This window comes from Pseudophryne corroboree, chromosome 4 (genome assembly GCF_028390025.1).
Source record: "Pseudophryne corroboree isolate aPseCor3 chromosome 4, aPseCor3.hap2, whole genome shotgun sequence".
In the NCBI taxonomy this organism is placed as follows: Eukaryota; Metazoa; Chordata; class Amphibia; order Anura; family Myobatrachidae; genus Pseudophryne; species Pseudophryne corroboree.
The window spans coordinates 262,113,046-262,257,224 of NC_086447.1; the positions used below are offsets into that span (position 1 = coordinate 262,113,046).

Here is a 144,179-nt window from a genome sequence, read left to right on the forward strand (position 1 = left end):
GACCTGTTTGGAGTGGTGATGTTAAACATTGTTATATCATTCCTGTTGACAAGATTAATGCAGATACTGCTTTGAGCTATATCGCTGGTGTTTCCAGCTCTAATTGAATGTGTCCTACTCATCTCTCACATCCAAACAAAAACAGGATAAATGTGGTGTGATTTTTGCATGTACCCCTGGTAATCTCTAATTGTGTATTGCATGCCCTCGCTAAGCTCTCTCACCATTGAGAGGAGTATATAGGGGTATCTTCTCCCCTTCTACCTCAGGCATAGCCCTGAGCTAGCATTTAAGATCTGTCCCTATATGGGACACATTGCTAATATTACTTTTGCAATCTGAGGTTCTGGTGCACGATATAAGTCTATCTGCTAAACTGTTTATTTCTACATAGATCCTAAGTGCATCAACAACCAGAGACCTATATACTTTTCCCTCACACTATACTCTATCTTTGAATTAGGATTTTACACAAATCAGATATCTGAGGTAACCCCCAGGGTACCTACAGTTAATGTGTAAATAACTTCTATTGTGCCTTTTTCCTTTTTCCTTCCCCCTTATCAGAATATCTTTTCCAACTGGTCTTTCTTCTGTGAACTCTCATCCACGATTCAGAGGAGCGTGTCCCCGCAGGAGATACGCTTCCTCGGTCTAACGTGGACAGCAGATTCACACCTATTTATCTTTCTGGTATCCTTCACCTATTATTGCTTTCTCCTATAAATACGTATTTCTGGTATTCTTGTTAGAAGATGATTCTATCCTTCCATTTCGGTGCACTCTCATTGGTGCTATAGGTTTGAATTTTCCTACGACCATACCCCTACGTTCACGCCCAATCTCGTCCGATCTTGGAAGCTAAACGCAGGCGGGCTGGGTCAGTACCTAGATGGGCGACCACTAGGGAATACCCAGTGAAGTAGGAAGTTCCCCTTCCTGTAGATGAAATACCAACAGCAGTATCACAACTCATACCTTATTTCCTTATCTCTTTCAACTCATTGTGTAGGTCATTGCTTAGAAGTGTTATCGAGTGTATGGGATCTCCCACTTCACGAGTGTAACCGAATCAGGGCTGCATCAATACAAACACAGTTTGTACAGATCTTGGGCAGAGGGAAATAACCTAACACGTAGCTAACTTCCGACATGCAATTATCTAGGTATAATTAAGATCTGAACATTTATTTGGTAGACCTTTGTCTCCAGCTAATCTATCAACACCTACCCCATCTCCAACCTGTCATGTTTAACCCCTATGCACTTTAAAGAGCAGAATTGGACATTGTACTGGAATTTTTTCTTTTCTTTAATATTTGACTTATCAACTTATAGATAGTTAACATAAGAGTGCGCCCAAACAAGAGTCATACTTTTGCCTTTACACATATATACTTCCCCCTCTTTTTGACTCTGGGCGCACCACCACACGGACAGATACTATTGCGACATTTCAGCATTATTGTCCATTTTTGTGGCATTCAAATTCATACGTACTTGGAATCTAGGTCGGTGCAGGATCAAAAAACCTCTTTCTTTGTGCTAGCACTGTGGGACTGGGCCAGGGACAGACTGGGGCCATGAAGCAGCCCTGGCACATCACTCTGCCACAACAAGGAAGGTGTGGCCATGGCTGAGAGAGGCATGGCCACAGCTGAAGGGGGCATATCCACAGCTCACAGGCCCCCATCTCTCTATGCTGGGTGGCTGAGTAGAGCACTGGGAGGCTGCACTGCTTAGCCAGCCCCACTCTCTGTGTGGATGGACATGCCCATCTGGCAATTGGCTATTCTGGCAGAAGTGCCAGATGCCCAGTTTGGCCTCATGCTTGAATTGTGCACAGTCGCATCCATAAGGGCTATGATTATCATGTGCCATTGTCACTCTGAGGAGGTAATCGAAATAAGATGCAGAAAGAGAGTAAATGGATTTTTACTCTAAACACCATGTCCCCTAGAGGCTTAAACAAATCTCTGGGACTTCAATGTTTCCTCTGATTCATATAAAGAATACACATTGGAGAATTCACATAGATTGATATTAATCCCTTACAATATCTCTGCTTTTGATGTATGATCTATTTTGTATGACCCAGTAGATGGGTGAATGTTTTTGTTTCAGTTTCTTTTGATGTTTTTATATGTAATTATATGTGATCATGTTATCATATCACCATGGTATTTATCGTGTTTATTGAGCCCCATAGGCAGCATCACAGAATCGGATTATACATTGTTAATCATACAGCAATAGAGCTAATCCCTATATACAGTATAACTAATGCTATTCTTACTTATTGCTGTAACATAACTATATGTATACACTTGTTTCAGAAAAGGGACCCCTGACGCCGCTCTAGGGGATGATAGGCATCAATACACACACTGCTTCTTGGCGGATGCTGGCTGACCGGGAATGGCGGGCGGCTGTGGAGGTCAGAGTTTGGTGTCCTCCAGGTGAGTTACACACATGGTGATTAAGGTGGGAGGAGGGGTATATATGTGACACGTATGTACTTTTGATTCATTGCTGTCCCTGACGTCAGGGGAAACCCCCATAACATAGAAGTAAAGGACAATTTTAAACCCCTGAAAAAGTCTGCTGAGTGCCCCCTCTTCTTTGCAATATATTGGAGTCACCATGCTCTAGGAGGGCACCGGATCCAGTAACACACACACACATATATATATGTATATATTTTAAAGGCAGTGGAATGTGCTGCGCTAAACGGGGGTCCCTGAGGAAAACCATTTTTGGTTGAAACAGCTGTTGGGCCACAGCTACCAGATTGTGCTTCACATGGATTTTTCTTGAAGAATAAAACTCTTTTCACGTTCCTCTAAACCGTCAGTGCTGGTAATTTCTGTTTCTAAATTGCTGAAAAAGTGAGTGTAATTTTATATATACACACACACACACACACACACACACACACACACATTATACACATACAGTGCATCCAGAAAGTATTCACAGCGCTTCACTTTTTCCACATTTTGTTGTTATAGCCTTATTCCAAAATTGAATAAATTCATTTGTTCCCTCAAAGTTCTACACACAATACCCCATAATGATAATGTGAAAAAAGATTTTTTGTGATTTTTGCAATTTATTAAAAATAAAAAACTAAGAAATCACATGTACATAAGTATTCACAGCCTTTGCCATGAAGCTCAAAATTGAGCTCAGGTGCATCCTGTTTCTACTGATCATCCTTGAGATGTTCCTGAAGCTTAATTGGAGTCCACCTGTGGTAAATGCAGTTGATTGAACATGATTTGGAAAGGCACACACCTGTCTGTATAAGGTCCCACAATTGACAGTGCATGTCTGAGCACAAACCAAGCATGAAGTCAAAGGAATTGTCTGCAGACCTCCGAGACAGGATTGTCTTGAGGCACAAATCTGGGGAAGAGTACAGAAAAATATCTGCTGCTTTGAAGGTCCCAATGAGCACAGTGGCCTCCATCATCTGTAGGATGCTCTAAAAAAGGGGAGGTAGAGGACTGCTGCGCCTCAGAGAGCTGCAGTAGGGATACCAACAGATGATCACTCAATCACCCTGGAACACAATGCACAAGAAAATAAGGGATCCCTTCTGCGCTCATCCAACAACAATAAACAGTAATGCAATAAATGATAGGTTCCCAATGGATAAGTCTATGACTAAATTATAGTCTCTTTTAGTTCTTATACAAAGCGGAAGTGCTGGATGTAGGGAGACTCAATGCATACCGTACTCACAAGGAGTCGTGGTATGTCCCGCATGTAGAGGTGTCTTAAGTCGCTTGGTTCTTCTTTACCTTCTCCGAGGTGGAAAGTTCTTATCCTCGTAGTTGGATGACCTTAAATGCAGAGATCTGACCCATCTGGCTCCGCTACCGGTTCGCCCTCCCTGCCGTCCCCGGCTGCTGCGGGCGGTGGCACTGACTGGACGGGTCGCTGTATCTCGGAGATACAGCGACCCGTCCAGTCAGTGCCACCGCCCGCAGCAGCAGCAGCCGGGGACGGCAGGGAGGGCGAACCGGTAGCGGAGCCAGATGGGTCAGATCTCTGCATTTAAGGTCATCCAACTACGAGGATAAGAACTTTCCACCTCGGAGAAGGTAAAGAAGAACCAAGCGACTTAAGACACCTCTACATGCGGGACATACCACGACTCCTTGTGAGTACGGTATGCATTGAGTCTCCCTACATCCAGAACTTCCGCTTTGTATAAGAACTAAAAGAGACTATAATTTAGTCATAGACTTATCCATTGGGAACCTATCATTTATTGCATTACTGTTTATTGTTGTTGGATGAGCGCAGAAGGGATCCCTTATTTTCTTGTGCATCTGTAGGATGCTGACCGCCAGGATCCCGGGCCGCCGGTAATGTGTTACACACCCGTAAAACGCAACTGAATTTGCTGTGCTATATAAGTAACTGTTAATAAATTAATAATAATAATTAAACCTCAAGATAGCATACTTGAGAAGGAAACAGTCAGTATCGGTTTTGGCTCACTCACTAAACTTTATTTAAAACATGTTCCCATGACAGATTACCTAAATCAGGTCTGTAGCACTAAAAAAATTAGTATATTTTACCAGCTGCCTAGTCCTTTCTGCCTTATTTTCCCGATTTACCCATGGTGCATTAACCATTCCTGTTGCCATATGCTCCATCTCTCTCCTACTCGCTCTCACAAAGATTCAGTTTAAACATTCATGTTTGGATTGAGATGTATTCCTTTGTGCAATGTTTCTAATTCTCTGGATCCTCCCTGATTTGCCTAAAACACTCTTTGTGCCAGCTGGATATATTTACATCAAATGTACTAGGTGTTTTCTCTGAAAAGACCCAGCAAATACAGAAAGATTGTGTTCTTTCCTGTGAACTACAATTTATTCAGACCAATTTGTTATGTTCCTATGGCTGCATATCTTTTCCATATCACCTCCTGCACTTGTTTTGCCATAAGCTGTATAAGAGATAAACTAAACCTAAAAAATGGCGTGATGTGTTGGATGTTACAGTAGATCTCTGTTGCCAGGATCTAAGCTATTTCAAAACTTTTCCACTCCATTGATTTCAGCGTTAATGTTTTATTCACATAGTTTAATTCCTGCTGTTCAGGCATTTACAGTTAGAAGATCCAATAAGAAATAGAGACATCAGACTGTTGTTTCCTATTTCCCTTCCACTAGCATCAAATTATACTTAACCAGTCAAGAGCTACATGTTCTGAAATGTGAATTATAACTGGTTAATTAATAACTGATAGGGAAATACAGGAATTTAATATTGTCTGTAAATTTGTATAATATGTTGACCATATACAAATGAAATAAAAGATAAAAAAAAGAAAAATAGTACTGCATATCAGAACGTTTTAAATGGGTTTGGTGCGATTTATTGATAATTAGAATACTGACCGTGTAATGTCGGCCAGAGAATGCCGACACAGTAGTGATGTTATTTAAAGCAGGTAACTGTTTAGCATTGTATCTTTAAACACAATGCTTTACATCATTTTTAAAGTTATAATACTGATAGGGTTAAAATGCTTTAAATATTGTTACCATGTCATGATGTCAACAATCTCTGATCAACAGTACTGTCAATATTCTGACTGTCAATGAATTAGGTACCTCCCTTTGAAGACAGACAAAATATAAAGGACATAATAAAACAATTTCATGATTATATGATATGAAAAAATACATATTACCTTCTAACCTCCACCAGATACTGGTAAAATATAACATCAATCCCCCACGCTGCTGAGAGATAACCATATTTGTCAGTATTTGCTGGATGTGATGTGTGTGCAGGTGTTGATATTGCAGAGTTATATAGGTACATACCAGCTCAAACTATGAACAGCGCAGTAACCGTTCTTAATCAGTAGTGTTGGTATATTGATAGATAGCATGTACTCACTGTTACATGTACACTGGTGATAGAGGGCAGGTTAAGCAGTTCAGGGTTTCATACAGCTCACCAGCCGGTAAGTGTATATGGTGAACAGGTAGAAGTGCAGGGATGCTGGAACAGATTTTTAGCAGGTATTAATCAGGACTGTCATAGGAGCTGAGTAGGAGATTTCTATCTTCCACTATGTCACTACACACAGTCTCTCACACAGTTCCAATATGGCTCCTCACAAGCTCAGTAGAGATCTCCAAGGCCATCTTGGGATAGGGTTTGAAGCCTCTCTGGAGGACACGAAGACTGAAATCTTCGCAGTAGCACACTTTACTTTCAACATTTTTTTCCCTAGTTCCCCAGAGGAATGCCAGAGGTGTGAGCCAGGGGTTTTTTATTCACATTATTGCAGCCCCACTCCCCACTGTAGAATTAATCTGCCGCATTATGCAGTGGGGATGGGCCCCACACCTAGACCACCCACTTCATTTTTTTGGGTGGTATTCCATCAGCAGTGGTACTTTACCACTGCTAAAAGGATCGTCAAGGGATATCCTATTAGATTAAAATCCGCAATCCCCAATCCCATGTGTTTTTGTGCATTCATGGGTCCAATTTCAGCCAATCAAAATGGCCTCTAATTAGACCATCAGTCATTAATCGCGATATCTGGCCATTTTATCGTTCAACATCTTATCTCCTCTAATAGGTTGGAAGTCTAGTCTCTTGGGAATCCAAAATGTAGATGCTGATAAAAATTTAAAATATTGTGCTGGAATTAAGAGCAGCAGATCTGCTTATTTTTTGTAAGATTTCTAGTACAGTTCACTTTCATTTGCTATGGGTTGTAGCACCATTTTCTAAGCACCAGCTTACCCCCATTGAGCCTTGGAAGCGAGTAAAAGCTGTGTAGATTATAATGCTATTTCAGTAACACATAGAACTGGGGTCCTTTGTTTCCAGCAGTTATTTGACCTTTGGCAAGCGCAGCAAAACTATGTAAGTGCAATGAGTTAATCATATTTTTCTCACTGGATTCTGAACTCAGCGACCCTGCAGACAGAGCAGCTCAATCCTAACAGGCCTAATAAGTACATCTTCAATTGTCTCTTTTCATCACCTTCTAACAAGCTGACAATTTCAGATATTTTTTGCGAACATTTATGTGGAGGAGAAAGACCAAATGCTGTGAGTGTAGCAATTTGTATATAGCAAATAGTTTTAACACTCTCAGTACCTCAGGTATTCAACAATCATATAATTAGGTGCAGATAGCTGTCAGTCCATATTATTTACTAATTAAATGTAGACAGATGCTTTTTGACGAAGAATGGATAGCACACTGGAGAGCATTGTATAACAGCTTTCAGATAAAGTACCATGCACAGTTTATGTAATTGACTCTTACTGTAGGTAGACCTGAGCGCAGACACCTGCCAGGAGCGGTTCCCCTTACACAGTGCCATATTAAAAAGATAGCGGTTGCCCAGTGGCCTTCACACATGGGGCCACCCCCACATAGAGCCTGATTCAGAGCTGCTCACAGTCGCATAAGCAACTGCAATTCATTCACAGTTGAAAGGATACTATTAACTCAACCACCACCTTGTGAACAGAGATGATCCCTGCAAAAGCGGGAACATCGGGCACACATCGGTTGGTCCATCGGACCTCTGCCTCTATGCTGTCTCAGAATGAGTGTTTCACCTAAGGCGTCTGGGATCTCTCCTACTGCATACTAATTTGCAGTGACTGATTAGGGCACACCTACCAAACGGTCTCAATATGCCTGCATTTTTGTAACCACCCCGTTACTTCCCACACATACTTACTCCTGTCACTGACTTTGTGAATACATCCTCTGTGCATCTGCAATCACTAATCAAACACTGCATGTGTGCAGTGCAACTTTGGCGCATGTACAATGGCAAAATATTGCCCAGGAGGGGCAAGGTGCAAGCTACAACAGATGCTGCAGCAACAGCCATATTGTCACTGCATGAGGAAACATGGCTCAAATATGCAAGGGAAAGAAACAACAACATATCATGGTGCAATATATCTTCACAAATGAATGCAGACACCCATGGTAATTTTACAAACGTTTACAGGAGTGATGGAGACTGGAGAGGAACAGTCCCATGATCACCTTTATATCTATGCAACTTAAATCTTATCAAAACTCACAGGAGATAAATGTAGACAGTGCATGTAAAGGTTTCTTTAAACCATGTGAAAATAAAGATAAAGCATTCACTTCTAGTCTTCACTGGTTATAGGTTAGTTGTGCATACCATACTTACTAAAGTCAAAACTGTGTTCCTCGCATCTGAGTTTCTTTTAGGGAACACCCTTGTGTTCCTGTGGATAGTCTGTTTCAGGGCCATAACTAGGAGTGAGCGGAGGGGGCACCGCATATAGCACTGGAGACATAGGGAGCGCTGTTGGCGGCACTTGTCAATTATATGTTTTAATTACTTTTACTTGCATCTTCCCCCATTTTGAAGACCAGCATCTCCTGAATGCTGCTGTCTTCTGCCCTGACCCCTTCTGTCACTAATACCTATACTACATTTATGAACTCAAATTGAGAATTTTTTTGTTTTTCAGTCACACTGTCCTTTGTTACTTTTCAAGATGCTGACATACCTGGTATTCAAATCCATTGCCTGTGGCATTGCAGTCAGACAATCTATGAGCTATCTGCCCTTGCACAGAAAGCTAGAGAATTCTAAGCTAGAGAATTCTAACTACAGGTTGAGTATCCCATATCCAAATATCCGAAATACGGAATATTCCGAAATACGGACTTTTTTGAGCGAGAGTGAGATAGTGAAACTTGTGTTTTTTGATGGCTCAATGTACACAAACTTTGTTTAATACACACAGTTATTAAAAATATTGTATTAAATGACCTTCAGACTGTGTATATAAGGTGTATATGAAACATAAATGAATTGTGTGAATGTAGACACACTTTGTTTAATGCACAAAGTTATAAAAAATATTGTCTAAAATTACCTTCAGGCTGTGTGTATAAGGAGCATATAAAACATAAATGCATTCTGTGCTTAGATTTAGGTCCCATCACCATGATATTTCATTATGGTATGCAATTATTCCAAAATACGGAAAAATACGATATCCAAAATACCTCTGGTCCCAAGCATTTTGGATAAAGGATACTCAACCTGTATTTGAAGCTTACCTTGTACTTCGTGAAAAAATTATCAGCATTGCAGCTAAGTAGATCTATGTAGTGTGTGGCTGCAAGAGATTGGATGTGTGGCTGTACACTACATAGATCTGCTCAATTACAATGCTGATTATTTTTTTTTACAAAGTACCAGTAGCTTCATAGAGTGTTCATAGGTTTTATGCAGGTTCAATTAGCTCAATGTTTGATTAGAATTCAACAGATTATAGGTTTGAATCCTGGGTATGGCAGTATATTTAAATGTGTTATTTTATAAACGGTATTGTAACTGAATAGCAATGAGCTCTAAAGTTAAGTGCATAAATGTGGTATAAAGAGGATTTGTGTCCAAATCCATTTTCATGCAGTGGTATAGAAAGTGGGGAAGGGGCAAGACAAAGCACATGCTGCATGATGCCCCTTCCCACTATATATATATATATATATATATATATATATACAGGGGCGTCAGAACGTTTTTAGGTTGGGGGGGCAAGATATAATCTCATTTTGGCACCCCTAAATTGCTGATTCGCTAAAGGCCAGATACACCTGAAATACAATGAGAAGGCCAGATCCACACTAAGGGGATCATTCAGATCTGATCGCTGCTGTATGTTTTCGCACAGTGGGCAATCAGGTATTAACTGCGCACGCGCATTGGACAGCAACAAAGGGCATCGCTGGTCAGCGAGGGGATGATGCGAAAAATCCGTTGGCACGGGCGTTCGCAAGGTGATTGACAGGAAGAGGCCGTTTGTGGGTGGTAACTGACCGTTTACAGGGAGTGTCCGGAAAATCGCAGGTGTCCCCAAGCGTTTTTAGGGAGGGTATCTGATGTCAGCTCCGGCCCCGATCAGCCTGATGTGACCGCACTGTAGGAGTAAGTCCTGGGCTGCACAGAGACTGCACACAGTTGATGTTAGCAGCTCGGTGTACACATGCGATTGCACACTTGCACGGCAAATATACACTCCCACTGGAGGTGGCGACTATTTGAACACAGAACAGTAAAATTAGCAGCTCAGCTCTCCCATGCCACTCTAGTTTCCCACCACGTGCCCCATGTAGCAGGGAGAGAGTAGGTCAAGCACTAGCAGTGACCAGTGCAGTGCTGGCGTCGAGGTGACTGATAGTAGTGGCCGTGGGAGTTACAGAGAGGGTGAGGGCAGGGATGCTGAGGGGGGACTTACAGGGAGGGTAAGAGTAGGGATGCTGAGGGGGGAGCTAGAAGGAGGGCGAGTGCACACTGAGGGGGGAGCTACATGGAGGGTGAGGGCAGGGACTCTGACGGGGAGTTACATGGCGGGTGACTGCAGGGATACTGACAGGGAGTTACATGGCGGGTGAGGGCAGGGACACTGACAGGGAGTTACAGGGAGGGTGAGGGCAGGGACACTGACGGGGACTTACAGAAAGGGTGAGGGCATGGGCACTGATGGGGTGTTAAAGGGAGGGTGAAGGTAGGGGCACTGAGGGTGGACTTACAAGGAAAGTGAGGGAGGGGGCCTATAAAAATAGCTGTATTAAAATAAATAAAATACTCTAAATCAAAGTGTGGATTAAACATTCATATACAGATGATAACATACGGAGAGCCATCCCCCCCGACTGTCGATTACCATATATTTGGAGTGTAAGTAATGCCTCCTCTCTTCTTTAGGAAAAGGCAGCAGCCTGTCACACGTGGGATTCTGTCTGTGTGCTGCGGCTATCCCTTTGAATCAGAGCAGCCCACTGGGGAGGCGGAGCTCGGGACTCGGAGAGTACTCAGAGCTGCCTGAGATAGTGTGGTCTTCCTGGGCGGGACATCTCTTCATGTCGCCGGCGCCACTGCTGCGCTGCCTGTGGTAAGTGAGACAGGCTCTGGCAGCAGCGGCAGCAACAGGCAGGACAGTGTGGCTCCCACAGTAAGGAGGCAGAGAGGGGGGAGCCACTTTTCATGCTGCAGGCGCAGCTGCTGCCTGTCTCAGTGACAAGCGCTGGCAGCCGGCAGCAACAGCAGCACTTCTCAGCAAGGAGGTGTGACAGGGAGACAGAAAGTGTTAGAGAAATAGTGGGTGACAGAAAGACATTGGGTGACATAAAAATAGTGGGTGACATGGTAAGGGAGACAGGGAGAGAGAGTGACAGGGAGATACTGGGTGACATGGTGAGGGTGTCAGGGGGATAGTGGGCGAAATGGTGAGGGTGACAGGGGGATAGTGGGTGACATGGTGAGGGTGACAGGGGGATAGTGGGTGACATGGTGAGGGTGACAGGGGGGATAGCAAGTGACATGGTGAGGGTGACAGAGGAGATAGCAGGTGGCATGGTGAGGGTGACAGGGTGATAGTGGGTGACATGGTGAGGGTGACAGGGGGATAGCGGGTGACATGGTGAGGGTGACGGGGATAGGGGGTGACATGGTGAGGGTGACAGGTGGATAGCGGGTGACATGGTGAGGGTGACAGGGAGATAGCGGGCAACATGGTGACGGTGACAGTGGGATAGTGGGTGACATGGTGAGGGTGACAGGGGGGATAGCAGGTGACATGGTGAGGGTGACAGGGGAGATAGCGGGTGACATGGTGAGGGTGACAGGGGGATAGTGGGTGACATGGTGAGGGTGACAGGGGGATAGTGGGTGACATGGTGAGGGTGACAGGGGGGATAGCAAGTGACATGGTTAGGGTGACAGAGGAGATAGCAGGTGGCATGGTGAGGGTGACAGGGTGATAGTGGGTGACATGGTGAGGGTGACAGGGGGATAGCGGGTGACATGGTGAGGGTGACGGGGATAGGGGGTGACATGGTGAGGGTGACAGGTGGATAGCGGGTGACATGGTGAGGGTGACAGGGGGATAGCGGGCAACATGGTGAGGGTGACAGTGGGATAGTGGGTGACATGGTGAGGGTGACAGGGGGGATAGCGGGTGACATGGTGAGGGTGACAGGGGGGATAGCGGGTGACATGGTGAGGGTGACAGGGGGATAGTGGGTGACATGGTGAGGGTGACAGGGGAATAGTGGGCGACATGGTGAGGGTGACAGGGGGGATAGCGGGTGACATGCTGACAGTGACAGAGGGGATAGCGGGTGAGATGGTGATGGTGACGGGGGGATAGCGGGTGACATGGTGATGGTGACGGGGGGATAGTGGGTGACATGGTGAGGGTGACGGGTGGATAGTGGGTGACATGGTGAGGGTGACGGGTGGATAGTGGGTGACATGGTGAGGGTGAGAGGGGGGATAGAGGGTGACATGGTGAGGGTGACAGGTGGATAGCGGGTGACATTGTGAGGGTGATGGGTGGATAGTGGGTGACATGGTGAGCGTGATGGGGGGGATAGAGGGTGACATGTTGAGGGTGACAGGTGTAGTGGATGATAGGGCACAGCCAGCCTCCTAACTCCCCCCCCTCCTGCACGATGACAGGGGCAGGGGATGCCTCCCAGCAGCATAGACAGCCTCCTCTCCCCTTTATCTCCCCCCCCCCCCCTCACAGGGGGTGTCCCAGCAGCACAGACAGCCTCCCCCCCTTTACCAGAGCAAAGGGGGTGCTTCCAGCGTCACAGGCAGAATCCTCCCCCTCCCCCGCTGTCATGATGCCTCCAGCCGCCTCATCCCTTTCTCTCCCCCACGCTGTCCCCAGGGATGCCTCCAGTACAGCCGCACGGTCCACAGCCAGCCACACAGTCCCGCTCACCTGTCCGCCTCCGGGCTCAGTAGGTCCGCCCGCCATCTGCATCCATCTGGGGGGAGAGATTCTTCTCCCTCATGCTGATGGCCGGGAACCTCGTAGAGCAGGGCACAAGAAGGCGAAGCTCCTCAGACTGCAGGCAAGCTGCTGTTGCTGCTGCTGTGTGACTAGCAGCGCAGCGGCAGCAATAACAATTAAAAAAAGCCTGAAAATGACGGGGGAGGGGCCGCACCGCGCCTGGGATGTTCACTGCATGGAGCGGAGGATGTAATGCACGGTCTTTCACCTGACCGCACATTGCTCCTCCTGTACCTTGATCGGCGCCTCTCTATGTTTGGGGGGGGCCCCCTTGCCCCCCAGTTCCGACGCCTCTGTATATATATATGTATATATATATATATATATATATATATTAGTGATGAGCGGGTTCGGTTCCTCGGAAACCGAACCCCCCCGAACTTCACCCATTTTACACGGGTCCGAGGCATACTCGGATTCTCCCGTATGGCTCGGTTAATCCGAGCGCGCCCGAATGTCATCATCCCGCTGTCGGATTCTCGCGAGATTCGGATTCTATATAAGGAGCCGCGCGTCGCCGCCATTTTCACTCGTGCATTGGAAATGTTAGGGAGAGGACGTGGCTGGCGTCCTCTCCGTTTATTAATGTTGCTGCAAATATTTGTGCTTATTGCTTAATTGTGGGGACTGGGGAGCAGCTGTATTATATAGGAGGAGTACAGTGCAGAGTTTTGCTGATCAGTGACCACCAGTTATCCGTTCTCTGCCTGAAAAAAACGCTCCATATCTGTGCTCAGTGTGCTGCATATATCTGTGCTCACACTGCTTTATTGTGGGGACTGGGGACTAGCAGTATTATATAGGAGGAGTACAGTGCAGAGTTTTGCTGACCAGTGACCACCAGTATACGTTGTCTGCCTGAAAAATGCTCCATATCTGTGCTCAGTGTGCTGCATATATCTGTGCTCACACTGTTTTATTGTGGTGACTGGGGACCAGCAGTATTATATAGGAGTACAGTGCAGAGTTTTGCTGACCAGTGACCACCAGTATTATACGTTGTCTGCCTGAAAAACGCTCCATATCTGTGCTCAGTGTGCTGCATATATCTGTGCTCACACTGCTTTATTGTGGGGACTGGGGACCAGCAGTATTATATAGGAGGAGTACAGTGCAGAGTTTTGCTGACCAGTGACCACCAGTATTATACGTTGTCTGCCTGAAAAATGCTCCATATCTGTGCTCAGTGTGCTGCATATATCTGTGCTCACACTGCTTTATTGTGGGGACTGGAGACCAGCAGTATTATATAGGAGGAGTATAGTGCAGAGTTTTGCTGACAGTGACCACCAATATATATAGCAGTACGGTACGGAAGGCCACTGCTCTACCTACCTCTGTGTCGTCAAGTATACTATCCATCTAGATTCTATACCTGTGGTGCATTTTAGTTTTGCAGTTTGCTGACAGTGACCACCAGTATATATAGCAGTACGGTACGGAAGGCCACTGCTCTACCTACCTCTGTGTCGTCAAGTATACTATCCATCTAGATTCTATACCTGTGGTGCATTTTAGTTTTGCAATTTGCTGACAGTGACCACCAGTATATATAGCAGTACGGTACGGAAGGCCACTGCTCTACCTACCTCTGTGTCATCAAGTATACTATCCATCTAGATTCTGTACCTGTGGTGCATTTTAGTTTTGCAGTTTGCTGACAGTGACCACCAGTATATATAGCAGTACGGTACGGTAGGCCACTGCTCTACCTACCTCTGTGTCGTCAAGTATACTATCCATCTAGATTCTATACCTGTGGTGCATTTTAGTTTTGCAGTTTGCTGACAGTGACCACCAGTATATATAGCAGTACGGTACGGAAGGCCACTGCTCTACCTACCTCTGTGTCGTCAAGTATACTATCCATCTAGATTCTATACCTGTGGTGCATTTTAGTTTTGCAGTTTGCTGATGTCAGGAATCGACTTACCAGACTGGCATCCGTCCGCCGCTGCGGACTCCGTCCTGGTTCCCTGCGGTCACCTGTCGCCTATGCCCCTGCCATGGGACATCATCAAGGTCCTGGGAACACTCCTGAGCCAGCGGGCGTGTGCGCGCCGCGTCCCCGCTGGGCCGCGGCGTGGGCGCCGCCATGACAGTTTCCAAACAGCTAGTATACTGCGGCCAATCCGGTGCGTGGCCGCACCCACTGTCCTTTCCTCCATCCAATCCCTGCACACCATGGGGTATATAGGAGGCTACAGTTTCACCTCACAGGCATCCTGGACTTCGTGTCATTCTGACAACCTGCATGAAAGGATCGGCTCCTGTTTCTCCTGAGTTCCTGGTTCTCTGCTAAGAACTTATACTCCTGGTGATTCTGCTTGCTCCCGTGGAACTTCAAGGCTCAGCAATACCAGCAACCTGCATTGGGCTTCACACTCATCACCACCTTGTGTGCTTCAGCCTGCAGTTGAAGACTAAACTCCAGGTGTGTTCATTCCTCCACCTGTGACACAGCTTGCTGCTGCCAGTGCCTCATCACCTGCACTGTGAGTTGGTCTCCTGCTTATGCTCAGGTTTGCAATATCCATTTACTGCCTTAGTTCTCTGTTTTAAAACCCTGCTCTGGTTCCCAAACCAGAATCATTTCATTGACATTCATTCTGTTGTTTTATTTCCGGATATGATTTCTCAAGTCACCTATCATCCATTGCCATAGACTATTTGTTATCATTCCAAGTATTTGACTTTCTCATCTGATATTATTATTTCTGCTGCATTTCTGTTTAAAACTTATCTGCTAATAAAATACCATTGCGCTCATGCGCAAGAACGTGATACAACCTCCTCGTTTCTTTCCTCCTACCTCCACTGACCCACTAGCGCCCCCTCCGGGGACACAGACCAAACACAATCTGACAGTAAGTCCAGGATCGATGGACTCGGATGGTGGACGGAGTGTGGGGTCAGAGGCCTTGCAAAATCTGGTCTCCCGTCTGGATGGTCAAGAGGTTGCGCAGCAGCAGATGCTTCACTTTCTACAAGGGATGTCCTCCCGATTGGATACACTGCAGCAGTCCCTGCCAAGTGTACTCTCACCTACTGTTACCCCAGCACCTGCCAGTGCTGCAAGTTCTTCTATGTCGGCTGCATCAGCTCCAGTGTCACGTCTGCACCTGCCCGTGCCGAGCAAATATGATGGCAGTCCTAAATTATGTCGCGGGTTTCTTAATCAGTGCGAAATACAGTTTGAGTTATTGCCACATAACTTTCCTACACCAAGGTCCAAGGTTGCCTACATCATTTCCTTACTCTCTGGATCTGCTCTGAATTGGGTGTCTCCTCTGTGGGAACGTGCTGACCCTCTGATCAATAACTACTCAGACTTCGTGTCAACCTTTAGACGGATCTTTGACGAGCCTGGTCGTGCAACATCAGCTTCGGCAGACCTGATCCAACTTCGTCAAGGTAACCGAAGCATGGGACAATATGTCATCCAGTTCCAGACGTTGGCTGCAGAAGTCCAATGGAACAACCAAGCTCTGGTAGCAACCTTCTGGCACGGACTTTCGGATCGGATCAAGGACGAACTGGCAACCCGTGACATTCCTGTTCAACTGTCTGACTTGATCTCCCTGTGTATAAAGCTGGACTCTCGCATCCGCGAACGCAATAATGAACGCGCTCGGAGTGAGCCTCGCAGAGTAAGGTTCATACCTTCTGTACAGTTTCAGCCTCCTTCTTCTGACGAGCCTATGCAGGTAAATAGGTCCCGCCTAACCCCTGAGGAGCGGGCAAGAAGAATACGAGAGAGGCTTTGCCTATACTGTGCTGCTGCGGGTCATCAAATTAACTCCTGCACGATGCGTTCGGGAAACGCCAGATCCTGACTTGTAAGGGAGGAGTCAAGTTAGGATCATTCAGTCAAGCTCCTTCTCAACAAGATCTCATTCTTCCAGTAATGCTAGAAACTTCCGTTGGGCTCCAGTCTGCGTCAGCATTAGTGGACTGCGGTGCTGCAGGAAATTTTATCACCCAAGCTGCGGTAAACAAATTTTGTTTGTCTACCTGTGAACTCTCTTATCCTGTATACATTACTGCTGTGGATGGTAGTAGAATCTCTAAAGGGAACATTTCACATCAAACTACCCCAGTGGTTCTGGGAGTTGGATTTCTCCATTCAGAAGTGATCAAGTTCCTGGTCATCCCTCAAGCCACCCAGGAGATTGTCTTGGGCATGCCTTGGCTTCAACTACATAACCCACAGTTCGACTGGACAACGTTGCAGCTTACCTCATGGAGTTCACACTGTCATCATTCCTGCTTAGCCCAAGTGTGTCCCATCAAGTCTACCGAAGTAAAGTCACAGCTAACACTCCCAGCAGTTTATCAAGACTTCGCAGACGTCTTCTGTGAAAAGGCTGCTGATATCCTGCCGCCCCATAGGGAATGGGATTGTCCCATCGATCTCCTTCCTGGCAAGAAGCCACCCAGGGGGCGCACCTACCCTTTGTCTGTTCCTGAAACAGAGGCGATGAGTAATTACATCAGAGAGAATCTTCAGAAAGGATTCATCCGTCCGTCATCATCACCCGCTGGTGCAGGTTTCTTCTTCGTCAAAAAGAAGGATGGTGGATTACGTCCATGCATTGACTATCGGGGTCTCAATGACATTACCATCAAGAATAGTTACCCTCTACCACTTATTACCGAACTTTTTGATAGAGTTAAGGGGGCTCGCATCTTCACCAAGTTAGATCTCCGCGGTGCCTATAATCTCATCAGAATCCGGAGTGGTGACGAGTGGAAGACAGCCTTCAACACTCGAGATGGCCATTATGAATACCTGGTAATGCCATTTGGGTTAAGTAATGCTCCAGCAGTATTCCAACACTTCGTGAACGAGATCTTTCGTGATGTCCTGTATAAGTATCTTGTTGTTTACTTAGATGATATTCTTATCTTTTCTCAAGACCTTCCATCTCATCGCCTACAAGTCTGTGAAGTTCTCCGACGTCTTCGTGAGAACCGTCTCTACGGGAAATTATCTAAATGTACCTTCGAAGTTCCCTCTATACCCTTCCTGGGGTATATAATTTCCGGATCGGATCTTCAGATGGACCCGGCAAAATTGGAAGCCATTGCCAATTGGTCCATTCCAAACTCCCTCAAATCTATCCAGCGGTTCCTGGGTTTTGCCAACTATTATAGAAAATTTATTCGAGGATTCTCCACTCTCATCGCTCCTATTACCAACCTGACTCGGAAAGGGGCAGATCATTCCAACTGGTCAGAAGAAGCCTTGGCAGCCTTCCGGAAGATCAAGCTAGCCTTTATGTCTGCTCCAGTGCTGTCACAGCCAGATGTCAACAGGCCATTCGAGTTGGAGGTAGATGCCTCTACAGTTGGGGTTGGAGCTGTTCTCTCCCAGAAGGGATCTGATGGGAAAGTTCACCCTTGTGGATTCTTTTCTCGCAAGTTTCTTCCCGCAGAAGCTAACTACTCCGTGGGAGATCAAGAGTTACTGGCAATCAAACTGGCTCTCGAGGAATGGAGATATCTCCTAGAAGGGGCTAAACATCCGTTTAACATCTTCACGGATCATAAAAACCTGCTATACCTAAAAGCAGCTCAGTGCCTTAACCCTCGCCAGTCCAGGTGGGCTATGTTTTTCTCACGTTTTAATTTTAGGCTTCATTTCCGCCCAGGTTCACAGAATGTGAAAGCCGACGCATTATCCCGGTCCATGGAATCAGAAGAGGGAACATCTGACTCTGTGCCACATTCCATCCTGAGTCCCGTGGTTTTCGCTGCCTCTCAAGTCTCTCCAGCTCCACCTCCGGGTAAGACTTTTGTTTCCCCAGAACTCCGTCCCAAGTTGCTAGCTTGGGCCCACCAATCCAAGTTCACTGGTCATCCTGGTGTCCTGAAGACATTCAAGTTCCTTTCTGCGTCATATTGGTGGCCGAAGATGAAAGTGGACATCCAGGATTTCGTGGCATCCTGTCCGAAATGTGTGCAGCACAAGACTCCTCGTCAGTCTCCAGCAGGTCAGTTACAACCTTTATCTGTCCCTAATCGTCCTTGGTCTCACCTATCAATGGATTTTATCACTGATCTTCCACCTTCTCAGGGACATAACACTATTTGGGTTGTAGTGGACAGATTTTCCAAGATGGCTCATTTCGTTCCTCTCCAGGGTCTCCCTTCTGCCCCGAAACTTGCCCAGATCTTCCTACAGGAGATCTTCCGTTTACACGGTTTACCCTCCGAAATAATATCTGATCGGGGGGTACAGTTTGTAGCGAGGTTTTGGAGGGCCCTCTGTTCTGCCATGCAGATAAAATTGAAATTCTCGTCATCATACCATCCTCAGACGAATGGGCAGACAGAGAGAGTCAATCAAGAACTTGAGACTTTTCTAAGGTTATATGTGACATCCTCCCAGGATGATTGGTTCAATCTGCTCCCATGGGCCGAGTTTGCCCATAACTTTCGTTACCACACTGCTACAGACACGACACCATTCTTTGCAGTCTACGGGCAACATCCCCGAGTACCTGAATTCCAAGAACTCCCTCACTTGGATGTTCCTGCTGCCACTACTGCTCTGACTCAGTTTTCCTCCATTTGGAAAAGAATTCATGTTTCCCTCAAAAAAGCCTCCAGTCGATATAAGATCTACGCCGACCGCAAGAGACGTGCGGTTCCCCATTTGAAACCGGGGGACAGGGTTTGGTTATCAACCCGCAACCTTCGTCTCAGGGTCCCATCCATGAAGTTTGCACCACGCTTCATTGGTCCTTACCCTATTGAGAGTGTCATCAACCCAGTGGCTTACAAGTTGAAATTACCACCTTCACTTCGTATTTCTAATGCCTTTCACATTTCTCTCCTCAGACCTCTAATCCTAAACCGCTTTCAGAATACTCTTCCAGTAGGTCCCAAGGTTCGAACTCAGCGGGGCGTGGAATTTGAGATCAACAAGATTCTGGACTCTCGTTGCCGGTATGGACGTCTCCAGTACCTGGTCGATTGGTTCGGTTATGGCCCAGAGGAGAGAAGCTGGGTGAATTCATCTGATGTCCATGCTCCTAGGTTGGTCCGTGTCTTCCACAGCACTCATCCCTCCAAACCACGTGGGTGTTCGGTGTCCACCCCTAAAGGAGGGGGTACTGTCAGGAATCGACTTACCAGACTGGCATCCGTCCGCCGCTGCGGACTCCGTCCTGGTTCCCTGCGGTCACCTGTCGCCTATGCCCCTGCCATGGGACATCATCAAGGTCCTGGGAACACTCCTGAGCCAGCGGGCGTGTGCGCGCCGCGTCCCCGCTGGGCCGCGGCGTGGGCGCCGCCATGACAGTTTCCAAACAGCTAGTATACTGCGGCCAATCCGGTGCGTGGCCGCACCCACTGTCCTTTCCTCCATCCAATCCCTGCACACCATGGGGTATATAGGAGGCTACAGTTTCACCTCACAGGCATCCTGGACTTCGTGTCATTCTGACAACCTGCATGAAAGGATCGGCTCCTGTTTCTCCTGAGTTCCTGGTTCTCTGCTAAGAACTTATACTCCTGGTGATTCTGCTTGCTCCCGTGGAACTTCAAGGCTCAGCAATACCAGCAACCTGCATTGGGCTTCACACTCATCACCACCTTGTGTGCTTCAGCCTGCAGTTGAAGACTAAACTCCAGGTGTGTTCATTCCTCCACCTGTGACACAGCTTGCTGCTGCCAGTGCCTCATCACCTGCACTGTGAGTTGGTCTCCTGCTTATGCTCAGGTTTGCAATATCCATTTACTGCCTTAGTTCTCTGTTTTAAAACCCTGCTCTGGTTCCCAAACCAGAATCATTTCATTGACATTCATTCTGTTGTTTTATTTCCGGATATGATTTCTCAAGTCACCTATCATCCATTGCCATAGACTATTTGTTATCATTCCAAGTATTTGACTTTCTCATCTGATATTATTATTTCTGCTGCATTTCTGTTTAAAACTTATCTGCTAATAAAATACCATTGCGCTCATGCGCAAGAACGTGATACAACCTCCTCGTTTCTTTCCTCCTACCTCCACTGACCCACTAGCGCCCCCTCCGGGGACACAGACCAAACACAATCTGACAGCTGACAGTGACCACCAGTATATATAGCAGTACGGTACGGAAGGCCACTGCTCTACCTACCTCTGTGTCGTCAAGTATACTATCCATCTAGATTCTATACCTGTGGTGCATTTTAGTTTTGCAGTTTGCTGACAGTGACCACCAGTATATATAGCAGTACGGTACGGAAGGCCACTGCTCTACCTACCTCTGTGTCGTCCTTTATACTATCCATCTAGATTCTATACCTGTGGTGCATTTTAGTTTTGCAGTTTGCTGACAGTGACCACCAGTATATATAGCAGTACGGTACGGAAGGCCACTGCTCTACCTACCTCTGTGTCGTCAAGTATACTATCCATCTAGATTCTATACTTGTGGTGCATTTTAGTTTTGCAGTTTGCTGACAGTGACCACCAGTATATATAGCAGTACGGTATGGAAGGCCACTGCTCTACCTACCTCTGTGTTGTCAAGTATACTATCCCTCTAAATTCTATACCTGTGGTGCATTTTAGTTTTGCAGTTTGCTGACAGTGACCACCAGTATATATAGCAGTACGGTACGGAAGGCCACTGCTCTACCTACCTCTGTGTCGTCAAGTATACTATCCATCTAGATTCTATACCTGTGGTGCATTTTTGTTTTGCAGTTTGCTGACAGTGACCACCAGTATATATAGCAGTACGGTATGGAAGGCCACTGCTCTAACTACCTCTGTGTCATCAAGTATACTATCCATCTAGATTCTATACCTGTGGTGCATTTTAGTTTTGCAGTTTGCTGACAGTGACCACCAGTATATATAGCAGTACGGTACGGAAGGCCACTGCTCTACCTACCTCTGTGTCGTCAAGTATACTATCCATCTAGATTCTATACCTGTGGTGCATTTTAGTTTTGCAGTTTGCTGACAGTGACCACCAGAATATATAGCAGTACGGTACGGAAGGCCACTGCTCTACCTACCTCTGTGTCGTCAAGTATACTATCCATCTAGATTCTATACCTGTGGTGCATTTTAGTTTTGCAGTTTGCTGACAGTGACCACCAGTATATATAGCAGTACGGTACGGAAGGCCACTGCTCTACCTACCTCTGTGTCGTCAAGTATACTATCTATCTAGATTCTATACTTGTGGTACATTTTAGTTTTGCAGTTTGCTGACACTGACCACCAGTATATATAGCAGTACGGTACGGAAGGCCACTGCTCTACCTACCTCTGTGTTGTCAAGTATACTATCCATCTAAATTCTATACCTGTGGTGCATTTTAGTTTTGCAGTTTGCTGACAGTGACCACCAGTATATATAGCAGTACGGTACGGAAGGCCACTGCTCTACCTACCTCTGTGTCGTCAAGTATACTATCCATCTAGATTCTATACCTGTGGTGCATTTTAGTTTTGCAGTTTGCTGACAGTGACCACCAGTATATATAGCAGTACGGTACGGAAGACCACTGCTCTACCTACCTCTGTGTGGTCAAGTATACTATCCATCCATACCTGTGGTGCATTTCAGTTGTGCGCAGTATATATAGTAGTAGGCCACTGCTATTGATACTGACATATAATTCCACACATTAAAAAATGCAGAACAAAAATGTGGAGGGTAAAATAGGGAAAGATCAAGATCCACTTCCACCTCGTGCTGAAGCTGCTGCCACTAGTCATGGCCGAGACAATGAAATGCCATCAACGTCGTCTGCCAAGGCCGATGCCCAATGTCATAGTAGAGAGCATGTAAAATCCAAAAAACAAAAGTTCAGTAAAATGACCCAAAAATCAAAATTAAAAGCGTCTGAGGAGAAGCGTAAACTTGCCAATATGCCATTTACGACACGGAGTGGCAAGGAACGGCTGAGGCCCTGGCCTATGTTCATGGCTAGTGGTTCAGCTTCACATGAGGATGGAAGCACTCATCCTCTCACTAGAAAACTGCAGTGCCACTCCTAGATGGGCCAGGTGTTTGTGTCGGCCAATTGTGTCGCTTAGCTTAGTCACACAGCGACCTTGGTGCGCCTCTTTTTTTCTTTGCATCATGTGCTGTTTGGGGACTATTTTTTTGAAGTGCCATCCTGTCTGACACTGCAGTGCCACTCCTAGATGGGCCAGGTGTTTGTCTCGGCCACTTGTGTCGCTTAGCTTAGTCACACAGCGACCTTGGTGCGCCTCTTTTTTTCTTTGCATCATGTGCTGTTTTGGGACTATTTTTTGGAAGTGCCATCCTGTCTGACACTACAGTGCCACTACTAGATGGGCCAGGTGTTTGTGTCGGCCACTTGTGTCGCTTAGCTTAGTCACACAGCGACCTTGGTGCACCTCTTTTTTCTTTGCATCATGTGCTGTTTGGGGACAATTTTTTTGAAGTGCCATCCTTTCTGACACTGCAGTGCCACTCCTAGATGGGCCAGGTGTTTGTGTCGGCCACTTGTGTCGCTTAGCTTAGTCACACAGCGACCTTGGTGCGCCTCTTTTTTTCTTTGCATCATCTGCTGTTTTGGGACTATTTTTTTGAAGTGCCATCCTGCCTGACACTGCAGTGCCACTCCTAGATGGGCCAGGTGTTTGTGTCGGCCACTTGTGTCGCTTAGCTTAGTCACACAGCGACCTTGGTGCGCCTCTTTTTTTCTTTGCATCATGTGCTGTTTGGGGACAATTTTTTTGAAGTGCCATCCTGTCTGACACTGCAGTGCCACTCCTAGATGGGCCAGGTGTTTGTGTCGGTCACTTGTGTCGCTTAGCTTAGTCACACAGCGACCTTGGTGCGCCTCTTTTTTTCTTTGCATCATGTGCTGTTTGGGGACTATTTTTTTGAAGTGCCATCCTGCCTGACACTGCAGTGCCACTCCTAGATGGGCCAGTTGTTTGTGTCGGCCACTTGGGTCACTTAGCTTAGTCACACAGCGACCTTGATGCGCCTCTTTTTTTCTTTGCATCATGTGCTGTTTGGGGACTATTTTTTTGAAGTGCCATCCTGCCTGACACTGCAGTGCCACTCCTAGATGGGCCAGGTGTTTGTGTCGGCCACTTGTGTCGCTTAGCTTAGTCACACAGCGACCTTGGTGCACCTCTTTTTTTCTTTGCATCATGTGCTTTTTGGGGACTATTTTTTTGAAGTGCCATCCTGCCTGACACTGCAGTGCCACTCCTAGATGGGCCAGGTGTTTGTGTCGGCCACTTGTGTCGCTTAGCTTAGCCATCCAGCGACCTCGGTGCAAATTTTAGGACTAAAAATAATATTGTGAGGTGTGAGGTGTTCAGAATAGATTGAAAATGAGTGTAAATTATGGTTATTGAGGTTAATAATACTATGGGATCAAAATGACCCCCAAATTCTATGATTTAAGCTGTTTTTGAGGGTTTTTTGTAAAAAAACAGCCGAATCCAAAACACACCCGAATCCGACAAAACATTTTCAGGGAGGTTTTGGCAAAACGCGTCCGAATCCAAAACACGGCCACGGAACCGAATCCAAAATCAAAACACAAAATCCGAAAAATTTCCGGTGCACATCTCTAATATATATATATAATAACAACATGAAGATGCGGCATTCAAAGCTGAAATAACTCACAGAAACCAAGAGCTGCTTAGCTATGTCTCAGTAGTCACACCTACTGTCGTCAGGCGTTAATGGAGTGCCGAACTCTGCCGTATGTGTGTATATATATACAGGTTGAGTATCCCATATCCAAATATTCCGAAATACGGAATATTCCGAAATACGGACTTTTTTGAGTGAGAGTGAGATAGTGAAACCTTTGTTTTCTGATGGCTCAATGTACACAAACTTTGTTTAATACACAAAGTTATTAAAAATATTGTATTAAATGACCTTCAGGCTGTGTGTATAAGGTGTATAAGAAACATAAATGAATTGTGTGAATGTACACACACTTTGTTTAATGTACAAAGTTATTAAAAATATTGGCTTCAATTACCTTCAGGCTGTATGTATAAGGTGTATATGAAACATAAATGCATTCTGTGCTTAGATTTAGGTCCCATCACCATGATATCTCATTATGGTATGCAATTATTCCAAAATACGGAAAAATCCCATATCCAAAATACCTGTGGTCCCAAGCATTTTGGATAAGGGATACTCAACCTGTATATATATATATATATATATATATATATATACTTTTATATATATATATATATGTAAATCCACGAGTATCCTGCACTGACATCAATATACGCCCAACAGTGGGGTGCTCACAGTGGATATCCACAAATTAATGTGGATCCACAATTATATACGTAGTACGAATAATATGGGGTTGCAGTCTCCAGAAATTGTTCACAGCCATGTAGACAGCCATGGCGTGGCTCATACAGGACGAACTGGGTGGTGTGCTGCACCTTTTGGTGCATATGGATTTATTGATCTACTGGGATGTGATGTAACATTTGTGGATATGTGACATGGCACGTCTAATACTTTTGTGTGATGCCCACCCTTTGATCTTGAGAGCCGCCATCTGGCTGTCTTTTTAACCTTTGGATATAGTTATAACTAGTACTTTTAAGGTTTGTCTTGAGAAAGATCCACTGTGATGGATCGAAATGTTGACAGTCAAAAACTTGACATCTGCCTGAATAAATACTTGTTTTGAAGTGTTTGAACAATTTCTGGGGATTGCACCCCCATATTATTTGAACTATGCATGTATATATAAATATAGTGGGAAGGGGCATCATGCAGCATGTGCTTTGTCTTGCCCCTTCCCCACAAGGCATGCACCTTATGTCCCTATTGAAAAAAAAGTAATTACTGCTCTGTTTCCTTAAGGATTAAATAAACAATTAGATCAGGGGAGTTTCTTCCCTATTATGGAGAGAGAGGAAACTATTTAAACAAATAAATAAATGTATTTATGTTAATACATTTACCGTATTTTTCTGACCATAAGACGCACTTTTTCTCCCCAAAAATGTGTGGGAAAAAGTATGTGCATCTTATGGAGCGAATAAGACATGTGGAGCACACAGCAGGAGCGAATGACACATTGTAGAGCATACATACGGGGCATACAGCGCTCCCACTGCGCTGGGTGGGAGAGCCAGCGCAGATGGAGTGTGCGGGTAGTGCCGGGTCCTGGATGCTGCTGCTGCTGCGCCTTCATCTCAGAGCCCGGCAGCAGAGCCTGACATCTCAGAGCGTGGCAGCAGAGCGCCCGCATCTCAGAGCCCGGCAGCAGAGCCTGACATCTGAGAGCGCGCCAGCAGAGCGCCCACATCTCAGAGCCCAGCAGCAGAGCCGGCATCATGTGACTCTGCCCCCCCCCCCAATCCCGGACCAGTGCAAGGATGATAAAGCAGAAAAGGCTAGCATATAAAATTCCTTTTACACTAGAGGTAGTAAAATATGCTTAGGAGCATGGAAACAGAGTAGCGGAGAGACATTTTGGGCCTCCTCCAACTGAAAAAATGATGCTATTCTGTTATAGTTTATTAAATATTTTATTACACTATTTGGTTCAGAATATTTTTTTTCCTGTTTTCCTACTCTAAAAATTAGGTGCGTCTTATGGTCAGGTGCGTCTTATGGTCCGAAAAATACGGTATTTATGTATTTATTTAAATAAATAAATAGATGTGTGTGTGTGTGTATATATATATATATATATATATATATATATATATATATGTGTGTGTGTGTATTTACCGTATTTTTCAGACCATAAGACGCACTTTTTCTCCCCAAAAATGTGGGGGGGAAAGTACATGCGTATTATGGTCCGAATAATACATATGCAGAGCAATAAACACCTTATGGAGCGCTCTCAATGCGCTGGGTGGGAGCGCACTGGGTGGGAGAGGCAAACAGTTATCGAGTGCGGGTAGCAGCGGGTCCTGTCTGCTGCTGCTGCTTTGCCGTCATCTGAGAGCGCGGCAGCAGAGCGCCGGCATCACGTGACTCCCCCGCTCCCTCCCCTCACCTCCTCCGAGTCCTGCTGCTGCTGCTTTGCCGTCATCTCAGAGCCCGGCATCTGAGAGCGTGGCAGCAGAGCGCCGGCATCACGTGACTCCCCCGCTCCCTCCCCTCACCTCCTCCGAGTCCTCGGGCAGCGTAAACTGACAGGCTGGATGCGGGGAACCTTGTATACACAGTACATGTATAATATTTGCCACAATAAAGTGACTCCCCCCCCCTCACCTTCTTTTTCCTCAGACTGCTTTGGGCAGCGTAATATTTGCCATAATAAGGTACCCATATACTACCATACAGTACTGGTATATTAGTGGTAGTAAGTGAAGAGCCATGATGAGCAATATTTCTGCTGCTTCAATTTATAATGAATTGGGATTTTTTTTTAAGTTCCTTATACTGTATGTTGTGAGGTAAAAAGGTTCTCATTTGCCTTAAAAAGCTGCTCTGTACTGTGACTATGGCTGTGCTTGTGTGGCTGCCTCTGTCACACACTGTCCCAGAAAAATCTTATATTACACTATTTGGTTCAGAATATTTATTTTTCCTGTTTTCCTCCTCTAAAAACTAGGTGCGTCTTATGGTCAGGTGCGTCTTATGGTCCGAAAAATACGGTATATAAGCAACTTTCCTATTGTGTGTTTCTACATAGACTTAAGTGTCTCTATCAATACAGGATTGAAAAAAAACATGTGGTCAATCTTCTAAAAAATATGTTTGTTCTACTTGCAGGGAACAGCACATACACTCTGCAATGGTATGGTTCCTCACTTCTGTTTTACATACAACCACAAAGGAAAATATACAGCCAAAATGGAAAATCTATTTTATTCAGTACGTTACCAGATATCTCATGAATTAATATTTGATTGTTTTGAATAATGTAAATAACTATTAGTGGCAACAGATTTACTATAGTTTTTGTAGTGATTTTGTTTTGGGGTTTTATATTTTTTTAATATTTAATCTAGAAATTCAATCTTATCTTGATTGATTTTAATGTAAATTTATAATTACTCCAGAAGTCACTTACTAATCCACCTGGCAAATCAACACCAGCCAGAATCAATCGATTCTTTAAAATCCTCAAATTACGTATATTTGTATATATTTCTAAAGAAATATGTTATCACATTACTTTCAGATCTACAGTAAGTATTTTCATTGGGTCTTCATAGATGTTCAATCTTTCAATACTTCAATTGAATACCACAAATCAAGAGTAGCATTAGAGAAGATCTGGAGTTCACTCATAATAAAAAAAGATTTCATACGCACATCAGTTTAGTAAATTTTATCACAATTATTTTAAATCTAATTTAAGATATATATTTTTACATCACATACAATTCTATGAGAAGTATATAAATGACATTTTAATGATATGGCTGGCAATTTTAAAATATGGGATATTTTAATTTTAAATTTATGTCAAAGATTTAAATTCAATAGAACAATACAATACAAGTGACTATAAATAAATAAATAAATAAATAAATAAATAAAATATAAATATGTTGACAAGGATTGTTTTATTGGATTGACTGTGGCATTTAACTTTGTTTTTCTTAATTGCTAAGCATTATACAAAAATACAGCAATGTATATGTGATATCAGTATAAAAATAATACATGCATAATGAACAAATAATTAATAATTCAGTATACAAAAAGATTCCATATAACATTTAAGCAGCTACATTCCATTAACAAACCAGATTAGGTGATTGTCTTTGAAAGGGGTAAAAGGTAAGCAACTAATAGGTGAAAATATAAGGTTACTAATTATTTATAATAAAAAAGTGCCAAATATTTATGCACAAAAATGTATAAAAAAATTAACATCTGTTCCAAAATAAAATCTATTTTGTAGCTTATCTGAAGAGATACCTAAAAGGAGGCCATATTGAAGTATTTATTGTTCCTATATTTTTGAGTACTGTTGCCATGAAAAACAAACTAAGAATATATAAACAACGTTAATCTAATAATCACCAAGCACAAAAACAAGTTGTTTTAAGCCACAGTCAACCCAGGAAGATTTAATAATCCTTCTATAAATCAATAACGATAATGAGATAGGTTTCTGTTTTATTGATCCTGCTTGTTATGGATGTTTATACATGGCACATAAAAAAAAATAGAGGAGATACATACTGTAGAGCAGTATTTTATTAAATAATTAAAACACCATATGTGTAAAGAGCAACGGAATTTGCTGCGCTATATAAGAAACTTAATAAATAAATAATGTGTAACAATGCATCCACTGGAGGATACTAAAATCCCCTTTTCCAATTAAAGAAAACCAGACCAATCACCACGATCCCTTGTGAATTTAATAATTACCTAATGCCAAGTTAAAAAACACATATCCTCCTCATTTGGGAGATACTCTCAAGATGTGTATATAAGGGAGAAGAAATTGCATATACTAATGACCATAAAATGTATTCACTTCTTATAATAAAACAATGGCAAATTAATTCAATAGGCTAGTAACAAAAATATTACAATTCATAAAAGACCAAATCCCAGAGGTTTGGGCTGCCTACCAGATGTTAATAGAGATATGTTATATATCTCAATAGGTTTTTGGAAAGCACAAAAGTCCAGAGCGATACAGCCATTCTCCAGTGGGTAGGAAAAAGTCTACAGATAAAAACAGCGCTAAGAACTGGATATGGTAAAAACTAAAATAATAATTTATTTGAACATAATATTCACTAAATGTTGCAACATATCATTAAAAATTGAAAATTAGGGCAAGCACAGCACAATAAAAAGGATAATACCAAATAGGAGACTTGGAATAATTACGTGCACATATTGTCCATGGAGAGTAATCACAGTCCTGGGGGCGCATGCAAGCACAATTAGTCCACTGAAACAGACAAGACCTGTTTGGGCAGCTTGTTATGGACTTGATGTTGGTCCTGTTAAAGCTCCGGTCCTTAGCAGACTGTAAAACTCAGTTTCAGAAATTGAGACAGTCTTCAAAGTCATTCACTTTTATTTAAAGCAGCATTTCAGTGCAAAGTAAAGCAGCAGCGACGTTTCGGTCCTCACTAGGACCTTTGTCTGCCTCACAGCAACGCGTTTTAATTCAATCTTTCTCAGGCTGAATTTTGAGAGTGCAGCTGAGATAGTGACACCTTTTCTTTCTGATGGTTCAATGTACACAAACGTTGTTTAATGCATAATATTATAAAAAAATATTGTATGAAAATACCTTAAAGTCTATGTGTGTAAGGTGTATATGAAACTAATTAATTTTGTGTATGTACTGAGCACACCTTTGTTTAACGCACAAAATTATTATTATTTTAAATTACATTCAGGCTTTGTATATAAGATGTATATGAAACACAAATGCATTCTATGTTTAGATTTAGGTCCCGTCCCCACAATATTTCATTATGGTATGAAATTATTCCAAAATACAGAGAAATCCGATAGTCAAAATACTTCTGGTCCCAAGCATTTTGAATATGGGATACTTTACCTGTACCATCTGCAGCCTATGTTTCAGTATATTAGGTTACAAAGATGCAAAATATGATAGAAGTAAGATAGCATGTAGAAATTAATTGATGTATAATTAATCAATATTACAGAACTGTTGTACAGTTCACAAAGTATTAATGCTGTTTTGTATATGTGATATTAAAATTAAATACGTATTGTTTTGATAAAATTGTGATAGTTTAAAGCAGTGATCTCCAACCCGTAGCTCGCGAGCTACCGGTAGCTCGCTGTAGTATTTTCGTTAGCTCACAGAGCGCATGGGCTTGGGAAGTCGCTGGCACTCCTCCCTTCATTTTTAATATTGTGCCGGACGTCAGCCAATCAGAGCTCGTAGACCGGCAGTGGCGGCACCTGATTGGCTGCCGGACCGTGAGTTTTGATTGGCTCACTTACCGGCACCATATTTTAAATGGCCGCCGCCGCCGGAGACTCTGTCACCCTCACCGCAGCCGCTCTCCGGACTTCACAGGAGAGGCGCGTGCTACACTCTCCTCCCCTTCCGTCCCTCATACAGGAGGAGCAGCACCGGCGGCAGTAGAAGAAGCCAGCAAGGGTTAGCTCTGTGTGGGGCACTGTATCGGACACTGCAGAGGGGGAGGGCATTTTATCTGGCGCTGCAGGGGGCATTTTAAATGGCACTGCGGGGGAATTGCATCTGGCACTGGTGGGGGCATTATTTGTGTATCTGGCACTGCTGGGAGGCATTATTTGTATATCTGGCACTGCTAAGAGGCATTATTTGTGTATCTGGCACTGCTGAGGGGCATTATTTGTGTATCTGGCACTACGCAGCATTACTGGCACTATTGCTGGGGGGCATTACTTGTAGTTGTGAGGACACACCCACTTTTGTGAGGCCACACCCACTTTCACAGGAATGCATGCACATTGGGGAGAGAGGGTAACTCCTTCAGAGGTTTTATTTTCCGAAAGTAGCTCACACCCAAATTAAGGTTGGAGACCACTGGTTTAAAGCATTGGCTGTGTTTTACATGATTTATAATCAGAATTTATAACATTCGTGTATAACTCCATACTGTACTTCTCCTTTTCATTAGTAGTTAAAGACTTCCATAAGTCTTGTTTAAGTTTTTTAATTTTAAAAATGTATTATGTATAATGTTAAGAGATTTCCATATTGTCTTCATTTAGTAAAAGTATATTTATCTTAGTGAACTATTTTGCTATATTTTTGTAATTATATACAATTACATAATATATTAATTATACAATGCAAAATTTAATTTGTGTATAAGCCACAGAAACTATAATTATTGGATGATATACATGTCTTATTAATTGTAACCATTCTGTCATAATAATTATTTAGATATTTGATATAATGTACTCAATCCTTCATTGTTCTTCACCCTATTTTTTAACATACTGTATGTCTTTATATAAAACACATTTTTATTCTCCTAAACTGATTATTTTCTGTATGCCCTTCACTCTTCCTCTTGACAACCTTCAACTGGATCCTTTTACAAAAAAATCCCTATTTCACATACAGTAGCTTGACATGCTTTGCACTCATGGGTGGTAATTCAGAGTTGATCGCAGCAGCAAATTTGTTAGCAGTTGGGCAAAACCATGTGCACTGCAGGTGTGGCAGATATAACATTTTTACAGAGAGAGTTAGATTTGGGTGGGTTTTATTATTTCTGTGCAGGGTAAATACTGACTGCTTTATTTTTACACTACTATTTAGATTTCAGTTTGAACACACCACATCCAAATCTAACTTTATCTGCACATGTTATATCTGCCCCCCCCCCCCCCCCGAGGTGTACATGGTTTTGCCCAACTGCTAACAAATTTGCTGCTGCAATCAACTCTGAATTACCCCCTTAGTGCTGTGTTACCCGGCTCAGTAGAGTGGGATACAGGGAGATTCACCCTGCTTCCAGGACCGATCAATACGTTTGCAAATGCTAAGTGGATCCAGATGCTAATAGTGTACACAATCGCTCCGCGAACCTATAGTGAACACAGACGCCCAAGCAAACACTGACACACCAGTCACACAGCCGCCTAAGCTGTGACTGGGTCCCCTTAGTACACAGCGTCTCAGACGGAAGCGGGAAAACAGTTCATGGCGGGAGACTCGGAGGAAACTGGTCATGAATCGGGGGGAGGGAAGGGAAGCACCTGACTCCCCACTGATGACATCAACCCTAGGGATCGTGGCCTCATACTACCCCTGGAGCCTATGATCCCTAAGGCCTAGCTCTGATGCACTCTCGGTGGCAGCCGCATCAGCGACTGTTTGGTAGTCTCCTCCTAAAACAGTGCGGCTGTGTCTGTGTTCCCCCTCTAAGCTGAACCGATGCCTTACCTTCTCCCCGTGCTTTGGCCACAGCCTGGTAATGTCTGCTGGACCTGCTAGTTTTATCCGACACAGGCGCCCACCGAAACAGCACTGTACTCGTGGGTAAGCATTGTCGCGACCCGGCGGGGAGTTGTTTTAGTGACTCTTTCTAAGGTACGTATAAAACGCTGTTTAGAAAAATCACTCAGAAAAAATAGTAAAACTATAAAAATAAAATAAAAAAGCTTATGGCTGCTAAAAACCAGCAGACCTTAGACCATGGTCCGGCTCCTGCCGCACCAAAAAAACCTGATTAATCTGAGCCAGATGCAGGCATATATGGACGGGCCCGTTGCATTCTGGGAGGCTGAAAAGCTTTGACTGTTTGGTGCAAATCCGCTATATCTCAATGTATCCTGTGGATACCTTTGGACCCTGCAGGAGAAAGACCTGGCTTTTGAGTGTTTTTTACCAAAAAAACATACATTTTTATTTATAAAGATTGTCTGTCAAGGGCCAAAGGTGGAGTATTGCTGCAGTGTCTGCCATGACAACTCTTAAAAGATCTGATTTTTTTTGGTCATTTAATTTGATGCTTTCTAATCATCTTGCTTACAGAAGATTTTTTTTTCTTGATTTATAGAAGTGTAGTTGACAAATAAAACTGAAGATCTTTGAGGCGTAAGTGCCCTGTCAAAAAAAAAATCTGGTTCTCATGGTTTGCGTCAAGGAGTTCATTGAAAATATTTAGCGTCAATTTGCTATGAAGTGGAACATTTTCAGGAATACCACATATCCATCAATTTATACAGGTTTTCCAGACATCTCTGAACTTCTCTTACTGTAACTTGCTGGACTGACTATCAAACCATCCTTGAAAACTAGTGAGAAGGACATTGGTATTCTGACTACTCTCTTCAAGAGCTGTCATATATTTGTACGGATCCTCTGTCTGAGATCTTGGAAAAATTGCTTTATCGATAGAGGGGTAAATTTACTAAGATGGGAGTTAAGATTGGATGTTGCCCATAGCAACAAATCAGATTCCAGGCATTATCTTCTAGAAGGTGCTAGATAAATGAGAAGTAAAATCTGAATGGTTGATATGGGCAACATCCCATCTTAAATAGAACTCCCACCTTAGTAAATTTACCCTATAGTGTTTAAGCATTTCAAGATTTTCACCAAATTCACTATTCAAGTTCGGCAGTTGAAAAGAGAGAAGGTATAAGATGGTGTTTTTGTACATTCAGTTGACGCTTGAGAAATGTCTTCTTCTGGAAATTTAGGGATGGAATAAAATTGCAACAGGTCATATTGGGAAGTAAAGAAACACTTAGTACGAAGTAAAGCCGCCAATAAGGCAGATGTCTCCTTTGAGGTCTCCTTTATCCCTCACCACACGTGCACAGTAGAAAGAAAATGGAGCAACTACTTAGCCGGCGCTTTGTAAAAGTCCCTCGGTTACAAATGTTCCATGAATATTCACCAATCATAGGAATGTTGCCATGTAAAACAATCGATAAAAAGGTATATACAGTATAGTGAAATACCATTTAATACATATATATAACAAAACATAAAATCAGGATCAGATTGTGACAGAATCTTATAGCAGCATGCACAGCGGGTAATAACCGAATATATAGGAACTGTGCCCAAACAGCGTGTAAATCCAATATGGGAAATCCGGACAGTCCCACACAAACTTAGTTCAAGTTTGCTGGATAACGGTCCCCAACTCCGCTTGTTTACGCTGCCACAGGAACACCAACGCGTTTCCACCCCATGCTGGGGTCTTTTTCAAGGTCCAAAGTCAGAATACTGATCCTTAACACACTCGTCCTATTTAAATCTCCAGTGACCAATCCTAATCCTGCATGCACAGCTGGACCCTATACATAGTGATCCTACATGTCCCATGGTCCTCTGCTGTGCATGTGTTATCTCTGTGTCCCCGTTTCCGTATACACGGGTTGTCATAGCAACCCGACGTTCAATTGCGGCAGGGCGCTACAAGAAGCAAAGTCACTCCCGGCTGTCTGTGCAGGTTGTCATAGCAACCCAGCATCCAATCGCGGTCTAATACTTGGGATGCGGCGTCACTTCCGCCTTCCGTATCTCATCATGATTTAGTCCTTCTTGACTTCTCCTTTTTGCATTATAATTTTAGTACTTCCATAGAGTGTTCACCTTTGCGTCCTTTGTAATTTGTTATTATTAGTTGAAAATGGTTTGTTATAAGTTTCCTTTAGATAGGGGCGTAATGTCACTTCCAGTGACGCCATATGTAAACAAATACTCATATTGCACAATGGATGTTTCTTATAAAAATATGCAAAAAGATAATTATATCAAAGCATAAATAAAAATGTTCTCAATACCACATAAAAATTACCATTATGATCATAAAAACCATTTAACTACTTCAATGGTGTAAAACCATCTGTAAAGGAACCATCAATGGTTTTTCCCATCGATGGTCACTTGGTATATCTTTTCGTCTCCAATGTCCCTTTATATGTTTGAGACCACAGAATCTTTTAATGGCAGTCGTGTTACTTTGATGGTATATTCTAAAGGGCTCCGAAAGTGCATGTGTCATTAATCCCTTCATAATATTTCTCAGATGTTCGCTGATGCGTACCTTCAGAGGTCTGGAGGTGCGTCCTATGTACCACAGACCACACGTGCATTCTATTGCATAAACTACATTTGAACTATTGCATGTTATGAAATCCTTTATTTTCCAATCATGGTTATTGATAGATACATCAGTAGTTTTACTAGTCCCTGTCTATACACCTCTACATCCCAGGCATAACCCGCATTGAAAAAAACCTTTGGATTTAATTGTACACATGGGCCTTTTTGGTTGTTGGGTACTTTTTACTAGAGTGGATTTCAGACTCTGTGCTCTTTTAAAAATACATTTGGGTTTTGTGATATTAGTGTATTAGAATGCTTAATATTTGTAAACACTCCCTTACTAATATGTGTAAGCCTGAGTCTTCAGTAATGGTCCCTGGGACCAGGGGGATGCTGGGAAGTGGGTGGTTCAGTGTGCAGTGTGCCTGGAGTTGGTAATGGAATAAAACAGCACAGCAGTGAACTCACATGTCTCTGTGTCCTTATGACTGGATTTACAAACATATGAACAAAACATGGTGTCAGAAGAAGTTTAACTTGAACTGCTAGTGCTCTCCGAGTGTGAAAGAATCCTGAAGCAGTCTGTAATGCTGTGATACTCAGTGTCTGCAAAGCCTGCCGTGTGCTCCTCTCTTCAAACAGTGAGTAACCATAGATAAACTAGCTCCTCCAACCGGCATGCTGATGTCTGGTGACTTGTCTGAAAACTGGAAAAGATTTAAGCAAAGGTTTAATATATATTTTGCTGCATGGGGAGCTGATACAGAGGCTGACAAAACTAAGGCATCCATTTTCCTCTGTGTGATAGGAGAGGATGTGCTGGACATTTATAATAGTTTTCAGTTTGCTGAGGGGCAGAATATGGTGCTATCTTCTATAATGCAAAAGTTTGAAGATTACTTTGTGCCAAGGAAAAATGTGACATATGAAAGATATGTTTTTCACATGTGATCAGAAGTCTGTAGATGGATTTGATCAGTATGTTACAGAGCTGCAATCACTCAGTAAAACCTGTGAGTTTAGTGATTTAAAGGATTCACTGATTAGAGATCGTATTGTCTGTGGAATACCTGATAATGGACTCAGAGAAAGTCTGCTGAGAGAGCAAGACCTAACACTAGACAAGGCAGTGACTATGTGTAGATCTGCAGAAATAACTAGATTTCAAGCCAAAAAGTTACACAAGGACGCTTATGGTGCTGTCCATGTAGTGCAGAAAACAGAGCCAAGCAAACCTCCATTCTCAAGAATGAAGCAGTCTAAGCCACAGTCTAATAAGGAAATGTGTAGTAGATGTGGAAATGCTCACAATCCTAAAATGTGCCAGGCTTATGGTAAAACCTGCATGAAATGTGGTAGACTTAATCACTTTGCCAAATGCTGTAAAATGAAAAGTGAAACAACCAATGTGCATGCTGTTAAAAAAACAGAGGAATTATTTGAGGTTTTCATTGAACTTTGCAGTGCAGATAAGAAAGAATGGATTGTCCCTTTAACTGTGAACAAGATTACAATTCCCTTTAAGCTTGATACTGGCGCGCAGGTGAATTTAATATCGTTTCAAGACTATAAGACTTTTAGAGTAAAACCTAAAATTCATCCAGCCAAAGTGAAAGTTACAGGGTACACTGGAGAGGAAATTCCTGTGAAAGGTACATGCTTAGTGACACTGAAATATAAGGGACAACAGTTTAAAACATCTCTACTGATTGTGGATAAAATTGTGCAACCGATTCTAGGATTAAGTTCCTGTGAGAAACTAAGCTTGCTAAAGAAAGTTTTTATGGTGACATCACAAGTAGAAGATGACTGCAAATCGATGTTTACAGAATACAGAGACTTGTTTGAAGGTCTAGGTTGTTTGCCTGGAGAGCATAAAATAAATATAGACACGCAAGTTTCTTCAGTGATACACCCATGTAGAAAAGTGCCGTTTGCACTGAGAGAAAAACTGAAACAAGAGTTAAATTGCATGGAAGCCTTGGGTGTGATACAGAAAGTTGATGGGCCTACTGAATGGGTAAGCATCTTAGTAATTGTTGAAAAGAAAAATGGACAACTCAGAATATGTCTAGACCACAGAGATTTAAACAAAGCTATTAAACGAGAACATTTCAAACTACCAACCAGAGATGAAATCATGTCGCAATTTGTGGGAGCAAAATGGTTCAGTAAATTGGACGCATCTTCAGGATTCTGGCAAATGAAGCTAGATGAGGCCAGCTCAAAGCTTTCTACATTTAATACACCAGAAGGTCGATACAGATTTTTTCGACTACCATATGGAATATTGTCTGCTCCAGAAGTATATCACAAAAAGATACACATGATTTTTGAACATATTCCAGGTGTTGAAACAATGATGGATGACATTATTGTCTGGGGATCTACAAAGGAAGAACATGATTCTAAATTGAGACAAGTAATGGAACTTGTCAAGAAAGTGAACCTAAAGCTAAACAAGGACAAATGTGAATTTGGCATGAATACACTTACCTTTATGGGTGACGTGGTCTCGGATCAAGGTGTAAAACCAGACCCAAGGAAAATATCAGCCATAGTGAACATGGAACGTCCTAACAACAAAGACAACGTCAGAAGATTCCTAGGAATGATTACTTACTTAGGAAAGTTTATTTCTTAACTCTCTGAACGAACAGCCTCTCTTAGATGGTTGTTGGACAAAGATAACGAGTGGATGTGGTCACATGAACAAGAAGAAAGTTGGCAAAACTTGAAACAGATCATTACAGAGCAACCAGTGCTAAAATTCTTTGATCCTGCAAAAAGAATAAGAATTTCAGCAGATGCTTCGCAATTTGGCCTAGGCTCAGTGCTGTTACAAGAACATGAGGATACATGGAAACCAGTAATCTATGCATCAAGAGCACTGACAAGTGCTGAAACAAGGTATGCTCAGATAGAAAAAGAACTTCTAGCGATCACATATGCATGTGAGCGATTTCATCAGTTTGCGTATGGTCAAACATTTACAGTGGAAACTGACCACAAGCCATTGGTAGCTATCATGACTAAATCATTACATGACTGTCCCATGAGAATTCAACGCATGCTTATCAGACTACAGAAATATGATGTACACTTGCTGTACTGTCCCGGCAAATACATGTACATTGCTGATACACTTTCTCGTGCTGTGGACAAAAGTGAAGGTTCCAAAAGTCTGATGGATGAAGAGATAGAAGTCTATGTTAATTTGATCGTAGCTTCTCTACCAGTGTCTCTTGCAAGACAAGAACAGATTAGGAAAGAAACTGAGACAGATGACACAATGAAAGTGTTGAAAGATATCATTCTGAAAGGTTGGCCAGCAGAAAAACATGCGTGCCCGCTGTCTATCCATGATTATTGGATGTACCGCAGTGACCTTACAGTTGTCAATGGTATTATTTACAAAGGCAATAGGTTTGTCATACCTGCACGACTAAGAAAAACTATGCTGTGCAAGATACATGAAGGCCACTTAGGAGAAGAAAAATGTAAGCAGAGAGCATGTGAAGTTATGTATTGGCCAAGAATGAACCAAGACATAGCACAGACTACAGCTACATGTGAATCATGTCTTACGTATAGACCCAAACAACAAGTCGAGCCACTGAGTCCTCACACAGTGCCAGAGAGACCGTACCAGAAAGTTGGCGCAGATTTGTTTGATTGTAATGGGAAAACGTACATTGTCATGACTGATTATTACTCTAACTACCCTGAGGTGAAGACACTACATACAATTACTAGTAAAGCTGTAATCAATTGCATGAAGTCAATCTTTGCAAGGCATGGTGTTCCTATGGAAGTGTTCACTGACAATGGTCCTCAGTTTTCCAGTGCTGAATTTAGACAATTTGCTGATGAGTGGGAATTTGTCCATACTACGTCAAGTTCCCACTATCCACGCTCAAATGGGTTGGTGGAAATTTCAGGAAAAACTGTAAAGAGTCTCATGAAAAAAGCTCAAGAAGGTAAAGAAGATTTCTACAAAAGTCTTTTAATCTACCGCAGTACACCTTTACAGAATGGACTTTCTCCTGCACAAATGCTGATGGGAAGGAGGATTAGAGCAAATCTCCTGATACATGATGAACTGGTTAATACACATAACTCAGCGTTGGTCAGACTGAGTAAGGAACGTCAACAGGCGAAATAGAAACTGTTCCATGACAGGCGAGCAAAAAGCTTATCTGATCTAAAATCGGGTGACCAAGTCCGTCTCAGAGATCACGAGAAAGGTATTTGGGTGCAGAAAAGTATTGTGCAAGCACAAGTAGCACCAAGATCTTATACTATACGTACAGAGCGTGGAACGGAAGTAAGAAGAAATCGGGTGGATTTAAGATCTCAACCTAACCATAATGTAGACAACATGACTGAAGAATACCCTTCATCAGACATGTATGATGATCCTGATAATGGTGAACAAACCACGATTCTAGAAAGGTCCAACATGGTCGATGAAACACAGACTGTGTATGAAAGACCCAAAAGGGAAATACGCAGACCTGAAAGACTCATTGAAATGTGTTAGATGATGTTCTTACTTCTTAATATGACGTTGTTAATTGTTGCGTTGAAGCGTACAGGGCTTATCTTTAAAGAAAAGAGGATGAGATGTTAGTGTATTAGAATGCTTAATATTTGTAGACACTCCCTTACTAATATGTGTAAGCCTGAATCTTCAGTGATGGTCCCTGGGACCAGGGGGATGCTGGGAAGTGGGTGGTCCAGTGTGCAGTGTGCCTGGAGTTGGTGATGGAATAAAACAGCACAGCAGTGAACTCGCATGTCTCTGTGTCCTTATGACTGGATTTACAAACATATGAACAAAACAGGTTTTGTATGTAGTAAACCTCCTATTACCGGATTCTTCCTCAAAATTCCCCAATGTTTATTCAAAAAAAATTCTATATTTCTATATTGACAGTTATATGATGTTACGAATGCCCAATCAAAATTGGTCTCTATCCTGTTGTCAGTCCTTGTTTGCAAAAGTTCTTCTCTCTCTAAATGGGCCACTTTGTCTTTTGCATTCTGTTCCTTTTCTAGTTGGTACCCCGATGCTATGAACTTATCTCTCATTTCTTCTGTACAGGCATATAACTGTCAATATGGAAATCTAGAAAAAAAATTGAATAAATATTGGGGAATTTTGAGGAAGGATCCGATAATAGGAGGTTTACTACATACAAAACCCAAATGTATTTTTAAAAGAGCACAGAGTCTGAAATCCACTCTAGTAAAAAGTACCCAACAACCAAAAAGGCCCATGTGTACAATTAAATCCAAAGGTTTTTTTCAATGTGGGTTATACCTGGGATGTAGAGGTGTATAGACAGGGACTAGTAAAACTACTGATGTATCTATCAATAACCATGATTGGAAAATAAAGGATTTCATAACATGCAATAGTTCAAATGTAGTTTATGCAATAGAATGCACGTGTGGTCTGTGGTACATAGGACGCACCTCCAGACCCCGCCAGTCAGTCTCTGCGCACGCCTGTGCCTCTGAAGGTACGCATCAGCGAACATCTGAGAAATATTAGGAAGTGATTAATGACACATGCACTTTCGGAGCACTTTAGAATATACCATCAAAGCAACACGACTGCCATTAAAAGATTCTGTGGTCTCAAACATATAAAGGGACATTGGAGATGAAAAGATATACCAAGTCAGTTAGAGAAGGCAGAAATGAAGGCAATCTTTGATTTAGGCACGTTAAAACCAGGAGGATTAAATTCTGATTTTGAAGTGAAATGGTTTTTATGATCTATTTGGTAATTTTTATGTGGTATTGAGAATGTTTTTATTCATGTTTTGATATAATTATCTTTTTGTATATTTTTATAAGGAACATCCATTGTGCAATATGAGTATTTGTTTACATATGGTGTCACTGGAAGTGACGTTATGCCCCTATCTAAAGGAAACTTATAACAAACCATTTTCAACTAATAATTACAAAATACGAAGGGCGCAAAGGTGAACACTCTACGGAAGTACTATAATTATAATGCACAAAGGAGAAGTCAAGAAGGACTAAATCATGATGAGATACGGAAGGCGGAAGTGATGTCGCGATCCCAAGTATTAGACCGCGATTGAATGCTGGGTTGCTATGACAACCCGCACAGACAGCCGGGAGTGACGTCGCTTCTTGTAGCGCCCGGCCGCAATTGGACGTCGGGTTGCTATGACAACCCGTGTATACGGAAAACGGGGACACGGAGATAAACACATGCACAGCAGAGGACCATGGGACATGTAGGATCACTATGTATAGGGTCCAGCTGTGCATGCAGGATTAGGATTGGTCACTGGAGATTTAAATAGGACGAGTGTGTTAAGGATCAGTATTCTGACTTTGGACCTTGATAAAGACCCCAGCACGGGGTGGAAACGCGTTGGTGTTCCTGTGGCAGCGTAAACAAGCGGAGTTGGGGACCGTTATCCTGCAAACTGCGAACTAAGTCTGTGTGGGACTGTCCGGATTTCCCATATTGGATTTACACGCTGTTAGGAACTGTTTGGTCACAGTTCCTATATATTTGGTAATTACCCGCTGTGCATGCTGCTATAGGATTCTGTCACAATCTGATCCTGATTTTATGTTTTGTTATATATATGTATTAAACGGTATTTCACTATACTGTATATACCTTTTTATCGATTGTTTTACATGGCAACATTCCTATGATTGGTGAATATTCATGGACAAAGCGCCGGCTAAGTAGTTGCTACATTTTCTTCATATTGGGAAGTAGTTTCCCTAATCTTTTATTATTACACTAATCATCTCTTAATTTTTCCATTGATAAACTGATACTGTATGGAGTTTATTAAGTCATTAAAGTATGGTAGCACATTACTTTTTAAAAAGGGGTGGTCTTCAGTATGCTGACTGTTGGGATCCCGGCGCACAGAATACCGGCGCCGGAATCCCGACAGTCGGCATACCGACACGTTTTCTCCCTCGTGGGGGTCCACGACCCCCCTGGAGGGAGAATAAAATAAGATTTTACTTACCGGTAAATCTATTTCTCGTAGTCCGTAGTGGATGCTGGGGACTCCGTAAGGACCATGGGGAATAGACGGGCTCCGCAGGAGACATGGGCACTTTAAGAAAGAATTTAGATTCTGGTGTGCTCTGGCTCCTCCCTCTATGTCCCTTCTCCAGACCTCAGTTAGAGAAACTGTGCCCGGAAGAGCTGACAGTACAAGGAAAGGATTTTGGAAATCCAGGGCAAGATTCATACCAGCCACACCAATCACACCGTATAACTTGTGATAAACTTACCCAGTTAACAGTATGAACAACAACAGAGCATCAGTGCAACCCGGATGCAACAATAACATAGCCCTTATTGCAGGAATAACTATATACATGTATTACAGAAGAAGTCCGCACTTGGGACGGGCGCCCAGCATCCACTACGGACTACGAGAAATAGATTTACCGGTAAGTAAAATCTTATTTTCTCTAACGTCCTAGTGGATGCTGGGGACTCCGTAAGGACCATGGGGATTATACCAAAGCTCCCAAACGGGCGGGAGAGTGCGGATGACTCTGCAGCACCGAATGTGCAAACACAAGGTCCTCCTCAGCCAGGGTATCAAACTTGTAGAACTTTGCAAAAGTGTTTGAACCTGACCAAGTAGCCGCTCGGCACAGCTGTAATGCCGAGACCCCTCGGGCAGCCGCCCAAGAAGAGCCCACCTTCCTAGTGGAATGGGCCTTAACTGATTTTGGCAGCGGCAATCCAGCCGCAGAATGAGCCTGCTGAATCGTGTTACAGATCCAGCGAGCAATAGTCTGCTTTGAAGCAGGAGCACCAAGCTTGTTGGAAGCATACAGGATAAACAAAGATTATGTTTTCCTGACCCTAGCCGTTCTGGCTACATAAACCTTCAAAGTCCTGACCACATCAAGCAACTCGGAATCCTCCAAGTCAGTAGTAGCCACAGGCACTACAATAGGTTGGTTTATATGAAAAGATGAAACCACTTTTGGCAGGAATTGTGGACGGGTCCGCAACTCTGCTCTATCCGCATGGAAAACCAGATAGGGGCTTTTATGTGACAAAGCCGCCAATTCTGACACACGCCTAGCCGAAGCCAAGGCCAGTAGCATGACCACCTTCCACGTGAGACATTTCAATTCCACCGTTTTGAGTGGTTCAAACCAGTGGGATTTCAGGAAACTCAACACCACGTTAAGATCCCAAGGTGCCACTGGGGGCACAAAAGGGGGCTGAATATGCAGCACTCCCTTCACAAACGTCTGAACTTCAGGTAGAGAAGCCAGCTCTTTTTGAAAGAAAATGGATAGGGCCGAAATCTGGACCTTAATGGAACCCAATTTTAGGCCCAAAGTCACTCCTGACTGTAGGAAGTGAAGGAAACGGCCCAGCTGGAATTCCTCCATAGGGGCATTCCTGGCCTCACACCAAGCAACATATTTTCGCCAAATACGGTGATAATGTTGAGCCGTCACGTCTTTCCTAGCCTTTATCAGCGTAGGAATGACCTCATCCGGAATGCCTTTTTCCGCTAGGATCCGGCGTTCAACCGCCATGCCGTCAAACGCAGCCGCGGTAAGTCTTGGAACAGACAAGGCCCTTGTTGCAACAAGTCCTGTCTTAGAGGAAGAGGCCACGGGTCCTCCGTGAGCATTTCTTGCAGCTCTGGATACCAAGTCCTTCTTGGCCAATCCGGAACAATGAGTATTGTTCTCACTCCTCTTTTTCTTATGATTCTCAACACCTTTGGTATGAGAGGAAGACGAGGGAATACATAGACCGACTGGAACACCCACGGTGTTACCAGGGCGTCTACAGCTATCGCCTGAGGGTCCCTTGACCTGGCGCAATACCTCTGTAGTTTTTTGTTGAGGCGGGATGCCATCATGTCCACCTGTGGCAGTTCCCACCGACTTGCAATCTGTGCGAAGACTTCTTGATGAAGTCCCCACTCCCCCGGGTGGAGGTCGTGCCTGCTGAGGAAGTCTGCTTCCCAGTTGTCCACTCCCGGGATGAACACTGCTGACAGTGCACTGATGTGATTCTCCGCCCAGCGAAGAATTCTGGTGGCTTCCACCATCGCCACCCTGCTCCTTGTGCCGCCTTGTCGGTTTACATGAGCCACAGCGGTGATGTTGTCTGACTGAATCAGAACCGGTTGACCGCGAAGCAGGGTCTCTGCTTGACGTAGGGCGTTGTATATGGCCCTTAGTTCCAGGATGTTGATGTGAAGGCAAGTCTCCTGAATTGACCACAGACCTTGGAAATTTCTTCCCTGTGTGACTGCTCCCCACCCTCTGAGGCTTGCATCCGTGGTCACCAGGACCCAGTCCTGAATGCCGAATCTGCGGCCCTCGAGAAGGTGAGCACTCCGCAGCCACCACAGAAGAGACACCCTGGCCCTGGGGGATAGGGTGATTAACCGATGCATCTGAAGATGTGATCTGGACCATTTGTCCAGTAAGTCCCATTGAAAGGTCCTCGTATGGAACCTGCCGAAGGGAATGGCCTCGTATGATGCCACCATATTTCCCAGGACTCGAGTGCAGTGATGCACTGACACCTGTTTTGGTTTTAATAGGCCCCTGACCAGTGTCATGAGTTCCTGAGCTTTCTCTATCGGGGGATAAACCCTTTTCTGGTCTGTGTCCAGAATCATGCCCAGGAAAGGCAGACGAGTCGTAGGAACCAACTGCGACTTTGGAATATTTAGAATCCAGCCGTGTTGCCGTAACACTTCCAGAGAACGTGCTACGCTGATCAGCAACTGCTCTCTTGACCTCGCTTTTATGAGGAGATCGTCCAAGTATGGGATAATTGTGACCCCCTGCTTCCGCAGGAGCACCATCATTTCCGCCATTACCTTGGTAAATATTCTCGGAGCCGTGGAGAGACCAAACGGCAACGTCTGAAATTGGTAATGACAATCCTGTACCACAAATCTGAGGTACGCCTGATGAGGTGGATAAATGGGGACATGAAGGTATGCATCCTTTATGTCCAGAGACACCATAAAATCCCCCCCTTCCAGGCTTGCAATGACCGCTCTCAGCGATTCCATCTTGAACCGGAACCTTTTCAGGTACATGTTCAGGGATTTTAAATTCAATATGGGTCTGACCGAACCGTCTGGTTTCAGTACTACAAACATGGTCGAATAATAATAACCCTTTCCTTGTTGAAGGAGGGGAACCTTGACCACCACCTGTTGAAGATACAATTTGTGAATTGCAGTTAACACTATTTCCCTCTCTAAGGGGGAAGCTGGAAGGGCTGATTTGAGGTATCGGTGAGGGGGCATCTCTTCGAATTCCAGCTTGTATCCCTGAGACACAATATCTATTGCCCAGGGATCCAACTGGGAGTGAACCCACTTGTGGCTGAAATTTCGGAGACGCGCCCCAACCGGGCCTAGCTCCGGCTGTGGAGCCCCAGCGTCATGCGGTGGATTTAGTGGAAGCCGGGGTGGACTTCTGTTCCTGGGAACTAGCTGTGTTGTGCAGCTTCTTTCCTCTGCCCCTGCCCCTGGCAAGAAAGGACGCACCTCGGACTTTCTTGTTTTTCTGTGATCGAAAGGACTGCATTTGGTAATACGGTGCTTTCTTAGGCTGTGAGGAAACATATGGCAAAAAATTTGACTTTCCTGCCGTAGCTTTGGAGACCAGGTCCGAGAGACCCTCCCCAAACAATTCCTCACCCTTGTAAGGTAAAACCTCCATGTGCCTTTTTGAGTCGGCATCACCAGTCCATTGCCGAGTCCACAGGACCCTTCTGGCAGAAATCGACATAGCATTTATTCTAGAACCTAGTAGGCTAATGTCCCTCTGAGCATCTCTCATATAAAGGACAGCATCTTTAATATGCCCCAGGGTCATTAATATAGTATCCTTGTCTAAGGTATCAAGTTCCTCAGATAAGGTATCCGTCCATGCTGCTACAGCACTACACACCCAAGCCGACGTGATTGCCGGCCTCAGTAAGGTACCTGAATGTGTATAAATGGACTTCAGGGTACCCTCCTGTTTTCTATCCGCAGCATCTTTGAGGGTAGCTGTATCCTGTGACGGCAGGGCTACCTTCTTGGATAAGCGTGTCAAAGCTTTATCCACCCTAGGGGAGGATTCCCAGCGTAACCTGTCCATTGGCGGGAAAGGATACGCCATAAGAATCCTTTTGGAAATCTGCAGTTTTTTATCTGGAGATTCCCAAGCCTTTTCACAATTCATTTAGCTCGTGTGAGGGGGGAAAGTTTACCTCCGGCTTCTTTTCCCCATACATATGAACCCTCTTGTCAGGGACTGGGGTTTCCTCTGTGATGTGCAACACATCCTTAATTGCTATAATCATATAACGGATGGATTTAGCCAATTTTGGCTGTAACCTTGCATCATCGTAATCGACACTGGAGTCAGAATCCATGTCAGTATCCGTGTCAATAATTTGGGATAGTGGGCGCTTCTGAGACCCGGTCGGCCTCTGCGACATAGGATCAGGCATGGGTTGGGACCCTGACTGTCCTGAGGCTTCAGCTTTTTCCAACCTTTTATGTAAGGAATTAACATTATCATTTAAAACCTTCCACATATCCATCCAATCAGGTGTCGGTGCCGTCGGCACAGACACCACATTTATTTGCTCCCACTCTGCTTCCACATAGCCTTCCTCATCAGACATGTCGACACAAGCGTACCGACACACCACACACACAGGGAATGCCCTTTTTGAAGACAGTTCCCCCACAAGGCACTTTGGTGAGACAGAGAGAGAGTATGCCAGCACACACCCCAGCGCTATATATTTCTTGATCCTATACCCTCACAGGTCAGTAAAACTTTGTCTCCTGTGCTTATCCCAACCTTAACTAAAATCTGTAATCTCTCTCTCTCTACTGGCATCTTTCCCTCTCTGTTTAAACATGCAGTCATTACTCCCATTCTAAAAAAACACAACTCTGACCCAAACACACTTTCTAACTACCGTCCCATTTCTCAGCTACCCAGTCCCTCCAAACTACTTGAGAGGCTTGCCTACACTCGCCTCACACACTTTCTTAACTCGCACAACTTATTGGATCCACTTCAATCAGGCTTTCGTGCCCAACACTCCACAGAGACAGCACTGACCAAAGTAGTGAATGATCTGGTCACTGCTAGATCAAAAGGCCATTACACACTACTCATTCTTCTAGATCTCTCTGCTGCTTTTGACACTGTTGACCACTCTCTTCTCATACAAACACTACAATCCCTAGGTCTTCAGGACACAGCCCTTTCTTGGTTCTCATCCTACCTATCTAATCGCTCTTTCAGTGTTCACTTCTCTGATTCTACCTCCTCTTCTCTACCTCTATCAGTTGGAGTACCGCAAGGCTCAGTCTTAGGTCCTCTGCTTTTCTCAATCTATACCTCCTCTCTTGGTAAACTAATCAGCTCCTTTGGATTTCAGTATCATTTGTATGCTGATGATACTCAAATCTACCTATCCTCCCCAGATTTGTCACCACCAGTATTGGCTCGTGTCACTGGATGCCTGTCTGCCATTTCATCTTGGATGTCATCTCGCCATCTCAAACTCAACATTTCCAAAACTGAATTAATTATTTTCCCACCAGCAAAGAGTAGTTACCAACCTGATATCTCTATAACTGTTGACAATGCAACTATCCACCCCACCCCACAAGCTCGTTGCCTAGGTGTCACCCTCGACTCTGAACTGTCCTTTGTTCCACACATTCAATCTGTCTCTAAATCATGTTACATGCACCTTAAAAACATATCCAAAATACGCCCTTATCTTACACAAGACACTGCAAAAACTCTAATCCATGCACTCATCATCTCCCGCATTGATTATTGTAATAGTCTCCTTACTGGTCTTCCCAAACATAGGCTATCACCACTTCAATCCATTTTAAATGCAGCTGCGAGGCTAATCTTCCTCGCCAGACGTTCTTCGTCTGCTGATCCGCTCTGTCAGTCCCTCCATTGGTTACCGGTATTCTACCGTGTCAAATATAAAATACTTTTACTTACATACAAGGCTATTAACCAAACTGCACCAACATACATCTCTTCACTCATCTCAAAATATCTCCCTACCCGACCTCTCCGCTCTGCACAAGATCTGCGTCTCTCATCCACATGTATTACCTGTTCCCACTCAAAATTACAGGACTTTACCCGGGCTTCACCCACTCTGTGGAATGCACTCCCACGCACAATAAGACTCTCCTCTAGTCTCCAAACCTTTAAACGTTCTCTGAAAACTCATCTCTTCAGGCAAGCCTACCAAATTTCAGATCCACACACATAACCTTCACAGCTTCCCTATCAAGTTTCATCCCCTCTGTACAGTCCACATAAACTCACATTTTGTCTTCCAACATTGCTGGGTGATCATATCCTATACAAACCATTAAGAACCTAGCAAACATGGGGAACCATTATGTGACAGGTAGCATCTATCCTTGTGTATCAATGCCTATTTCCCTATAGATTGTAAGCTTGCGAGCAGGGCCTTCCTACCTCTGTGTGTCTGTCTTTGCCCAGTTTTGTTCTATAATTGTTCTAATTGTAAAGCGCAACGGAATATGCTGCGCTATATAAGAAACTGCTAATAAATAAATAAAATAATATATAACCCAGGAATAACACAGTAACTTAATGTTAACCCAGTAGCTGCTGTATTTGTGTTTTTAGCGCCTAATTATGTGCCCCCCCCCCCTCTCTTTTTACCCTTTTTCAACCGTGATCTGCAGGGGAGAGCCTGGGGAGCTTCTTCTCAGCGGAGCTGTGGAGAAAAAATGGCGCTGGTGAGTGCTGAGGGAGAAGCCCCGCCCCCTCGACGGCGGGCTTCTGTCCCGCTAAAATACATATCTATTTGGCGGGGGCTCATACATATATACAGTGCCCAACTGTATATATGTTTACTTTTGCCAACAGAGGTCCATCTGCTGCCCAGGGCGCCCCCCCCCTGCGCCCTGCACCCTTACAGTGACCGGGGTATGTGAGGTGTGTATGGAGCAATGGCGCACAGCTGCAGTGCTGTGCATTACCTCATGTGAAGAACGGAGTCTTCTGCCGCCGATTTCGAAGTCTTCTTTGCTTCTCATACTCACCCGGCTTCTGTCTTCCGGCTCTGCGAGGGGGACGGCGGCGCGGCTCTGGGATCGGACGACGAGGGTGAGATCCTGTGTACGATCCCTCTGGAGCTAATGGTGTCCAGTAGCCTAAGAAGCAGGACCTATCTTCAGAGAGTAGGGCTGCTTCTCTCCCCTCTGTCCCATGATGCAGGGAGTCTGTTGCCAGCAGAGCTCCCTGAAAATAAAAAACCTAACAAAATACTTTCTTACAGCAAGCTCAGGAGAGCTCACTGAACAGCACCCAGCTCGTCCAGGCACAGATTCAAACTGAGGTCTGGAGGAGGGACATAGAGGGAGGAGCCAGAGCACACCAGAATCTAAATTCTTTCTTAATGTGCCCATGTCTCCAGCGGAGCCCGTCTATTCCCCATGGTCCTTACAAAGTCCCCAGCATCCACTAGGACGTTAGAGAAAATAGCATGGCGCGCGTGCCGCGTAGCTCATTTGCACTCTCCCGGCCGCCGGCATACCATACTACACCCTTAAAAAGATCTGTAAAGATGTAGGTGGCAGGGCCAGCTTATAGACAAGGCAGTACAGGCAGCTGCCTAGGGCTCTGTAGGGCCCAGGGTCCCCTCCTGCTGCCAACCACTATGTGCTTCCTGATGCTGGAACTCCATTGATTTGGGCCATGGGCAGTGGATATCAAAGACTGGGTCCTCCAGCAGCTGATCTGCACAGCAGGATTGAGGAGTCAGAAGCCCTGGACATAAAGGGGGGCAGCTCTGCCTGTGCAGTAGGGATGGCCATCGACCATCGATGATTCAAAATCATTGATGGTATATGACCGATGTTGAATACTTTTACCATCGATGGGGTGAACCACATGATCCCACCATCTATGGTTTAGTGCTGCCAAATTTTATATTTATTTTTTCCTCATAGTGTCAGGGCACTGAGCTTAGTCCCGCCTCCTGACACCCTTAAAGCCAAGCCCCTGGGCTCTGATTGGCCCGCGTTACAGTTAACAGCTAACAGTAATGCAGGTGGTGACCATTGATGGGAAAAACCATTGATGGTTCCTTTACAGATGGTTTTACACCATTGAAGTTATCCATCAATGGTACCATCGATGGTGACCATCGATGGATAACCTACCAATGGCCATCCCTACTGTGCAACACTGCTGGTGACTGCCTCCTCCCCTAAAAGCAGCCACCAATGTGTTGCCATCGGTAAGTCTCCACTTCCTTATCGAGTCCTTTTCCCTCTATCTCCCCTGTTCCAGACTCCTTCTCAGCTGGTACTGTATGTGGGGAAAGCACAAGAGCTATCTGCAGACAGAGGTATATACCTAAGTAGTGCTGGGTGCTTATACATTTGGGGTGCATGCTAATAGTATCTGGTGGGTTAGGGGTATAGTAATATTATCTGGGGGTATATACTAATATTATCTGAGTGGTGAGGTGGATTGGGGTTATCATTTTATATCTGAGTGGGTGTATACAAATATTATTGTGGGGTATAGTAAAGTATCGGGAGGGGGTGTATACAAATATTAACTGGTAAGGGAGGTTGTTTGGTGGGCATAGTAATGTGTCTGGGGAGATGTATACTAATATTTTCTGTGAGATAAGTATCTGAGCGAGAAGTGTAGTAATATTTTGTGGGGTGGGTGAGTGTATTAATGTTATGGGGTTGTATAATATGTTCTATTGGATATGTTGAATTTATTTGGGATTCTAGTAATGTAATGTGAGACCACTAAAGGGCATATTTATCACAATCCATATGTTTAATGGAGATGTGCTTTTTTTGCGCATAAATTCACAGGGTAATTTTTTTTTCATGCAAATTTACTAAAAAAAAAAGGTCTTGCCAGGTTCCTATAAGAACCTGTCCTGTCACAGAGCTAGGAGCAGAGTGATAGCTTACATTATCACTCTGCTTCTTGGTTCCGCTACAGAGCACTTACAGCATATGCACTGCCGATGGCCGACACATGCGTGAGTTAGGGGCCTCACATTCCGGAGCTTGGTAATTCCAACAGCATAACCAATGGGGACTGTTAGAAATGAAAGGGACTGTGGCAAAAAATAAGAATTTACTTACTGATAATTCTATTTCTCATAGTCCGTAGTGGATGCTGGGGACTCCGAAAGGACCATGGGGAATAGCGGCTCCGCAGGAGACTGGGCACAAAGTAAAAGCTTTAGGACTAGCTGGTGTGCACTGGCTCCTCCCCCTATGACCCTCCTCCAAGCCTCAGTTAGGATACTGTGCCCGGACGAGCGTACACAATAAGGAAGGATTTTGAATCCCGGGTAAGACTCATACCAGCCACACCAATCACACCGTACAACTTGTGATCTGAACCCAGTTAACAGCATGATAACAGAAGGAGCCTCTGAAAAGATGGCGCACAACAACAATAACCCGATTTTTGTAACAATAACTATGTACAAGTAATGCAGACAATCCGCACTTGGGATGGGCGCCCAGCATCCACTACGGACTATGAGAAATAGAATTATCGGTAAGTAAATTCTTATTTTCTCTAACGTCCTAGTGGATGCTGGGGACTCCGAAAGGACCATGGGGATTATACCAAAGCTCCCAAACGGGCGGGAGAGTGCGGATGACTCTGCAGCACCGAATGAGAGAACTCCAGGTCCTCCTCAGCCAGGGTATCAAATTTGTAGAATTTAGCAAACGTGTTTAACCCTGACCAAGTAGCTGCTCGGCAAAGTTGTAAAGCCGAGACCCCTCGGGCAGCCGCCCAAGATGAGCCCACTTTCCGTGTGGAATGGGCTTTTACAGATTTTGGCTGTGGCAGGCCTGCCACAGAATGTGCAAGCTGAATTGTACTACAAATCCAACGAGCAATCGTCTGCTTAGAAGCAGGAGCACCCAGCTTGTTGGGTGCATACAGGATAAACAGCGAGTCAGATTTTCTGACTCCAGCCGTCCTGGAAACATATATTTTCAGGGCCCTGACTACGTCCAGCAACTTGGAATCCTCCAAGTCCCTAGTAGCCGCAGGCACCACAATAGGTTGGTTTAAGTGAAATGCTGAAACCACCTTAGGGAGAAATTGAGGACGAGTCCTCAATTCTGCCCTGTCCGTATGAAAAATTAGGTAAGGGCTTTTATAGGATAAAGCCGCCAATTCTGATACACGCCTGGCTGAAGCCAGGGCTAACAGCATTACCACTTTCCATGTGAGATATTTCAAGTCCACAGTGGTGAGTGGTTCAAACCAATGTGATTTTAGGAATCCCAACACTACATTGAGATCCCAAGGTGCCACTGGAGGCACAAAAGGAGGCTGTATATGCAGTACTCCCTTGACAAACGTCTGAACTTCAGGAACAGAAGCTAGTTCTTTTTGGAAGAATATCGACAGGGCCGAAATTTGAACCTTAATGGACCCTAATTCGAGGCCCATAGACAGTCCTGTTTGCAGGAAATGCAGGAATCGACCCAGTTGAAACTCCTCCGTAGGGGCCTTCCTGGCCTCGCACCACGCAACATATTTACGCCAAATACGGTGATAATGTTGTACGGTTACATCCTTCCTGGCTTTGATCAGGGTAGGGATGACTTCATCCGGAATGCCTTTTTCCTTCAGGATCCGGCGTTCAACCGCCATGCCGTCAAACGCAGCCGCGGTAAGTCTTGGAACAGACATGGTCCCTGCTGGAGCAGGTCCTGTCTTAGAGGTAGAGGCCACGGGTCTTCCGTGAGCATCTCTTGAATTTCCGGGTACCAAGTCCTTCTTGGCCAATCCGGAGCCACGAGTATAGTCTTTACTCCTCTCCTTCTTATGATTCTCAGTACTTTTGGTATGAGAGGAAGAGGAGGGAACAAATACACTGACCGGTACACCCACGGTGTTACCAGAGCGTCCACAGCTATTGCCTGAGGGTCCCTTGACCTGGAGCAATATCTGTCCAGTTTTTTGTTGAGGCGAGACGCCATCATGTCCACCTTTGGTTTTTCCCAACGGTTTACAATCATGTGGAAGACTTCTGGGTGAAGTCCCCACTCCCCCGGGTGAAGATCGTGTCTGCTGAGGAAGTCTGCTTCCCAGTTGTCCACTCCCGGAATGAACACTGCTGACAGTGCTATCACATGATTTTCCGCCCAGCGAAGAATCCTTGCCACTTCCGTCATTGCCCTCCTGCTTCTTGTGCCGCCCTGTCTGTTTACGTGGGCGACCGCCGTGATGTTGTCCGACTGGATCAATACTGGTTGACCCTGAAGCAGAGGCCTTGCCTGACTTAGGGCATTGTAAATGGCCCTTAGTTCCAGGATATTTATGTGAAGTGACGTTTCCATGCTTGACCACAAGCCCTGGAAATTTTTTCCCTGTGTGACTGCTCCCCAGCCTCTCAGGCTGGCATCCGTGGTCACCAGGACCCAATCCTGAATGCCGAATCTGCGGCCCTCTAGGAGATGAGCACTCTGTAACCACCACAGGAGAGACACCCCTGTCCTTGGAGACAGGGTTATCCGCTGATGCATTTGAAGATGCGATCCGGACCATTTGTCTAGCAGATCCAACTGAAAAGTTCTTGCGTGGAATCTGCCGAATGGAATTGCTTCGTAAGAAGCCACCATCTTTCCCAGGACCCTTGTGCACTGATGCACTGACACCTGGCCTGGTCTTAGGAGTTTCCTGACTAGGTCGGATAACTCCCTGGCTTTCTCTTCCGGGAGAAACACCTTTTTCTGTACTGTGTCCAGAATCATCCCTAGGAACAGCAGACGTGTCGTCGGAATCAGCTGCGATTTTGGAATATTTAGAATCCATCCGTGCTGTCGTAGTACTATTTGAGATAGTGCTACTCCGACCTCTAACTGTTCTCTGGACCGTGCCCTTATCAGGAGATCGTCCAAGTAAGGGATAATTAAGACGCCTTTTCTTCGAAGAAGAATCATCATTTCGGCCATTACCTTGGTAAAGACCCGGGGTGCCGTGGACAATCCAAACGGCAGCGTCTGAAACTGATAGTGACAGTTCTGTACCACAAACCTGAGGTACCCTTGGTGAGAAGGGCAAATTGGGACATGGAGGTAAGCATCCTTGATGTCCAGAGACACCATGTAGTCCCCTTCTTCCAGGTTCGCTATCACTGCTCTGAGTGACTCCATCTTGAACTTGAACCTTTTTATGTAAGTGTTCAAGGCTTTCAGATTTAAAATGGGTCTCACCGAGCAGTCCGGCTTTGGTACCACAAACAGCGTGGAGTAATACCCCTTTCCCTGTTGTGGGAGGGGTACCTTGATTATCACTTGCTGGGAATACAGCTTGTGAATGGCTTCCAATACTGCCTCCCTGTCGGGGGTAGACGTTGGTAAAACAGACTTCAGGAACCGGCGAGGGGGAGACGTCTCGAATTCCAATTTGTACCCCTGAGATACTACCTGCAGGATCCAGGGGTCCACTTGCGAGTGAGCCCACTGCGCGCTGAAATTCTTGAGACGGGCCCCCACCGTGCCTGAGTCCGCTTGTAAGGCCCCAGCGTCATGCTGAGGACTTGGCAGAAGCGGGGGAGGGCTTCTGTTCGTGGGAAGAAGCTGTCTGTTGCAGTCTTTTTCCCCTTCCTCTGCCCCGGGGCAGATATGAGTGGCCTTTTGCCCGCTTGCCCTTATGGGGACGAAAGGACTGAGCCTGAAAAGACGGTATCTTTTTCTGCTGCGAGGTGACTTGGGGTAAAAAGGTGGATTTCCCAGCCGTTGCCGTGGCCACCAGGTCCGATAGACCGCCCCCAAATAACTCCTCCCCTTTATACGGCAATACTTCCATATGCCGTTTGGAATCCGCATCCCCTGACCACTGTCGCGTCCATAATCCTCTTCTGGCAGAAATGGACATCGCACTTACTCTTGATGCCAGAGTGCAAATGTCTCTCTGTGCATCTTGCATATATAGGAATGCATCCTTTAAATGCTCTATAGTCAATAATATATTGTCCCTGTCCAGGGTATCAATATTTTCAGTCAGGGAATCCGACCAAGCCACCCCAGCACTGCACATCCAGGCTGAGGCGATTGCTGGTCGCAGTATAACACCAGTATGAGTGTATATACTTTTAAGGATATTTTCCAGCCTCCTATCTGCTGGCTCCTTAAGGGCGGCCGTTTCTGGAGACGGTAACGCCACTTGTTTTGATAAGCGTGTGAGCGCCTTATCCACCCTAGGGGGTGTTTCCCAACGAGCCCTAACCTCTGGTGGGAAGGGATATAGTGCCAATAATTTTTTTAGAAATTAGCAGTTTTTTGTCGGGGGTAACCCACGCTTCATCACACACTTCATTCAATTCATCTGATTCAGGAAAAACTACGGGTAGTTTTTTCACACCCCACATAATACCCCTTTTTGTGGTACTTGCAGTATCAGAGATGTGCAAAACCTCCTTCATTGCCGTGATCATGTAACGTGTGGCCCTACTGGAAAATACGTTTGTTTCTTCACCGTCGACACTGGAGTCAGTGTCTGTGTCTGGGTCCGTGTCGACCCACTGAGGTAACGGGCGTTTAATAGCCCCTGACGGTGTTTGAGACGCCTGGACAGGTACTAACTGAGCTGCCGGCTGTCTCATGTCGTCAACAGTTTTCTGTAACGTGCCGACACTGTCACGTAATTCCTTAATTACGGCCATCCATTCAGGTGTCGACTCCCTAGGGGGTGACATCACCATTATAGGCAATTGCTCCGCCTCCACATCATTTTCCTCCTCATACATGTCGACACACACGTACCGACACCCAGCACACACACAGGGAATGCTCTGATAGAGGACAGGACCCACTTAGCCCCTTGGGGAGACAGAGGGAGAGTTTGCCAGCACACACCAGAGCGCTATATATGTATAGGGACAACCTTACAATAAGTGTCTATCCCTTATAGCTGCTTATATCTGTTATTTTGCCAAATAAGTGCCCCCCTCTCTTTTTTACCCTGTTTCTGTAGTTGCAGGATGCAGGGGAGATTCTGGGAGCCTTCCTACCAGCGGAGCTGTGTGGGAAAAATGGCGCTGTGTGCTGAGGAGATAGGCCCCGCCCCCTTCACGGCGGGCTCTTCTCCCGCTTTTTTCTGGAAAACTGGCAGGGGTTAAATACATCCATATAGCCCAGGAGCTATATGTGATGTATTTTTTGCCAAATAAGGTAAATTCATTGCTTCCCAGGGCGCCCCCCCCCAGCGCCCTGCACCCTCAGTGACCGAAGTGTGAAGTGTGCTGAGAGCAATGGCGCACAGCTGCAGTGCTGTGCGCTACCTTATGAAGACAGGAAAGTCTTCTGCCGCCGATTTATGGACCTCTTCTTGCTTCAGCATCTGTAAAGGGGCCGGCGGCGCGGCTCCGGGACCCATCCATGGCTGGGCCTGTGATCGTCCCTCTGGAGCTAATGTCCAGTAGCCTAAGAAGCCCAATCCACTCTGCACGCAGGTGAGTTCGCTTCTTCTCCCCTTAGTCCCTCGATGCAGTGAGCCTGTTGCCAGCAGGTCTCACTGAAAATAAAAAACCTATTTAAACTTTTACTCTAAGCAGCTCAGGAGAGCCACCTAGATTGCACCCTTCTCGTTCGGGCACAAAATCTTAACTGAGGCTTGGAGGAGGGTCATAGGGGGAGGAGCCAGTGCACACCAGCTAGTCCTAAAGCTTTTACTTTGTGCCCAGTCTCCTGCGGAGCCGCTATTCCCCATGGTCCTTTCGGAGTCCCCAGCATCCACTAGGACGTTAGAGAAATCAAGGATATCTGCTGCTTTCCCTCCATGGTAAAACCAGGGGATCCTTAGTTATTCCCAAAAACAGATATATTGCAAATATTTTTTAATAAGTATGCCATTAAATACAGTCTAGGTATAAACACCTGCAGAACTACAAACTTGGCAATTGGGGAACTGCACAGCTTGAATGCAAAGGTTATCATAAACAATAGTAGAATATTTACTTTACGCTAGCTGTGTCCTGTCACTAAGACAATCTAAGCAAAATGTCAAAACTTTTAAATCTTAAAGTAGATTTTTCACAATACCAATAATGATTAGTAAAAGCATTGCTGCTAATCAAACAAAAGAACTAAAAAGAAAATTCTCTGGTTACAACTGTTCCTTTTTCCTTTGTGATATTATGTTAGTTTTTTTTGCAAACCAACCAAAATGTGCAAGAAAAATCTGTTGTTTGTCCAGTGGGCTAAAATGTAGTCAGCAGGAACATTAACAGTAGGATGGGAAATTACTAATGAGCAATTGCCATAATTCCCATAAATATGGTTTGCAATAATGTAAAAGAACATGTGGGGAACCTGTGGCCCTCCAGCTGTTGTTGAGCTTCACATACCAGCATGCCTTGCAACAGTTTTAGCATGGCCAAATAGCAAAACTGTAGCAGGGCATGGTATGTGTAGTTCAACAACAGCTGGAGGGCCAAAGGTTCCCCACCCCTGCTGTACGGTAACATTTTAGAACCTAACAATGAAATCTACTGTAACAATTTCAAGTAAGGAAATAATGTATCCTTGAAGACAATTTTACACAAATAAAACAAATTTTTAAATCAATAGGTCATGACAGGTCGGACAGCCCAACAACTGGTCCTAACAGACAGCAGAATATAGCAGCAATACTACATATATTCTACATTTCATCCTGTCTACAGTTAAATCATGCTCAGGTTATCGCATATCTAATTTACTATTTTTCCAACTACACTTACATTTTGTTTATTGATTTTCCTTATTCCCTTAGATCCTTTATCTCTTTGCTTGAGGAACTTGTTAGATAAGCTGCGCAAAAATGGACTGACCCCATGTTGTCTGCTGCTTCTTATACTGTAACAGATGCAAAAAATCAGGTTGATTTGGCTGAAGCACAGAGTGGGGCCAGTTGTCTACAGGCTAAGGACTAAATACTGTAACTCTGATCTCTGAATACAAATAGTTCTACAGTAGCTAGCATTGATTATATTGATATGCTCAGTAATATGGCAGATTCACGACTGGCATGAGATCTGACAAGCCCGGTACTATCGAAGGAGTGTGGCATATATAAGGGCACAGCCACGTCTTGTTGAAAATAATGGGTTCTTCTATACATGTAGTATGCCAGCATTCAGCTGAAAGGGATGTGGTCATGTTGGAAATATGTGTGTACAGGCTAGAGGATGTAGCAGAGTACCTGTACACACCAGTGGATGCCTTTACAACTACAAAGAAACAAGTTACTTGGAGTGGTTTTAATGAAGATAAAGTTGGAAAAACCGTACTCACTGTTTTACACACTGCTAGATGGAACGGAGTGTGGGTGTCATACAGCTCACCAGCCAGTGAGTGTATGCAGGATGCTGGAAAAGAGGTTAAAACAAAAGGTAATCACAGGTCTCACTGCAGCCAATTGGAAGACTACTGTCCTCCACAGTGAAAAACTCAATCCCAAGATGGCTCTGCACATGCCCAGTAGTAGCTTTGTGTCATGGCTGTGGTTTTTGTGAACCCGGTGTTAGTGAAGTCTGTGCGGGTGACTGGAGGACTATCTGAATATTAGGCTGGTCTGTAGGAATCAGTGAGAAGAAGGAGCAATCCCTGACCAGGGATCGAACCCGGGCCTCGGCAGAGGGAGCCGTATCCTGACCACTGGATCACCAGGGACTTGGCGTTGATAGCAGGATGGTGAATGTATTGGTGAGATTGAACTGGATAAACTATCACAGGAGTAGGTGCTTGTGTACGCAAGGTTACTATGAAATAGGTTCTCTGGAGTTGCGCAGAACTGGGCTGGTTACTGGCGAGACTGGAACTAGGCTGCTTACCTGTGAGACTGGGAACCGCACTGTGAACCGAGCTGTGTTCCGGTACACTGGAACGCAACTGTATTCCGGGCTGGTACCGGATATAAATGGAGATGCAACTGTAAGTAGAATGATGACTGTGGCTGTGACTTTAAGACAATGCTGAAGAACACTGCAGCTGGGTCTTTAAGACGAGACTGAAGAATACCACAGCTGTGGCTTTAAGACGAGACTGAAGAACAATGCAGCTGTGGCTTTAAGACGAGACTGAAGAATACTGCAGCTGGGGATTTAAGACGAGACTGAAGAATACTGCTGCTGTGGCTTTAAGACGAGACTGAAGAATACTGTGGCTCTGGGTTTAAGACGAGACTGAAGAATACTGCGGCTGTGGCTTTAAGACGAGTCTGAAGAATACTGCGGCTGTGGCTTTAAGATGAGACTGAAGAATACTGCTGCTGTGGCTTTAAGATGAGACTGTAGAATACTGCAGCTGTGTCTTTAAGATGAGACTGTGGAATACTGCAACTGTGTCTTCAAGATAAGACTGTGGAATACTGCAAATGTGGCTTTAAGACGAGACTGGAGAAATACTGGATATCAATGGTAATACAACTGTAATCCAAACTGGGTAGCAAAATAGCAGAGTTTTACAGGAACCAAAGTACAAGTGTTACCTTTAGGGAGCTCAGCTTCTAAGATCACACGTAGCTGTGTGTGTGACACAAGGAACTGGCAGAGTCTGCAACTCAAGTCTCCTGACTTCCTGGTCCTTGGTGATTGGTGAGCAGAGTCAGGTGATTCAGTGAGTCTCAGGCTGGCACAGGATAGGATAGCTCCAGGTCAGGTGATCAGACACTGTCATGTCAGTACTACAGATTAGGTTCTGATGTGGAGTGAGGCCCAGCAGGCCGAAAGAACACTGAAGCCTTAACTTCTACAAATGAACAGAGGATGCTGGCTTTTAGGCTAAGCTCCAGATTGCTGAATTCAGATTCACACAGAAGGTTAATCACCAAAGGTGGAGCTCGTTAACTCTTACCTTCCAGGCAGAGAACTCAGGACTCAGGAAACTCATGGTATTGGCAAGCTGTTTATCCCAGTGAGCAGAAAGACGCAGGATCCAGTGACAGATGGTAGAGGTAAGTCACCCAATATGAGAACTACAGTTAGGATCGTGACACCTCGTGGCCATCTTGGTAGAGGGAATGAAGCTTACTTGGAGGAGTAGCGACATAAAGTCTGAGCAGTAGCTCTTTCCGCTATGAACAGGTCATTCCGTTATGGGGGTCTTCGCAGCCTGGCAGTGCCTCCCTGAAAGCTTCTCCTACTTTCAGTGCCCCTTGACTGAAGTAGAGAAATGTGGAGGCAAACTGTGATTCATAACTGCCCATCTCTTACTCCAGCAACATTACTCCTGTGTGCCCCAATTGACAGCTAACTAAATCTGATAACAAATTGTTCCTACATATAGCTTGCATGGCTAAATTTCAAAATGATAAAGCTTGGAAGCAACCCTCCCCCTTCCCGACCAAACCTTTTGAATTGAATTTGGTACATATCCAAAATGGAATACATCTCCAGCTTTATGGGCAACACAATGGACAAGTACCAAGCCATTTGGAGCTCTTGGTATAGTCTTCATAATACGGCCCTACCAGGTCTCACCTAACTCACTCTCACTCATTATTCTCCTCTACTCGACTCTCCATATTGTTTTTGCCACCCGGCATTCTGACTCGCTCCTGATCCTAGTTTTTAATTCTTTTTTTCTCCCCTTTTTCCTTCCCTACGCCACTTATCCCTCCATATGCTCCTTTTTACTTACCTGCCTGTTCCTCCATAATATTAATTCCTATCCCTATGTCTCCCCTCTCCCCATCATCACCGAAGACTCCAATAGCACTTCCATCATGGACCCCTGGTTGGTCTTCATTGGGATGCTACCAACTTTGATTTCTTATGAATGGAATGTCTTCCCTGTTGTAATGTCTCCCATTTGTTCCTGTTATTTTATGTACTCCACTGCTTATTGTATACTGTTTTTTCATGGTTACTGTATTGGTTTGCACTCGTATTATCCTAATAAAATAAACTTATATGACTGAAAAAAAAAATATTGAGACAAAAGAAATTAATAACGAAATTGGGTAAGTGGCATATACCGACGCAAGGAGAACTTCCAGGAATACGGACTTTCACTTCGGGTGACGTCACATGCCAGTGGCTGATCACGGCCCAAATGCATCGGATTCCTGGGCAGCAACAACTTCATCTACACTGCACCTGGGACCTGAAGAACTTGGAGACCATGCTGTGCTAAGCAATTCTACAGGTAGCGAAAGTCAGGGATAGTTTCAAATGATTGCCACTTTAAAACATAGGCCAGAATTGCGGGGAACTCATCGATGTGTATGAATTCAACAATCCACCCATTTCTGTTACATAGGAGAATGTGTATCTGTCATTCAAATTGGGTCTTATACATTGCCCTACAGTGAGGTACAGTATGATAAAGAAATCATGCCCTTCTCTGAATATGAGTAACACATTACTGAATTCTTGGCAGGCTCTGGTAATTATAAAAACTTCAATTATTTTACTGATTTCCTGTTTGAACTAACGTTGTGGACAGGGGCATAGCTACACCTATGGGGGCCCCATAGCACAATTTCCACGGGGCCCCCAGCGCCCCGTGCAGCACAGTCCGCTGTTTTACATGGGTCATCTGCTGGCCGCCTCCCGCCTCAAACGGGCATTCTCCTCCGCGCCGACCCTGGCACTCTGGAACGTCACCGCCTCGGGTGCATCATCATCCTCACTCTCCAGCTCCTGCTCGGGAGTCATGCTGCTGCTGCGGTGCTCAGGCTCGGGGACGGGAAGCAGCGGTCCACAGGAAGTTGAAGCGCTCTGTCTGCAATGCATGCACATGACCTGTAGGGCTGTCAGGTAGCTGGCCAACTCACAGCGACCCCTATCACATGCCTCCTAACACAACCCTTTCAACAGGGGCATAGCTACACCTTTGGGGCCCCCAGCACAAATAGGTGCAGGGAGAGTGCAGGGCCCCGGGGGCAGCCAGGACCCCATAGCAGCTGCACTCCCTGCACCCTGGTACTACGCCCTTGGTTGTGGACATCTAGTCAGCTGTTGCATTGCCTACATCCATGCTTCAAATTTGCAAACTTACCCACATCTATCTTGTGTACCCTAGCTGCCATAAAAAAAGTAATGGTGGAAGCTTTTAAAGTAGTAGGGGTGGTAGCATTAACTCAGGAAGGAGGGTATGTCAAAATTAATATTCTCTATAATTACATCCAGGTGAAAAAAATTGTAATATCTATTTTTAAATACCACTGTGGTTATTGGAGCTTCTATAGTTCTCTACTTCTTGACAAAGTACAATAAAGCTTAGTAGAATGCTTGCATGGAAATAGTAATAAATAAGTTGAATAACCTTGTCATTCACTCAATGTCAGAACAGCTGTGGTTAATCAGAAAATGAATCAAAAGTTGCTCACTGCGTAATACCACGTGATAACATATTTCTATGAAAGTCCAACTACCATCTTAATCACTAAGTTAAATCAATGAGTGGGCAGCCCAGTGTGTAACAACGTATGCTGCTATGAATTTTTTTGTTAAATTAATGTGACTGTTTAAAACGACACTTGAACTTGACGAGCCATCAGAACAAAGCATTTCCATCATTCTACAATTTTCTTTCACAGCATTAATCATTACAGCTCTCAGTCAAGTGAGGCTGATAATGCAAAATGGATATGTCAGTAAAAGAAATTTGAGAAATATATAACATGCCATCCCAGAACAAGAACAGACTTCCGTCAGTTCTCATTTAATGTAACCTGCTCAGCTCACTAGATAGTAACTGTATCAAGAACAGCAAAAACAGACACATTATAGGACAACTCAGATGTAAACCTCTTTTAAACCATTAACACTCTTCAATGCTTAGTTAGTAAGCTATTGTATTTATGAATATCTTCATTTAGTCTAACAAATTAGGGTAGATGATGAGTTGAACTTACCCCAGTTTGTTGTAAAATATGCTGGTTCTGCTAATGACCCCATAACAGGTTGCATGGATATACAGAATTCCTGGAGTCTCCTACTTGGGCTCACTTGCAAAGGTGGGGAGGGGGAGTCCATTGTGTTCAAGTGCAGCACTGGCGTATTTATAATGGGTTCTGCACCCATTTTTTTACATTTACCCCTCGTGTCCTGCGGCGATGGCAGAAGCGCTGCAGAAGTCCCTGGGAAAATGGCCACCGCGCAAATTTCCCTGAGATCTGTGCATGCGCATGAGGGTCTAAGCGCTCTAGTGTTCAGACTCTCTACAGCACTGTGCCGCTGCAAGTGCCCAGCAGAGAGGAGGGGGCCTGGACCAAGGAGGCTGTACACAGACCTCCTCCTCACTTAAAACGCACCTGGAGTGCAGTAAGGTCTTATTCTTGAAATAAGGAACAGGTTCATATAAGAATAGCCCACATGATTCAGAGATGTACATAAGCCCAATGGTTCCGTACAAGTCCAATGATAGGGTGCTTGCACATGATTAGAATGGATCCCGATTGGTCACATGCAGTGTCCTCTTAGCTTCAGACTAATTGATAGGCTACAGCTGTTTGGGGTTGGTAGGTGCACAAAGCTGGGCAGCATTCACAGAAATTGGGACATATTGTCCACATTTTCTAGGAATGCTGAGTTCAGGGTCTGTGTCTTCCAGTGCAGATTTAATGGCCACAGCACTGTGAACAGCCATGCCAGCATTCATAACCTGTGAGTCAGTGGCACCATAAGGAGGTGCAGCCAGCAGTGACAGGAGCGTGCAGGAGACTGTCACACTGCAGCACCTGTCTCCTGTCATAGATGAGGAGCCGAGAGTACAGTAAGACTGTCTTCGGGGGCAGCCCAGCACCTCCGGAGATGCAGGGCATGCCCCTGGAGTGAGGATCTCGGGATCCCCACAAGGCCATGCACCCTCTTTATATGACCACGCCCCTTTATGTGCTACCATGCACCCTTTTGGCACAACCACGCCGCTGGCGCGTGGGAGATCTAGCGTAGCAGATCCGGGTGTCACCACACCCAGGGCCGGATTAACCATGGGGCTAATGGAGCTGCAGCTCCAGGCCCACCTCCCAAAACAGGCCCACAGCATCGTAGCTGCAATAGACAGGAAATAAAATGTCCTTCTACTGTAGCCTACAACGTCCTAGCATCCTTCCTCCCTCAACACCCGAGATCCGCCTCTCCGGGCCACGGCACCATTGGATTAAATGGCGCCACTGACAGAGAGACAAAGGAAGGCTTTCTCAGCCTTCCCTACAGTGTGTCTCGGTGGCGGCACCTCCGCGCTAGTTGATGTCACAGCGAGTAACGTCAAAGAGGTGCCGCCCAGCCACTACTGTGCTTTTCCTGACCTGGAGTCCGCAACACAGCCCAGGGCAGTGCAGGGCCTCTCAAAGCAGCATCTCCATGAAGGTGGCCAGCTTGGTGGCAGCAGCAGGGTGTCTGATATCCTCCAGACGGAGGTGAGGTACCAGACCCTTTATCTGTGGCTGCTGCTGATTGAAACAGTAATGGGGCATACTGATGCACACACATGTATGTATGTATGTATGTATGTATGAATATATGTGTGTGTGTGTGTGTGTGTGTGTGTGTATATTTGTGTGTGTGTGTGTATATATATATATATATATATATGTGTGTGTGTACATATATATATATATATATATATATATATATATTTATTTCTCCTTCGTCCTAGAGGATGCTGGGGACTCCAAAAGGACCATGGGGTATAGACGGGATCCGCAGGAGACATGGGCACTTTAAGACTTTAATGGGCGTGAACTGGCTCCTCCCTCTATGCCCCTCCTCCAGACCTCAGTTAGATTCTGTGCCCAGAGGAGACTGGTCACACACTAGGGGAGCTCTACTGAGTTTCTCTAAAAAGACTTTTGTTAGGTTGTTTATTTCCAGGGAGCACTGCTGGCACCAGGCTCCCTGCTTTGTGGGACTGAGGGGAGAGAAGCAGACCTACTTCTGTGAGTTGAAAGGCTCTGCTTCTTAGGCTACTGGACACCATTAGCTCCAGAGGGTCTGATCACTTGGGTCACCTAGCTGCTCGTTCCCGGAGCCGCGCCGCCGTCCCCCTCACAGAGCCTGAAGAAAGAAGACAGGTGAGTAACCAAAGCAAAGAAGACTTCAGTGAAGGCGGCAGAAGACGTCAGTCTTCCTGAGGTACCGTGCAGCGGTCGCGCTGCGCGCCATTGCTCCCGCACACACAGGCGCTACATGGGTGCAGGGCGCAGGGGGGGCGCCCTGGGCAGCAATAAAGACATCAAAAATAAGGACTGGCATGTATATACAGTGCGGAGGCACTGTTAGGAGACCCCCGCCAGTGTAAAAAAATGCGGGACATAAGCGTGCCATGTAGGGGGCGGGGCTTCGTCCTCCAGCTCTGACCAGCGCCATTTTCTCTCCACAGCTTGCTGCAGAGACGCTGGCCCTTCACTGCTGTCACAAGTAACAGGGTGTTAAAAACAAGGGGGGGGGGGGCACGAAAATTTGGTGCGCTTATAGGTCTGGGGCATTGTTTAATTCTTCAGACCGGTGGGGCGCTGGGTGTGAGCTGGCAAACTCCCTCTCTGTCTCTCTGAAAGGCCTTACTGTGGGTCTGTCCCCTTTAGCCCAGTGTGTTTGGGGGTGTCGGTACGCGTGTGTCGGCATGTCAGAAGCTGAATGCTCTTCCCAGGAGGAGGCTCACGTGGGGGCTGAACAGAATGAGGGGGTGACTCCGTCGGCACCGCCGACTGCTGATTGGGTTGAGATGTGGAGTGTTTTAAATAAAAGTGTGGCATTGTTGCATAAGAGGTTGGACAAATCGGAGTCTCAGAACCAAGCATGGAGACAATCCATGGGAGAGGTGGTGCCATACACTCAGACCCCCTCAGGGTCCCAAAAACGTTCATTTACCCAGATAGCAGACACTGATACCGACACAGATTCCGACTCCAGTGTCGACTATAATGATGCAAAGTTGCACCCTAAGGTGGCTAAGAGTATTCAATACATGATTGTGGCGATAAAAGACGTGTTACATATTACGGAAGACCCCGCTGTCCCTGAGACAAGGGTCTGTATGTTTAAGGGGAAGAAACCGGAGGTAACGTTTCCTCCCTCTCATGAACTGAACGCTCTTTTTGAAAGGGCCTGGGAAACTCCAGACAAAAGGTGGCAGATTCCCAGGAGAATTGCTATGGCATATCCGTTTCCTTCTCAGGATAGGGTTAGGTGGGAGTCAACACCCATGGTAGACAAAGCTCTAGCGCGATTGTCCAAGAAGGTGGCGCTACCGTCCCCAGAAATGGCAGCCATTAAGGATCCTGCTGATCGTAGGCAGGAAGCTACCTTGAAATCTATTTATGTCACGACGGGTATGCTGCTCAGGCCGGCCGTGGCATCGGCTTGGGTGAGTAATGCAATTGAAAAGTGGGCAGATACCTTGTCATCTGAAATAGACACCCTGGATAGGGATAGCGTGTTTTTGACACTAGGTCATATCAGGGATGCTGCAGTCTATCTAAAGGAGACTGCAAGAGATATTGGCCTCTTGGGATCAAGGGCCAATGCCATGGCAATCTCGGCTGCGAGGGCGTTGTGGACTCATCAATGGAATGGTGATGCTGATTCTAAGAAGGCTACGGAGGCTCTGCCCTATAAGGGTGGAGTTTTGTTTGGTGAAGGCCTCGCGGACCTGGCTTCTACAGCTACCGCGGGTAAGTCCTCTTTTCTGCCTTTTGTTCCTCCACAGCAAAAGAAAATGCCTCAATACCAGATGCAGTCCTTTCGGTCGCGGAAATTCCGGAAAGGACGTGGGTCATCCTTCCTTACGGCAAGAGGTAAGGGAAAAGGAAAAAGATCGCCGACTGTGGCAGGCTCCCAGGAGCAGAAGTCCTCCCCGGCTTCTGCCAAGTCCACTGCATGACGCTGGGGCTCCCCTGCGGGAGTCCGCACCGGTGGGGGCGCATCTTCAGCTCTTCAGTCAGGTCTGGGTTCTCTCGGGCCTGGATCCTTGGGTGCTGGAAATTGTGACCAAAGGATACAAACTGGAGTTTCAAGACGTGCCTCCACACCGATTTTTCAAATCGGCCTTGCCAGCTTTTCTTCCGGAAAGAGAGGTAGTGTGTGCGGCAATACAAAAGCTGTGTCAGCAGCGAGTCATTGTCAAGGTACCCTTGTCACAATGGGGAGAAGGGTTTTATTCAAGCCTGTTTGTGGTCCCGAAGCCGGATGGCTCGGTCAGACCGATTCTGAACTTAAAATCCCTCAATCTGTATTTGAAAAATTTCAAATTCAAGATGGAATCTCTCCGAGCAGTGATCTCCATTCTGGAGGGGGGAGATTTTATGGTGTCAGTCGACATAAAGGATGCTTACCTACATGTCCCCATTTATCCTCCTCATCAGGTGTACCTGAGGTTCGCTGTTCAGGATTGTCACTACCAATTTCAGACGTTGCCGTTTGGTCTTTCCACGGCCCCGAGGATTTTCACCAAGGTAATGGCGGAAATGATGGTGCTCCTGCGCAGGCAAGGGGTCACAATTATCCCGTACTTGGACGATCTCCTGATAAAGGCGAGATCACAGGAGCAGTTAAGAAAAAACGTTGCGCTCTCCCTGACGGTTTTGCAGCAACATGGCTGGCTCCTAAATTTGCCAAAGTCACAGTTGATTCCGACAACATGGCTGTCGTTCTTGGGCATGATTCTGGACACGGATCTACAGAGAGTTTTTCTCCCGTTGGAAAAAGTTCTGGAAATCCAGAACATGGTCAAGGAACTTCAGAAACCGGCAAGAGTGTCGATTCATCAATGCATTCGAGTGCTGGGGGAAATGGTGGCGGCCTACGAGGCCATTCCGTTTGGCAGGTTTCATGCCAGAACTTTTCAGTGGGACCTGTTGGACAAGTGGTCCGGGTCCCATCTACACGTGCACCGGAGGATAAGCCTGTCCACCAGGGCCAGGATTTATCTCCTGTGGTGGCTCCAAAGTTCTCACCTTCTAGAGGGTCGCAGGTTCGGGATCCAGGATTGGGTCCTGGTAACCACGGATGCGAGTCTCCGAGGTTGGGAAGCAGTCACACAGGGGGAAAATTTCCAGGGAAACAGGTCAAGCCAAAAAGCTTGTCTGGACATAAACATTCTGGAATTAAGGGCCATTTACAACGGCCTCCTACAAGCAGAACATCTCCTTCGCGGCCTACCCATCCTGATTCAGTCGGACAACATAACAACGGTGGCGCACATAAACCGCAGAGCGGCGATGGCGGAGGCCACAAGGATTCTTCGCTGGGCGGAAAAACATGCAAGCGCTCTGTCAGTGGTCTTCATTCCAGGCGTGGACAACTGGGAAGCAGACTTCCTCAGCAGACACGATCTCCATCCAGGAGAGTGGGGTCTTCATCAAGAGGTCTTTGCAGAAGTGACAAGTCGTTGGGGACTGCCTCAAATAGACATGATGGCGTCTCGCCTCAACAAGAAGCTTCAGACATATTGTTCCTGGTCAAGGGACCCTCAAGCAATAGCAGTGGACACACTGGTGACATCGTGGGTGTTTCAGTCGGTCTATGTCTTCCCTCCACTTCCGCTCATCCCAAAGGTGTTAAGGATCATAAGAAGAACAAGGGTTCAGGCGATACTCGTTGTTCCAGATTGGCCACGGAGGGCCTGGTATCCGAATCTTCAGGAATTACTCATAGGAGATCCCTGGCCTCTTCCTCTGAGAGAGGATCTATTACAGCAAGGGCCGTGTGTGTTCCAAGACTTACCGCAGTTGCATTTGACGGCATGGTGGTTGAACGCCAAATCCTAGCTCGAAAGGGTATTCCCAGAGAGGTCATCCCGACTCTACTGAAATCTAGAAAGGAGGTAACGGCGAAGCATTACCACCGTATTTGGAGAAAATATGTGTCTTGGTGCGAATCCAAGAAGGTGCCTACGGAAGAATTTCAGCTGGGTCGTTTTCTCCATTTTTTGCAAGCAGGTGTGGATGCGGGCCTAAAGTCGGGCTCCATTAAAGTGCAGATTTCGGCCTTATCTATTTTCTTTCAAAAGGAATTGGCTTTGCTTCCAGAAGTACAGACTTTCGTGAAAGGGGTACTGCCAGTGACAGATTAAGGTCCTGATGGGCCTGGAGCTGAAATTTATGAAAGGCCTATTGTGCGCTGTCGCAGTGGCTGTGACCAGCATGGTGGGGTTTTACTTCTGATATGGGGGTGTGGTCTGACCCATGGGGTGTGGCTAAAACCATGGAGGACATAACCACCCTCCAACCTTAAACCACCTGCATCTCCCTCCCCTCTTTGCTTATATGAAGCATACCCACCAGTTGTGAGTGCCACCCCCACGGATTTACTATATTATATTATTTATATATATATATATATATATATATATATATATATATATATATATATATTGGAAAACTAGTATATTACCTAATCAATGTTTCAGAGAATCCACACCATTCAATGTATTGTATGTGGTCCTGACGCCCTGAAATGCAGTTAGTGGGATATACTTGTTTGCCCCCAGAACGCCGGTCCGAATCCCTGGAGCAATCTCAGCTACTTCGGAGATAGTGGTGTGTGTCCTCATCCAGGGGTGTTTTGTCTCAGCTACTTTGGAGATAGAAGTGTGCGTCCCTGTCCAGGGGTGTCTTGACAGAAGTCACAGGGAAACAGGGAGGGAGATTACAGCCTTTCTGTATGATCCAGGAATGTGGTAAAAACTGAAAGGTCCAGACCATACAAGGAGGCTGTAATCTCCCCCCATCTCCCCAGTGACTGCTGACACATACACACACCCCCTTCCGCCCAGACAGGATACCAGACTGGGATGGAGGGGGACACGCAATCCTACCACCACAATAGCTGAAATAGCTGCACAAATCCAGTCTGGCATTCCGGGGGCCAGAACGTTCTGGTTTTTACTAAATCCCCCAGTGCCAGATACACATAATACCCCCAGCAGTGCCAGATACACATAATACACCCTGTGGTGCCAGTTACACATAAAACCCCCAGCAGTTCCAGACATACATAAAACTACCTGCAGTACAGATATACATAATACTCCCAGCAGTGCCAGATTTACGTAATATCCCCAGCAGTGCCAGATACAAGTAATTCCCCAGCAATGGCAGATACACATAATGCCCCAGCAGTGACAGATGCACATTGGGGGTCATTCCGAGTTGATCGCATGTAGCAACTTTTTGTAGCTCGTGAGAATCAACTAGTCGCCTCCTATGGGGGAGTGTATTTTAGCATAGCAAGACTGTGATCGCTTGTGAGGCTGCTATGCTAAAAAAGTTTTGTGCAGAACAAAACTAGCCCTGCAGTTACTTACCCTGTGCGATGGATCCAGCGATGAAGGTCCCGGAATTGACGTCAGACAACCGCCCTCCAAACGCCTGGACACGCCTGCGTTTGGATCTCCACACCCAGAAAATGGTGAACATCCGCCCCGGAACGCCTCCCCGCTGTCAATCTTCTAGCGATCACTTTCTTCTGGTCATGCGCAGTTCTGACCCGTTAGTACCGCAGCAATGAACCGCAGCCTGCGAACGGATCGGAATGACCCCCATAATGCCCCCAGTTTTGTGCTCACCACTGCTGGGTGCTGCTGCTTGTGTCTAAGGGGAGCAGGGAAGGCACAGCACAGTGCGCATGTCTTCTACCCCTTACAGAGTCCAGTCTCCGGCAGCCATTTGAAATATGTTGCCGACTTGCGAACCAATGAAAGCTTGTGGTCTGGAAGCCAATCAGGAGCCATCGCTGGCAGGTCTGCAAACTCTGATTAGCTGATTGCCAGCACTGTATTTGAAATGGCCACGTGCCCTTTATAGCATGGCTGCTCATATTGAACGTGCCTGGAGCCGGCACTACACGCACATTATATATACATATATACACACACAGACATACATACATAAAATAGGATTTTAATACCTACCGGTAAATCCTTTTCTCTTAGTCCATAGAGGATGCTGGGGACTCCAAAAGGACCATGGGGTATAGACGGGATCCGCAGGAGACATGGATACTTTAAGACTTTAATGGGCGTGAACTGGCTCCTCCCTCTATGCCCCTCCTCCAGACCTCAGTTATAGGAACTGTGGGGGTAATTCCAAGTTGATTGCAGCAGGAATTTTGTTAGCAGTTGGGCAAAACCATGTGCACTGCAGGGGAGGCAGATATAACATGTGCAGAGAGAGTTAGATTTGGGTGGGTTATATTGTTTCTGTGCAGGGTAAATACTGGCTGCTTTATTTTTACACTGCAAATTAGATTGCATATTGAACACACCACACCCAAATCTAACTCTCTCTGCACATGTTAAATCTGCCTCCCCTGCAGTGCACATGGTTTTGCCCAACTGCTAACAAAATTCCTGCTGCAATCAACTTGGAATTACCCCCTGTGCCCAGAGGAGACGGACATTTCGAGGAAAAGGAATTTGTTAAACTAAGGGTGAGATACATACCAGCTCACACCACAACACACCGTACAACATGGTATACAACTAAAACCAGTTACCAGCGTGAACCAAAGAGATCAGCAACAGGCTGACCTTTACCAAAACACAACCCTTGTGCAACATAAGCAATAACTATTTACAATTATTGCAGATAGAGTCCACACTGGGATGGGCGCCCAGCATCCTCTACGGACTAAGAAAAAAGGATTTACCGGTAGGTGTTAAAATCCTATTTTCTCCTTCGTCCTAGAGGATGCTGGGGACTCCAAAAGGACCATGGGGTTTATACCAAAGCTCCAGACCGGGCGGGAGAGTGCGGATGACTCTGCAGCACCGATTGAGCAAACATGAGGTCCTCATCAGCCAGGGTATCAAACTTGTACAATTTTGCTAAAGTGTTTGAACGCGACCAAGTAGCTGCTCGACAAAGCTGCAATGCCGAGACGCCTCGGGCAGCCACCCAAGAAGAGCCCACCTTCCTAGTGGAATGGGCCTTTTACCGAATTTGGTAACGGCAATCCAGCCATAGAATGGGCATGCTGAATCGTATTACAGATCCAGCGTGCAATAGTCTGCTTAGAAGCAGGAGCCCCAACCTTGTTGGAAGAATACAGGACAAACAGCGCCTCTGTTTTCCTAATACGAGCCGTTCTAGCTACATAAATTTTCAAAGCACTGACCACATCGAGCGACTTAGAATCAGCCAAGGCTTCAGTAGCCACAGGTACCACAATAGGTTGGTTCATGTGAAACGAAGAAACCACCTTTGGGAGAAATTGTTGACGAGTCCTCAATTCCGCTCTATCAACATGGAAAACCAAGTAGGGGCTTTTGTGAGACAAAGCCGCCAACTCTGGCACCCGCCTTGCGGACGCCAAGGCCAATAGCATGACCACTTTCCAAGTGAGAAATTTTAACCCAACCTTTTGTAAAGGTTCAAACCAATGTGACGTCAGGAACTGTAACACCACGTTAAGGTCGCATGGAGCCACCGGGGGCACAAATGGAGGTTGGATGTGCAGTACCCCTTTCACGAAAGTCTGTACTTCTGGAAGCAAAGCCAATTCCTTTTGAAAGAAAATAGATAAGGCCGAAATCTGCACTTTAATGGAGCCCGACTTTAGGCCCGCATCCACACCTGCTTGCAAAAAATGGAGAAAACGACCCAGCTGAAATTCTTCCGTAGGCACCTTCTTGGATTCGCACCAAGACACATATTTTCTCCAAATATGGTGGTAATGCTTCGCCGTTACCTCCTTTCTAGATTTCAGTAGAGTCGGTATGACCTCTCTGGGAATACCCTTTCGAGCTAGGATTTGGCGTTCAACCGCCATGCCGTCAAATGCAACTGCGGTAAGTCTTGGAACACACACGGCCCTTGCTGTAATAGATCCTCTCTCAGAGGAAGAGGCCAGGGATCTCCTATGAGTAATTCCTGAAGATTCGGATACCAGGCCCTCCGTGGCCAATCTGGAACAACGAGTATCGCCTGAACCCTTGTTCTTCTTATGATCCTTAACACCTTTGGGATGAGCGGAAGTGGAGGGAAGACATAGACCGACTGAAACACCCACGATGTCACCAGTGTGTCCACTGCTATTGCTTGAGGGTCCCTTGACCAGGAACAATATGTCTGAAGCTTCTTGTTGAGGCGAGACGCCATCATGTCTATTTGAGGCAGTCCCCAACGACTTGTCACTTCTGCAAAGACCTCTTGATGAAGACCCCACTCTCCTGGATGGAGATCGTGTCTGCTGAGGAAGTCTGCTTCCCAGTTGTCCACGCCTGGAATGAAGACCACTGACAGAGCGCTTGCATGTTTTTCCGCCCAGCGAAGAATCCTTGTGGCCTCCGCCATCGCCGCTCTGCGGTTTATGTGCGCCACCGTTGTTATGTTGTCCGACTGAATCAGGATGGGTAGGCCGCGAAGGAGATGTTCTGCTTGTAGGAGGCCGTTGTAAATGGCCCTTAATTCCAGAATGTTTATGTTCAGACAAGCTTTTTGGCTTGACCTGTTTCCCTGGAAATTTTCCCCCTGTGTGACTGCTTCCCAACCTCGGAGACTCGCATCCGTGGTTACCAGGACCCAATCCTGGATCCCGAACCTGCGACCCTCTAGAAGGTGAGAACTTTGGAGCCACCACAGGAGATAAATCCTGGCCCTGGTGGACAGGCTTATCCTCCGGTGCACGTGTAGATGGGACCCGGACCACTTGTCCAACAGGTCCCACTGAAAAGTTCTGGCATGAAACCTGCCAAACGGAATGGCCTCGTAGGCCGCCACCATTTCCCCCAGCACTCGAATGCATTGATGAATCGACACTCTTGCCGGTTTCAGAAGTTCCTTGACCATGTTCTGGATTTCCAGAACTTTTTCCAACGGGAGAAAAACTCTCTGTAGATCCGTGTCCAGAATCATGCCCAAGAACGACAGCCATGTTGTCGGAATCAACTGTGACTTTGGCAAATTTAGGAGCCAGCCATGTTGCTGCAAAACCGTCAGGGAGAGCGCAACGTTTTTTCTTAACTGCTCCTGTGATCTCGCCTTTATCAGGAGATCGTCCAAGTACGGGATAATTGTGACCCCTTGCCTGCGCAGGAGCACCATCATTTCCGCCATTACCTTGGTGAAAATCCTCGGGCCGTGGAAAGACCAAACGGCAACGTCTGAAATTGGTAGTGACAATCCTGAACAGCGAACCTCAGGTACACCTGATGAGGAGGATAAATGGGGACATGTAGGTAAGCATCCTTTATGTCGACTGACACCATAAAATCTCCCCCCTCCAGAATGGAGATCACTGCTCGGAGAGATTCCATCTTGAATTTGAAATTTTTCAAATACAGATTGAGGGATTTTAAGTTCAGAATCGGTCTGACCGAGCCATCCGGCTTCGGGACCACAAACAGGCTTGAATAAAACCCTTCTCCCCATTGTGACAAGGGTACCTTGACAATGACTCGCTGCTGACACAGCTTTTGTATTGCCGCACACACTACCTCTCTTTCCGGAAGAAAAGCTGGCAAGGCCGATTTGAAAAATCGGTGTGGAGGCACGTCTTGAAACTCCAGTTTGTATCCTTGGGTCACAATTTCCAGCACCCAAGGATCCAGGCCCGAGAGAACCCAGACCTGACTGAAGAGCTGAAGATGCGCCCCCACCGGTGCGGACTCCCGCAGGGGAGCCCCAGCGTCATGCAGTGGACTTGGCAGAAGCCGGGGAGGACTTCTGCTCCTGGGAGCCTGCCACAGTCGGCAATCTTTTTCCTTTTCCCTTACCTCTTGCCGCAAGGAAGGATGACCTACGTCCTTTCTGGAATTTCCGCGACCGAAAGGACTGCATCTGGTATTGAGGCATTTTCTTTTGCACTGGAGGAACAAAAGGCAGAAAAGAGGACTTACCCGCGGTAGCTGTAGAAGCCAGGTCCGCGAGGCCTTCACCAAACAAAACTCCACCCTTATAGGGCAGAGCCTCCGTAGCCTTCTTAGAATCAGCATCACCATTCCATTGATGAGTCCACAACGCCCTCGCAGCCGAGATTGCCATGGCATTGGCCCTTGATCCCAAGAGGCCAATATCTCTTGCAGTCTCCTTTAGATAGACTGCAGCATCCCTGATATGACCTAGTGTCAAAAACACCCTATCCCTATCCAGGGTGTCTATTTCAGATGACAAGGTATCTGCCCACTTTTCAATTGCATTACTCACCCAAGCCAATGCCACGGCCGGCCTGAGCAGCATACCCGTCGTGACATAAATAGATTTCAAGGTAGCTTCCTGCCTACGATCAGCAGGATCCTTAATGGCTGCCATTTCTGGGGACGGTAGCGCCACCTTCTTGGACAATCGCGCTAGAGCTTTGTCTACCATGGGTGTTGACTCCCACCTAACCCTATCCTGAGAAGGAAACGGATATGCCATAGCAATTCTCCTGGGAATCTGCCACCTTTTGTCTGGAGTTTCCCAGGCCCTTTCAAAAAGAGCGTTCAGTTCATGAGAGGGAGGAAACGTTACCTCCGGTTTCTTCCCCTTAAACATACAGACCCTTGTCTCAGGGACAGCGGGGTCTTCCGTAATATGTAACACGTCTTTTATCGCCACAATCATGTATTGAATACTCTTAGCCACCTTAGGGTGCAACTTTGCATCATTATAGTCGACACTGGAGTCGGAATCTGTGTCGGTATCAGTGTCTGCTATCTGGGTAAATGAACGTTTTTGGGACCCTGAGGGGGTCTGAGTGTATGGCACCACCTCTCCCATGGATTGTCTCCATGCTTGGTTCTGAGACTCCGATTTGTCCAACCTCTTATGCAACAATGCCACACTTTTATTTAAAACACTCCACATCTCAACCCAATCAGCAGTCGGCGGTGCCGACGGAGTCACCCCCTCATTCTGTTCAGCCCCCACGTGAGCCTCCTCCTGGGAAGAGCATTCAGCTTCTGACATGCCGACACACGCGTACCGACACCCCCAAACACACTGGGCTAAAGGGGACAGACCCACAGTAAGGCCTTTCAGAGAGACAGAGAGGGAGTTTGCCAGCTCACACCCAGCTCACATTTTTTTACACTGGCGGGGGTCTCCTAACAGTGCCTCCGCACTGTATATACATGCCAGTCCTTATTTTTGATGTTTTTATTGCTGCCCAGGGCGCCCCCCCTGCGCCCTGCACCCATGTAGCGCCTGTGTGTGCAGGAGCAATGGCGCGCAGCGCGACCGCTGCACGGTACCTCAGGAAGACTGACGTCTTCTGCCGCCTTCACTGAAGTCTTCTTTGCTTTGGTTACTCACCTGTCTTCTTTCTTCAGGCTCTGTGAGGGGGACGGCGGCGCGGCTCCGGGAACGAGCAGCTAGGTGACCCAAGTGATCAGACCCTCTGGAGCTAATGGTGTCCAGTAGCCTAAGAAGCAGAGCCTTTCAACTCACAGAAGTAGGTCTGCTTCTCTCCCCTGTTGCCAGCAGTGCTCCCTGGAAATAAAAAACCTAACAAAAGTCTTTTTAGAGAAACTCAGTAGAGCTCCCCTAGTGTGTGACCAGTCTCCTCTGGGCACAGAATCTAACTGAGGTCTGGAGGAGGGGCATAGAGGGAGGAGCCAGTTCACGCCCATTAAAGTCTTAAAGTGCCCATGTCTCCTGCGGATCCCGTCTATACCCCATGGTCCTTTTGGAGTCCCCAGCATCCTCTAGGACGAAGGAGAAATAAATATATATATATATGTACACACACATATATATATATATATATATATACACACACACACACACACAAATATACACACACACACACACACACACACACACACACACACACATATATTCATACATACATACATACATACATACATACATACATGTGTGTGCATCAGTATGCCCCATTACTGTTTCAATCAGCAGCAGCCACAGATAAAGGGTCTGGTACCTCACCTCCGTCTGGAGGATATCAGACACCCTGCTGCTGCCACCAAGCTGGCCACCTTCATGGAGATGCTGCTTTGAGAGGCCCTGCACTGCCCTGGGCTGTGTTGCGGACTCCAGGTCAGGAAAAGCACAGTAGTGGCTGGGTGGCACCTCTTTGACGTTACTCGCTGTGACATCAACTAGCGCGGAGGTGCCGCCACCGAGACACACTGTAGGGAAGGCTGAGAAAGCCTTCCTTTGTCTCTCTGTCAGTGGCGCCATTTAATCCAATGGTGCCGTGGCCCGGAGAGGCGGATCTCAGGTGTTGAGGGAGGAAGGATGCTAGGACGTTGTAGGCTACAGTAGAAGGACATTTTATTTCCTGTCTATTGCAGCTACGATGCTGTGGGCCTGTTTTGGGAGGTGGGCCTGGAGCTGCAGCTCCATTAGCCCCATGGTTAATCCGGCCCTGGGTCTTGCACATCCACCCTCCATTTGTGCCCCCGGTGGCTCCATGCGACCTTAACGTGGTGTTACAGTTCCTGACGTCACATTGGTTTGATAATTTACAAAAGGTTGGGTTAAAATTTCTCACTTGGAAAGTGGTCATGCTATTAACCTTGGCGTCCGCAAGGCGGGTGCCAGAGTTGGCGGCTTTGTCTCACAAAAGCCCCTACTTGGTTTTCCATGTTGATAGAGCGGAATTGAGGACTCGTCAACAATTTCTCCCAAAGGTGGTTTCTTCGTTTCACATGAACCAACCTATTGTGGTACCTGTGGCTACTGAAGCCTTGGCTGATTCTAAGTCACTCGATGTGGTCAGTGCTTTGAAAATTTATGTAGCTAGAACGGCTCGTATTAGGAAAACAGAGGCGCTGTTTGTCCTGTATTCTTCCAACAAGGTTGGGGCTCCTGCTTCTAAGCAGACTATTGCACGCTGGATCTGTAATACGATTCAGCATGCCCATTCTATGGCTGGATTGCCGGTACCGAAATCGGTGAAAGTCCATTCCACTAGGAAGGTGGGCTCATCTTGGGCGGCTGCCCGAGGCGTCTCGGCATTGCAGCTTTGTCGAGCAGCTACTTGGTCGCGTTCAAACACTCTAGCAAAATTGTACAAGTTTGATACCCTGGCTGATGAGGACCTCATGTTGGCTCAATCGGTGCTGCAGAGTCATCCGCACTCTCCCGCCCGGTCTGGAGCTTTGGTATAAACCCCATGGTCCTTTTGGAGTCCCCAGCATCCTCTAGGACGAAGGAGAAAATAGGATTTTAACACCTACCGGTAAATCCTTTTTTCTTAGTCCGTAGAGGATGCTGGGCGCCCGTCCCAGTGCGGACTCTATCTGCAATAATTGTAAATAGTTATTGCTTATGTTGCACAAGGGTTGTGTTTTGGTAAAGGTCAGCCTGTTGCTGATCTCTTTGGTTCACGCTGGTAACTGGTTTTAGTTGTATACCATGTTGTACGGTGTGTTGTGGTGTGAGCTGGTATGTATCTCACCCTTAGTTTAACAAATTCCTTTTCCTCGAAATGTCCGTCTCCTCTGGGCACAGGGGGTAATTCCAAGTTGATTGCAGCAGGAATTTTGTTAGCAGTTGGGCAAAACCATGTGCACTGCAGGGGAGGCAGATTTAACATGTGCAGAGAGAGTTAGATTTGGGTGTGGTGTGTTCAATCTGCAATCTAATTTGCAGTGTAAAAATAAAGCAGCCAGTATTTACCCTGCACAGAAACAATATAACCCACCCAAATCTAACTCTCTCTGCACATGTTATATCTGCCTCCCCTGCAGTGCACATGGTTTTGCCCAACTGCTAACAAAATTCCTGCTGCAATCAACTTGGAATTACCCCCACAGTTCCTATAACTGAGGTCTGGAGGAGGGGCATAGAGGGAGGAGCCAGTTCACGCCCATTAAAGTCTTAAAGTGTCCATGTCTCCTGCGGATCCCGTCTATACCCCATGGTCCTTTTGGAGTCCCCAGCATCCTCTATGGACTAAGAGAAAAGGATTTACCGGTAGGTATTAAAATCCTATTTTATGTATGTATGTCTGTGTGTGTATATATATATATATATATATAATGTGCGCGTAGTGCCGGCTCCAGGCACGTTCAATATGAGCAGCCATGCTATAAAGGGCACGTGGCCATTTCAAATACAGTGCTGGCAATCAGCTAATCAGAGTTTGCAGACCTGCCAGCGATGGCTCCTGATTGGCTTCCAGACCACAAGCTTTCATTGGTTCGCAAGTCGGCAACATATTTCAAATGGCTGCCGGAGACTGGACTCTGTAAGGGGTAGAAGACATGCGCACTGTGCTGTGCCTTCCCTGCTCCCCTTAGACACAAGCAGCAGCAGCCCAGCAGTGGTGAGCACAAAACTGGGGGCATTATGGGGGTCATTCCGACCCGTTCGCAGGCTGCGGTTCATTGCTGCGGTACTAACGGGTCAGAACTGCGCATGACCAGAAGAAAGTGATCGCTAGAAGATTGACAGCGGGGAGGCGTTCCGGGGCGGATGTTCACCATTTTCTGGGTGTGGAGATCCAAACGCAGGCGTGTCCAGGCGTTTGGAGGGCGGTTGTCTGACGTCAATTCCGGGACCTTCATCGCTGGATCCATCGCACAGGGTAAGTAACTGCAGGGCTAGTTTTGTTCTGCACAAAACTTTTTTAGCATAGCAGCCTCACAAGCGATCACAGTCTTGCTATGCTAAAATACACTCCCCCATAGGAGGCGACTAGTTGATTCTCACGAGCTACAAAAAGTTGCTACATGCGATCAACTCGGAATGACCCCCAATGTGCATCTGTCACTTCTGGGGCATTATGTGTATCTGCCATTGCTGGGGAATTACTTGTATCTGGCACTGCTGGGGATATTACGTAAATCTGGCACTGCTGGGAGTATTATGTATATCTGTACTGCTGGTAGTTTTATGTATGTCTGGAACTGCTGGGGGTTTTATGTGTAACTGGCACCACAGGGTGTATTATGTGTATCTGGCACTGCTGGGGGTATTGGGGTATTAGGTGTATCTGGCACTTCTGGGGGTATTGCCTGTATCTGGCACTACTTGGGGTAGTACATCTATCTGGTGCTACTGGGGCATTATGTGTATCTGGCACTTTTGGGGGCATTACGTGTATCTGGCACTGCTGGGGGTATTATGTGTATCTGGCACTGCTGGGGGTATTATGTGTATCTGGCACTGCTGGGGGTATTATGTGTATCTGGCACTGGGGGATTTAGTAAAAACCAGAACGTTCTGGCCCCCGGAATGCCAGACTGGATTTGTGCAGCTATTTCAGCTATTGTGGTGGTAGGATTGCGTGTCCCCCTCCATCCCAGTCTGGTATCCTGTCTGGGCGGAAGGGGGTGTGTGTATGTGTCAGCAGTCACTGGGGAGATGGGGGGAGATTACAGCCTCCTTGTATGGTCTGGACCTTTCAGTTTTTACCACATTCCTGGATCATACAGAAAGGCTGTAATCTCCCTCCCTGTTTCCCTGTGACTTCTGTCAAGACACCCCTGGACAGGGACGCACACTTCTATCTCCAAAGTAGCTGAGACAAAACACCCCTGGATGAGGACACACACCACTATCTCCAAAGTAGCTGAGATTGCTCCAGGGATTCGGACCGGCGTTCTGGGGGCAAACAAGTATATCCCACTAACTGCATTTCAGGGCGTCAGGACCACATACAATACATTGAATGGTGTGGATTCTCTGAAACATTGATTAGGTAATATACTAATTTTCCAATATATATATATATATATATATATATATATATAAAATATAATATAGTAAATCCGTGGGGGTGGCACTCACAACTGGTGGGTATGCTTCATATAAGCAAAGAGGGGAGGGAGATGCAGGTGGTTTAAGGTTGGAGGGTGGTTATGTCCTCCATGGTTTTAGCCACACCCCGTGGGTCAGACCACACCCCCATATCAGAAGTAAAACCCCACCATGCTGGACACAGCCACTGCGACAGCGCACAATAGGCCTTTCATAAATTTCGGCTCCAGGCCCATCAGGACCTTAATCTGTCACTGACCACACCTGGTGATGCCTCTGCTGTGGGATACTCAGACGGTCTATGTTCATGCAAGTGATCCAATGCTGCGTCTCCTGGCACAGCAGCAGATCATACAAGTATATAGGAGGCATCTATTTGCTCAAGATGCCTCCTTCTGCTGTTGCATCTTTTCGTACAGCATCCAAAGATACAGCTGCTGCACATACTGTGTCCATCTCTCTCTGAATCGGGTGTCAGAGATGCATATAGACTGGTGTAAAAACTCAATGATGATGATGGTCACCAGTTCCACCTACTGTAGCTGTTTTTAATTGGCTGATTGTGACTTCACCGCTGAATAGCTATGATTTTGTGGATGTTTTTCATTAGGAGTTATCCCTGGTGTGCTCAAGTTTTGTAAAAATTTAAATCAAGTCTAGCAGCAAATGTGAATTTCACTATCAAAATAAATGTTTTAAAAACTGGATGTACATGTAGAGTATCTGGTGTGTACCTAATGAAAACATGGCTCTTGGTGCGGAAATGCACGCATTTTGCAATTAGCCCATCTTTGTAATTGAACGTTTTTTCTAGAGATGTGCACTTGAAATTTTTCGGGTTTTGTGTTTTGGTTTTGGGTTCGGTTCCGCGGCCGTGTTTTGGGTTCGACCGCGTTTTGGCAAAACCTCACCGAATTTTTTTTGTCGGATTCGGGTGTGTTTTGAATTCGGGTGTTTTTTTCAAAAAACACTAAAAAACAGCTTAAATCATAGAATTTGGGGGTCATTTTGATCCCAAAGTATTATTAACCTCAAAAACCATAATTTCCACTCATTTTCAGTCTATTCTGAACACCTCACACCTCACAATATTATTTTTAGTCCTAAAATTTGCACCGAGGTCGCTGGATGACTAAGCTAAGCGACCCTAGTGGCCGACACAAACACCTGGCCCATCTAGGAGTGGCACTGCAGTGTCACGCAGGATGGCCCTTCCAAAAAACACTCCCCAAACAGCACATGACGCAAAGAAAAAAAGAGGCGCAATGAGGTAGCTGTGTGAGTAAGCTAAGCGACCCTAGTGGCCGACACAAACACCTGGCCCATCTAGGAGTGGCACTGCAGTGTCACGCAGGATGGCCCTTCAAAAAAATACTCCCCAAACAGCACATGACGCAAAGAAAAAAAGAGGCGCAATGAGGTAGCTGTGTGAGTAAGCTAAGCGACCCTAGTGGCCGACACAAACACCTGGCCCATCTAGGAGTGGCACTGCAGTGTCACGCAGGATGGCCCTTCAAAAAAATACTCCCCAAACAGCACATGACGCAAAGAAAAATTAAAGAAAAAAGAGGTGCAAGATGGAATTGTCCTTGGGCCCTCCCACCCACCCTTATGTTGTATAAACAGGACATGCACACTTTAACCAACCCATCATTTCAGTGACAGGGTCTGCCACACGACTGTGACTGAAATGACGGGTTGGTTTGGACCCCCACCAAAAAAGAAGCAATTAATCTCTCCTTGCACAAACTGGCTCTACGGAGGCAAGATGTCCACCTCATCATCATCCTCCGATATATCACCGTGTACATCCCCCTCCTCACAGATTATCAATTCGTCCCCACTGGAATCCACCATCTCAGCTCCCTGTGTACTTTGTGGAGGCAATTGCTGCTGGTCAATGTCTCCACGGAGGAATTGATTATAATTCATTTTAATGAACATCATCTTCTCCACATTTTCTGGAAGTAACCTTGTACGCCGATTGCTGACAAGGTGAGCGGCGGCTCTAAACACTCTTTCGGAGTACACACTTGTGGGAGGGCAACTTAGGTAGAATAAAGCCAGTTTGTGCAAGGGCCTCCAAATTGCCTCTTTTTCCTGCCAGTATAAGTACGGACTGTCTGACGTGCCTACTTGGATGCGGTCACTCATATAATCCTCCACCATTCTTTCAATGGGGAGAGAATCATATGCAGTGACAGTAGACGACATGTCCGTAATCGTTGTCAGGTCCTTCAGTCCGGACCAGATGTCAGCATCAGCAGTCGCTCCAGACTGCCCTGCATCACCGCCAGCGGGTGGGCTCGGAATTCTGAGCCTTTTCCTCGCACCCCCAGTTGCGGGAGAATGTGAAGGAGGAGATGTTGACAGGTCGCGTTCCGCTTGACTTGACAATTTTCTCACCAGCAGGTCTTTGAACCCCAGCAGACTTGTGTCTGCCGGAAAGAGAGATCCAAGGTAGGTTTTAAATCTAGGATCGAGCACGGTGGCCAAAATGTAGTGCTCTGATTTCAACAGATTGACCACCCGTGAATCCTTGTTAAGCGAATTAAGGGCTCCATCCACAAGTCCCACATGCCTAGCGGAATCGCTCCGTGTTAGCTCCTCCTTCAATGTCTCCAGCTTCTTCTGCAAAAGCCTGATGAGGGGAATGACCTGACTCAGGCTGGCAGTGTCTGAACTGACTTCACGTGTGGCAAGTTCAAAGGGCAGCAGAACCTTGCACAACGTTGAAATCATTCTCCACTGCGCTTGAGACAGGTGCATTCCACCTCCTATATCGTGCTCAATTGTATAGGCTTGAATGGTCTTTTGCTGCTCCTCCAACCTCTGAAGCATATATAGGGTTGAATTCCACCTCGTTACCACTTCTTGCTTCAGATGATGGCAGGGCAGGTTCAGGCGTTTTTGGTGTTGCTCCAGTCTTCTGTACGTGGTGCCTGTACGCCGAAAGTGTCCCGCAATTCTTCTGGCCACCGACAGCATCTCTTGCACGCCCCTGTCATTTTTAAAAAAATTCTGCACCACCAAATTCAAGGTATGTGCAAAACATGGGACGTGCTGGAATTTGCCCATATTTAATGCACACACAATATTGCTGGCGTTGTCCGATGCCACAAATCCACAGGAGAGTCCAATTGGGGTAAGCCATTCCGCGATGATCTTCCTCAGTTGCCGTAAGAGGTTTTCAGCTGTGTGCGTATTCTGGAAACCGGTGATACAAAGCGTAGCCTGCCTAGGAAAGAGTTGGCGTTTGCGAGATGCTGCTACTGGTGCCGCCGCTGCTGTTCTTGCGGCGGGAGTCCATACATCTACCCAGTGGGCTGTCACAGTCATATAGTCCTGCCCCTGCCCTGCTCCACTTGTCCACATGTCCGTGGTTAAGTGGACATTGGGTACAACTGCATTTTTTAGGACACTGGTGAGTCTTTTTCTGACGTCCGTGTACATTCTCGGTATCGTCTGCCTAGAGTAGTGGAACCTAGATGGTATTTGGTAACGGGGGCACACTACCTCAAGAAATTGTCTAGTTCCCTGTGAACTAACGGCGGATACCGGACGCACGTCTAACACCAACATAGTTGTCAAGGCCTCAGTTATCCGCTTTGCAACAGGAGGACTGCTGTGATATTTCATCTTCCTCGCAAAGGACTGTTGGACAGTCAATTGCTTGGTGGAAGTAGTAAAAGTGGGCTTACGACTTCCCCTCTGGGATGACCATCGACTCCCAGCAGCAACAACAGCAGCGCCAGCAGCAGTAGGCGTTACACGCAAGGATGCATCGGAGGAATCCCAGGCAGGAGAGGACTCGTCAGAATTGCCAGTGACATGGCCTGCAGGACTATTGGCATTCCTGGGGAAGGAGGAAATTGACACTGAGGGAATTGGTGGGGTGGTTTGCGTGAGCTTGGTTACAAGAGGAAGGGATTTACTGGTCAGTGGACTGCTTCCGCTGTCGCCCAAAGTTTTTGAGCTTGTCACTGACTTATTATGAATGCGCTGCAGGTGACGTATAAGGGAGGATGTTCCGAGGTGGTTAACGTCCTTACCCCTACTTATTACAGCTTGACAAAGGCAACACACGGCTTGACAAATGTTGTCCGCATTTCTGTTGAAATACTTCCACACCGAAGAGCTGATTTTTTTGGTATTTTGACCAGGCATGTCAATGGCCATAGTCCTCCCACGGACAACAGGTGTCTCCCCGGGTGCCTGACTTAAACAAACCACCTCACCATCAGAATCCTCCTTGTCAATTTCCTCCCCAGCGCCAGCAACACCCATATCCTCCTCATCCTGGTGTACTTCAACACTGACATCTTCAATCTGACTATCAGGAACTGGACTGCGGGTGCTCCTTCCAGCACTTGCAGGGGGCGTGCAAATGGTGGAAGGCGCATGCTCTTCACGTCCAGTGTTGGGAAGGTCAGGCATCGCAACCGACACAATTGGACTCTCCTTGTGGATTTGGGATTTCGAAGAACGCACAGTTCTTTGCGGTGCTTTTGCCAGCTTGAGTCTTTTCATTTTTCTAGCGAGAGGCTGAGTGCTTCCATCCTCATGTGAAGCTGAACCACTAGCCATGAACATAGGCCAGGGCCTCAGCCGTTCCTTGCCACTCCGTGTGGTAAATGGCATATTGGCAAGTTTACGCTTCTCCTCCGACAATTTTATTTTAGATTTTTGAGTCCTTTTTTTACTGATATTTGGTGTTTTGGATTTTACATGCTCTGTACTATGACATTGGGCATCGGCCTTGGCAGACGACGTTGCTGGCATTTCATCGTCTCGGCCATGACTAGTGGTAGCAGCTTCAGCACGAGGTGGAAGTCGATCTTGATCTTTCCCTAATTTTGGAACCTCAACATTTTTGTTCTCCATATTTTAATAGGCACAACTAAAAGGCACCTCAGGTAAACAATGGAGATGGATGGATACTAGTATACTTATGGATGGATGAGCGACTGCCGACACAGAGGTAGCTACAGCCGTGGACTACCGTACTGTGTCTGCTGCTAATATAGACTGGATGATAATGAGATAAAATTAAAAAATATATATATATATCACACTAGTACTGCAGCCGGACAGGTATATATTATGTAATGACGGACCTGCTGGACACTGTCTGTCAGCACTGCAGACTCCTAAAGTAAGCTACTAGTATCAAGAAGATAGAAAGAAAAAAAAAAACACGGGTAGGTGGTATACAATTATGGATGGACGAGCGACTGCCGACACAGAGGTAGCTACAGCCGTGGACTACCGTACTGTGTCTGCTGCTAATATAGACTGGATGATAATGAGATAAAATTAAAATATATATATATATCACACTAGTACTGCAGCCGGACAGGTATATATTATGTAATGACGGACCTGCTGGACACTGTCTGTCAGCACTGCAGACTCCTAAAGTAAGCTACTAGTATCAAGAAGATAGAAAAAAAAAAAACCACGGGTAGGTGGTATACAATTATGGATGGACGAGCGACTGCCGACACAGAGGTAGCTACAGCCGTGGACTACCGTACTGTGTCTGCTGCTAATATAGACTGGATGATAATTAGATAAAATTAAAATATATATATATATATCACACTAGTACTGCAGCCGGACAGGTATATATTATGTAATGACGGACCTGCTGGACACTGTCTGTCAGCACTGCAGACTCCTAAAGTAAGCTACTAGTATCAAGAAGATAGAAAAAAAAAAAACCACGGGTAGGTGGTATACAATTATGGATGGACGAGCGACTGCCGACACAGAGGTAGCTACAGCCGTGGACTACCATACTGTGTCTGCTGCTAATATAGACTGGATGATAATGAGATAAAATTAAAATATATATATATATATCACACTAGTACTGCAGCCGGACAGGTATATATTATGTAATGACGGACCTGCTGGACACTGTCTGTCAGCACTGCAGACTCCTAAAGTAAGCTACTAGTATCAAGAAGATAGAAAAAAAAAAAAAACCACGGGTAGGTGGTATACAATTATGGATGGACGAGCGACTGCCGACACAGAGGTAGCTACAGCCGTGGACTACCGTACTGTGTCTGCTGCTAATATAGACTGGATGATAATGAGATAAAATTAAAATATATATATATATATCACACTAGTACTGCAGCCGGACAGGTATATATTATGTAATGACGGACCTGCTGGACACTGTCTGTCAGCACTGCAGACTCCTAAAGTAAGCTACTAGTATCAAGAAGATAGAAAAAAAAAACCACGGGTAGGTGGTATACAATTATGGATGGACGAGCGACTGCCGACACAGAGGTAGCTACAGCCGTGGACTACCGTACTGTGTCTGCTGCTAATATAGACTGGATGATAATGAGATAAAATTAAAATATATATATCACACTAGTACTGCAGCCGGACAGGTATATATTATGTAATGACGGACCTGCTGGACACTGTCTGTCAGCACTGCAGACTCCTAAAGTAAGCTACTAGTATCAAGAAGATAGAAAAAAAAAACACGGGTAGGTGGTATACAATTATGGATGGACGAGCGACTGCCGACACAGAGGTAGCTACAGCCGTGGACTACCATACTGTGTCTGCTGCTAATATAGACTGGATGATAATGAGATAAAATTAAAATATATATATATATCACACTAGTACTGCAGCCGGACAGGTATATATTATGTAATGACGGACCTGCTGGACACTGTCTGTCAGCACTGCAGACTCCTAAAGTAAGCTACTAGTATCAAGAAGATAGAAAAAAAAAAACCACGGGTAGGTGGTATACAATTATGGATGGACGAGCGACTGCCGACACAGAGGTAGCTACAGCCGTGGACTACCATACTGTGTCTGCTGCTAATATAGACTGGATGATAATGAGATAAAATTAAAATATATATATATATATCACACTAGTACTGCAGCCGGACAAGTATATATTATGTAATGACGGACCTGCTGGACACTGTCTGTCAGCACTGCAGACTCCTAAAATAAGCTACTAGTATCAAGAAGATAGAAAAAAAAAAAAACACGGGTAGGTGGTATACAATTATGGATGGACGAGCGACTGCCGACACAGAGGTAGCTACAGCCGTGGACTACCGTACTGTGTCTGCTGCTAATATAGACTGGATGATAATGAGATAAAATTAATATATATATATATATCACACTAGTACTGCAGCCGGACAGGTATATATTATGTAATGACGGACCTGCTGGACACTGTCTGCAGAATGCGTTTATAAAAACACCACACAACGAGTGTTTAACTTTTTCAGGCAGACAATCACAATATACTGGTGGTCAGCAGACAATCACAATACTGGTGGTCAGTGGTCACTGGTCAGTCACACTGGCAGTGGCACTCTGGCAGCAAAAGTGTGCACTGTACTTAAATGTACTCCTGCTATAACTGCTCCCCAGTCTCCCCCACAATTAAGCTGTGTGAGCAGTGAGCACTCAGCAGTCAGATAATGATATACAGTATATGATGCAGCACACTGGGCTGAGCACAGATATGGTATGTGTGACTGTGTCACACTGTGTATCGTTTTTTTTCAGGCAGAGAACGGATTAATTAAACTGGTGGCACTGGTCACACTATCAGCAGCAAGTAGTACTCCTCCTATATGCTCCCCAAAATTTGTGTCTCTCTCTAGTACTAGTCACTCTAAACGGAGAGGACGCCAGCCACGTCCTCTCCCTATCAATCTCAATGCACGTGTGAAAATGGCGGCGACGCGCGGCTCCTTATATAGAATCCGAGTCTCACGATAGAATCCGAGCCTCGCGAGAATCCGACAGCGGGATGATGACGTTCGGGCGCGCTCGGGTTAACCGAGCAAGGCGGGAAGATCCGAGTCGCTCGGACCCGTGTAAAAAAACCTGAAGTTCGGGCGGGTTCGGATTCCGAGGAACCGAACCCGCTCATCTCTAGTTTTTTCAATGAATGTAATAAAGTCAGCAAATTTGGATGCAAACGTTCCAACTCAGCATAAATGCCTTTGTGTTTAAGACTTCGGGGGAGATGTACTAAGCCTTAGAGAGAGATAAAATAGAGGGAGATAAGCACTAGCCATTCAGATCCTAACTGCCATGTCACAGGCTGTGTCTGAAAAAAGACAGGAGCCTGTTGGTTGGTACTTTATCTCTCTCCACATTCTGAATCTCCAAGGCTTTGTACATCTGTCCCTAAGTGAGAGTTTATGCAGTTGAATGCTTGACTAATAACAGTGTCAACTCACTTTGTCCTCGCCATCTATTCAATATACTTACTAAGCAGCCCTTGAGCAATACATTCTAGAAATCAGATTGCATTCTAAAACAATATTCTTATTTAAAATCATGACCTATTGTGTCACAAAATTAATAATAAAGGTATATATTTCTTAGACTGTTTAATGGCTGCTTTTTAATAGCAATTTCTATTCGCTCATTTAAAATCTCTTGTATTTGGTAAGTGGAAGCGGTTCTATTATATATGCCCGTTAACAAGGATCTACATTGAGCCACAGCAATGAGCTAAAATAAGGAAAGCCTGGAGCAATTCAATAAAAAAAATGATTGTCCGCTTTGTACAGTGTGGTTTTTCATCTTTCACAGGCAAATCCTTTCACAGTCACATAATGCGACTGAGGCAGAGCATGATCTCCTTTAGAGCTCATTGTTCCCTGTGTGAGGCTCGCAGTCATTTCAAATTTTGTAACATTTAAAAATGGTGTATGCCTTGGCAGCCTGCCCCACACTCACACTGATGTCTCTGTTAATGGCTGTAATGAAATGCACTGGAGCTATGTAACGCATGAAATGACTGAGCTAGAGACAACTTGACAGTGCATTACTTAATTTCATCACTGCTAAAAGTTTCTCGAAGGCGGATGACCATCTGACCTATGGCTCACATAAAAAATCTGGATGACCTTCTGTGTGCAGCCGGCTGACATTCAAGGACACTGACGTGCCTATTTTTGCAATTTTGCATGTATGGAATCACAGCCTCCTATAGATTGCTAATGTTGTCTGATTTATTTATGCTATACAATTTCTAATCATTATTATTTCATGTAAATTATACAGTGAAACAGCAGGAAAGGAGGTAGCGCAGCATATTTCCAGGAGGATGCAAACTGTATGAGATCATGACTGAAATATGAGAGAGTGACTTATTAGGTATAGGCGAGTGGGAAATTATGCTTCATGAAAGGAAATGTGCACTTGACTTTTTATAGTTATTGCACTAGAATTGGTTGCAAAGCAATAGCTAAAAGCCCTTAAGAATGCACATCAGTACATTAATAATCATATGAATATATTTATTTGAACATTAGAAGATAGGTCTGTATCATTCTGATTAAAATCTAGCTACTGTAGTAACTGATTACTGTAGTAATCAGGAAACAAAATAAATATCATGCTTTAATTAAAAAACAACAGGTTTGTTAAGCATAGTTACCGACATTCTGGTTGCTCTCTGCGGGAGAGAGCAGCCAGGTCGGCTCAGAGGGCGGGCAGGGGAGGCTGTGACGAAGAGGAGGGGGTGGGCCGGAGGCGGGGCAAGGTTGTGTGGGGGCGGAGCAAGGGTGGGGTCACGGTGGCACCTCCTTTAAGCCACGCCCCCGCTCTGTAATGCAGCGATCACCGGCATTACACTGCAGGGGGCGTGGCTATGATGACGCGATTCTGCATCGACTGCCCGGACCGCCCACTTTACACACTAAGTGGGCGGACGGGCAGGGGGGACCCCGCGAATCGGGAGACTTGCCTGCTCTTCCGTGGGGCCGGGAGGGTCACCCGATTTTCGGGAGCCTCCCGGCCATTCCGGGAGAGTAGGCAAGTATGTTGTTAAGTAAGCTACTAAAGCAGCACGTGCGTATTTATAATGGGTGCAGTGTGGGCGGTGCAAACGGGCCTGAGTCATGGGGGGCCCACACCACACACACTGCACCCATTTTTTTAATACTCAACCCTCCGGTGTCCTGCACGGATGTCAGCAGCGCTGTTAAATCACTGTGAAAATAGCACAGCAGTCATTTTCACAGAGTTCTGCGCATGCACAGTAGAGTCTGAGCCCTCTAATACTCAGACTCTCAGTGCAGCCTGCAGAGAGGAGGTAGCCCGAATGGAGGAGACTGCGCACAGGCCTCCTCCTCTCTTAAAGCACTCCTGTAAAGCAGAGCTTTGTAAAGAACACACAAAAAAATAATAATTTGTGTATATATCTTAATGTTTTAACTATTGATAAAGACACTTGTTAGACTATTGTATATAATTTTTTTACGTTGCTTCGCATTAATTTATCATAATGGAGGCTGATTGTTTTCAGTAAAATATTTATTATTTTATAGTAAAGATGTACGTGGACCCCTGTGTTTTGGTTCTAATATATTATCGTGTTTTGGTTTTAGCAAAACCACACTCTTTTGGTTGGATTTTTGGTTTGGTTTTGGATTCCTTTAAAATCAATATAAATCCATAAACAGCTAAAATAATTTAATTTGGACCTGTTTACATGCAATCCAAAAACTGAGTTTGGATTTTAAATTCGAGTTCCGAACTAACAACAGACCCGAACCGGGACTCGGCTCCACTCGGAACACCAAAGTGATTCCGAACTGGGAATCAATTCAACACAGAACCTCTAAGGGGGTAATTCAGTCCTGATCGTAGCAGCAATTTTGTTAGCAGTTGGGCGAAACCATGTGCACTGCAGTGGGGGGGCAGATATAACATGTGCAGAGAGAGTTAGATTTGGGTGGGTTATTTTTTTTCTCTCTCTGAACATGTTATATCTGCCCTCCCTGCAGTGCACATGGTGGGTCATTCCGAGTTGATCGTAGCTGTGCTAAATTTAGCACAGCTACGATCAGGCACTCAGACATGCGGAGGGACGTCCAGCACATCACACAGCCGCCGCGGACCGCCCCCCCCTCCAACGCTCCGGCCACACCTGCGTTGGCCGGACCGTGCTCCCCTAAACGGCGGCTTGATGCCGCCGTCCAGCCCACTCCCATCCAGTGACCGCCTCTGCCTGTCAATCAGGCAGAGGCAATCGCTAGACAACAACGGCCTTCGGACGTCTGGCATGCGCCGGCGCACGCGCAGTACTGACCCGATCACACCGCTGCGATAAACTGCAACGTGCGATCGGGTCAGAATGACCCCCATGGTTCTGCCCAACTGCTAACAAATTTGCTGCTACGATCAGGTCTGAATTACCCCCTAAATTCGGTTGTGTTCGTATTTCAGGAAAACCTGATCACACAGCTCTATTATATAGTCATTTGCAATGGATGTTCACATTTGATAATAAGTAAGTTAGTAACGTAATAATTAAAGTAGTTCGACAATCTTCTTCCATTTTTGACCTTACTCAACTGACAGCTTGCATGCAGTCTACTCTCAGTAACTTCTTTCCTCTCTAATCGTTCCTTTTCTGTTTCTAACTCTGATTTTCTGTTTTCTTGTACTCTACCTGTTGATATACCTCAAGGGTTCATCCTTGGTAACCTCCTCATCTCTTTTTACACATCCTACCTTAGATACATCATCAGCTCCTTGAATCTCCAAAACCACCTTTATGCAGATGACACTCAACTTTACCTATCTTCCCTTGACCTTTCTCCCTTCATCCTTACACGTTTTACTTTCTGTCTTTTGGACATGACATCCTGGATGTTCCAATGCTTTCACAAAATAAATTATGACTAATACCTCTTTTACCCCAAAATCCCGGGTCTGACCCAGGATTTGGAACACGGTTCCAAGCCGGGTCAGACCCGGGACTCCCCCCATTTACACTGAAGTGCCGATCCGGGATATTCACGGATCGGCACCGTTTACACTACACCCGGGTGCAGTGTCTTGTGGGCCGGCACTTAGAGATGATGTAATCTCCGAGCGCCGGGAAACACTGCAGAGCGGGACTCCGGAGCGTCTCGCCAGGGGCAAGCACAGCAATCCGGAAGCTGCTGTGCTGCCCGTAGCCTCCGGCGCTTCCAGGCACCAGACATGGCGCTGCTGTCTGCATAGACAGCATGTGCCATGTCCTCAGCCGCTGCATGGTAACCAGTACGGACCCCGGGTCTTACCTGTGTCCAACCCTGCGAATGTGCCATGTTGGATTCCCGGGAAAGTGGACCCGGAGTTTAGGAGAAGGACCCTTTTACACCGCCTGCAGTCCCGGGATTTTGCGTGCTCCCATGCAAAATCCCGGGATATTTCAGGTGGTGTAAAAGGGGTATAAAACTGGACTCATTTTGTCCCCCCTCACAGAGCCCTTGATCTGTATCAGGGATAATTCAGATCTGATCGCAGCAGCAACTGCTGATGGGCAAAACCATGTGCACGGCAGGTGGGGCAGATATAACATTTGCAGAGAGAGTTAGATTTGGGTGGGATATATTGTTTCTGTGCAGGGTAAATACTGGCTGCTTTATTTTTACACTGCAATTTAGATTTCAGTTTGAACACCCCACCCAAATCTAAAGGTGCATACACACGGAGAAATTTTGACTATGAGAGATTTTGACTGAGAGATTTCCCTTGAACTGGCAGTAGGAGATTTTGACTAACTTTACTAGAGATTTTGACTAAGTGTGCAAGAGATTTTGGCTATGGGAGATTTTGGCTATGGGAGATTTTGACTATCTCATTTAAATAAGGGGATGAGTGGGGGAGTGTCATATATAGGACGATTTTACAGGGTGGCTGGTATTTAAATAGCTAAAAGTTTTAAAAAAAATTGCGTGGGGTCCCCCATATTTAGACCGGTCCTGGTTTAAAAAATACGGGGGACAAAAGACATAGGGGTCCCCCGTATTTTTAAAACCAGCACCGGGCTCCACTAGCCAGGGAGATAATGCCACAGCCGGGGGACACTTTTATATTGGTCCCTGCGGCCGTGCCACTACCCCCCCAACTAGTCACCCCTGGCCGGGGTACACTGGAGGAGGGAGGACCCCTTTAATCAAGGGGTCCCCCCCTCCAGCCACCCAAGGGCCAGGGGTGAAGCCCGAGGCTGTCCCCCCCATCCGTGGGCGGAGGATGGGAGGCTGATAGCCTTTCAAAATGACATAAAAAGAATATTGTCTTTTGCTGTGGAACTACAAGTCCCAGCAAGCCTCCCCCTCATGCTGGTACTTGGAAAACCACAAGTACCAGCATGCGGGGAAATAACGGACCCGCTGGTTCCTGTAGTTCCACAACAAAAGAAATACCCAAATTAAAACACAACGCACACACCGTGAAAGTAAAACTTTATTTAAACACACTTACACACTCACACATACTTACCTACATCCCACGCCGCCATCCCCTTTTTACACATTACGGCAGACAGCGTCCCCTTTTTACACATTACGGCAAACAGCGCACCCATTTTAAACATTACGGCAGACAGCGCACCCATTTTACACATTACGGCAGACAGCGCACCCATTGTACACATTACGGCAGACAGCGCACCCATTGTACAAATTACGGCAGACAGCGCACCCATTGTACACATTACGGCAGACAGCGCACCCATTGTACACATTACGGCAGACAGCGCACCCATTGTACACATTACGGCAGACAGCGCACCCATTGTACACATTACGGCAGACAGCGCACCCATTGTACACATTACGATAGCCAGCACTTCATACCCAGCCAATTCTTCCCCCCCCCCCACACACACTTTAAACAACAGCTCTGCACATGCTGTCTAAAATATTCCCCCCACACGCAGCGGCTCCCAGCAGACGTGCCTGGCACCCCCTCACTGTGCAGCCACGGACCTGATACTAATGTGCACCGCCCGCCCCAGCTACAGGGACGCACCCGGCGCCATCTCCCACTGTGCAGCCATCTTTCCCCCACGGACCTGACACTAATGTGCGCCCCCCGCCCGGCTACAGGGACGCACCCGGGCCATCTTTCCCCCACGGACCTGACACTAAAATGTGCGCCGCCCGCCCGGCTACAGGGACCCCCCCCGGTGCTGACACTACAGAGCAGCATCTTCCCCCTCTCCCCACCTCCCGGACAGACTGGAGCCGTGTTCATACTTACATAGTTAGGAGTGTCTGGAGCTCCGGAACGCTGCTGTGCTGCTGGCTCTTCCCTCGTCTCCGCGCACTGTGACTGAGGTAACTAAATGGGCGGCGGGGAGTGGCTTTGCTTAATGAGATCGCTATCGCTGGGAAAAATCGCTTGTGCAAACAAAAATAAGAATTTACTTACCGATAATTCTATTTCTCATAGTCCGTAGTGGATGCTGGGACTCCGTCAGGACCATGGGGAATAGCGGGCTCCGCAGGAGACAGGGCACATCTAAATAAAGCTTTTAGGATCACATGGTGCGTACTGGCTCCTCCCCCTATGACCCTCCTCCAAGCCTCAGTTAGGTACTGTGCCCGGACGAGCGTACACAATAAGGAAGGATCTTGAATCCCGGGTAAGACTCATACCAGCCACACCAATCACACCGTACAACTTGTGATCTGAACCCAGTTAACAGTATGATAACAAAAAACGAAGTAGCCTCTGAAAAGATGGCTCACAACAATAGTAATAACCCGATCTTTGTAACAATAACTATGTACACGTATTGCAGACAATCCGCACTTGGGATGGGCGCCCAGCATCCACTACGGACTATGAGAAATAGAATTATCGGTAAGTAAATTCTTATTTTCTATAACGTCCTAGTGGATGCTGGGACTCCGTCAGGACCATGGGGATTATACCAAAGCTCCCAAACGGGCGGGAGAGTGCGGATGACTCTGCAGCACCGAATGAGAGAACTCCAGGTCCTCCTTAGCCAGAGTATCAAATTTGTAAAATTTTACAAACGTGTTCTCCCCTGACCACGTAGCTGCTCGGCAAAGTTGTAATGCCGAGACCCCTCGGGCAGCCGCCCAAGATGAGCCCACTTTCCTTGTGGAGTGGGCCTTTACAGATTTAGGCTGTGGCAGGCCTGCCACAGAATGTGCAAGTTGGATTGTGCTACAGATCCAACGTGCAATCGTCTGTTTAGACGCAGGAGCACCCATCTTGTTGGGTGCATACAATATAAACAACGAGTCAGATTTTCTGACTCCAGCTGTCCTTGAAATATATATTTTTAAATGCTCTGACAACGTCCAGTAACTTGGAGTCCTCCAAGTCGCTAGTAGCCGCAGGCACCACAATAGGCTGGTTCAAGTGAAAAGCCGAAACCACCTTAGGGAGAAAATGAGGACGTGTCCGCAGTTCTGCCCTGTCCGAATGGAAAATCAGATATGGGCTTTTGTATGATAAAGCCGCCAACTCTGAAACTCTCCTGGCTGAAGCCAGGGCCAATAGCATGGTTACCTTCCATGTAAGGTATTTTAAATCTACCGATTTTAGAGGCTCAAACCAATGAGATTTGAGAAAATTCAAAACTACGTTCAAATCCCACGGTGCCACTGGAGGCACTATTGGGGGTTGTATATGTAGTACACCTTTGACAAAAGTTTGTACTTCAGGCACTGATGCCAATTCCTTCTGGAAGAAGATTGATAAGGCCGAAATTTGAACTTTAATGGACCCCAATTTTAGGCCCATAGACAATCCTGCTTGCAGGAAATGTAAGAATCGACCCAATTGAAATTCTTCCGTTGGAGCCTTCTTGGCCTCACACCACGCAACATATTTTCGCCAAATGCGGTGATAATGTTGTACAGTCACTTCCTTTCTAGCCTTAATCAAGGTAGGAATAACTTCCTCTGGAATGCCCTTTTCTTTTAGAATCCGGCGTTCAACCGCCATGCCGTCAAACGCAGACGCGGTAAGTCTTGGAACATACAAGGTCCCTGCTGAAGCAGATCCCTTCTTAGAGGTAGAGGCCATGGATCCTCCGTGAGCATCTCTTGAAGTTCCGGATACCAAGTTCTTCTTGGCCAGTCCGGAGCCACCAGTATTGTTCTTACTCCTCTTTTCCGTATAATTCTCAGTACCTTTGGTATGAGAGGCAGAGGAGGGAACACATACACTGACTGGTACACCCACGGTGTTACCAGAGCGTCCACAGCTATTGCCTGAGGGTCTCTTGACCTGGCGCAATATCTGTCCAATTTTTTGTTGAGGCGAGACGCCATCATGTCCACCTTTGGTCTTTCCCAACGGTTCACAATCATGTGGAAGACTTCTGGATGAAGTCCCCACTCTCCCGGGTGAAGGTCGTGTCTGCTGAGGAAGTCTGCTTCCCAGTTGTCCACTCCCGGGATGAACACTGCTGACAGTGCTATGACATGATTCTCCGCCCAGCGCAGAATCCTTGCAGCTTCTGTCATTGCTCTTCTGCTTCTCGTGCCGCCTTGTCGGTTTACGTGGGCGACTGCCGTGATGTTGTCCGACTGGATCAACACCGGCTGACCCTGAAGCAGCGATTTTGCCAGGCTTAGAGCATTGTAGATCGCTCTTAGCTCCAGTATATTTATGTGAAGGGACGTCTCCAGGTTTGACCACACGCCCTGGAAGTTTCTTCCCTGTGTGACTGCTCCCCAGCCTCGTAGGCTGGCATCCGTAGTCACCAGGACCCAGTCCTGTATGCCGAATCTGCGGCCCTCTAACAGATGGGCACTCTGCAACCACCACAGGAGAGACAACCTTGTTCTTGGTGACAGTGTTATCCGCTGATGCATGTGCAGATGCGATCCGGACCATTTGTCCAGCAGATCCCACTGAAATGTCCGTGCATGGAATCTGCCGAATGGAATCGCTTCGTAAGAAGCCACCATCTTTCCCAGGACTCTTGTGCATTGATGTACTGACACAGTTCCTGGTTTTAGGAGGTTCCTGACAAGTTCGGATAACTCCCTTGCTTTCTCCTCCGGGAGAAACACCTTTTTCTGAACCGTGTCCAGAATCATTCCCAGGAACAGCAGACGAGTTGTCGGGGTCAATTGAGATTTTGGAAGATTCAGAATCCACCCGTGTTGCTGAAGCACTACCTGGGTTAGTGCTACACCGACTTCCAGCTGTTCTCTGGACTTTGCCCTTATCAGGAGATCGTCCAAGTAAGGGATAATTAATACGCCTTTTCTTCGTAGAAGAACCATCATTTCGGTCATTACCTTGGTAAAGACCCGAGGGGCCGTGGACAAACCAAACGGCAGCGTTTGAAACTGATAATGACAGTCTTGTATCACGAACCTGAGATACCCTTGGTGTGAGGGGTAAATTGGGACATGCAGATAAGCATCTTTTATGTCCAGGGACACCATGAAGTCCCCTTCTTCCAGATTCGCTATCACTGCTCTGAGTGACTCCATCTTGAACTTGAATTTCTGTATGTACAGGTTCAAGGATTTCAGGTTTAGAATAGGTCTTACCGAACCGTCCGGCTTCGGTACCACAAATGGTGTGGAATAATACCCCTTTCCCTGTTGTAGGAGGGGTACCTTGACTATCACCTGCTGAGAATACAGCTTGTGAATGGCTTCCAAAACCGACGTCCTTTCTGAGGGAGACGTTGGTAAAGCAGACTTTAGGAACCGGCGAGGGGGAGACCTTTCGAACTCCAACATGTAACCCTGAGATATTATCTGCAGGATCCACGGGTCCACTTGTGAGCGAGCCCACTGATTGCTGAAAATCTTGAGTCGACCCCCCACCGCTCCTGAGTCCGCTTGTAAAGCCCCAGCGTCATGCTGATGGCTTTGTAGAACCCGGGGCGGGCTTCTGGTCCTGGGCAGGGGCTGCTTGCTGCCCTCTCTTACCCTTTCCTCTGCCTCGCGGCAGATAAGACTGTCCTTTTGGTCGCTTGTTTTTATAGGAGCGAAAGGACTGCGGCTGAAAAGACGGTGTCTTTTTCTGTTGGGAGGGGGTCTGAGGTAAAAAAGTGGATTTGCCGGCAGTTGCCGTGGCCACCAGGTCCGAAAGACCGACCCCAAATAATTCCTCTCCTTTATATGGCAATACTTCCATATGCCTTTTGGAATCCGCATCACCTGACCACTGTCGCGTCCATAAACTTCTTCTGGCAGATATGGACATCGCGCTTACTCTTGATGCTAGAGTACAAATATCCCTCTGAGCATCTCGCATATAAAGAAAAGCATCCTTTAATTGCTCTAGAGTCAATAAAATACTGTCCCTATCCAGGGTATCAATATTTTCAGTCAGAGAATCCAACCACACTACCCCAGCACTGCACATCCAGGCTGAGGCTACTGCCGGTCGCAGTATAACACCAGTATGTGTGTATATACTCTTCAGTGTAGTTTCCAGCCTCCTATCTGCTGGATCCTTGAGGGCGGCCGTATCAGGAGACGGCAACGCCACTTGCTTTGATAAACGTGTGAGCGCCTTATCCACCCTAGGGGGTGTTTCCCAGCGCGCCCTAACCTCTGGTGGGAAAGGGTATAATGCCAATAACTTCTTGGAAATTAGCAGTTTTCTATCTGGGTTAACCCACGCTTCGTCACACACGTCATTCAATTCCTCTGATTCTGGAAAAGCTACAGGTAGTTTTTTCACCCCCCACATAATACCCCTTTTTGAGGTACCAGCAGTATCAGAGATCTGCAAAGCCTCCTTCATTGCCGTGATCATATAACGTGTGGCCCTATTGGAAAATACGTTTGTTTCTTCACCGTCGACACTAGATTCATCTGTGTCGGTACCCGTGTCGACTGACTGAGGTAAGGGACGTTTTACAGCCCCTGACGGTGTCTGAGACGCCTGAGCCGGTACTAACTGGTTTTCCGGCCGTCTCATTTCGTCAACTGACTTTTGTAATGTGCTAACATTATCACGTAATTCCATAACTAAAGCCATCCATTCCGGTGTCGACTCCCTAGGGGGTGACATCACCATTACCGGCAATTGCTCTGCCTCCACACCAACATCGTCCTCATACATGTCGACACACACGTACCGACACACAGCAGCCACACAGGGAATGCTCTAATCGAAGACAGGACCCTCTTAGCCCTTTGGGGAGACAGAGGGAGAGTTTGCCAGCACACACCAAAAGCGCTATAAATGTATATAAACAACCCTAGAAGGTGTTGTTTTTGATATAAGCGCTTTTAATATATCAATATCGCCAAATTATGCCCCCCTTCTCTTTGTTACCCTGTTTCTGTAGTGCAGTGCAGGGGAGAGTCCTGGGAGCCTTCCTCACCAGCGGAGCTGAGCAGGAAAATGGCGCTGAGTGCTGAGGAGAATAAGCTCCGCCCCTTTTACGGCGGGCTTTTCTCCCGGGTTTTAAGAAAACTGGCCTGGGTTAAATACATACATATAGCCTTAATGGCTATATGTGATGTATTTATTTTGCCACTAAAGGTATTTAATATTGCTGCCCAGGGCGCCCCCAGCAGCGCCCTGCACCCTCCGTGACTGAATCAGTGAGACGTGTAGCAACAATGGCGCACAGCTGCAGTGCTGTGCGCTACCTTCATGAAGACTGAGGAGTCTTCTGCCGCCTGCTTTCCGGACCTCCGTCTTCAGCGTCTGTAAGGGGGATCGGCGGCGCGGCTCCGGGACGAACCCCAGGAGGACCTGTGTTCCGACTCCCTCTGGAGCTAAGTGTCCAGTAGCCTAAGACTCCAATCCATCCTGCACGCAGGTGAGTTGGAAATCTCTCCCCTAAGTCCCTCGATGCAGTGATCCTGTTGCCAGCAGGATTCACTGAGATTTAAACCTAAAAAAACTTTTTCTAAGCAGCTCTTTAGGAGAGCCACCTAGATTGCACCCTCTCGGACGGGCACAAAAACCTAACTGAGGCTTGGAGGAGGGTCATAGGGGGAGGAGCCAGTACACACCACCTGATCGTAAAGCTTTATTTAGATGTGCCCTGTCTCCTGCGGAGCCCGCTATTCCCCATGGTCCTGACGGAGTCCCAGCATCCACTAGGACGTTAGAGAAATATGAGCGATTTTAACTAACTTTTACAGAGACATAGTCTAAATTGACTTGCCTGCACAGTCTATTTTTCCCAGCGATAGCGACCTGGCGGGGACGCGCATCGCTATCGCTGCCTGTGTACACACGGAGCGATATGCACTTACTTTCTGAGCGATTTTGACTATATAGTCAAAATCGCTCTGCTATATCGCTCCGTGTGTATGCACCTTTAGTCTCTCTGCTCATGTTATATCTTCCCCCCTTGCAGTGCACATGGGGGTTCATTCCGACCCGTTCGCACACATCGGTTTGCCTCTGCGGACGGGTCTGGAATGCGCATGCGCGGCTGCTGCACTGCGCCTGCGCATCATTGCCCGGTGACAGGGGTCACCGGGTTATGTCACGGAAAACGAAGAAAGCGGTCGAGAGGCGCCCGCAAGAAGATTGACAGAAGGCATTCCTGGGCGTCACCAGACCGTTGCCTGCCGTTTTCGGGGAGTGGTGAAGAAAACGCAGGCGTGTCCAGGAGAACGGAGGGCGGACGTCTGACGTCAAAGCCGGCTCCAGCATCGCTGAGATCGTCGCACAGGGTAAGTATGTCCAGGGCTAGTCTTGTTCTGCTTGAAAATTTTTTAGCTTAGCAGGGCTGCACAAGCGATCGCAGCCCTGCAAAGCTAAAATACACTCCCCCATAGGCTTGGACTAGCTGATCGCAGCAGCAGCAAAAAGTTGCTGGCTGCGATCAACTCGGAATGACCACAATGGTTTTGCCCATAAGCTAACAAATTTGCTGCTGCAATCAGATCTGAATTAGGCCCTATATCCTTCTTTCTTCTGATAATGGGGGTAATTCCAAGCTGATCGCAGCAGGATTTTTGATAGCAACTGGGCAAAACCATGTGCACTGCAGGGGGGGCAGATATAACATGTGCAGAGAGAGTTAGATTTGGGTGGGTTATATTGTTTCTGTGCAGGGTAAATACTGGCTGCTTTATTTTTACACTGCAAATTAGATTGCAGATTGAACTCACCACACCCAAATCTAAAGGGGGGTACTCACGGCGCGATATTCTAAGCAATCTGACTAGATTGCTTACAATATCGGGATGATCGCTCCGTGTGTAGCCCCCTCGGCGATAGCGATGCGCGGCCCCGCACATCGCTATCGCCGCTGCTAGATTGGCCTGCATGCAGGCCAATCTAGCGGGTCGCTCACTTCCCCCGCTCGGTGAAGTGAGCGGCCCCCCCGTCTCCCCCCGCACGCTCAGCACAGATCGCGCTGTGCTGAGCGGCAGGAGAGATGTGTGCTGAGCGCTTCGCTCAGCACACATCTCTCCTATATCGGCCCGTGGGTACTGGGCTTAACTCTCTCTGCACATGTTATATCTGTCTCCCCTGCAGTGCACATGGTTTTGCCCAATTGCTATCAAAAATCCTGCTGCGATCAACTTGGAATTACCCCCAATATCTCCACCCCTACTTTTCCTTTAGTGTAACTGTTTTAGAGCATAACAGTGGAAGACACATCTTTCACTTACTATAGCTCCAGAGAGACTTGTGATTACCAGCGATCCATAATGATTTCAGTGTTCCTGAACCAGTACCCTGTTCCTACATACACTCACCGGCTGCTGAGCATACAGACACTCCGCTACGCTGAAGGTCCTCTCATGAGAACCAATAAGTACTGTTACAGTGAGTGCGGCTGTACCTACTATCTAACAATAAACCAACATTACTAGCAGGGCTGTTCATAGCTTCCGTCATCAGCTGATGTGTGCCTATTTTACGCCGAAATACCAACACCTGCACACACATTTCCAACAAAAATAGTTCACAAACATTTGTTCCCATGAACAGCAAATGCGCATTTCAGGTATTTTAATGGGAAAGTTACATTCATATATAGAAAACCCCCCAGAAACTACTAAATAGTCAAATCACTGTGTATCAGTTGAGAGATCACAATGAAAATTGAGTTTACCTGTTTACCTTGCTCCTGCAAAGTGTTTTGTGTTCATCAATTCTGTTCTTTGTATGCTTTGCACTGATAACTGGCTACGATCAATTCAATACCAGTGTAATTAGGCATGTGTCATTGATTAGGAAACATGCTTTGCCAATACACGCAATCCTCATTGCCTATATACTGTATACAGCCTGAAGTTAAAACTGCATAAGTTATGTGCAGGTAAAAGAAAACAGCAAGTATCTGATTAGTTGGTATTACAGGTTGAGTCTCCCTTATCCAAAATGCTTGGCACCAGAGGTATTTTGGATATGGGATTTTTCTGTATTTTGGAATAATTGCATACCATAATGAGATATCATGGTGATGGGACCTAAATCTAAGCACAGAATGCAATTATGTGTCATATACACCTTATACACACAGCCTGAAGGTCATTTAATAAAATATTTTTAATAACTTTGTGTATTAAACAAAGTTTGTGTACATTGAGTCATCAAAAAACAAAGGTTTCACTATCTCACTCTCACTCAAAAAAGTCCGTATTTCGGAATATTCCGTATTTCGGAATATTTGGATATAGGATACTCAACCTGTACCAACATTGCTGTTGGTATGGATTACACCAGTGATTTTCAACCTTTTTTTACTCGCGGCACACCGAACAATATTTTAAAATTGCCAAGGCACACCATCAGTTCCCCATAGAAAAAAAAAAAAAAAAACACACACATTGGCCCTCACAGTAAAACAAAAATCCACACATACATTGGCCTACACAGAAAAAACAATCACATTGCTTCCCACATAAATCCTATTGCTCCCCACATGAATTATTCACATTGTTCCCCCAATACATCCATAAATTCTTATTCTCCCCACATAAATCCTATTGAAATCCTATTGTTCCCGACAGGAGAAATAAAATAACAAATATTATTATCAGCTGTCCTCCTCCCTGTCCCTCAGTGGCGGGGGCCGTTCATAGTGGAGTGCTGCAAATACTGAGTAGCGGGCGGTCGGGCAGGTGTGGATGTGGGTTGGCAAGGAAAGCTGTGTATGCAGGCGGGAACTGGAAGATGTGTATGCAGGCAGGTGGGCTGGCTGGGTGGTGAGAAGCGGCGGCCGTGACCTATGATATCACACCGTTTTCAAGGCATAGATCATGGCCGGAGCATGACTGATCCTCTAAGAAGAGTCCGGGCCAACAGTTCACTCTGAAGGTGCAGGAAGCTGCTCTGGCTCCGCGGCACACCTTACAACTGGTCGCGGCACACTAGTGTGCCACGGCACACTGGTTGAAAAAGCCTGGATTACACCATAGATAATTATGCAGTAGGCGTTGAACATTTCTTCCAATTATTTTAAAAATAATATTTTGCGGCAGTTGTGACAAAGTTACAGTGGATCCTTTAGACACTATTTCCTTTTCTCTTTATGGGGCTAATTCAGACCTGATCACTGCTGTGCATTTTCGCACAGCGGGCAATCAGGTCTGAACTGCGCATGCGTATGCACTGCAATGCGCAGGCACGATGGTCCGCAGCAACGGGGAGTGACGGGAAGCGATGGTATGGTGCGAAAAATTCTATCGCACCGGCGATCGCAAGAAAATTGACAGGAAGAGGGTGTTTGTGTGAGGCAACTGACCATTTTCAGGGAGTGTCCAGAAAAACTCAGAAGCGACCCGGCGTTTTGTGGGAGGTTTCATGACTTCAGCTCCGGCCTGATCATCGCAGCGGCTGAGCAAGTCCTGGGCTGTTCAGAGACTGCACAAACTTCTGTTTGTGCAGCTTTCCTGCACATGCGATCGCACACCTGTACAGCGAATTCCCCATCCCCCTGTAGGCGGCGACTACCTGATCACAGGGATGCAAAATATGCACCCTAGCGATCAAGTCTGAATTACTCCCTATGTACAAGCTTGTAGAAGTTTCCAAATGTTATATTAATTCAAATCTGCACATAAAGAAGATTCAATCTGCAGAATGAGTTATGCATATGAGCGCTTGATATGTGAATACTGGTTACTGTGACACACTTACTTGGGGTAGCAGGATGCAGCGTGGCACCTTCCCCTCACAATAACTCTTTTTTGTTCTGGCCATGGTATAGTTATGGTATCAGGAATTAGACGGGCCCTTGGATATAATGCAGAACCTACAGTATATGTGTTAACTGTTAATAAGTGTCAGCAGTAGAAAAAAATAATGCAGGTATGCATACTACAACTTTTTATAAATGTAAAGAGAGACACTAGCTTGTGCCAAAGGCATGCATCTGGAAAAGTGGACATGACCTCGTGACAATGGTAAGTTGGTAAGTGCCGCCATGCCCACGTCCTCTGTTTTTGCCCCCTGTCTCTCACTACGGTGAACAGACACTGCATCTATTCGCCACTTGCTCTGTACAAATAGCAGGACTGTACCACCACATTCAGGATGTTTAGTAGTTACACAATGCAGGCATATAACAGGTACAACAGATCCAGCCAGGAACATATGGGGTTAACGCAGGTGGTGTGCAGTGTAATGAGGCACACACATACATATATATACAGCAAGTGGTGGGAGTGGCCCATATAATATATTCAGTGACAGTCTTGGACTGGGGTACTGGATAATTCACCAGCGTGCGCCACTGCATTGGGGCCATGCCCCTTTTTCTAAAGGGGTGGGGCATAGAGGGCGGCGATTGACAGGGCGGGGGGTTGTCGGAGGGGAGGGGGTGCACTGCCCAGCATGTTCTGTCAAAACTTGACAACACCAGCCTTGGTACAGAACATGATTGTGACTAATTTCACTGGCATAGCTATAGACTTCCTGACTTCGGTTGGACAATCCCCCCCAATGATCTGTGCCTTCATCCTCCTCTCTGGTGTTAATTTTCTGTATCCTCCTATTAGAAACAGACTTTATGCTGGTTTCCAGAGAGCAGGGGTCTCCAGGCAGCTCCTGTACCTTGTGGGCACAGGCACAGGACTGCACATTACAGTATACTGGATACCCGGCAAGCTGACAAGCTGTAAGAAAGATATGTGGCTGTAATTTTTACTTTTGTAACTGTATTTGGCTCCTTTATGTTGTGCAGCTACTAGGCACTGCATGTCATACCCAATGGCGCAGAGAGGGGTACCAATTACTCAGGCTCGGGCTTCTTGGAGGGGCCTGGGTCCATGTGATCTCCCTTACATGCCAGCCAGCAGCAACCTCTTACCCCAGCCCATCACATGCTGTTGTGTGCTGTGCTCTATTAGGTCCTGGGAGGCTGTGCCTTTGATTGTAGCAGTGTCCTCTGCCTGCAGGGGGGGTGTCACGCCTGAGGGTTGGGTTTAGTTTGTGGATGGAGCTGACACAGAGGAATTATAAATGAATTAAAGGAGGCTGTAACCAGGTATGGTGCATAGACTGAAGATACCAGGTTAGCCACAGGAATGATGACTGGAATGAAACTGGATTGGACTGAAGAAGACAAAGTTCAAATAACAGTAATATCTGAAATGAAACTGGATTGGACTGTAGTGCTGACCGGGCTTGATCCGAAATCTTGACACTTGATAATATTAAAGTAAGACACAGTTCACAAGACAATAGTATCTGGAATGGAACCGGAACAGACTAGAGTGCTCACTTGGCTTGATCCAGAATGTTAACACTGGCAGTATTGCAGAAAGACACTGAAGAAAGGCAAAGTCCAAATAACAATGGTAGCCGGAATGGAATCGGCACAGACTGGATCATACAAAGGGGGACATTTGCTAAGCAGTGATAAGAGCGGAGAAGTGAGCCAGTGGAGAAGTTGCCCCATCAACCAATCAGCAGCTCTGTATCATTTTATAGTATGCAAATTATAGATGTTACTTCAGTGTTGATTGGTTGCCATGGGTAACTTCTCCACTGGCTCACTTCTCTGCTCTTATCACTGCTTAGTACATGTCCCCCAAAGTCACTGGAATGTAGGCGCTCAGCACAGAGCTGTTACTTCCTGGATAGACTGTTGTACTAATGAATTGGTAATCCCAGGAACAGAGGCGTCACTAGGGTTGGTGTCACCCGGTGTAGTAACGCATGGTTTCACCCCTCATGGACCTCCTCCCATATCACACCACACGGAATCCTTAGAGATGTTTCTGTACTAGTTTTACTTGTAAATCATAATTCCTGTATATCACTGAATAGGACCCTATTCAGGTTGGTTTGCATATTCTACTAAAAAGCAGAATCTGTAATCGTTTCTGTAGCATGCTGGAGGCCGTCCAGCATGCTAATTGGCATCCAGCGATGTGATCGCAAAATAATTGAGAGCACATCACTGAAGCAGAAACTAAGGATGACTCCCTGCAGACACAGCTAGGCTGCGTATGCAGGCGATGCACTGCCATTTTTCGGGTTGCAGTGGGCACGTGTGATGTCACGTAGCCGCCCAAAAAAAGTTCTGACCCCCTTTCGCTACCACGCCCCGCTACGCCAGACCCCAATGCCCGCCGCTGTCAATAAAAGTGCAGTCGCATCCTTCAGGGATGTGACCGCACTTTGATTGCACGCGCACTTTGATTACATGCTCACTGTCACCATGGCGCATTTTAGCAAAAATCGCTCAATTGCGTTTATTGCTAAAGTTAAATGCGACCAGAATTAGGTCCATAAACAGCTAACACTATTAACATTATACCTTTAAATTACAATATCAACATTCCTTTGTAAGTAAATGAAATTTGTACGCTTTTTACAGTTAATTATTATTTTTAAGAAAATGCACAAATCAGCCATGTGACACCCTTCGAAAGTCTCCAGTGCTCTCCTTATGCTCACTAACTTTCTAGATGATTTTGCTAACAAAGGAGTCACTTTATTGGGGTCCAGGGGTGTAGTATGGGATGCCTGCGGCCGGGCTCCCGGCGACCAGCATACCGGCGCCGGGAGCCCGACCGCCGGCATACCGACAGCGTGGTGATAAAGCTAAATATTTATCTTATATAAAACCCTTTATGAGGTCTAAGAACACTGTACGCTATTTACGTATGGAGAACCGTAAGGGTACGCTCGTTGCGTAACGATCGCTTAGCCGTGGTCGAGACGCTCAAGCGTCATGTTCGCTCACGGCCGAGAGATCACAGGCAGGCACGCTATTGGCTGCCGGCTAACGTAATGATTCGCTATAGCGTAGCGGACGCTCGGGACCACGAGGAGATCACCAGCGGCGCTGACACTCACAATGTTAAACCTTTAAATCTAAACCAAAAACAATGTAATATGCTGTAAAACCTTAGTGTAGAGATAGGGTGTAGATGCAACACAGTGTAACCTTATTAACTTAAAAGCTGTTTGAGCGTCACCGACGCTCTGTGAATACTTAACACTATAAGAAATACACAGATACCGTGCTTAGGGTCCAACGCCTAATATATATATATTATGAATGTTATACTTGCAAAAGAATTAATACAATACAAGTCATACACTACAATATAACATAGACTACCTAACCAGATAACTACACAGGAAATACAATACAATACTATTACGTTTAAGAGAGTACGAGAGAAAGAGAAGAAGAGAGAGAGAGAGAGATATGGCCCATAACATCAAGAAAGACAATATGATTGCGGAGAAAACTTACGCACAAAGGAAACGATCGCATGCGCCTCTGGACATCCAGCTCCCGATTTTCAGCAATGATAACCGTTGAAGAGTGAGAGCTGGATGTGATCGGCTTGTCTATTTATGCCCCACACACAATACAATTCAATGGTCCCTACAATCTCATTGTTCATTGGACACAGGAATTCCTCCTCGCATTATAACAAAAGGTCATAGGTTGATTCATACAGGTGGGCTGTGACTATTTCCAACAGCTCAGGTGGGAGGGAAACTGGGTTTCCCGCCGCATGGATAAGTAAGTGCAAATACAGTAAATGTTCATAAACTTCTTATGTCCATAACTATTCGCACGAGCGATTAATCCGCTTCAAACCAACACCGGAATATTGCTAATTAAATACTCTTCCGATGGGTACTAAACACCACTGTATTACTCCTGTCTGACCCTTCGTATCAAACAAAGGGGGATTTCTCTGTTCATGAACATTCTATATTAACCAAACTTTCAGAATCTATCAAAGGGACCATGATCTACAAAATACATTATATAGTGGAAATATGTAACGAAAGAGTCGCACGCTACGAACACATGAACTCTACCGTAAATGCACATACCGCGCGCCCGCGGGTGCCCGCAACAGCGAGTATGCGCACGCACGGGAGAGCGCACGCATGCACAGCGCAGACCTGTGTGAGGTGCAAATATGGCAGTGTGCATAGAGATATTTTTCTGACTTTGACAGTCCACCCTTTGGCAGTCAACAATAACTGCCACTTCCTAAAACATTTCAAAAAGAGAAAAATATATGTCAGGGGTTAATACATTTACATGGTTGGGTAGGGGAGGAGAGGAGAAGGTAGGAAAAGGGTATGACCTAGTGTGATAGCAGAAGCATGTGTGTATGAATCCGTGCTTGGGGGTCATGTATCATCGTGCCGTACGTGTTTTAAATCAAGCTTCGAGGTATTGCGAAGTATACATTTGAATTCCTTCTTATCCCGTGGTACGGGTCTGTGGATGGGCTGTCAAACTTTACCGAGCTCTTTTCGGATTTTGAACAAAATGGGGAGCACATTTTAGTTGATGATACATGAATGGGGGAATATGTGATTGCTGATATCTGTGCCTGTATTCCTTATACTATGTGTGTAATTACCTGAAGGTTGTAGAGATGAAGAAAAGACATAATTACGGTAAATGCAGTGGTATGTCAGGTAAATGAACATTTGTCGGTTGAAGTCTTGTTCGGTGTCTGTTGAATGCAGTCTTCTTTGTGCTTTTGCCCATAAGGTGCGAGCAAAAGCTTTGTCAATGTTCATAGATTTACAAAAGTGTTGGGCTAGCGTAATTTAAAAATTTCTAGGGAAACTGGGGATCTATGGCAAAGTTCATCAAAAATCTGCGTATCCGGTTGTCAAAACTTCTTCTTTAATCCATCTGTTGTCTGTATATCGGCTCATCAAATTCCTCGTCCAAGTGGGTCTTTTTACCTTGGAGAAAACGGAAAAACAGGTGAAAGAAACGGACCGTAGAAATCGCATTTTCATCACATCATTGTTTCTACATTTGGGTCATAAATCAAATCCATTGGAATTACAGTTTCCTCACTCCTTAAACTCATCACCCTGGTACTTCGTTTGCACTTCGTTAAAGCCTGACCGCATCTAAATATCAAGCCAATCGTTATGATAACACCTAAGATACATAGGAGAAACTTCCCAACATCCATTATGACTCCTTGAGCCCATTCTCCTAAACCGGAGAACCAATTTCGCGGGTTCAACCATGACACCCAACTAGTCAGCTCATTACTCACAGCAGCAAGGGTGAGATTGTGTCTCCTGCGAAATTCCCACTTCAGTTGGAGAATATCGTCCATCTTTTGGTCTATGACCTCGACTGGGTCCTCGGTACTATTTGTAATATATGTGCAACATTTCACGCCGTACTGCGTTGCCAGTGTGACGCAATATCCACCTGTTACTGCCGTGAGATAATTGAGAATCATTCTATGCTGAACCAGTTCTGTTTTATAAGCTTGAAGTTCTCTTCCAGTATACCTAAACGTGTCATCATACATTTCTGTGATATTGTCTAACAAATTTGCGAGCGCAGATATGTATTTATAATTCAACACTCCTCTGGCGGTGCGAGTGAAATCTAACGCGATTAGAACCTGAATCCCGGTGGATTCATGGATCATGTCAGAGGCCGGATGCTCTGTTCTTTCTATCAGGTGCCGTTTAACTACGTGCTCGTAATGGGTGTGAGTATAAGGAGCTTGGGCAACACGGTGTATATCCTTCATTTTGGCATGTGATACAGTCATTACTTCAGGCAGTACTTTTCCAATATAACACAATCCTTCAGAGTTTGGGGCAAGCCACTTATACGCCTTCCTCCTGCATATGAAATATGCATCATCGGGGAGAACATATGGGACGGAGTAGGACATAACCATATTACACATCTTCCATGTGAAATCTCCTAACCCTAATTCTCCCATCTGTCTAGTACACGTATCAGCTTGTACGATATGTGCACAGTATCCTGGTGATACCTCTCCAACTCTCGTAATCCTATTTCCTAGGGTATACCTATATCGGAAAGATTTTCCTCTACTGGCTATGTGGCGTACAAGCTCTGTATCTGTCGGCATTCTATCTGCTCTATATGAAAAGGTCATGGTTTGGTTACTCCATGACACTTCCCAATTTCCCGGCTTTCGGGTATTGGAAATGTTAAAACATATGAGGGATCTATCCACATGATATTGGTGGAGCTTCAAACTAGGAGGACTGGAGATATTAAACCTCCTGTCCACCGGCCTCCCACCACTTAGCTCAAGTACCTCCCCTATCGTTAAAGGAAATGGTACTAGTCCTGATTTGCTATGACCTTGAGGTACTTGAGAGCATACCCAACAATCTGTTTGATTTAACACACTACCCACTAAAGAGTGATAGTCACTCAAGGGATGCCGGTCCATGTGGATATTAAAACTGGATTGGCATTTCTTAATGCACCCATCCTCAACTACGTTGTCACAGAGCCTACAGATACAGTTTTCTTCAGCTAACAATCCTTCACAATTCCTTCTATGGTCAATGCTATCGGATCGTTTTCTGATACTCGCCTTTGCTTGTTGATTATGTTGTTCTTGGGAAACTACGCCTCCATCTCTGTCATCAGAACCCATTCCAGAACCTCTCTCGACCTCCATGGTACTCTCGCCGGAACAGACTGCTCTGGTTAACATCATGGTCAACAGGAAAATCCGGATCACAGTCTCTTGGGGCAAGTCCATCTTATAGGAGGAAACGAAGAAGAATGAGAAGGGGGAAAAATAATTTGAGGGAGGGGGGATGGGAAGTGGAGAAAAACAATAAAAGGGAACAGGGAATCGACAACTGCTTTTGATCTTGTGATTCTCAATGCTCAGGTGCCGCCTCAGTCCTCCTGGAACAGACACTCCAGTGATACAACTTCCTCTACCGTCTGTTCCTTATCACGGGACCTCTCTGGATCAGCAACCTTCTTACAATGGGACGAATGAACCCAAGTCTCTCTCTCGGCAACTTTCAATGCTGTAGTGCTAGTCAATAAGACTTGGTATGGTCCTTCCCATCTGTCAATAAGGCAACCTGAGCGTAGAAAATTCCGTATCATTACATAATCCCCAGGTTCAATGTCATGACAATTACTATCTGGTAAATCAGGAATCACTAACTTCAAATTATCATTTTGATTCCTTAGCTGTTTACTCATATTAACCAGGTACTTTACAGTCACTTCATTGTTACACTTCAAATCATCCTGAGGGTTAATCATAACATGCGGTTGTCGACCAAACAAGATTTCAAAGGGAGACAGATTAAGAGGGGACCTGGGAGTGGTTCTGATGCTGTACAGTACAATGGGTAGAGCTTCTGGCCATGTCAATCCTGTCTCTGCCATAACTTTGCTCAGTTTATTTTTAATAGTGCTGTTCACTCTTTCTACCTTCGCACTCGCCTGTGGACGATATGGAGTGTGCAGCTTGCTATCAATTCCCATCAACTTACACATTCCTTGAAAGACATCACCTGTAAAATGGGTACCCCTATCACTTTCAATTATTCTAGGGATACCATTTCTACATACAAATTCCTGCACAATTTTCTTAGCAGTAAACATAGCGGTATTTGTGGCCGCAGGAAATGCTTCGACCCAATTTGAGAAAACATCTATACAAACAAGTACATATTTCAAATTTCGACAAGGGGGTAATTGAATGAAGTCAATCTGTATTACCTGGAAAGGGCCGCCTGCAGGTGGGATATGAGATGGTTCTGTTGGTATTGCTTTTCCGATGTTCTTTCTCAAACAGGTAAGGCATGACATTGCTCTCTTACTTGCATGAGATGAAAATCCTGGGGCGCACCAATATGCTCTTACCAACTTGCACATTCCCTCCTTGCCCAGATGAGTCAGCCCGTGAGCTGCCTCAGCTAAACATGGGAGATATGCTCTGGGGGCCACCGGTTTACCTTGTCCATCCGTCCAGAGTCCTGAGGACTCCTGGCCATATCCTTTTGCCTTCCAGACTGCCTTTTCCTGTGTGGAACACAAATTTTGCATTTCACACAACTTCTGTGTGTTGACGGTATTAAATACCATCAGTTGCGTGGTGTCTGTCTGTCTGGGGATACCAGCTGCTAACTTAGCTGCTTCGTCTGCTCGGCTGTTACCAAGTGATACTGGGTCTTGGCTATATGTGTGTGCTTTACACTTGATAACAGCCACTCTGTCGGGTTCCTGTATCGCTGTTAGAAGCCTTTTGATGTGGGCTGCATGCGCTACCGGTGTACCAGCTGCCGTCATGAAATTTCTGAGGCGCCATAGGGCTCCGAAATCATGGACTACCCCGAATGCGTATCTAGAGTCGGTGTAGATATTGGCTGATTTGCCCTTAGCCAATTCACATGCCCTGGTTAGGGCGACCAGTTCAGCAACCTGGGCTGAGTGAGGTGGGCCTAGTGGTTCCGCTTCTATGGTGCCTTGGTCATCTACGACTGCGTATCCAGTACACAAGTCTCCCGAGTCTGACTGTCTGTGACAACTACCATCCGTGTAGAAAGTTAGATCTACATCTTCCAGTGGATTGTCACTGATGTCAGGCCTTGCGGTAAAATTTTGGGTCAAATATTCCATACAATCATGTGTGTCTTCCTTTGTGTTAAATTCTCCTTCCCCACCACTCTCATCCTCCACCCTTTGTGCCTGTCCAGGCACACCTGGGAGATATGTTGCAGGATTTAATGCACTGCATCTCCTTATGGTGATGTTTACGGGGGCCATTAGTGCCAATTCCCATCTTGTAAACCGCGCTGATGAGACGTGCCTGGTTTGGGCAGAATTTAGCAAGGCTGACACTGCATGTGGTGTATGAATTGTGAGGTTGTGACCTAGCACTACATCTTCGCTTTTCGTTACTAGCAATGCTATCGCAGCAACGCTTCGCAAGCATGTGGGGAGGGATCGCGCTACCGTGTCTAGCTGAGCGCTGTAGTATGCTACCGGCCTGCTGGCATCACCGTGCTTTTGGGTTAAGACGCCTGCCGCGCAACCAGCACTTTCTGTTCCGTACAGCTCAAAGGGTTTCCCATAGTCAGGCATACCTAATGCTGGTGCCTGCGTTAGGCACTGTTTAAGTCTCTCAAATGCCATCTCGGACTCGTCTGTATGCGAAATCCGCTCAGGTTTGTTTGAGGAGACCATCTCCTGCAAAGGTAACGCTAGAATGGAAAACCCTGGGATCCAGTTACGGCAATACCCACACATTCCTAAAAATGTTCTGATCTGTTGCTGGGTTTGTGGCAGAGTCATGTCTCTAATTGCTTGAATTCTATCAGCGGTCAGGTGTCTCAGTCCTTGTGTTAGACAGTGTCCCAAATATTTTACCTTAGTTTGGCATAATTGCAACTTGTCTTTGGAAACCTTGTGTCCTGTGTCTGAAAGATGAAACAGGAGCTGTTTCGTATCCTTCAGGGATGCTTCCAATGAATCAGAACACAGTAGTAGATCATCCACGTACTGTATTAATACTGATCCACTCTCTGGTTGGAAAGACTGTAAACAATCATGCAAAGCCTGGGAAAAGATACTTGGACTGTCTATGAAACCTTGTGGTAATCGAGTCCATGTGTATTGGACTCCTCTGTATGTGAATGCAAACAAATATTGGCTGTCAGGGTGCAGAGGTACCGAAAAGAAAGCGGAGCAGAGGTCAATAACAGTGAAAAATTTCGCAGTGGGAGGGATTTGCATAAGGATGACAGCTGGATTTGGCACTACGGGGAACTGACTCTCAACTATTTTGTTAATCCCCCTTAGATCCTGCACTAGCCGGTAACCCCTCCCCCCACTCTTTTTCACAGGGAAGATGGGACTATTGGCAGTGCTGGACGTTCTTACCAGAATGCCCTGTTGTAGCAAGCGCTCTATTACGGGATACACTCCTAACTCCACCTCTGGCTTCAGAGGGTACTGTGGGATTTTTGGAGCTATCCTACCATCTTTTACTTGTACAACTACCGGAGCTACGTTTGCCATTAATCCAGTGTCCTGTCCATCTTTAGTCCAAAGTGACTCTGGTATCTGGGATGTCATTTCTTCTACTTGGGATGGAGTCCTATTTGTCACAATGGTATGTGACATTAATTTTGATGGGGAGTCTAACATGTCTTGCACTTCCTGAGCGTGATTCTCAGGTATGTCCAAGAATACACCTTCAGGAGTACAATAAATGACGCACCCCATTTTGCACAATAAGTCTCTTCCCAGGAGATTAGTCGGTGCCGATGCAGCTAGCAAAAAGGAATGCTTGGTATGTAACGGCCCTACTGTAATCTCGGCTGGTTTGCTAACAGGGTAGTGCTGGACTACTCCCGTTACCCCTATGGCTGGAATTGTCTTACCAGTGGTTCTCATGCCCACTGTCGAATTTATCACTGATTTGGCCGCCCCTGTATCTACAAGAAAGTTTAATGATTTACCAGCTACATTGATTGCAATTTCAGGTTCACTCCCAAGACTTGCAATCAATTTTACTGGCTGCAGATTACAGGTATGGCCACACCCCTATTGGGTATGGTGACCTCCCTGAATCCCGCTGGCAGCAACTGCTTGTGAAGGGGTTAAATGGGAACTACCAGTGGCTTGCCAGTCTCTGTTCGGGGGGTATCTTTTTGTTTCCCCTGTATGTGGCTCATAACTCCGTCTCTGCGGACCTTGCTCCCAATGTCGTGTGTCGTGTCGTTGTCTAGGGGGTTGATATGAGTTTTGTGAATTTTTCACTCTACAGTCTCGTGCCATGTGTCCCTGTCTATGACAAGAAAAACAAGTTACCACATTTGACTTACCCACAGGGTTTGGTGATTTATACAAAGGCTGCCTTGTGGTCAGGGCCTGTATACTTACGGCCATTAACTTATCCCCTTGGGACTCCCTGTGTCGGGTGATATTCCGGTCGTGATCAATAGCAGCCTCTCTCAAAGTAGCCACCGACAGACCTCGCCAACATGGTTGCGTGGTCTGTACTCTTGTCTTTAATGTCTCTTTTAAACCATCCATTAGTACAGATACTGCTACTTCTCGATGGTTTATGTTTGTTTTAATGTCCTCTATACCTGTGTACTTTGCCATTTCTAGTAATGCCCTGTGAAAATATTCTGCATCAGTTTCTGACTCTTTCTGTCTAATGGAGAAAATCTTGTTCCACTTAACTACCGCTGGGAAATACTCTTTTAACTGTAAACTTATTCTTTTTACGTTATCTTTGTTGTACACATCTGTAAGAGGTACATCCTGATCTAATCCACAGTCAGCCAAAAATTGAGCTGCGTCGACATTTGAGGGTAAACATGCCCTCAGCAATACCTGCCAGTCTTTGTTATTGGGCTCTAAAGTGTTCCCTAGGTCTCTGATGTATTTCTGGCTGGTAACTAAGTCTTTCCTAGGGTCAGGGAACTCAGACACTATGGTTCTTAGTTCCATTCGGGAAAACGGGCTGTACATGGCAATGTTCCTAACAGGAGTGATTCCTGTTGTGTCAGTTTTCCCATTTGGCACTGCTATTACCCTAACAGGATTAAGTTTACTAACATCACTCTGTGTAGGTTCTACAGCCTGTGGTGAAATGGTTTCAGCGTAGTGTATGGTGCCGTACTTACCTGTAGATACGACCTCACCTATCCCTCCGCTAGGGGCTTTTGTTACTAATCTCGTGGGTGGAGCCGTGCCTACTGTTGTCTCTGCTATGGTGGCTGCTAGTGAGAGCGCCGATATTGTTTCCGATTCGTCCTCTTGATCACACTCCTGGGGAAAGTTCAAAACAGGGTACAACTTGCACGGGTTAATACTTGCATTAGTTAACTTATTAACATTTACACAGTTGCTAAGTGTTTGTTTGTTACACCCTAATGCGTCATTCTCCGCAACCAATTTCTCTCCCGATATGTATGGTGGCGGCGGGGCTGTCGCTATCAATTTCTTGATAGGATTAGATCCCGCCGCCAGAGCCAATCCTCTCTGTATTTCACCCTCCTGTTGCCATAACTGCAAATAATCATAATGTTGGATTCGTCTCTTTGTTGATTTAATGAGACATATCCTCCTCCTTAAATTTTGCAACACTTCTGATCTAAAGCTACCTACTCTTGGGAATTTCTCCCCGTCATGCACTGTCATTCTCTCCCATTCATCACATAAAACCTCTGTATGTGAGCCATATTTTTCACACATTACGTACCTTGCCGACCCGACTGGTCGGTTTACTGAATCAACCCGAACCGAGGTTGATCGCCCCCTTCCTGAACAATTGGCCCCCATAACTTGCAGGCGTTGCTTTCACCACCTCTGACCTTATTTCAGGGTCTTCAGCGAACCCTTACAAAAACCAAAATGTTCATGATAGGCTGACGGTGGCGGTTTACCGAGTACCCCACTCACTCGCCCACGCCGACCAATACGACCCACACACTGCCTTAGTGCTGGCGTACTCGACCCAGGGCCCCTATGAACCTCTATTTACTGGAACATGCGAGGGATATCCGCAGAACACTTACTCTTTCCAGTAACTATTGGTTGTTGGACAATTCCTGAGTGACCAGCGAACTTCCCTTCAGAAAATAAAAAATTACACAAATCACATCAGAGTGTACAAATAGTTTTATGACCGGGATCGTACACAAATGGTACTGGTCAGATTTAACTAATGTACACAATTACGTGCGGTACAATCGTTCAGCACATAAGCAACTAATCTTATGTACTGAGCGACCAGTGGAATCGAAAATTTCGGCTGCGAATTCCTTCAGCCAGAGCTTTATTGGCCTATATGGGTTTTTGCACCAACCCCCTGGGTTGTGCCCTTTTCTCTTTTATGGCAGACTTCTTAGTCTGCTGTACCTGGACCTCCCGGTCTGTAGTATGACCTCCTGGTCTACTATTCTCTACTGCTCAAATTTTATGTTTAACCAGAGATGCCTCCCTAGCCACCATGCACGTCACTTACATGTATGTACCTCTGCGAGAACTCGACTTCTTGTGGTTCAACCTGTAAAATTGTATAAACTTATATATACAAAACACTCACTCACCACACGTACACTTTTGCTTCTATTTCTATTTCTGCGCAGAAATTTTCTTTAGACCAGATGTGTTGTGAATTTGGAGAAGGATCTGTTAATCTAAATTTCGGACACTAAAAATAGATTTTTTTTCGCTATTTATCGCCTGATGCGCTACTTATCGCCTGTTGCGCTACTTATCGCCTGTTGCGCTACTTATCGCCTGTTGCGCTACTTAAAAATCAACTGTCGTGTGACTTGAGTTACGTGGGCGTACCCAGACGCTCCGTTGCGTAATTTACGCTGCGTGCGTCGGCCTTGGCGTACGCGAGTCTCAGCCCTTTGTTAGAGACACGTGTACACAAAACCAATGTCCACCGCAACACAACTAACACTTTTATCAATGTAGATGATCCTCGATCGTCTACCGCGCAACACACCAATCTCTCCTTTTACCTTAGGTAGAGTTGCATGTGGGTTTTACACTTTAACTATGAAATAGCGACAAATCTCTCTTAGCACGTTTTATCAATTATAAAATGGCAAACAGGAGAGTGATATATGAAAATACACGAATGAAAAAGAAATGCAGATATGTGCGTGTGTACGCAAGACAGAAATAAACAGTTTTTTAAAAGACACTAGCGTGTTGTTCTTACCTCCGGTTCCGGATTCCTTCAGCACCCTTTACTAAGCGAAGCAGACACTTATCCAAACAGCACTACGAGGAATATGACCTCCCGCCCTTTGCTGCTGGATAATGTCTGCTGAAATTACCTAGCAGAGATATGTGAAGGACAGGACGAGCCGCCAATTGATAAAGCTAAATATTTATCTTATATAAAACCCTTTATGAGGTCTAAGAACACTGTACGCTATTTACGTATGGAGTACCGTAAGGGTACGCTCGTTGCGTAACGATCGCTTAGCCGTGGTCGAGACGCTCAAGCGTCACGTTCGCTCACGGCCGAGAGATCACAGGCAGGCACGCTATTGGCTGCCGGCTAACGTAATGATTCGCTATAGCGTAGCGGACGCTCGGGACCACGAGGAGATCACCAGCGGCGCTGACGCTCACAATGTTAAACCTTTAAATCTAAACCAAAAACAATGTAATATGCTGTAAAACCTTAGTGTAGAGATAGGGTGTAGATGCAACACAGTGTAACCTTATTAACTTAAAAGCTGTTTGAGCGTCACCGACGCTCTGTGAATACTTAACACTATAAGAAATACACAGATACCGTGCTTAGGGTCCAACGCCTAATATATATATATTATGAATGTTATACTTGCAAAAGAATTAATACAATACAAGTCATACACTACAATATAACATAGACTACCTAACCAGATAACTACACAGGAAATACAATACAATACTATTACGTTTAAGAGAGTACGAGAGAAAGAGAAGAAGAGAGAGAGAGAGAGATATGGCCCATAACATCAAGAAAGACAATATGATTGCGGAGAAAACTTACGCACAAAGGAAACGATCGCATGCGCCTCTGGACATCCAGCTCCCGATTTTCAGCAATGATAACCGTTGAAGAGTGAGAGCTGGATGTGATCGGCTTGTCTATTTATGCCCCACACACAATACAATTCAATGGTCCCTACAATCTCATTGTTCATTGGACACAGGAATTCCTCCTCGCATTATAACAAAAGGTCATAGGTTGATTCATACAGGTGGGCTGTGACTATTTCCAACAGCTCAGGTGGGAGGGAAACTGGGTTTCCCGCCGCATGGATAAGTAAGTGCAAATACAGTAAATGTTCATAAACTTCTTATGTCCATAACTATTTGCACGAGCGATTAATCCGCTTCAAACCAACACCGGAATATTGCTAATTAAATACTCTTCCGATGGGTACTAAACACCACTGTATTACTCCTGTCTGACCCTTCGTATCAAACAAAGGGGGATTTCTCTGTTCATGAACATTCTATATTAACCAAACTTTCAGAATCTATCAAAGGGACCATGATCTACAAAATACATTATATAGTGGAAATATGTAACGAAAGAGTCGCACGCTACGAACACATGAACTCTACCGTAAATGCACATACCGCGCGCCCGCGGGTGCCCGCAACAGCGAGTATGCGCACGCACGGGAGAGCGCACGCATGCGCAGCGCAGACCTGTGTGAGGTGCAAATATGGCAGTGTGCATAGAGATATTTTTCTGACTTTGACAGTGGCGAGCGCAAATGATCCCCTTGTGGTCTCGCTGTGCTCGCCACGCTGCGGGCACGATGGCGCGCTACGTGCGCCGCGCTATTTTATTCTCCCTCCAGGAGGTCGTGGACCCCCACGAGGGAGAAGAAATGTCGGTCTGCCGGCTGTCGGGATTCCGGCGCCGGTATACTGTGCGCCGGGATCCCGACAGTCGGCATACTGAAGACCACCCGGGGTCCAGAAAGTACTCCTTACTTTTAAATTCACTTCTCCCAGGTCATATTTTGTAAAAAATGTGAAACACCTCACTGCGAGTACCGCAATTTAGCATATTCATTTGGATCCCACATTTCTTAGGTAAATTGATGTGGTCTGTTTCATTATTTATATATATATATATATATATATACACACACATACACATATATATATATATATATATATATACACACACACACACATATATATATATACATACATACAGTGGTCGAAGTTGAAATTTTAAAGTGAGGGTATGGAACAGTGCTCCAGAAAAGGGTGTGTGGCCACTAAAAAGGGGGCATGTCCTTAAGTGTAGTGTGCCACACTATGTACTCCTTATACACATTATGCACCATGATAGTAGGACCCCTTATACCAGGCATGTCCAAACTGCGGCCCTCCAGCTGTTGTAAAACTACATATCCCAGCATGCCCTGACACAGTTTTACTGTCAGAGAATGCTAAAGCTGTGTCAGGGCATGCTGGGATGTGTAGTTTCTCAACAGCTGGAGGGCCGCAGTTTGGACATGCATGCCTTATACTATCTAGTACTGGTACCCCTTATACATTATACCACACACTATGAGCCAAAATTCACATTATAGCACACAGTATGAACCGCAATTCACATTATAGCACACAGAATGAGCCGAAATTCACATTATACCACACAGAATGAGCCAAAAAGCCAAAATTCACATTATAGCACACGGTATGAGCTGAAATTCAAATTATACCACATAGTATGATACAAAATTCACATATGACACACGGTATGAGCCAAAATTCACATTATACCACACAGTATGAGCCAAAATTCCCATTATAGCACATGGTAAGAGCCTAAATTCCCATTATACCACACAGTATGAGCCGAAATTCACATTTTAGCACACAGTATGAGCCAAAATTCCCATTTTAGCACACGGTATAGCAGAAATTCACATTACGCCACACAGAATGAGACAAAATTCACAATATGCCACACAGTATGATCTAAAATTCACATATGCCACACGGTATGATCCACAATTCAGGGACAGGGAGAGTGACAGCAGGGACATAGGGACAGGGAGAGTGAAAGAGGTACAGTGACAGCAGGGACAGTGACAGAGAGACAATGACAGCAGGGACAGAGAGACAGTGACAGCAGGGACAGTGACAGAGAGACAGTGACAGAGAGACAGTGAAAGCAGGGACAGTGAGAGTGACAGCAGGGACAGAGAGAGTGACAGGGAGAGTGACAGGAAGAGTGACAGGGACATAGGGAAGCAGGGTAAGAGTACCTGAGCAGCGGAGGGGGGTGTAGTCGGCGGCGGTGTGGAGTTGAAGCCCTGGGCAGTGGTGAAAGTGAGCGGCAGCGGTGTGCAGAACATGGCCGGCGGCAGCAGCGGTAAGCAGGACATGGCCAGCGGCGGTGAGGAGAATGGCAAGCTGCAAGAGGTGCCGGTGCGCATGATGACATCACAAGGAGTGACGTATAGCGACCGGCATCCTGGCTGAGGAGACTGTCAGTATGGACCGGTGGCGGCGGTGTCCAGGCAGGGGTTTGAGTCAGCAGGGGGGAGGGATGCGATCATAACTGTGCCACGGAGGCGTCCTCTTGTTGCAGGCGGGGGTCTATGATTTTGAGTTGGTAGGGGTGCGATCGTAACTGTAGTGCTTGGTGCCAGGCGGCAAATAGAGCACTCCAGTTATGATCGCACTCCCGCCAACTCAAAATCATACACCCCCGCCTGCAACAAGAGGACGCCGCCCCGGCACAGTTATGATCGCATCCCACCCACCTGCTGACTCAAACCCCTGCCTGGACACCGCCGCCGCCGGGTCCGTACTGACAGTCTCCTCAGCCAGGATGCTGGTTGCTGTACGTCACTCCTCGTGATGTCATCATGCGCGCCGGCCAGGTGCGAGTGCGCTGTGGCTGGGTCCGTGCTGCCTGACACATTGACAGTGTCAGTGTCAAGATGGGGATGCAACACGTGCAAGGTGTGCAGCTCTTGTTTGGTGTCACCAAATTGAAGGGTGACACCCGGGTGCGGGCCGCACCCATCTCATAACGCCACTGCCCAGGAAGTTTCCTTTACACAGTACCTTGCAGTGTGGATTCATTATATGTTGCAGTCAGCTGACGAAAGGAGCTCCAGGATTGGTCAATGAAGGATCAGATGATGGAATCCAAGATGGCAGCGCCCATGTCTGAGTTTGGAGGGAAACTCTGACTAGGACCAAACACCAGGAAGTGAGCACAATGAGAAATAAACATTGAAACAATGGAAGGCAGTGCTGTGAAGTGCTATGCACAGAAGCAGCAACCCCTGCAGGAGACTTCATGCTGGATCAGCGTTGGTGGACCTCTGGGAGCGATGTGTGGATACAGCGTGCACCTTTGTGCAAGCCAGGACAGATATCGCATATGTAAGAAAGCACTTTTAAAAGTCCGGAGTGTGACAGGGGGGAGCTATCACACTGATCGTGCGCCCTTCCCTGGATCAGACCTTGGCTAAGGGGCACATAGCGCAGGTCGGCTCCGCTTTGCATCACGTAAACAAGAAATTTCTAAAATTTCACCTCCATGATTAGGATTCTCCCCCTTCCAGTACCTGCGCCCAAGAAAGCTTTCTAAACTCTGGTCACACCAAAAGGCATTCTGGGATTTGTAGTGCCAAATATGTATTGCATATTACGCTGTGGCCACATGATTATTTGTTGAAGTCAGTCATCCCAATAACAAGTGACCTTCTCACTGACATGCTGTCAAAATTTTCCATGATCTTTGCTGGACCCCCTCCCATTGGGTGCACATCTCACACACATGGGTCTCCCTCTGTCCTTCTAATTTGGTACCTGGGCAGCCTCCCCTCTTTGTCCTCCATAGGGGTTCTACCTCATTTTCCAGGGATTATCTCACATTTGATGTACTTGTCCACCCCTTTTTTCTTGCACCACTTCCTTCCCTCACAGAGGAGACCATATTAGCACTCTAAGCCATCTCCAAACTGGAGAAACCAATCTTGGGTCCCTGGTGTGGGAAACCTGTCACAGTACTGTTTAGAGTTGAATAACAGTGCAAAATTCTTCTTGGCTGTTGTTGCTTCCTGATATTTCACCTTCACAATAACAGCATGTAGACAGAGCCGGCCCTAACCAATATGATGCCCTAGGCAAGATTTTGGCTGGTGCCCCCTAGCACAACCGCTGGTTCTGCCTCTGACCTTGCACCTCTTTCCCAGCACCATCACCCCTCACCTATAGCAGTCCTTATTTTGCTGTTTGTACCCTCTATATTTTAAATTGGAACAGTTCGCACATTTGACGCACAGCCCAAAAAGGGGTGTGTTTTTGCTGGCAAGGGGCATGGCCACACAATAGTAACCCCAATTCCAATTACGCCACACAGTACTGCAACTTTATTCACATTTGATCATGCGATAGTGTCCATAATTAATATTACATCCCACAGTAGTACCACTTTACCTTAAACGTTACTCCTCACAGTAGAGCCCCTTATTCACATTACATCACACTGAATTGCTACTTATTCACATTACACCACACCCTATTGCTCTTTATTCACATTAGACAACACAGTAGTGCCCTTTCTATAAGCAACGCCACACAGTAGAGCACCTTATACACATAATGCCACACATTAGTAATGCATTTATACACATAATTCCAGACAGTAATGCCCCTTACACATATGAGACACATTATTAATGTCCTTATAAACATAATGCACCTTATACATTATGACAACCTTTATTAATGCCCTTTTATACAAATGTCCCTTACACATATGCCGTACATTATTAGTGCCCTTATACACATAATGACACACATAGTGCCCCCTACACATTTGCTGCACATTATTAGTGCCTCTATACACATAATGACACACATACAGTACTACCCTGTTACACATATGCCGCACATTATTAATGCCCTTATACACATAATGACACACATAGTGCCCCTTACACATATGTTGCACATTATTAATGCATTTTTACATAACACACATAATGCTCCTTACACATATTCCGAACACTACTGCACAACCAACCCACTCACATGCACACAGCACTCACACTTCCACTAACACTGTGACCTCTGCCTCTGCTTGGATACAGATGTGTCCTCATAAATATTGCCTCAATGCTAACGTCGGGCACCTTTTTTTATGAAAATGCATCTTATTTGCATTGCTATGTGGCTAGGATGCACAAGCAGCTTCTGCTGATTAAAATGATATGCAGCATGCCTATATATTGTGTGAGACTGTGGCTGTATCTGCATAAGAAATGCTACACACAGAATATAGGCATGCCGCATATCATTTTAATCAGCAGAAGCTGCTGATGCCCCTAGGCATATCAAATGCCCTAGGCAATTGCCTAGTTTGCCTATACCTATGGTCGGCTCTGCATGTAGAATTAACAGTGCCACATTGAAGGTCACTGATCTCTACAGTATGATCCATTCTACTGCAAACGTTTGACTATGGAGATTGCAAGACTGCATGCTTGATTGTATGCACCTGTTAGCAATGAGTGCCAAACACACTAATTAGAAGTGGGTGTCCACATACTTTGGCTATGTAGTCTAAATATAACATAAAAGGAATGCCTTGAAAGAGATACATTAAGATTTGCAATGCGCTTAATTATTCTTGGGGAGTGACGTTGTCACATTTAAGTCTGTAATTGTGGCAGCAGCTTCAACCCAGGATCATTTAACTGCCTCACTGCAATACATACCTGCAGGTATCATATGGGCATTTCCCATAATTATACATAGGGATTGTTAACCTTTTTTGTAATATGTCAGTTTTTCTGTTTTAAAATGTGAGTTTAGCCAGTTTTCTTTATTTTCTTTAAAATACTAATATTCCAAATCCCTGTTTTTCCTTCTTTCCACAAGTTTTCCAATAGATATTATTTACTGTAGATTCAAATAGAAATCAAAGACAAAGATGTTATGAAAATTAAATCTATTCAGCATTGCAGACACGTTAGAACCTAATTATCCACATCTGTGAGGGATTATCATCACACTTCCAAATATAGGAGTCATCTGATGGGGTTACCTACAGATATACAGTATGAAATGTGCTGCAATCAATTATTGTTAAGTGTGTGCATAGACGGTGGGGGAGTTACATGTTGTTTTTAGGACATTTCCTTTATTTTCATGGACTGCTGAATTATGTAATATATCGACTGGGTTAGTGTTGACAGTATATTCACTTTTCAAAAGCTTAGGAGTTGGCCCTACTGGTGAACCGATGGTAGATGGTTCCAGAGTAAGAAACAGCTACCAATTGCCCGCTTCCTCCTCTATCTTATCTGTCTATTCTTCTACTCCCTCCTGTCCCTGCCCGACATCCCTCCCACTCCCCTTATCTACCCTATTTCTCTACTCCCTCCTCTTCCTACCAAAAACCTGGCCCCTTTACTACAAGTTCCCACCCCTTCTTTACCTCTACAGCCTGTCTCTCTGTTCCGCTACTCAAAAGCTCTACAGAGACCAGAGCAGTCCTCCTTCCAGGTAAATGTCAGTGGAGGGGCAGGGATGTTTTAATGTTATTTAGGGGTGTGGTGTATTTATTCTGTAGGGAGAGGAGTATTTATTTTGTCTAAGGAGGAGTAGTTTGTGCATTAATATTGTTTGTGGATTGGGGCAGTATGTAATATTAATTGTTGTATATGGTTGTCACTGATGGTCTCTTTATTATATGGCAAACACTGTAATACTTTCTGCATTGAATGGTGATCATTGTAATGCTCTCTGCATTACATGGCAGTTACAGGGATGCTCTCTGTATTATATGACAGGGCCTTCTTTTCATAGGGGCTCAATGGGTACTTTCCCAAGGGCCCCATGAGTATAGGGGCGCTAGGATGATAGCTGAGGATACACTCTTTCCAGGAGTACCATATTTTTGAAAATTGGCCCTGGGGAACCGGAGATATCCGACTTCAAAATAGTGGTCCCCATCCAAGACTGTTAATTGCTCTTTCCAGCCAGATATCTTGAGTTCTGTCTAACTTAGAGGTTTTCTGAGGGTACTGTCCCCTTTTAGTGGACACTAGCAGCTTGTCTCTACTATGTCCAGAACCAGAGATATCAGCCTTCCAGCAGCTGGTCCCTGCAGAGGATCTACACGCCTGGTATGCAGTTTTATATTTTTGTTGGTGGATTGCTCTGGCTCATGAACTCTGATACCCAAATCCCCAGTACCTCCTGAAAGGTCAGACTCTCTTGATTGTTATCCCATTCAAAGCTAAGAAATCTATTTCCAGGAACTTGAGATATCAGCTGTCAAGCAAGCGCCCTCCCGCCGGAAAATGATAAATATTAAGCCCACTCCACTATCCACCCCTCCCCTGCATATTTAACACCCCCTACCTCCCTAGAAGTCATGTACTGTGGCCACTTCATTCAGCCCAATGCCCCCTTCTACAGTTTAGTGTTGTCCCTCCTGCCCTATCTCCCACCATATGTGCAGTAAAGGAGAAATTAGCAGAACTTACTGTTCCAGGTCCTACATACTGAGCGGAGGATAGAACACCCCCTACCACCCATGGGACATCAAAGCTGCTGCTGATAGCACCCCCAACCCTACCTCTGGAGGATGGGTAGGGGCCCCTGTTATATGACAGTCAGTTTGATGTTCTCTTCATTATCTGGCAATTACTATTATAATCTCTGCTTTATATAGCGGTCACTGTGATGGTTTCTGCATTATATGGCAGTAAATACCCTGCTCTCTGTATTACAAGGTTGTCACTGAATGTCTGCATTATCTGTCAGTCACCATAATATTTTCTGCATTACATGGCAGTCAATGTATTATATTCTTCATTATATGGTGGACACTGATGCTCTCTGCAGTATATTGTAGTCACAGCAATGGTCTCTATATTGTATGGCGGTTACTGTGATGCTCCGTGGTGGGTGAAATAGTGTTATACAGGCAGCAATACTTATTTTGAGTATTGAGACAGTAGAGCCTGCATGTTCCATTCAAAAGAGTAGACATCCTAGAACCACAGAAAAATTACACCTTAATGTAATGGGACTAAAATGTTTTATTTTCCTCAGTCAAATAACATATCAGTTTATCCAATGTTGATGGCTATATCCGAGTAAGCCAAGGGTGATTAATACAGAATCTAAAGGGGGAAAAAGGAGTAAACTTAGTCTGTACCCTGGGTGAGAGAAAACGTAGCTTTACCCCTGCTACAGGTACATTGGGCTAAGCACACCCCAACAGTAGCCTCACTGAAAAAGTCTTTCTCACAGAAATCGGTAAATGTTCTAGTATATTCAAAATGGATGAGGAGCCAAGATGGGAGACAAACTTATAAGCTGCAACCTTAGTGGGATAATTGACATTTAGGGGGAGCCTGGACTGGTTTTCCTCGTTAGGAATTCCTTGTTTCCTGATTACCCCTTAGTTGTTGTTTTTATCTACTATTAAGGGGTTAAAATGTCTAAAGTACATAATCTATTTTTATACATCTGTCTATGTATGTATGTCCAATATCTAGAGATGTTTAACGTTTTGACTCATAAACAAGCAATATAATTTATGTAGGTTTCTGCATATTTACAAATGCCAACAGCCACATCAAACCGGAACAGAAAGCATTATTTTGTAAAAATGCAATCTGCATGTGCATGCTGCTGCTAAAACTGTGTTCATCCTTGATCACAATGAAGACTATTAACAACTCTGTTTTTCCTTACAGAAATATCAGTATCTCTATCTCTAGGAACCAAGACAGAATGCATTACCACCTTGCATATGTCACAGAAATAGGTACACAGATGAATGTTTGTGGCTGAGTAAGGATGACAGTTGCGATTTAACAAATCACAGGCCTGCAGTTTAGATGTGAGCCAACTGTTGTCACTTGGGAAACGGTTGAGCGTTCCTACCTGGGGGGCAAATTTCAATGCATGTATTATCGAGTTTCTGGTGTGAAAAGACACAAGTAAATGCTGAGAACAAAATATATTCCATGAAAATGTAAATATAAAACCAAGAAAACAATAGCCATAGCCATTATGTAAATATATTTTTTTGTCAATTTACAGTACCAATGTTATTTTCTTTGCCTCTTACATATGCTTATTCCATTCACTAGTGTATAACTTTTTCCAAAATAGGGACACACAGAAGAATAATGAAAAAAATTAGGTAAAAGTGAATATTGCTGGAAACAGCAGTTTAAAGTGAAATATTTCCTCTTTGTATAATAATGTTTTAGTCCTTTAACATAATGTAGCCAAGTGAATTAACACCACGCAGAGAAAGGCAGCAGTTGCAACAAAGAATATATTCTTGGGGCTCATAAAAAGGAGTTAAATGCACATGTTGTAAAACATACAGTAGTATTACCATTATAAAAGTCACTAGTTAGAACAGGTATTGAATACTGTATGATCTAACTATGGCTAAATAACAATTCTGGTCACCTAACTCTAAGGGCATAGAACAGCGGTTCTCAAACTTTTCTGAATCATGGCACCCAAGAGCATTAGAATTGTTTTCACGGCACCCCTAGGCCAAATGTTTCTTTTTGAGAAATTTCTAGAGAAATATTAAATTAATTAAATATGGCTTATATCTCATCCACAGTTTCAATTGTGTGGTAAGGGACAAGATTTGCTTTTGCATGTCCACGTATTTTATGTTAGTCAGCCATCAGCACTAGTTTTACCTATAACATTGACCATAAATAATTTTGATTGGTCCTGGACAAACAACTCAGGGCACCTCTGCAAGTGTCCCGTGGCACCCCACAGTGCCTAGGTACACAGTTTGAGAACCGCTGGTATAATTTCATGACCTCATAAATATGGATGAAAGGTTTATATCATAAAGGTAAGTTAGATAATTGGAGTTTGTGCCGAGTAAATAAATGATTCCGTAGAGCTGACCTCATTGATATTAATAATTATGTACAAGGACAATATAAGGTTTTATTTAATTAACGTACTTATATACACCGAACCATACAGAGGCAGGTTGCAAATGAAAAGAAGAAGGTTTCACCATCAGCACAGGAAGGGTTCTTTACTGTAAGGGTGATTAAACTATTGATTTTTTCACAGCATGAAATGGTGATTTCAAACTGCTAAATAACTAAAAAATGCAATGGATGCCGTTCTTAGATATAATTAGTAGATCATGTTACAAGTGTGATCGATACAGGGACTTCATCCAATTATTATTCATTTATAATCTTGTTGTTGGAAAGAAACATTTGTGAGATTAAATTAGTAACTGTCACATTTGGGAAGTGGGGGGGGGGGGGGGGTGATTGTTGTTTTGACTTCCTACAGATCAACAGAAACTATTATGGCTCCATCCAATTGTAGCTGCAATAACACCCAGGCATCATACGAATGTGCTCACCTGAGAAATATTAGATCCAATTAGAAATGCCAATTTGAGGCAGAGGCGTAGCGTGGAGACATGACACCCGGAGCAGGGTCATGTCACGGCGCCCCCACCCACCACCACACACATACATACATACATACATACATACATACATACTGTCAAAGTCGAAAAATATAGCGACCTATGATGCCTTGTACTAACCCCAGGAGCTTGCCCGCTGCGCGCACATTCTCTCCCGTGCGTGTGCATATTCGCAGTCACGTGACACGCCTCCACGGGCGTGCGCTCAGGCGCACGGTATGTGCATTTACGGTAGAGTTTGTGTGCGTCTGGCGGGCGACTCGATCGCTACATATTTAATCAAAATAATGTATTTCAGAAGTTAATATTCCCCTAAATAATGTCAGCAAAGTGCTGGCTAGATAAGCGTCTGTTTCGCTACGTTGTAGGAGTGCTGGTGGAATCCGGAACCGGAGGTAAGAACAGTACGCTATTATCTTTTAAAACTGTTTATTTCTGTTTTGTGTACACACACGCACACATCTACATTGTTGTATCTCACTCCCTTGTTGCCATTAGAATTGATTATTAGACACGGGCTGAGGGAATCTGGGGAAATAATTGTAAGGGACACGCACACAGCATAGCAAATACTGTGTGGTGTACAGTAAGCGATTACAGTTGAACATCGTTTACATTGATAGAAGTGTGTTGATTGTGTCGCTGTGGGCATATCTGAACTTTGTGCATACGTGTCTCGGACAACGTGCGAAATCACGTACGTGACGCAAAGGCATACACACGTGGCGTGTTTACGCAACGGAGTGTACGGATACGCCCACCGAGATTTAAATCACACAATAACCTTGTTTAGCGTGGGCGGTATAGTATAGCCACCTGATAATAGCACAGGTTTGTTCAGTTTTTCCAAAAAAAAAATATTAGTTAAAAGAAAACCTTTTTCTATTGCAAGACCCAGGGATTGGACCCCTGCCTGTATGAAAGGAATTTCTGTACAGAAAGATCAGTGTATATGAGTGAGTAGGAGTGAGTGTGGAAATAAAGGTATTATTTTCTGTGAACCCACAAATCGGGATCCCGTCGGAGACCACATCAGGTGAGTGGACACTTGGTGGCATGGACTGGCTTGCCCGCGTTAACATTATAGAAGGTAAAAGGAGCAAGTAGTATCCGCAGACAAAAGGACTGCGAAGGTTTAAGCGCAGCCCGAGGGGTTTTGCGTATTACCCATATAGAATTAAGCTCCGGCTGAAGGTTTCGCAGCCTAAACAACTGATTCCGTTGGTCGTACAGCGTATAAATATTAAGTTACTTATGCGACTGGACCGCACGTAATTGTGTGCATTAGTTTGTTACCTTGATACCCATTAAAATTTACTGTGGGATCATAAACGCTATTTGTACATTCTAACGTGATTTGTGTAGGTTTTTGTTATTTTAAGGGAGTTTCACTGTTCACTCAGGAAATCTCCAACGACCAATACTTACTGGGGAGGGATCGCATACTCCCACACGCCCCAGTAAATAGAGGTTACAAAAGATCCCACGGATTGGATTGGCCAATTGGGGCGCAGAGTGAGTGAAGGCACTAGTGGAACTTTCACCGTCGCCTTACCGCGGGCAACTTGGTTTGTTTTGTAAGAATTTGCTGAGACAGCAATATCTGCAAACGATGGGGGCCAGTTGTTCAAAGAAGGGACGTCCAATAAGGGTTCACGTTGGTAGTTGCTGGCCCAAAGGGTCCGCACGGTATATAATGTGTGAAAAATCACACACACAGGTATTCAAAGAATGGGAACGAATGACAGAGGATGATGGGGAGCAGTCTCCCCGGGTAGGCAGTCTGAACCCTGAGGTATTGCAGAATCTAAGAAAAAGGATAGGTCTAATAAAATCTGCAAAGCAGAGGATTAGACATTATGATTGTTTACAGGTATGGCAACAGGAGGGTGAAATACAGAGAGGATTGGCTCAAGCGGGTGGATCTAACCCTATCAGAAAACTGATAGCCACCGCGCCACCACCACCATACATAACGGGAGAGCAGGTGGTTACAGAGAATGGCACACTGGTGAATGATAAACATGCACTTAGCAACTGTATTATAGACGATAAGAATAATTGTAATAAATGTAACAATGATAATTGTAATACTGTTAAATGTACAACTATTAACCCATGCAAGTTGCACCCCATGTTAAACTTCCCTCAGGATCACCAGCAAGAAAGTGAGCCCAGCACGATGTCGGCACCTTTTCCAGCAGCCATCACACAAGACATCCAGGTGGACGCGACCAATTCGGTAAAGGCAGTAATCAAACCCCCTAACGGAGGGTCAGGTGAGGTTGTGTCCACAGGTACGTACGGTGTTATATATCACGCACAAACAAATGTACCTCATATTGTAGAACCAACACAAGATGATGTAATTGAGTTTAATCCTGTCAGGGTGATCACAGTCCCCAATGGGAAGACTGACGCTCAGGGAACCATTCCCGTTAGGGAGAGTGCAATGCGCCGTCCCTGGTCCCGGATGGAATTGAGGTCAATTATGTCTGAATTTCCTGATCCTAGGAAAGATATAGTTGCATGTCAGAGATTTATTAAAGAACTAGGAAACTCCACAGAACCCACCAACAAAGATTGGCGGACAGTGCTGAGGGCATGTTTGCCCTCCAGTGTTGACCCTGCGAAATTTATTGCTGATTGTAAATTAGACACAGAGGTACCTTGTACGGAGGAACACAATCAGGAATGTATTAAGCAGTTTAACCGACAATTAGGAGTATATTTCCCAGCCATTGTCGAGTGGAACAAAATCTTCTCCATAAGACAAAACAAAGGGGAAAGTACTTCTAATTATTTCCAACGGGCATTGCAGGACATGACTAGGTATACAGGTATAGAAAACATCGAAACAAGTGCACCGCACAGAGAAGTAGCAGTATTTGTGTTAATGGATGGTTTAAAGGAAGTGTTGAGAGCAAGGATACAGACCACCAATCCATACTGGAGAAATAACTCAGTGACTGCATTAAGGAAGTCCGCTGTTGGGCATGAGCAAAACATCATCAAGCACAGGGAAACACAGAGAAGTAAGAAGCCCCAGATCCCTGTGGGTAAGTCAAAGGTGATAAGGTGTTATAATTGCCAGAAGGAAGGTCATTTTGCAAGAGATTGTGGATCAAGAAGTAGACAAAAATCATATAAACCCCCTAGACAAAGATATGAGCAATGTTATGAGACACCAAATTGTAATCAGGGATCATATAGGAAGGAGTTTGGCCCGCACCTGTAACATGCAGTCAAGAAAGGTGATCATTAGGACTGATAGTAAGCCTGAGGTTACAGTTAATGAAATTGGGAGGTCAGTTCCTTGCAGGCACAAGAACGGCCGGGTAAACGTTGTAAATTTATCTGTAAATGTTCTTTTTCCCCATCTCTGACGTTCATCGGCAGGACTCAAACATCACATAGCTACTTGGTCTTTGCAGAAGTCTACCTAACCCCAGCGTGACCTACCGACATCAGTGTGTCCTGGCCAGGCACAAAAAGGGTGGAGTGTGGGAATACTGGTGGGGAGAGGACTGCGCAAGGATACCGGTGGATGTGTTGGTGTGACAGCCTGATGGTGAACGGAAGATCTGACAATGGTTTTTCTCTGACGTCCTAGTGGATGCTGGGAACTCCGTAAGGACCATGGGGAATAGCGGCTCCGCAGGAGACTGGGCACAAAAGTAAAGCTTTAGGACTACCTGGTGTGCACTGGCTCCTCCCCCTATGATCCTCCTCCAAGCCTCAGTTAGATTTTTGTGCCCGGCCGAGAAGGGTGCACACTAGGGGCTCTCCTGAGCTTCTTAGTGAAAGTTTAGTTTTAGGTTTTTTATTTTCAGTGAGACCTGCTGGCAACAGGCTCACTGCATCGAGGGACTAAGGGGAGAAGAAGCGAACTCACCTGCGTGCAGAGTGGATTGGGCTTCTTAGGCTACTGGACACCATTAGCTCCAGAGGGACCGAACACAGGCCCAGCCTCGGAGTCCGGTCCCAGAGCCGCGCCGCCGGCCCCCTTACAGAGCCAGAAGCAAGAAGAGGTCCGGAAAATCGGCGGCAGAAGACATCCTGTCTTCACCAAGGTAGCGCACAGCACTGCAGCTGTGCGCCATTGCTCCTCAGCACACTTCACACTTCGGTCACTGAGGGTGCAGGGCGCTAGGGGGGGGCGCCCTGAGCAGCAATAAAAACACCTTGGCTGGCGAAAATACATCACATATAGCCCCCAGGGCTATATGGATGAATTTTAACCCCTGCCAGATTCCACAGAAAAACGGGAGAAAAGGCCGCTGAGAAGGGGGCGGAGCCTATCTCCTCAGCACACTGGCGCCATTTTCTCTCACAGCTCCGTTGGAGGGAAGCTCCCTGGCTCTCCCCTGCAGTTACTACACTACAGAAAGGGGTTAAAAAAGAGAGGGGGGCACTAATTAGGCGCGGTATAACAATACAGCAGCTATAAGGGGAAAAACACTTATATAAGGTTATCCCTGTATACATATATAGCGCTCTGGTGTGTGCTGGCATACTCTCCCTCTGTCTCCCCAAAGGGCTAGTGGGGTCCTGTCCTCTATCAGAGCATTCCCTGTGTGTGTGCTGTGTGTCGGTACGTTGTGTCGACATGTATGAGGAGGAAAATGATGTGGAGGCAGAGAAATTGCCTGTAACAGAGATGTCACCCCCTAGGGAGTCGACACCTGAGTGGATGAGCTTATGGAAGATTGATGACATGAGACAGCCGGCGACTCAGCCTGTGCCTGTCCAGGGGTCTCAAAAGCCATCAGGGGCTCTAAAACGCCCGTTACCGCAGATGGCAGATACAGACGCCGACACGGATACTGACTCCAGTGTCGACGATTAAGAGACGAATGTGACTTCCAGTAGGGCCACACGTTACATGATTGAGGCTATGGAAAATGTTTTTACACATTTCTGATAATACCAGTACCACTAAAAAGGGTATCAAGTTGGGTGAGAAAAAACTGCCTGTAGTTTTTCCTGCATCTGAGGAATTAAATGAAGTGTGTGATGATGCGTGGGTTTCCCCCGATAAAAACTGTTAATTCCTAAAAAGTTATTAGCATCATACCCCTTCCCGCCAGAGGATAGGGCACGTTGGGAAACACCCCCTAGGGTGAATAAAGCGCTCACACGCTTGTCTAAACAGGTGGCACTACCGTCTCCGGCTACGGCTGCCCTTAAGGAACCTGCTGACAGAAAGCAGTAAAATGTATATACACTCACACGGGTGTGATACTGCGACCAGCAATCGCCTCAGCCTGGATGTGCAGTGCTGGGGTGGCTTGGTCGGATTCCCTGACTGACAATATTGATACCCTAGATAGGGACAGTATATTACTGACTATAGAGCATTTAAAAGATGCATTTCTATATATGCGTGATGCACAGAGGGATATTTGCCGACTGGCATCAAGAGTAAGTGCGCTGTCCATTTCTGCCAGAAGAGGGTTATGGACAAGACAGTGGTCAGGTGATGCTGATTCCAAAAGGCATATGGAAGTATCGCCTTATAAAAGGGAGGAGTTATTTGGGGTAGGTCTAACAGACCTGGTGGCCACGGCAACGGCTGGGAAATCCACATTTTTACCTCAGGTAGCCTCTCAACATAAGAAGATGCCGTATTATCAGGCGCAGTCCTTTGGGCCCCATAAGGGCAAGCGGGCAAAAGGCTCCTCATTTCTGCCCCGTGGCAGAGGGAGAGGAAAAAGGCTGCAGCAAACAGCCAGTTCCCAGGAACAGAAGCCCTCTCCCGTTTTCTGCCAAGTCCTCAGCATGACGCTGGGGCTTTACAAGCGGACTCAGGCACGGTGGGGGCCCGTCTCAAAAATTTCAGCTTGCAGTGGGCTCACTCACAGGTGGACCCCTGGATCCTTCAGGTGGTATCTTAGGGGTACAAATTGGAATTCGAGACGTCTCCCCTTCGCCGTTTCCTAAAGTCTGCTTTACCGACGTCTCCCTCCGACAGGGAGGCGGTATGGGAAGCCATTCACAAGCTGTATTCCCAGCAGGTGATAATCAAGGTACCCCTCCTACAACAGGGAAAGGGGTATTATTCCACGCTGTTTGTGGTACCGAAGCCGGACGGCTCGGTGAGACCTAATTTAAATCTGAAATCCTTGAACACTTACATACAAAGGTTCAAATTCAAGATGGAGTCACTCAGAGCGGTGATTGCAAACCTGGAAGAAGGGGATTATATGGTGTCTCTAGACATCAAGGATGCTTATCTCCATGTCCCAATTTACCCTTCTCACCAAGGGTACCTCAGGTTTGTGGTACAGAACTGTCACTATCAGTTTCAGACGCTGCCGTTTGGTTTGTCCACGGCACCCCGGGTCTTTACCAAAGTAATGGCCGAAATGATGATACTCCTTCGAAGGAAGGGAGTTTTAATTATCCCTTACTTGGACGATCTCCGGATAAGGGCAAGATCCAGGGAACAGTTGGTAGTCGGGGTAGCACTATCTCAAGTAGTGTTGCGGCAGCACGGTTGGATTCTTAATATTCCAAAATCGCAGCTGATCCCGACGACACGTCTTCTATTCCTAAGGATGATCCTGGACACAGTCCAGAAAAAGGTGTTTCTCCAGGAGGAGAAAGCCAGGGAGTTATCCGAACTAGTCAGAAACCTCCTAAAACCAGGCCAAGTGTCAGTGCATCAGTGCACAAGGGTCCTGGGAAATAATGGTGGCTTCCTACGAAGCAATTTCATTCGGCAGATTCCACGCAAGAACTTTCCAGTGGGACCTGCTGGAAAAATGGTCCGGATCGCATCTTCAGATGCATCAGCGGATAACCCTGTCACCAAAGACAAGGGTGTCTCTTCTGTGGTGGTTACAGAGTGCTCATCTTCTAGAGGGCGCAGATTCGGCATTCAGGACTGGGTCCTGGTGACCACGGATGCCAGCCTGCGAGGCTGGGGAGCAGTCACACAGGGAAGAAATTTCCAGGGCTTGTGGTCAAGCCTGGAGACATCACTTCACATAAATATCTTGGAGCTAAGGGCCATTTACAATGCCCTAAGCCAAGCAAGACCTCTGCTTTAAGGTCAGCCGGTGCTGATCCAGTCGAACAACATCACGGCAGTCGCCCACGTAGACAGACAGGGCGGCACAAGAAGCAGGAGGGCAATGGCAGAAGCTGCAAGGATTTTTCGCTGGGCGGAAAATCATGTGATAGCATTGTCAGCAGTGTTCATTCCGGGAGTGAACAACTGGGAAACAGACTTCCTCAGCAGAAGTCTTCCACATGATTGTAAACCGTTGGGAAAAACCAAAGGTGGACATGATGGCGTCCCGCCTAAACAAAAAATTGGACAGGTATTGCGCCAGGTCAAGGGACCCTCAGGCAATAGCTGTGGACGCTCTGGTAACACCGTGGGTGTACCAGTCAGTGTATGTGTTCCCTCCTCTTCCTCTCTTACCAAAAGTACTGAGAATTATAAGACGGAGGGGAGTAAGAACTATACTCGTGGCTCCGGATTGGCCAAGAAGGACTTGGTACCCGGAACTTCAAGAGATGCTCACGGAGGACCCGTGGCCTCTACCTCTAAGAAGGGACCTGCTTCATCAAGGACCCTGGCTATTCCAAGACTTACCGCGGCTGCGTTTGACGGCAGGGCGGTTGAACGCCGGATCCTGAAGGAAAAAGGCATTCCGGATGAAGTCATCCCTACCCTGATCAAAGCCAGGAAGGATGTAACCGCAAAGCATTATCACCGCATTTGGCGAAAATATGTTGCGTGGTGCGAGGCCAGTAAGGCCCCGATGGAGGAATTTCAACTAGGTCGATTCCTGCATTTCCTGCAAACAGGAGTGTCTATGGGCCTAAAATTGGGGTCCATTAAGGTTCAAATTTCGGCCCTGTCAATTTTCTTCCAGAAAGAACTAGCTTCAGTTCCTGAAGTTCAGACGTTTGTAAAAGGGGTACTGCATATACAGCCTCCTTTTTGTGCCTCCAGTGGCACCTTGGGATCTCAATGTAGTTTTGGGGTTCCTAAAGTCACAATGGTTTGAACCACTTGAATCTGTGGAGTTAAAATATCTCACATGGAAAGTGGTCATGCTGTTGGCCCTGGCCTCGGCAAGGCGCGTGTCAGAATGGGCGGCTTTATCATGTAAAAGCCCTTATCTGATCTTCCATTCAGACAGGGCGGAATTGAGGACTCGTCCTCATTTTCTCCCTAAGGTGGTTTCAGCGTTTCATCTGAACCAACCTATTGTGGTACCTGCGGCTATTAGTGACTTGGAGGACTCCAAGTTGTTGGACATAGTCAGGGCCCTGAAAATATATGTTTCCAGGACGGCTGGAGTCAGAAAATCTGACTCGCTGTTTATCCTGTATGCACCCAACAAGTTGGGTGCTCCTGCTTCTAAGCAGACTATTGCTCGTTGGATTTGTAATACAATTCAGCTTGCACATTCTGTGGCAGGCCTGCCACAGCCAAAATCTGTAAAAGCCCATTCCACAAGGAAGGTGGGCTCATCTTGGGCGGCTGCCCGAGGGGTCTCGGCTTTACAACTTTGCCGAGCAGCTACTTGGTCAGGGGCAAACACGTTTGCAAAATTCTACAAATTTGATACCCTGGCTGAGGAGGACCTGGAGTTCTCTCATTCGGTGCTGCAGAGTCATCCGCACTCTCCCGCCCGTTTGGGAGCTTTGGTATAATCCCCATGGTCCTTACGGAGTTCCCAGCATCCACTAGGACGTCAGAGAAAATAAGAATTTACTTACCGATAATTCTATTTCTCGTAGTCCGTAGTGGATGCTGGGCGCCCATCCCAAGTGCGGATTGTCTGCAATACTTGTACATAGTTATTGTTAACTAAATCGGGTTATTGTTGTTGTGAGCCATCTATCCAGAGGCTCCTCTGTTATCATGCTGTTAACTGGGTTCAGATCACAGGTTGTACGGTGTGATTGGTGTGGCTGGTATGAGTCTTACCCGGGATTCATAAATCCTTCCTTATTGTGTACGCTCGTCCGGGCACAGTATCCTAACTGAGGCTTGGAGGAGGGTCATAGGGGGAGGAGCCAGTGCACACCAGGTAGTCCTAAAGCTTTACTTTTGTGCCCAGTCTCCTGCGGAGCCGCTATTCCCCATGGTCCTTACGGAGTTCCCAGCATCCACTACGGACTACGAGAAATAGAATTATCGGTAAGTAAATTCTTATTTTTTTGTTTGTTGTTTAATGAAAAATGTGATGAATTGTTCTCTCTCTCTTGTTTTTTTTTTTTTTTTTCTCTCTTCTCTCTCATGTTCTTATGTTTTAAAGATGGTATGTCCCACATCAGTTAGACAAATGGTAATGCAAGATTTTTGCTCCTTACAGAAAGATCGCAGATTTGGAAGGAATATTGTATCACCGGAATGTTCGTTTGGAAGACTGAGGACAGCAACTTTGAGATGACAGCAGAGCAAGAAGAACAACAAGACTAGAGGACATAAGACATCGTAACATTTTTCTTTCCCCTCAAAGTATTTTTTGTACCCCCATTACAAATTTCTCTTTCTCCTGCTGTAAGATGGACTCGCCACAAGAGACTGCAGTCCGTGTTTTCCTGTTGACCATGATGTTGACCAGAGCAGACTGTTTCGGTGAGAGTACCAGTGAGGTCGAGAAAGGATCCAGAATGGGTTTCTGATGACTGAGACGGAGGCGTAAAATTCCAATAGAAATACAATCACCGAGCAAAGGCGAGTACCAGAAAACGATCTAGCAGCCATGTTATTTACAGACATTGTGAAGGATTGTTAGCTGAAGATAACTGCATCTGTAGGCATTGTGACAATATAGTTGAGGATGGGTACATAAAGAAATGTCAGTCCAGTTTTAATGTCCACACGGACCGGCATCCATTGGGTGACTATCACTCCTTAGTGGGTAAAGTGTTAAATCAGACAGACTGTTGGGTATGCTCTCAAGTACATCAAGGCCATAGCAAATCAGGACTAGTACCATTCCCTTTAACTGTAGGTGAGGTACTTGAGCTAAGTGGTGGGAGGCCGGTGGACAAGAGGTTTAATATCTCTAGTCCTCCTAGTTTGAAGCTCCACCAATACCATGTGGATAGGTCCTTAGTGTGATTTAACATTTCCAATCCCCGAAAGCCGGGAAATTGGGAAGTGTCATGGAGTAATCAAACCATGACATTTTCACATAGAGCCGACAGATTGCCCATAGACACAAAACTTATACGCCAGATAGCCGACCATAGGAAATTCTTTCGGTATAGGTACACCTTAGGAAGTAGGATCATGCGAGTTGGAGAAGTATCACCAGGATACTGTGCACAGATCGTACAAACTGATACGTGTACTAAACAGATGGGAGAATTAGGGTTAGGAGATTTTACATGGAAAATTTGTAACATGATAATGTCATACTCCGTCCCATATGTTCTCCCCGATGATGCATATTTCATATGCGGGAGGAAGACGTATAAGTGGCTTGCCCCAAACTCAGAGGGATTATGTTATATTGGAAAAGTACTGCCTGAAGTAATGACTGTATCCCATAACAAAATGAAAGATGCTAACAACAACTAATTTGATTTATGACCCAACGATAGAGACAATGTTGTGATGAAAATGTGATTCCACGGTCCGTTTCTTTCACCCGTTTCTCCTTTGTTTTCCTCCAAGGTACAAAGACTTCCGCTTGGAAGAAGAATTTGACAACCTTTTACACAGACCATTGATGGACAATGCCATAGACCCCCAATATCCCTAGTGACTTTAACTTTCACGATAGCCCAATACTTTAAAGATTGTAAGTCTATGGACATTGAGAAAGTTTTTTTTTGCTCAGCATTTATAGCAAAAGCATCGGGAGACTACAGTCAACATGTACATCGAGACAAGACACCAGACAAGACCTCAATCGGCAAATGTATATTAAACTCACATAGTTTATGACTGCATTTACCATAATTGCTTCTTATCTTCATTTCTACAACCTTCAGGTAATGACACACATAGTCGATAGGGAATATAGACTCAGATATCAGCACTCACATATCCCCCCATTCATGTATCATCAACTAAAATGTGCTCCCCCATTTTGTTACAACCAAAAGCCGAAAAGAGCTCGGTAAAGTTTGACAGCCCATCCACAGACCCTTGATACGGGATAAGAAGGAATTCAAATGTATACTTCGCAATACCTCGAAGCTTGATTTAAAACACGTACGGCACGATGATACATGACCCCTCAAACATGGATTCATACACACATGCTTCTACTATCTCACTAGGTCATACCTTTTTCCCACCTTCTTCTCTCCTCCCTTACCCAATCATAGAAATGTATTTACATATGACATATATTTTTCTGTTTGAATTGTTTAGGAAGTGGCAGTTATTGGTGACTGCCAAAGTGTGGAACTGTCAAAGTCGAAAAATATAGCGACCTATGATGCCTTGTACTAACCCCAGGCGCTTGCCCGCTGCGCGCACATTCTCTCCCGTGCGTGTGCATATTCGCAGTTACGTGACACGCCTCCACGGGCGTGCGCTCAGGCGCACGGTATGTGCATTTACGGTAGAGTTTGTATGCGTCTGGCGGGCGACTCGATCGCTACATATTTAATCAAAATAATGTATTTCATAAGTTAATATTCCCCTAAATAATGTCAGCAAAGTATGGTAAGTTTAAAATGTCTCTTTGACCTGAGAGATTCCCCTTTGCATGCTGGGAGGGCTCCGACAAAGGATTCAGGGCAGTGTTTGGTGTCCAGCTGTGGGGTATTGTAAAGGTGTTGTGCTTATGATAGTTGGGAGGGCTTCACATGTTCTTATGCATAGTTAAGCACAGAAATAGTAAATAAGATTAATTGTATTCCGAATAAATTACACATAAGTCCAGAGTCAGTTTCTTTCCCGCAGACGGAATACAATAGCCTTTAATTACACTAAGCTTTGAGATTCTATGAAGAGGGCTGACACCTTTGTTTATGAATAGGTCTAGGTTTCTCTCCAAAAGAATGATTGCTGAGATGTCATTGTCTCAACTGAAAGTGGACAGTGGGATAAACAAAACCCAGAGACAGGGTTTGTTTGGAATTCCCCAAACAATAGCTTCCCACAAGACAGGAATTTGAAATAATAACAAGTCTTAGTCATCACCCAACTTCTTGAACTAACCAATGGAAAAGAGGACACATAGTATCCATTGAAGCATGTCTTGAGCTAGTACATAAATATAGTTTGAAATAGACTTGGGGACACAAGAGTCTTCTCCCCACAACGGTTTTCATGATTGAATAACCAGGAGCTGGTAACCAGATTTGCGCCTGCGATTCATTCCCTGTGTGTAAGTACACTCTCTGTGACCATTCTTAATCTCTGAATGTAATTGTGCCACGATCTCTCTCTCTCTCTCACTCTCTCTCTGTTATTGTATTAGATTGTGATGCTATTGTGTATTTATGTGTAGGTATTTTGTTAGATATTGATGTTAGCTTGTAGAGTATGAATTGTCAACTGTATTTCCCCTTTTAATATAACTTAATCCTGTTAGTAAAGCTGTTGGAACCTTAGTAAGGTATCGTGTGTTTATTACATTGCAGAGGGTATTCAGAGCACTTAAATCGCTCAAACAGCTTTAGGATTAACAAGGTTAAGCAGCGTTATATCGCTGCAGTATTTCAGTACAAGGTTTACAGCATAAGAGTATCCTTTCTGTGTGTTACATTCAAGGTTTACTGATTGTCATCCTGTGAGCGTCTGCGCCGTTCGTGATCTCCTCGTGGTCTCGAGCGTCCGCTACGCTGGTAGCGTAGCATTACGGTAGTCGCCCGCCTATAGCGTGCTCGACACCACGCATTAAGCTGTGAGCGAGCGTGTCGCATGTGCGTCTCGATCACGGCCGAGCGTATGCTACGCTAAGTGTGTACCCTTACGGTACCCCATACGCCAATTGCGTACTGAGTCTCTTACCCATATATAGTGAAGGTTATAAGGTAATCAAATCAGCATTATCAATACAAACATAGATTCACACACATTTAGGCACAGACATACATAAATACACAAATACAGTATACACAGATATAGACACACACATAAACACACAATATACACACACACACACACATATATACAGACATACACATATACACGCAGACATACATAAACACACACATATACTCACACATACTGTATACAAAGATATATATATATACATAAACACACACATACATGTATACACATTAGCACACAGACATATACACACACATTTACACACAAACACATTTAACACAAACACAGACATATACACATAAACACACAGTATACACAGCCATATACACACAGTATACACACAGTAATTCTCACCAAGAGGGCAGCAGCAGAGCAGCTCCTCATTCCAGCCTGGAGGGGCGGAGCTTCTATGTGATTGACAGGCTGGACCTCCGTGGGTAGAAGGAAAGGACTGAGGATAGGGAAGGGGTGGCCACCACACTGCCTGCATGTTCCAGATCACTGAATGCAGATCCCTGACAGCCAGGAAAGTTCTTCTGACAAGCCTTCAAACCTCTCCTCTTCCCTAACAACACACCACACTGCACTGGACTCTCTGCTCTGTGCAATCAGTGATATGCAACATGCAGGCAGTGTGATGACCACCCCTTCCCTCTATTCTAGTCATCTCCTTCTACCCCTGCCTGAGATCCCCGCTCTCAGCTGTGCAGTGAGCCGGCGCCTTCTGTCCCAAGTGGCGCCTGGAGCTCGAGCTCCACTTGTTCCACCCGCCCTACACCCCTGATTTGAGGTACATAAAACAAGGTACTGTAGTGTGAATTTTCTACAAAAAGTGACCTGGGAAAAGTGCATGAAAAAGTCCTGGACCCCAAAAAAGTGACAACTGAGATAGCGGAACCATATAGAAGGCTTTTATTGGCCATAAGGAAAGTGCTATAGGTTCTTAGATGGTGTCAAATGACTGATTTGTGAACGTCTTTTGTCAAATACAAACGAATAAAGTGAAACATGAAAAAAAGTTGATTTTGGGGTCATTTGAGGCCAATTTAAAAATGGTTAAAAAAAATGGTAAAAAGCTATAAGGTGCCCATAATTTTATTGCGATTGACATAAACACTTCTTTAAGCTAGC

At 45.6% G+C, this 144,179-nt stretch overlaps 1 pseudogene; it reads left to right on the forward strand.

Moving 5' to 3' along the window:
* The first annotated feature begins 810 nt into the window (after positions 1-810).
* On the forward strand, positions 811-929 carry LOC134913812 (5S ribosomal RNA; annotated as a pseudogene).
* The last annotated feature ends 143,250 nt before the right edge of the window (positions 930-144,179 follow it).